The 105087-nt window shown below is 42.7% G+C and overlaps 6 protein-coding genes and 1 non-coding gene across 7 annotated transcripts; 3 read left to right on the top strand and 4 right to left on the bottom strand.

Moving 5' to 3' along the window:
• The first annotated feature begins 15360 nt into the window (after positions 1-15360).
• LOC129867545 (hippocampus abundant transcript 1 protein-like) lies at positions 15361-33213 on the top strand. Its single transcript, XM_055941016.1, has 12 exons — positions 15361-15623; positions 18565-18660; positions 19339-19401; positions 19502-19629; positions 19881-19995; positions 20251-20469; positions 24525-24638; positions 26249-26320; positions 28081-28193; positions 28285-28382; positions 30405-30571; positions 31758-33213. The coding sequence occupies exons 1-12, from the start codon at positions 15543-15545 to the stop codon at positions 31962-31964; spliced, it is 1473 nt and encodes a 490-aa protein (XP_055796991.1). The 5' UTR covers positions 15361-15542; the 3' UTR covers positions 31965-33213.
• Positions 33214-41516: 8303 nt separating this feature from the next.
• sass6 (SAS-6 centriolar assembly protein) lies at positions 41517-57367 on the bottom strand. The gene is made up of 17 exons (XM_055941018.1): positions 57106-57367; positions 56700-56760; positions 56055-56134; positions 55879-55983; positions 55620-55794; positions 55220-55297; positions 54969-55088; positions 53704-53895; positions 53260-53454; positions 53046-53135; positions 52624-52803; positions 52356-52437; positions 52081-52214; positions 51442-51564; positions 51008-51111; positions 50650-50744; positions 41517-42185 (listed from the first exon to the last, which is right to left on the bottom strand). The coding sequence occupies exons 1-17, from the start codon at positions 57168-57170 to the stop codon at positions 42118-42120; spliced, it is 1947 nt and encodes a 648-aa protein (XP_055796993.1). The 5' UTR covers positions 57171-57367; the 3' UTR covers positions 41517-42117.
• A 218-nt stretch (positions 57368-57585) lies between these two features.
• trmt13 (tRNA methyltransferase 13 homolog) lies at positions 57586-65883 on the top strand. The gene is made up of 11 exons (XM_055941020.1): positions 57586-57744; positions 60998-61047; positions 61149-61215; positions 62292-62354; positions 62580-62649; positions 62739-62845; positions 62935-63102; positions 63225-63297; positions 63668-63742; positions 63924-64347; positions 64489-65883. The coding sequence occupies exons 1-11, from the start codon at positions 57610-57612 to the stop codon at positions 64661-64663; spliced, it is 1407 nt and encodes a 468-aa protein (XP_055796995.1). The 5' UTR covers positions 57586-57609; the 3' UTR covers positions 64664-65883.
• lrrc39 (leucine rich repeat containing 39) lies at positions 65560-67956 on the bottom strand. The gene is made up of 7 exons (XM_055941021.1): positions 67766-67956; positions 67515-67620; positions 67211-67367; positions 66854-66990; positions 66285-66430; positions 66025-66177; positions 65560-65772 (listed from the first exon to the last, which is right to left on the bottom strand). Exons 1-7 carry the CDS (start codon positions 67885-67887, stop codon positions 65568-65570), a joined length of 1026 nt encoding a protein of 341 aa, XP_055796996.1. The 5' UTR covers positions 67888-67956; the 3' UTR covers positions 65560-65567.
• A 1434-nt stretch (positions 67957-69390) lies between these two features.
• On the bottom strand, positions 69391-77657 carry dbt (dihydrolipoamide branched chain transacylase E2). Its single transcript, XM_055941019.1, has 11 exons — positions 77548-77657; positions 76282-76423; positions 75849-75924; positions 75488-75669; positions 75116-75243; positions 74310-74562; positions 74013-74179; positions 73203-73280; positions 72764-72955; positions 72470-72541; positions 69391-70585 (listed from the first exon to the last, which is right to left on the bottom strand). Exons 1-11 carry the CDS (start codon positions 77590-77592, stop codon positions 70418-70420), a joined length of 1503 nt encoding a protein of 500 aa, XP_055796994.1. The 5' UTR covers positions 77593-77657; the 3' UTR covers positions 69391-70417.
• LOC129867730 (small nucleolar RNA SNORD94) lies at positions 70686-70824 on the bottom strand. The gene has a single exon (XR_008761674.1). It is a non-coding gene; the product is annotated as a small nucleolar RNA SNORD94 (small nucleolar RNA).
• A 7506-nt stretch (positions 77658-85163) lies between the features above and the next one.
• Positions 85164-101106, top strand: rtca (RNA 3'-terminal phosphate cyclase). Its single transcript, XM_055941022.1, has 12 exons — positions 85164-85321; positions 85400-85909; positions 86024-86124; positions 86657-86800; positions 87641-87764; positions 88142-88200; positions 88293-88434; positions 95665-95786; positions 98969-99027; positions 99708-99802; positions 100030-100134; positions 100253-101106. The coding sequence occupies exons 2-12, from the start codon at positions 85865-85867 to the stop codon at positions 100349-100351; spliced, it is 1095 nt and encodes a 364-aa protein (XP_055796997.1). The 5' UTR covers positions 85164-85321; positions 85400-85864; the 3' UTR covers positions 100352-101106.
• The last annotated feature ends 3981 nt before the right edge of the window (positions 101107-105087 follow it).

Below are 105087 nucleotides of genomic sequence, written 5' to 3' on the forward strand. Positions count from 1 at the left end.
ACAGCAATGGACAAGGCATATTTACATTAAGGAGAGGCATGCTTAATCGAGTGATCAATAAGGGTCCAGTGAGTAGAGGTTGGTTGGGGTCACGACGATCCAGACAGCTGGCCGGGTAGATGGCTATCGGTAGCAAGATAGCATAGGATGGAGGTCTATTTTTAGACACCTCGTGCGTTTCCGTTGGTAGATTAGTGGGGTTCCGTGTCTTGTAGAGGGGATCAATCCAATTGGCAAAATAGATATAGTGACCCAAGAAAAAAAATAAAAAAAATTGTCCGATATACTTATTCAGATAGCAGCCGATAAGACAGCTAACGATTAGCGGGCCCAAGATGAGCGTTCAGGTAACGTCGCGACGGAGGTGCCAGTTGGATAACTCCCTCGGGCAGATAACGTCGGCAGTCAATCGTGAAGGCCCGGTGGGGCTCCGTATCTGCAAAAAAAAAAAAAAACGGGTCAGGATAGGTGACTGTAGCCCAGGAATGGCTGATGGAACTCCTCAGCTGGCTAGCTCCGGAATAATTTTAATTTGCTCCGGGATCGACGTAAGTCAATAGTCACACGGTTTGCAGCTAGCTAGCTGCGAAATCAAGGTGCAAATGTCCAGAGCCTGCGGCTGAAATCCGGGGAAACTGAGAGAAAAAAAAAAGGCCCGGTATGCTCCGGTCCGAGTCGCGTTGCACAAAAGTGCCGGTAGATTATCGAGCTAAAGGAATAGCTGATGACCACAAAACGTGGGCAGCTGAAACACCAACGCTAGCCAGCAAGCCGGCTAACTTCTGGGCAGCTTCAGATTAGCTTTCGGCTAGCTTTCGGCTAGCTTCTGGATAGCTTTCTGGCTAACTTCTGATTAGCCCCTGGTTAGCTTCCACTGTAGATTTTCAGATTTTAGGTAAATAATACTTTTTTTGTTGTAATTGGTGAGGCGGGTTGCAGGAAAGCTTTTGTAGCTGAGTTCTTGGATAATAAAAAATATAAAAGATATGCGAAGAAGGTGTAAATATATATGTAAATATATACACTGCTCAAAAAAATAAAGGGAACACTTAAACAACACAATGTAACTCCAAGTCAATCACACTTCTGTGAAATCAAACTGTCCACTTAGGAAGCAACACTGATTGACAATAAATTTAACATGCTGTTGTGCAAATGGAATAGACAAAAGGTGGAAATTATAGGCAATTGGTAAGACACCCCCAAAAAAGGAATGGTTCTGCAGGTGGTGACCACAGACCACTTCTCAGTTCCTATGCTTCCTGGCTGATGTTTTGGTCACTTTTGAATGCTGGCGGTGCTTTCACTCTAGTAGTAGCATGAGACGGAGTCTACAACCCACACAAGTGGCTCAGGTAGTGCAGTTCATCCAGGATGGCACATCAATGCGAGCTGTGGCAAAAAGGTTTGCTGTGTCTGTCAGCGTAGTGTCCAGAGCATGGAGGCGCTACCAGAAGACAGGCCAGTACATCAGGAGACGTGGAGGAGGCCATAGGAGGGCAACAACCCAGCAGCAGGACCGCTACCTCCGCCTTTGTGCAAGGAGGTGCACTGCCAGAGCCCTGCAAAATGACCTCCAGCAGGCCTGTGGTTGTGGGCGGTTGCCATATAAGTGGGTGATACAGCCCGACAGGATGCTCTCGATTGTGCATCTGTAAAAGTTTGTGGGTTTTAGGTGACAAGTCAAATTTCTTCAACCTCCTGAGGATATGTACGCCGAGGAACTTTCCTTGTTCTCCACTGCCGTCCCGCTGTTGTGATATGGGGGTGCTCCTTCTGCTGTTTCGTGAAGTCCTTTGTTTTGTTGACGTTGAGTGAGATTATTTTCCTGACACCACACTCCGAGAGCCCTCACCTCCACCTTGTAGCACAACGAAATTGCAACGGAAAAACAATGTCAGATTTTTTGGGGGGGGGTTCAGTTGACACCCAAATGTCTATCACTGCGCTTTCAACCATTTTAAAAGAACAGAGAAGTCCAAATAAGAATACAATGTCAGATATTTTGTACATTTATAGTTAAATTTATTTGTTATCACTGTGCTTCATCTAATAGGAAAACCAAATGACCTGGATTGCAGTTGAGATTACATTAAAAGTACATGGTGCAAGTGATCAGTACCGTTTGAGATTCTGCACAGATTATTATAGTAACTGTGAAGACCTCCACTGACCTGCGACCTTTGCATCCTATCTTGAACATGTTTAACCCCATTCTTTAATTTAGATTTTTGGAGTTGGAGTCGGAGAGGTGAATCCAACATATGTTAACTTGTCCACGAGTAGTTAATAGGCTATTTATTGTATTTCAAAAGTGAAATTCACATCTCCATTTCAACCAACACCCAGAATTTACTACATTGGTGTCAAAAGAGAGATGAGGCCATCGGAGTGGTGTGTACAAGAGAGGGACTTGGTATAGAGAAATTACTGAATACTGTAGCGACATTAATCCAACACTTAACCACCTCGTCAAGAGTTTCAGGTATTTTAGTGTAATGATTAAGGTGTTGGCTTGACAGTCACTGGATCCTGGGATGAGTCCTGGTTGGGCTACACCCTGAATTCGATTAATTGTCGTCAAAAGTGAGATGTCGCCCGTAAGGCCATCGGAGGGGTGTGTACATGTGAGGGACTTGATTTAGAGAAGCGTAGGGACATGCTCTCCTGAAGGAAGGGTGTTCATATTGTGACCTTAACCCAAAACCTTGCGTTCTCGTCAAGAGGTTCAGACCTCTTGGTGTAGTGGTTAAGGTGTTGGCTTGACAGTTGATGGAACAAGGTTTGAGTCCCAGTTGGGGCTACCCCCCGAATTTGTTACAATATTGTCACATTTGAAATTAACCCAAGCTTGAAACCCTAGGCGTATTGTATTGTCTAGTTTGAGTTGAATTCTGGGTTGAATTGAAACAATAGCCGTTGATGACTAAATAGCAAGTTTGATGATACAGTATATGATTAATAAAGTATGGTTACATTTCATTTGTTCTGTTAAACCTACCCTTTGGAATGACTTAAATAGCAACAGTGAATCTATTTCGTTTTTAAGTGGAGATCTCTCAATCATTCTCACAATAGAACTTTGGTAATAATCAGTGACAAATATCATAGATAAACAGGGCTAGTTTAAAACCCTGGATGTGACACCAAAGGGTAGCCATAGACAATATGAAGATAGGCAGACACTGCTTCTCCAATAGAAATCACTGATAGGTGATGGGTGAAATTACTGACACTTATAGGCGATGTCATTCATTATTTCAGTATGATATGTTGGATAAAGGAATGAAGACAGACACCAATGTCAAGTTCAATAGCCTTGGTCAAGCATTGTACAAATCCCTACACGCGGAGTCCGAGGAACAGTCCGGCTAGTCGATTACCTATCAACTAGACTCCGTAACATCATCCTTTTCAATAGAAAGTGTAAACATAACGACATAACATTAGGTTCTTAACAGTCAAGTCATAACAATTGAAAAAGCATGACATATTCTTTTTACTTCAGTTGTCATCTTGCTCTTTTTTTAAATTTTTTTTTTATAAACAGGACAAGTTAACACAGTCTCTTGCTTAGAGTAAGCCTGTCCAGTGGCTTGCACAGTTGACCCACCCGTGAGTAAGTATTGGCTCTGACGGGTAGGATTAGGGCCACGATCTGGAGTGGGAGGGGTACCGCGTGGAGTGGGAGGGGTACGGTCCGGAGGAGAGATGCTGGGTGCCGGTGGAGGACGTCCTGGACCCTTCGTTGCTGCGGGATTTCCACCGTCTCCATCCGGATCGCCCTGCCCCTCGTCCTCCGGGTCGTCCCTGAGGTCGGCGCGGCGCTGGAGCCGCGCGTCAAGGAGGGAGGGTACTGTCATGACTTCCGCCGAAGTCGGTCCCTCTCCTTGTTCGGGCGGCGTTCGGCGATCGACGTCACCGGCTTTCTAGCCACTGCCGATCCACTTTTCATTTTCCATTTGTTCTGTCTTTGTCTTACTGTTATGAATAATGACTAAATGATGTATCCATTTAACGTAGAACTATAACTAACTGAATTCTACCCTGTTTTTCTCTTCTTGATAAATAATGTTAGTTCATAAGAAAGACATTATGTACCATGTACATGGGAAGAGAGGAATGCTATGTGTGTGCCTAAAGAAAACAAAGTGGATCATTGAACTATGTTTGAACCGACCCAGCTATAACTCTGGGGAGATAAGATAAGACGGGGAGAGCCCCTCCAGGTTTCCCGTATCTGGGGGGGACTGGAACTGTCAGCTGAGTGGTAATAAACTGTGGGGAGAGTCCAGGAGGAAAAGAGAGAATCCATATGTATGTGCGTAGGTTAAGAGAATAGTATAAAATGAATGTTTTTGTATATGCACAGGAGAGCTCTCGTAAATAAACTTTGCTGACTATTGTAGACTGGCCTCTGTCTGTTTCATTACAATAAGAACCTTCTTAGAAAAATTCTTAGTACAGACAAAGTAGTTTAAGTGAAGTTCAGTTTATGAACATTGAGTACAAAATTCTCTTAACACTTACACACCTGGTTTCACTCAACCAATTACTTGTTTATTATTTAACCCTCTGTTCCCCATGTTGTGTTTGAGTGATTGTTTATTGTATTCGGTCCATCTTTGTGGGCTCGTGATGTTACTTTGTAAATTTGTCTGAGTAAAATACGTTGATTACTCATATCTGCTGTCCTGACTCGCTACACCAGCTACACACAGGACCCTTACATAGCCCAAATGTCCTTTGTATGTTCTTTATATATACACTTGTGTCCCTCATGTACTTTTTGTAATGATTTGTTGTTAATATAAAAATAAAAATACATAAAATATTTAAAAAATATTTTAAAAAACTTACCCTCAACGTCCAATATGGAGTCGTCATGCAACTGTAAGTAAAAATGAATGTAAATAAGTTAGAAATGGTGATACAATGGCCCAAACACGTCTCGTAAAATGATTTTTTGTTTGGTTACCTTTTGGAAATTGTAGAAATAAAACATTTTCCTTCAGAAGTTTCAGCTAGGCAGGCTAACGTTATTTAGCTAATTTATTTGCAAGCTATCATACAGATAGGGTTGGTCTTTTAAGTGTTTGGAATGCAACCACCAACTCCCCTCAAATTGTGGACACTTCTGATGATGTATCATGACATCTGACGAGTATGCACTTGCAGGGCAAAGAGCAAGGGAGGAAGGACTTAAAAAAATATATATATATATTTGATTTTTGCATTTTCAAATTAAGAACATTCAAAACAAAAGTGAAAAAAAACAATATGACAAAGAAAAAAAAAACAATATGACAAAGTGACAGTAAAAGACAAGCGTAACAAAATAAATAAATAATAATTATATATACAAACAGAGACATTGGATCATATGGTCACCTGCCGTAAGCTACATATTATACATTACGTGTGAAACACTATTGTCACGATCATCTAAGGGAGGAGACCAAGGCGCAGCGTGATTAGAATACATTCTTCTATTTATTAAAACGAAGAACACTTAACAAACTCACAAAACGACAAAACGAAAAATGTGAAGCCAATGTAGTGCTCACAGGCAACAACACATGGAAAACTACCCACACAGACAGGTGGGATAAGGCAACCTAAGTATGGTTCTCAATCAAAGACAACGATAGACAGCTGCCTCTGAGAACCACACCCGGCCAAACACACATAAATAGAAAACATAGAACACAAAACATAGAATGCCCACCCCAACTCATGCCCTGACCAAACCAAAATAGAGACATAAAAAGGATCTCAAAGGTCAGGGCGTGACAACTATATAAGGATTATATAGAGATTCAATCAATGTGATGTGAGGGGAGATTCTCCAGATAGTCAATAAAAGTTTGCAAAATTCTGTTTGCCAAAGTGATTTTCTCCAGTGGGATACAACTATTAACTTCCGATAGCCACATTGCAACTGGCAGGGAGGAATACGATTTCCATTTCAAGGCAATGCATTTCTTGGCAATCCCTAGCAATATTTCTGTTAGCTTTATAGTATGGCTTTGCCTAAGATTGGAGTTAGTAAAGTTACCCAGTAGACAGACCTCCGGGTCTAAAGGGAATGCAACCCCGTGATTTGAGGATATGGTATCGCATACCCCCTGCCAGAAACTGTGTGGTTTTGAACACTGCCAATGTAACAGTATAACTTTAAACCGTCCCCTCGCCCCGACACGGGCGCGAACCAGGGACCCTCTGCACACATCGACAACAGTCACCCACGAAGCAGCGTTACCCATCGCTCCACAAAAGCCACGGCCCTTGCAAAGCAAGGGGCAACACTACTTAAGTCTCAGAGCAAGTGACGTAACTGATTGAAATGCTACTAGCGCGCACCCACTAACTAGCTAGCCATTTCACATCCGTTACACTCACCCCCCTTTCAACCTCCTCCTTTTCCGCAGCAACCAGTGATCCGGGTCAACAGCATCAATGTAACAGTATAACTTTAAACCGTCCCCTCGCCCCGACCCGGGCGCGAACCAGGGACCCTCTGCACACATCAATAACAGTCACCCACGAAGCAGCGTTACCCATCGCTCCACAAAAGCCACGGCCCTTGCAAAGCAAGGGGCAACACTACTTAAGTCTCAGAGCAAGTGACGTAACTGATTGAAATGCTACTAGCGCGCACCCGCTAACTAGCTAGCCATTTCACATCCGTTACACCAAGTGGAATGGAGGAATGTTCCTTCATCTGAGTCACATCTAAAACATAGGGAGGAGATATCAGGGTTGAACTTGTGCAGTCTAGATGGGGTGATATAGAGCTGAGGGAGGAAATTAAACTGGATCAGTCTGTATCTGGAGTTCAATGTGGATGTAACACCATCCCTGTATAGGTCACTCCATTAGACCCTCATCAAGATCAATACCCAGATCTTTTCCCCATCTAAGTCGGGGTTTATTGTCGTGTCTTTGCTATCATTAAATTGAAGACTTATAGTTTTTATCAAAGATTCCTGTAATTAGGGATTACGCGATCAACTGAGTTGTAACGTAACTAATTAACTATGAATTTGGGAGCACCAGGGAAAGTAGTCAGATTACAATGTTATAATTTCCCAATATAACCTTTCAGATATTTTCATTCTGATCAATAGTCTTCTGATTTAATGATTTATTTATTTTTACCTCTAGTCTCATTCCAAATGTCGTAAATTGTTGGTTATCTGCACGAACCCAGTCTTCACTATGAGTCATCCATACATCAATTGTGTCACGCCCTGGCCTTAGTATTCTTTGTTTTCTTTATTATTTTAGTTAGGTCAGGGTGTGACATGGGGGAATGTTTTGTGTTTTGTCGGTTTTGGGTGGTTATATGGTAAAGGGGGTGTTGGGTGTAGTGTATGGGTTTGTGTTGAGTGAATGTGTCTAGCTGTGTCTATGTTGGGTGTAGTTGTCTAGGAAAGTCTATGGTTGCCTGAATGGGTTCCCAATTAGAGACAGCTGATTTCTGTTGTCTCTGATTGGGAGCCATATTTAAGGTAACCATAGGCTTTAGTTTGTTGTGGGTAATTGTCTATGTCAGAACGTTTGTAGCCTGTGTATGTGCACAACGTTTATTAGCTTCACGGTCGTTTTTTGTTTTGGTTAGTTTGTAAGTGTTTTTGTTTCGTTTTTTCCTTCTCCTAAATAAAAGGAAGATGGCTTATTTTCCAACTGCTGCGTTTTGGTCCGTCAATCCCCCACACGATCGTGACAAATTGTCTTAAATCATTTATTTATTACTAACTAAGTAATTCACAGAAATGCATAAACAAACAAACAAACTTAACATTGGTTACATGAAATGGGAGAGATATGCCCTAGTGGGCTGAACCGGCATGGCGGCTTGTTAGACAAAGGGGAGAATTGGGGGTCGACTCAGAAGTCACTAGAGTTCATAATTATAACAATTGACATGCTAATCCTTTACACATGAACGCTCACTCATTCGGGAACAATTGCAATCAATATATATATATTTACGCTCGGTGTGTCGTCTTCACCGCTGGAGAAAAGTTAGTTTCTGTTGGAGTTCCTTCGGTCTCTGTCTTGGCTATTGTAGATAGTTTAGAGTGACATTCGTTATAGAATGGATGTTTCGGCGGTTGTCTTTCTTCGCGTTCAATGATACCGAATTCCTAGCTGCAGACTAGTAGTCAATATCAAAGACTTGTTCTTATTCGTCTAAGAGTTTAACCACGTGGTATGGTTAAAGATTCAGCAATGGTACTTAACCTTCGTTCTCCTCCTCTGGAGAAAACATGGTCTAAATGATAATTTCTCAGAGTTGGCTTTTATTCGGCTGGCAGGAAGGGGCTGTCCTTGGATGTCTGACCCAACTGGGCTCAGGGGCGGTCCTTGGATTTAGTTCAAATCAAAAAGGGATTTGTATTTTTCTTCATTAAACAGTCCAAAATCATATTACACAATTATACAAACAGTATCATACTCACTCATTAATTTTATACAACAAACAGATGTAAACCTCATATCTGAGGTTATTATATAAACAGCGGTATGGTAATGTAGTCCCACAGTCTCTCATGAGTTTCCCACATGGGGACAAATGGACATGTTAATAGCTGGACTCTTCACCGATCTTCCATACCTCCTCCGGAACATGAAATCCGTTCGTACCTCAAGTTCTGTGAGGTGGAAGAAACCTCTTTGTCCTGAAAGTTTACCTTCTCTCTAATACTGTTTAGCCATGAGGAGATTCTCAGGAATTTCCGACGTCTCTCTGTGATCAAAGCATGGGTTGAAGGAGGAAAGGGAGAGGCAGGGAGAGGGGGATGGGGTTTGCAATACCCAAGCAGGCAACGTCATGACAGTAGCTTTCACAAAACCGACAAAATAGAGATAAAATTTGTCACTAACCAAGAAACAACTTCCTCAGATGACAGTCTTATAACATGTTATACAATACATTTATGTTTTGTTTGAAAATGTGCATATTTGAGGTATAAATCATAGTTTTACATTGCAGCTACCATCAAAAATAGCACCAAAGCAGCCAGAATAATTAGAGAGCAACGTGAAATACATAAATACTCATCATAAAACATTTATGAAAAATACATGGTGTACAGCAAATGAAAGATAAACATCTTGTGAATCCAGCCAATATTTCTGATTTTTTAAAGTGTTTTACAGCGAAAACACAATATAGAATTATATTAGCTTACCACAATAGCCAAACACACAAACGCATTTATTCACCGCAAAGGTAGCTTTCGCAAAAACCAGCAAAAGATATAAAATTAATCACTAACCTTGAACAAATTCATCAGATGACAGTCTTATAGCATCATGTTATACAATACAATTATGTTTTGTTCGAAAATGTGCATATTTATACAGTGGGGCAAAAAAGTATTTAGTCAGCCACCAATTGTGCAAGTTCTCCCACTTAAAAAGATGAGAGAGGCCTGTAATTTTCATCATAGGTACACTTCAACTATGTCAGACAAAATGAGAAAACAAAATCCAGAAAATCACATTGTAGGATTTTTAATGAATTTATTTGCAAATTATGGTGGAAAATATGTATTTGGTCAATAAGAAACAAGCATCTGCCTCTAACCCTAGGAAGCTTTTTGCCACCTTCTCCTCCCTCCTGAATCCTCCTCCCCCCCTCCTCCTCCCTCTCTGCGGATGACTTCGTCAACCATTTTGAAAAGAAGGTCGACGACATCCGATCCTCGTTTGCTAAGTCAAACGACACCGCTGGTTCTGCTCACACTGCCCTACCCTGTGCTCTGACCTCTTTCTCCCCTCTCTCTCCAGATGAAATCTCGCGTCTTGTGACGGCCGGCCGCCCAACAACCTGCCCGCTTGACCCTATCCCCTCCTCTCTTCTCCAGACCATTTCCGGAGACCTTCTCCCTTACCTCACCTCGCTCATCAACTCATCCTTGACCGCTGGCTACGTCCCTTCCGTCTTCAAGAGAGCGAGAGTTGCACCCCTTCTGAAAAAACCTACACTCGATCCCTCCGATGTCAACAACTACAGACCAGTATCCCTTCTTTCTTTTCTCTCCAAAACTCTTGAACGTGCCGTCCTTGGCCAGCTCTCCTGCTATCTCTCTCAGAATGACCTTCTTGATCCAAATCAGTCAGGTTTCAAGACTAGTCATTCAACTGAGACTGCTCTTCTCTGTGTCACGGAGGCGCTCCACACTGCTAAAGCTAACTCTCTCTCCTCTGCTCTCATCCTTCTAGACCTATCGGCTGCCTTTGATACTGTGAACCATCAGATCCTCCTCTCCACCCTCTCCGAGTTGGGCATCTCCGGCGCGGCCCACGCTTGGATTGCGTCCTACCTGACAGGTCGCTCCTACCAGGTGGCGTGGCGAGAATCTGTCTCCGCACTACGTGCTCTCACCACTGGTGTCCCCCAGGGCTCTGTTCTAGGCCCTCTCCTATTCTTGCTATACACCAAGTCACTTGGCTCTGTCATATCCTCACATGGTCTCTCCTATCATTGCTATGCAGACAACACACAATTAATCTTCTCCTTTCCCCCTTCTGATAACCAGGTGGCGAATCGCATCTCTGCATGTCTGGCAGACATATCAGTGTGGATGACGGATCACCACCTCAAGCTGAACCTCGGCAAGACGGAGCTGCTCTTCCTCCCGGGGAAGGACTGCCCGTTCCATGATCTCGCCATCACGGTTGACAACTCCATTGTGTCCTCCTCCCAGAGCGCTAACAACCTTGGCGTGATCCTGGACAACACCCTGTTGTTCTCAACTAACATCAAGGCGGTGACCCGTTCCTGTAGGTTCATGCTCTACAACATTCGTAGTACGACCCTGCCTCACACAGGAAGCGGCGCAGGTCCTAATCCAGGCACTTGTCATCTCCCGTCTGGATTACTGCAACTCGCTGTTGGCTGGGCTCCCTGCCTGTGCCATTAAACCCCTACAACTCATCCAGAACGCTGCAGCCCGTCTGATGTTCAACCTTCCCAAGTTCTCTCACGTCACCCCGCTCCTCCGCTCTCTCTACTGGCTTCCAGTTGAAGCTCACATCCGCTACAAGACCATGGTGCTTGCCTACGGAGCTGCGAGGGGAACGGCACCTCTGTACCTTCAGGCTCTGATCAGGCCCTACACCCAAACAAGGGCACTGCGTTCATCCACCTCTGGCCTGCTCGCCTCCCTACCTCTGAGGAAGTACAGTTCCCGCGCAGCCCAGTCAAAACTGTTCGCTGCTCTGGCACCCCAATGGTGGAACAAACTCCCTCACGACGCCAGATTCAGCGGAGTCAATCACCACCTTCCGGAGACACCGGAAACCCCACCTCTTTAAGGAATACCTAGGATAGGATAAAGTAATCCTTCTAACCCCCCCCCCCCCTCCTTAAAAGAGTTAGATGCACTATTGTAAAGTGGTTGTTCCACTGGTATCATAAGGTGAATGCACCAATTTGTAAGTCGCTCTGGATAAGAGCGTCTGCTAAATGACTTAAATGTAAATGTAGCTCCACAATGAAATAGGGTGCAGGCCAGGCAGCAGGCTGTTAGCCAGCCTGCCAGCTTGGTGGAGTCTGCCACTAGCATAGTCAGTGTAGTCAGCTCAGCTATCCCCATTGAGACTGTGTCTGTGCCTCGGCCTAGGTTGGGCAAAACTAAACATGGAGGTGTTCGCCTTAGCAATCTCACTAGGATAAAGACCTCCTCCATTCCTACCATTATTGAAAGAGATTGTGATACTTCACATCTCAAAATAGGCTTAAGCCTGATGAATTTACTATGTTAAATGAGGCCTCACCTCCTGGTTACACTAGTGACCATATCCCCCGTGCATCCCGCAAAGGCGGAGGTGTTGCTAACATTTACGATAGCAAATTTCAATTTACAAAAACTAAAATTACGTTTTCGTCTTTTGAGCTTCTCGTCATAATCTATGCAGCCTACTCAATCACTTTTTATAGCTACTGTTTACAGGCCTCCTGGGCCATATACAGCGTTCCTCACTGAGTTCCCTGAATTCCTATCGGACCTTGTAGTCATAGCAGATAATATTCAAATTTTTTGTGATTTTAATATTCACATGGAAAAGTCCACAGACCCACTCCAAAAGGCTTTTGGAGCCATCATTGACTCAGTGGGTTTTGTCCAACATGGCTCTGGACCTACTCACTGCCACAGTCATACTCTGGACCTAGTTTTGTCCCATGGAATAAATGTTGTAGATCTTAATGTTTTTCCTCATAATCCTGGACTATCGGACCACCATTTTATTACGTTTGCAATCACAACAAATAATCTGCTCAGACCCCAACCAAGGAGCATCAAAAGTCGTGCTATAAATTCTCAGACAACACAAAGATTCCTTGATGCCCTTCCAGACTCCTTCTGCCTACTCAAGGACGTCAGAGGACAAAAATCAGTTAACCACCTAACTGAGGAACTCAATTTAACCTTGCGCAATACCCTAGATGCAGTTGCACCCCTAAAAACTAAAAACATTTGTCACAAGAAACTAGCTCCCTGGTATACAGAAAATACCCGAGCTCTGAAGCAAGCTTCTAGAAAATTGGAACGGAAATGGCGCTACACCAAACTGGAAGTCTTCCGACTAGCTTAGAAAGACAGTACCGTGCAGTATCGAAGAGCCCTCACTGATGCTCGATCATCCTACTTTTCCAACTTAATTGAGGAAAATAAGAACAATCCAAAATGTATTTTTGATACTGTCGCAAAGCTAACTAAAAAGCTGCATTCCCCAAGTGAGGATGGCTTTCACTTCAGCAGTAATAAATTCATGAACTTCTTTGAGGAAAAGATCATGATCATTAGAAAGCAAATTACGGACTCCTCTTTAAATCTGCATATTCCTCCAAAGCTCAGCTGACCTGAGTCTGCACAACTCTGCCAGGACCTAGGATCAAGAGAGACACTTAAGTGTTTTAGTACTATATCTCTTGACACAATGATGAAAATAATCATGGCCTCTAAACCTTCAAGCTGCATACTGGATCCTATTCCAACTAAACTACTGAAAAAGCTGCTTCATGTGCTTGGCCCTCCTATGTTGAACATAATAAACGGCTCTCTATCCACCGGATGTGTACCAAACTCACTAAAAGTGGCAGTAATAAAGCCTCTCTTGAAAAAGCCAAATCTTGACCCAGAAAATATAAAAAACTATCGGCCTATATCGAATCTTCCATTCCTCTCAAAAATGTTAGAATGTTAGCTGTTGCGCAGCAACTCACTGCCTTCCTGAAGACAAACAATGTATACGAAATGCTTCAGTCTGGTTTTAGACCCCATCATAGCACTGAGACTGCACTTGTGAAGGTGGTAAATTACCTTTTAATGGCGTCAGACCGAGGCTCTGCATCTGTCCTCGTGCTACTAGACCTTAGTGCTGCCTTTGATACCATCGATCACCACATTATTTTGGAGAGATTGGGTATTTATGAGAGTATTAATGCTGCAGTAGTTTGTGTCGGGGGGCTAGGGTCAGTTTGTTATATCTGGAGTACTTCTCCTGTCTTATCCGGTGTCCTGTGTGAATTTAAGTATGCTCTCTCTAATTCTCTCTCTCTTTCTCTCTTTCTTTTTCTCTCTCAGAGGACCTGAGCCCTAGGGCCATGCCTCAGGACTACCTGGCATGATGACTCCTTGCTGTCCCCAGTCCACCTGGCCGTGCTGCTGCTCCAGTTTCAACTGTTCTGCCTGCAGCTATGGAACCCTGACCTGTTCACCAGACGTGCTACCTGTCCCAGACCTTCTGTTTTCAACTCTCTAGAGACTGCAGGAGCGGTAGAGATACTCTTAATGATCGGCTCTGAAAAGCCAACTGACATTTACTCCTGAGGTGCTGACTTGATGCACCCTCGACAACTACTGTGATTATTATTATTTGACCATGCTGGTCATTTATGAACATTTGAACATCTTGGCCATGTTCTGTTATAATCTCCACCCGGCACAGCCAGAAGAGGACTGGCCACCCCTCATAGCCTGGTTACTCTCTAGGTTTCTTCCTAGGTTTTGGCCTTTCTAGGGAGTTTTTCCTAGCCACCGTGCTTCTACACCTGCATTGCTTGCTGTTTGGGGTTTTGGGCTGGGTTTCTGTACAGCACTTTGAGGTATCAGCTGATGTAAGAAGGGCTATATAAATAAATTTGATTTGATTTGGTTACCAACGTAATTAGAGCAGTAAAAAATAATTGTTTTGTCAAACTCGTGGTATACTGTCTGATACACCACGGCTTTCAGCCAATCAGCATTCAGGGCTCAAACTACCCAGTTTATAATTGTAAATAAATCCCCTTTGCGCATGTCCATTACTACAGATAAATCCGACAGGAAAGTTTGAGGGATGAAAGCTGGACAGAGGATCTCAATCTCTGAGCAAGAAACACTTTGAAGAACATAAAAAAACAGATGCTAGGCTATTTTCTGGCTATTGTGCTGTCATTATGTGCCAGATGTTTTTATTTTTATTTTATTTAACCTATATTTAACTAGGCAAGTCAGTTAAGAACAAATTCTTATTTACAATGACGGCCTCCCCTCACCCGGACGATGTGAGGCCAATTGTGGGCCACCCTATGGGAATGCAGATAACGGCCTCTGTGATACAGCCCGGGTTCGAACCCGCCTCTAGCGTTGCGATGCAGTGCCTTAGACCGCTGTGCCACCCGGGAGTTAAGACTTCAAACCGTTATAAATGGCCCATTTGCAAGATTTACATTTTAATAGGCATAGGCTGCAGATTAAAATCTGGGTTTATGATTGTAATTTGACTTTGCCATGGTTTTCTTAGATAAAGGCAGGAAGCCTATAGCCCCTGATAGGCCTACATCTCATTTCAAGTAGTCTACAGTAACCTAGAAAAAATGTAAGCAAAATGTAACCTGAACGATTAAGCAGTTTGCTTAAGATTAATTTCAAGGTAAGAAGTACTTGTTTCCCAATAGCCTGCTGGAATAGGCTACTGAGGATGGTGTCATAATTTCGATCACTGAATTAAATATGAATAATATGTATATGAACTGAATATGTTTGTCATGATTTTACCTTATATTTTTCCGAGATTCCAGTAGTTATGAACGCGGCAATACGAGGTCAATTCATGAAGTTAGTGATCTTCAGGTCTGAGCTCTAGAAAGAGGCCCGAGTTCAGGAGATGGAATTCCGAGTTGGATGACCGTTCATATGGACTTTTCGCATTCGGCGCTCGTTTTTTTTTTCCAAGTTCCCAGTTGTTTTGAACGCACAAATCGGAAGTCGGAGAATTTCAAATTCCCAGGTCGCAGTTGTTTTGAACGCGGCATAATCTTTGATAGCGGGTACATGCACGTCAGAACGTCGTGTGATGAGACGTCATTACGTTTTAACAATGTTTTTGCAAAGATGGCGGTGGCTGAGTGAATGGACGAAACAGCCCTTTTAGTTCGAACATTTGATTTATTCTGTTTCTTATCCAACATAATCTGATTTCAATAGTTTGTCTTAAATTTCTTAAATATATTCTTATTAAAAAATAACTAGAATGGTAATATGACACAGAGCAAAAAGAAGAAACGGGCGAATCGCAGTCTCCTGCTGGCGAAAAAAATTATTATCAAGGATGGAGGAACGGTGAGTTTACACCAAAATCGCACTATTTGTCATCGTATTTCTTGAGATTAGTTTGCCGCATGTGGTATGTCTGTCTACAATATGTGAAATTTAACGCGCTAGCTCGTTCTGCTTGCCAGCGCCCTGGGGGAAGTTACGATGCCTCTTCCTAGTCCTCTCAAAAACAACAGTGCTAGCTACGTCAGCTAGCTAACGTATCTGCTGGTGCTAACTAACGTTGGCTGTTTGTTTCGTTCTGTGTAACGTTAGCTAGTTATCCTCTAGTAAAGGTATAACTTCTCACTCAGCAGTATGGTAGCTACACTACATGACCAAAAGTATGTGGACACCTGCTCGTCGAACATCTCATTCCAAAATCATGGGCATTAATATGATGTTGGTCTCACCTTTGCTGCTATAACAGCCTCCACTCTTCTGAGAAGGCTTTCCACTAGATGTTCGAACATTTCTGCGGGGACTTGCTTCCATTCAGCCACGAGCATTAGTGAGGTCGGGTAGTGATGTTGGACGATTAGGCCTGGCTCACAGTTGGCATTCCAAAGGTGTTCGATGGGGTTGAGGTCTGGGCTCTGTGCAGGCCAGTAAGGTTATTCTACACTGATCTCGACAGACCATTTCTGTATGGACCTCACTTTGTGCACAGGGGCATTGTCATGCTGAAACAGGAAAGGGCCTTCCCCAGACTGTTGCCACAAAGTTGGAAGAACAGAATCGTCTAGAATGTTATTGTATGCTGTAGAGTTGAGATTTCCCTTCACTGGAACGAAGGGACCCGAACCATGAAACAGCCCCAGACTATTATTCCTACTCCACTAAACGTTACTTTAGGCACTATGCATTCTGGCAGGTACCGTTTTCCTGGCATCCGCCAAATCCAGATTATTCTTTCAGACTGCCAGATGGTGAAGCAGGATTCATCACTCCAGAGAACGCGTTTCCACTGCTCCAGAGTCCAATGGTGGTGAGCTTTACATCACTCCAGCCAACACTTGGCATTGCGCATGGTGATCTTAGGCTTGTGTGCGGCTGCTCAGCCATGGAAACCCATTTCGTGATGTTCCAGACGAACAGTTCTTGATGCTTCCTGCCGGCAGTTTGGAACTCTGTAATGGGTGTTGCAACCGAGGACAGGCAATTATTATTATTATTGTTATTTTTTTTACACGCGCTTCTGCACTCAGGGGTACGGTTCTGTGAGCTTGTGTGGCCTACCACTTCGGGGCTGAGCCGTTGTTGCTCCTAGACGTTTCCACTTCACAATAACAGCACTTACAGTTGACCAGGGCAGAGATTTGACGTGCTAGCTTGTTGGAAAGGTGGCAGCTTATGACGGTGCCACGTAGTGCTGGGCGATATGGCCAAAATACCATATCACGGTATTAAAAAAGAAATGTTGACACTATTATTTGCTTTATAAGTAGTGCATGACCTCAGGGTGGCAACATACATTTCTCCATTATGATTGTTTTATACTGTTCAATTCAATCCAAAATATTTTTTTGCATTTTCATAAATTTCTGCATTTACTGCACTCATTTGAGATCATTTCCACACTGCCATGTAGGGCTGCACTATATGGGCAAACAATCTAAACCTTATTTTGAACCAAATGTTGCAATAGCAATTTGACATAAGATTTAGAGCAAAACACTTGAGTGAACTGTTGGAATCATGGAAATAGAATGATTATTCTAATTCTATAGTTAGAATATGATAGTGGGCACTTTGAATAGTGTTGTTCGACATGAAAACGAAGGAAAATGCCAGGGAGGAGTTATTGTGATAGTGTAGGAACCAAAGTGTTGATAATTGTTTCCTGGGGGACCCTATAATCTTTGGCTACATTGACTGTTTTCTCTTAGCTACTTCATGTAGCTAACATATTAAAGATTCTTGTATTCCTCTTTGATTTAGAAGGTACAGTTGCACAAACAACATGCTGATTTAGAACTACACCATCACTGGTATTATCAGGCAGTATAACTAATTATGTTTACTCTGACTCCGTACATTTATTAGCTAGCTACCTAGTGATTAGCATTAGCGGCGAACAAGATTTAGGCCCAACTTGCTAAGAAAAGACAAACTAGCTGTTTGCAGATGTGAGGAAAAAAAAAAACTAATAGTGTAATTTATAGAATGCTACTGGATTTGTATGAAGAAGCAAATTGAAAACAGCTTTGTTGTCATCAACATTGTTGCATGTGGTGCATTGACCATGCAGACTGAACGCAAGTGCCTTGTGGTCGAGGAACAACAAATGCACTCCTTGAGTGGCAGGGCGGGGCTAGGTCTGTGTGGAAAGCTGCATGGAGAGAGATGACTCAATAGCGAAATAAACTATAAAAATTGACATTAAACCCGGCGTATCACATTTAACAAATCAAACATTCGAATGCCGTTATAGAAGGTAAAGTAAAAACCCAAACCAGTCCATGCATCAATACCGGTATATCGTAAAATACGGCACACTGCCCAGTCCTAGACTGCCACGTTGAAAGTCACTGAGCTCTTAAGTACGGTACATTCTACTGCCAGTGTTTGTCTATGGAGATTGCATGGCCGTGTGCTCAATTTATACACCCGTCAACAAGAGGTGTGGCTGAAACGGCTGAATCCACTAATTGGAAGGGGTTTCCACACACTCTTGGCCTCTGTATATCCATACACAGGGGACCATATTCCTGTTAACAAAAGTCAAATTTGCCAAGACTGCTACTACTGGCTCTTCCAATGTGGGAAATGTAACTTTAGTGGAGTCAATAGTGGCAGATATGAATTCTGTTGTTGATGACTGTAAGCAGGAAGTTGCTACACTGTGTATAATGATGTCCTATTGCTGGGTTTACCTTTTTAATTTATCTTATTTGAAAAAAAGATCATTGAGTATTACTTGTTGCTTGTTGACATACTTACATAGCGGTTTCACTCTGTTCACCAGGCACACGGTTTCGGAGCTCCCAGTGTCTACCATGCTGTAATTGTCATCTTTTTGGAATTTTTTGCCTGGGGCCTTCTTACAGCACCCACTTTGGTGGTAGGTTGTCATCTTTATTACCTATTATTTCATACAATATGATTTGTTGGCTGCTGATGAAACTGTTTAAACAGTAAGGCCCCTGGGCGATTGGTATATGACCAATTTACAACGGCTAAGGGCTGATTTTAATGCTCGATGCAACGTATAGTGCCTTGACACAGCCCTTAGCCGTAGTATATTGGCCATATATCACAAACCCCGAGGTGCCTTATTGCTATTCTAAACTGGTTACCAATGTAATTAGAGCAGTAAAAATACATGTTTTGTCATACCCGTGTTATACAGTCTGTTATAAACTGGGTGGTTCGAGCCCTGAATGCTGGTTGGCTGAATGCAGTGGTATATGAGACCGTATACCACGGGTATGACAAAAGATTTATTCTTACTCTTTTAATTACATTTTAACCAGTTTATAATAGCAATACGGCACCTCAGGGGTTTGTGTTATATGGCCAATATACCACGGGTAAGGGCTGTATCCAGGCACTCCGTGTTGCATCGTGCTTAAGAGCCGTGGTATGTTAGCCGTGGTATATTGGCCATATACCATACCCCCTTGGGCCTTATTGCTTAAATGTACCATGGCTGTCAGTCCGTCAGCATTTGGGCTCGAACCACCCAGTTTATAATCACAATTAAGTCTCCACTATGTGTCCTTATCCCCTTGTTATCCAGGTCCTACATGAGACATTCCCAAAGCATACGTTTCTAATGAATGGCTTGATCCAGGGGGTAAAGGTATGGTGTTTGAACAGGTTTTATTATTTTTGAACAGCACATCTAGTTACACTTCAATTCTATTTCCATTCATTGGGTGTGTCTTCTTATTGTGTTTCAGGGCCTGCTGTCTTTCCTGAGTGCTCCGCTGATTGGTGCCCTGTCTGATGTGTGGGGTCGGAAGTCTTTTCTCCTGCTTACTGTTTTCTTCACCTGCGCTCCCATTCCACTGATGAAGATAAGTCCCTGGTACGATGGCACGCAACCAAAAGGGGGCATAGTTACTAAGATCACCATTCGAAATGAATCATAGTTCTATGGAATCTATTGTGGTTAAACAAATTGGGAAGATCTGAACTTCATGCTGAATTTCATACTGTTCTACTCTACACTACTATATTTTATGCAAGATGCATTTGCTAATATAATGTGATGTGTAGAGATGGAACTGAGAGTCAAGTGTAATAATAACTGAGTGCCATATCCTGCCTCTGTTTCAGGTGGTATTTTGCAGTTATCTCAGTGTCCGGTGTGTTTGCTGTAACCTTCTCCGTGGTCTTTGCCTATGTGGCTGACATCACGCAGGAGCATGAACGCAGCATGGCCTATGGACTGGTATGTATCAGACATTACCTACACAATTTATTCTCATCTTCAACTTTCAAGTTTACCACCTCACCTTTTTTGATTCAGTGATTTGTGGTCCATTTGTGGCTAAAATAGCTATATCCTTTAGAACCTATTTGCAATTTGGTCCCACTTAACAAAGTAGACATTTTGCACAAACTCAAGAAAGTGAAACTCTGATTTTATTTAAAGAGTGGTAGTTGAAGAGTTAGTCAGTAAACCACCTCTACTCTTGTCCGTTAGGTGTCGGCCACCTTTGCTGCTAGCCTGGTGACGAGCCCGGCCATCGGAGCCTACCTGGGCCGTGTGTATGGTGACGGCCTGGTGGTGGTGCTGGCCTCGGCCATCGCTATGCTGGACATCTGCTTCATCCTGGTGGCCGTGCCCGAGTCTCTGCCTGAGAAGATGCGGCCAGCATCCTGGGGGGCTCCCATCTCCTGGGAACAGGCTGACCCCTTTGCTGTGAGTACATGGTCAACTTCTAAAGGCTCAGTCAGTTTCTGTACCCCATTAATTACCCAACTGTATTGTTTCTCTACCCCATGAATTATCCAACTGTTATGTTTATGTACCCCATTAGTGTGCTTTTAGAGTTCAATATGATTTGGATAGGCCAGATGAGATGCCTTCTCTTGACATCGATATGCTTTATTGCAAATTACATGAGGATTCAAGAAGTAAAGGGTTAGCCTAGTCCTACCAATGTACAAATATATTGGCTTGTTTGGGAAACATTCTCAAACCTGTTGAAGATGTGTGCTTCACTTTGGCACTGATCAGGGGTAGTAGCTAGAATTTGTATTAGGCTTTGGTGGGTCTCCGAGACCGAGGAGGAACATGGACATTTCCTTTCTGTCGCGTCACAGTCCTGATGATGGGGAAAGTTTAGAATTCAATGGTATCAATGGAATTGGTGGCAGTGGTGGAGGCGGGTATTGTTCTTGGTAAAAAAAAGGGGGCTCAGCGATAGAATGTGGTGAGAATGGCTGTGCTGCAAGACCTTGTCCTCTTGACTGACAGCCATGGCTTCCCTTATGGAAGCATTATAGCATCTGGTTGTGTGTTGACACTTTCAACTAGCTACTCATGTTACCAGTGGTCCTCTTCAGTCTTACCATTTGCCTCCACAATAACTCCATCACTTAATGTTTTCATTAGATTTCATAAAAGAACAAGACCAACTGAGATATATGCTTTTGGGAAGAGAAACTGACCAATTGTAATGTGGTTAGTTGCAAGAGGTTACACCCTTACAGCTAACCACATTACAATTGGTCAGTTTCTCTTCACAAATGCATACAACATCTCAGTTGGTGTTGTTCATGTATTTGGACTGAATTGTTTGGCACAGGCCATGTTAGTGTACCTCAGCTTTAGTTCTGAACAATGTCTTTCTAATTGGGCATAGAAACCAACAGTGCCCAAAACCGGTTAACCGTGCTGAAATGGCACACAAACATCATTTTAGAAAAACACAATGGGATTTACCCAGCATAAGCAACACGCGTTTAGACCAGGGTGTGTTATACATCATGCAAACCTGAACTCTCCTGAAATGGGTTGTTTGATGGTCTGTGCTATCTGGTATCCTTGGGATGTCCCTTCCCTTAACGTAACTCTTACCTTAACCATTTGAAATGTCAATTTCATTGGGGGGGGGGGGACATCCCAAACTGTTGTTTGAAGGGGGGAGGGAGTGCTACATGGTATACACAGAGGCAAAACAGGGGAACTATTAACATATTATATACACAGAGAGCGGGCTGAAAAGCACATTTCATAATACTCCAAACCGCGTAGTGGCAGCGCCACTAAATGTTTGAGGCTAAATTACACAATGTACAGCAGCTACTCATGGCACAACTTAACAGGTCTTCCTCAGGCAATGTTGAGTGGGAGGAAGGCTATGTTGCTAAAATATATCATCACACAGGCCTCGACATTAACGCTTGTTCGAAACAAGAAAAGAAAATTGTCTGACTAGAAGAATATAGATTTGAGTAGACCGAATGGACAAGTAAAACAAATCTAAGATCATATTAAACAATTACTCCGATCAGAATTGGGGTGGGTTACATTTTGCAGTTTTAAAGCTAATTTCCTGCAATTCTACTCACTGTCATGGGGCTGAGGGAGAGAATTTCCTGAAATTCTACACATTTTACCATGGCTTATGCCGTGTTCGTATGCTGAGTGAATCAAACATAACAATCAATGCCATGACATTTTTGGAATTTTATATTCTTCCTGACTGTCAATGTTTTATTTTGGTGGTTGTTAGTTCTCAAATATCTTGTTTAAAAAAATATATAGCGCCATTATCTTTTTCTACATGAATTATATCTGGTTTTAATAATTTTAAGTTTACCCTGAAAAATGATTTAAAAAATGTTTTATTTGTATAGATTTTTTTGGAGTGGTCCGCAACTGCTAAATGAATATAGGGGAAACACTGAGACCCACGTGGGCACATTTGTTGATATTCCTTGCAAATTTCTGAGTTGTAGCTATTACTGAGTTATAGCACATATTTGGTCAGCAAACAGTCTACATACGGTCAGAAAATTCTTGGGGTCTGCATCAGCTGCGTGTGTGCCAGAGGAGAGAGTTAGACATTTACAGCAGGTAGGCCTAGCCCATAAAAAAATGACAGACTAACGAGATGGCCAATTCAACACATCGTGTAGTTTTTCTATTAGTTAACTATTAAGTGGGGGTGTAATGGTTCACCAAACCCACTGTTCGGTACGTATTGCAGTTTTGAGGTCACGTTTCGGTACAGCGGGAAAATTAAATGCCAACAGTTACTGTAGTTAAATAAAAAATACAAATACAAAGTGCTGATATTCCTGATTCCATATATGATCATGTGTCATATAATGCCTGATGAGATCACCATCAGGAATAACAACTTTTCTTAAATGAAAACATGATTAATCAGTGTGAAGGTATGAAGGTGGCTTGAAATATCAGATTCCAGTCTGTTCCGACTGCAGGAAAAATAACCGATTTGGAATCGAATATGCAAATAAATAGGATTAGGATTTAGGACTTACACAAGATGCTGAAAAACCCTTTTCTAAACCACCGAGAATGGGAGCATATCCATGGCTATAGGCTAAACATGCCTATCGCTATTGTAACTTATTTGGCCTTGTCAGAATTCGCTGCGAATAGCTGTTTGAATGCAGAGGGGAGATTAAGTTTATTTTGATTTATTTTTTGTGTTTCCGTCTTGCTCCCAGTGGTATGAGTACTTGGGTGATGTCGGTGTAAATGTGTCAACATATTTGAGATGCTGGGAGCTGCATATGCTATTCTGGTTGAGCAATGGCTACATAGTACTGTTAACTCTCTGTCCATCGCCATTGTAATCTACTGTGAAGCCAAAATGTTCTCAAACTGGGAATTTAGACGATGATGGAGAATCCTGGTTTATCGACCCCACCACTCGTACTCGTACAGAACTAGTTCCCGAATTTTGATTACAACGTGCATAGCCTATAGCTGTTGTTTGATTATTATAATTTATTTTATTTGGGTTGAACCAAGGTCCCCATACCGAATGTTCAGTACGAATACATTTACCCTTACACCCCTAATTCTCTGGATATGTTAGATGAAATGGCTTACTTTTTTAATCATAGGCTACCATCTATTGTCTTACTTGTCACTGATAAAAAATTATATTCTATTGTCTATTGTTGATAGTCTATAAAGAGAAAGCTACAAAAAGAGACCTAGCATTGGTCTTGGCTAGCCCACTGTAGGCCTTGGCTAGCCCACTGTAGGCCTTGGCTAGCCCACTGTAGGCCTTGGCTAGCCCACTGTAGGCCTTGGCTAGCCCACTGTAGGCCTTGGCTAGCCCACTGTAGGCCTTGGCTAGCCCACTGTAGGCGTACAGTATCAATATTTATTTTGAAAAGCAGTCGGTCTTAAAGGGGCAACATCCTATTTTGAGATGTAATAAATAATTACAGACCTGCTTTAGAAACAAACATTTATGCAATTAATCTAATGCAATTGTATCAAATAGAGTAATGTCTTGCGTTGTAAAATTATATCATACAGCTTTTAATACATAATTAAATAATAACCAAATGTAGCCTATTACTAGCTGAATATAGAGAGAAAGCATACACCCCAATGCATTTAACTGCCATTGAGGGGGAAAAAGTGAACATTGAACCCTGAGTAAATATATCCGAATCAATGCAAGAACAGAAGGGCATGCTAAGATGGCTAGTCATTATTAGTCAGGTCATTTAAAAATTGGTGCGACCAAAAGGTTAGTGGAAAAAGCTAGTCTAGAGCCCTGGATTGACCTACAACAATGAGGCTAAAGGATTTTTTTTTTTTTGTCTGAGCGAAATCTCTCCCCCTCGCTTGCTCTCTGGTTGTGACCCAGTTCTCATAGAAGGCCTCCTTTCTGCCATAAGACTTGTGAAGGAGTGGATGGGTGTTCATTGTACATCATATTGTTATCACCAACCTAACCCCTTGCTCTCTGTCTCCAGTCTCTAAGGAAAGTGGGCCAGGATTCCACTGTGCTGCTCATCTGTATAACAGTGTTCCTGTCCTACCTCCCCGAGGCTGGCCAGTACTCCAGCTTCTTTCTCTACTTACGACAGGTATTCTCTACTTACAATGTGTTCTGTCAAACGTATGGCCCAAATAAACAGTGTGTGTGTGTGTGTCAGACGCATGTCAGATGTGTCCACCCCCTTCCTGTATTAAAATTATGCTCAAATGTTTATTCTATTCTACTACCATTTACTTTGTTCGTAATCTTATCTTGTATTATTTCTTCTTATTGTCGAGAAGGAACCTGCAAGTAAGAATTTCGTTGGACGGTGTATCCTGTACATAAGACAAACTTACCTTTTTGAGTTGTTATTACCATGATCAATGTCACGGAGGTCAAGTCCCCTTCATAGTCAAAATATTTGGCAGACTTGTCGAGCGGGTTTGACTATAGTTAATTTGAAGAACACTACAAAGTAATTTCACAAAAGGTCCGTTACACCGTTCATTGTAGTTCTTTGCTGCTTGCAGCTACACTACATGCTCGTCGAACATCTCATTCCAAAATCATGGGCATTAATATGGAGATGGTCCCCCATTTGCTAACAGCCTTCACTCTTCTGGGAAGGCTTTCCACTAGATGTTGGAATATTGCTGCAGGGTCTTGCTTCCATTTAGCCACAAGAGCATCAGTGAGGTTGGGCACTGATGTTGGACAATTAGGCCTGGCTTGCAATCAGCGTTCCAATTCATCCCAAAGGTGTTTAAAGGAGTTGAGGTCAGGGCTTTGTCCAGGCCAATCAAGTTCTTCCACACTGATCTCGACAAAACATTTCTGTATGGAACTCACTTTGTGCATGGGGGCATCGTCATGCTGAAACATGAAAGGGCCTTCCCCAAAGTTGGATGTACAGAATTGTCTAGAATGTTATTGTATGGTGTAGAGTTAAGATTTCCTTTCTCTCGAACTACAGGGCCTAGCCCGAACCATGAAAAACAGCCCCAGACCATTATTCCTCCTCCAACAAACTTTACAGTTGGCACTATGCATTGGGGCAGGTAGCGTTCTCCTGGTATCTGCCAAACCCAGATTACTCCGTTGGACTGCCAGATGGTAAAGCATGATTCATCACTCCAGAGAATGTGTTTCCACTGCTCCAGAGTCCAATGGCGGCGAACTTTACACCACTCCAGCTGACGCTTGGTATTGCGCATGGTGATTTTAAGCTTGTGTGCGGCTGCTCGGTCATGGAAACCCATTTTTTGGAAGCTTCCGACGAACAGTTTTTGTGCTGACTATATTTACGCGCTTCAGCACTCGGCGGGTCCCGTTCTGTGAGCTTGTGTGGTCTACCACTTCGCGGCGGAGCCGTTGTTGCTCTTAGATGTTTCCACTTGACAATAACAGCACTTAAAATTGACTGGGCAGCTCTAGTAGGGCAGAAATTTCAAACTGACTTGCTGGAAAGGTTGCATCCTATGGCGGTGCCGCTTTGAAAGTCACTGAGCTCTTTAGTACGGGCCATTCTACTGCCAATGTTTGGCTATGGAGATTGAATGGCTGTGTGCTGAAATAGCCAAATCCACTCATTTCAGAGGTGTCTACATGTAGTGTATATTTAGCTAAATCATTGTCTTTGCTTTATGATGGTATAGTTACTTTGGTCTCACTGGCAGTACAATCACATGCATTTTGTTTAATTTATTTTTTCTACAGATTATGGGATTTTCACCTGAAAGTGTTGCAGCTTTCATAGCTGTTCTAGGACTGCTTTCAATCGTTGCACAGGTTAGTTGTCATTCAATTAGCATGTACAGTGCCTTCAGAAAGTACTCATACCCCTTGACTTATTCTACATTTTGTTGTGTTACAGCCTGAATTCTAAATGGATTAAATATATTATTTTCTCACCCATCTACACACAATGCCCCACAACGACAAAGTGAAAACGTGTTTAAAGATGGGTTTTTTGTGCAATTTTATTGAAAATTAAATAAATAAATATTTTATAAGTATTCACACCCCTTTGCTATGACACTCCAAATTTAGCTTGGGTGCATCCAATTTCCTTTGATTATCCTTGGGATTTCACTACAACTTGATTGGAGTACACGTGTTGTCAATTCAATTCTTTGAACATGATTTAGAAAGAAACACAACTGTCTATATAAGGTCCCACAGTTGACAGTGCATGTCAGAGCAGAAACTATACCATGAAGTCCAAGGAACTGTCCGTGGGGCTATGATATAGAATTGTGATGAGGCATATATCCGGGGAAAGGTATAAAACTATTTCTACAGTGTTGAAAGTTTCCAAGAGCACAGTTGTCTCCTTCACTGGGAAAAAATAAATAAATATGGAACTACACAGACTGCCTAGATCTGGCTGAGCAACCAAGGAAAACATTTGTTTAACCCTTATTTTACCAGGTAAGTTGACTGACAACACATTCTCATTTACAACAACGACCTGGGGAATAGTTACAGAGGAGTGGGGAAGAATGAGACAATTGGAAGAAGGACCTTGGTCAGGGAGGTGACCAGGAACCCAATGACCACTGACAGAACTGCATAGTTCCTTGGCTAAGATGGGAGAACCTGCCAGGAGGAAAACAATCTCTACAGCACCTCACCAATCTAGGCTTTATGGAAGAGTGGCCAGACGGAGGCCACTCCTGAGAAGAAGTCACATGACCGCACGCCTAGAGTTTGCAAAAAGGCATGTGAAAGACACTGCGAGCATAAGGCAAAATATTCTGTGGTCTGATGAGACGATGTAACTCTTTGGTCTGATTGCAAAGCGCTATGCAAAGCTAGTCACCCATCTAAAACCATCCCTACCATGAAGCATGGTGGCGGCAGCATCATGCTATGGGGATGCTTTTCAGCAGCAGGGACTGTGAGACCGGATAGAGGAAACAATGAAAACAGGCAAATCTTTGATGAGAGCCTGCTTCAAAGTACAAACAACCTTAGACTGGGGGCAAAGATTTACGTTCCAACAGGACAATGACCCCAAGCATACAGCCAAAGCAATGCTGGGTAGGCTTCATAACAAGAATGTGAAAGTCCTTGAGTGGCCCAGCCACAGCCCAGACTTGAATCTCATTGAAAATCTGTGGAAAGACTTGAAGATTGCTGTTCACCGCCACTCCCCATCTAACTTAACAGAGCTTGAGAAAATACGCAAGAAAGAATGGGGGGAAAAATCCCCAAATCCAGATTAATAAATATTAGCAAAGGTGATGCAGACTTGCCCAAGATAACTGAAACCTGCTTCAACAGAGTATTGACTCGGCAAAATAAAATTGCTAAAATTTCTAAAACGTTTCCACTTAGTCATTATGGGGTATTTCATCAATTTTGAATTCAGGCTGTAAGGCAACAAAACGTGGAATAAGGGGTATGAATACTGTCTGAAGGCGCTGTAATCCCAATCTCTGCCATGTTATGTTAACCTGGTTTGGGCATTAATGAGAACATTCATTATATGCAATATTAACATTCAAATAAATGGTTTCCAATTCTATTATTTTTCTTTCTGTCAGACAGTAGTATTAAGTTTACTAATGCGTTCCATCGGGAACAAGAACACTATCTTGCTCGGCCTCGGGTTCCAGATACTACAGCTCGCCTGGTATGGGTTTGGCTCCGAGCCATGGTAAGCTTTTTTAATGTGACTCATCTGATTCAGGTCAATGAAGAGATACTCTTTCAAGTGACTTAATCTGTTTTCTCTCATCTCTCTACAGGATGATGTGGGCAGCAGGGGCTCTAGCAGCCATGTCAAGCATCACTTTCCCAGCAATCAGTGCTTTGGTTTCCCGCACTGCTGAACCAGACCAACAAGGTTTGTACTTAGTTATAGTTTTATTTTGCATCTATGCATAGTCACTTTACCCTCTATCTACATGAACATATTAGCTAAATTACCTCGACTAACCCATACCGCTGCACAGTGACTCTGTACCGGTACCCTTTGTATATAGCCTCTTTTATACTGTAGTTATTTTATTACTATTTTTCCTTAAGTTTATTTAGCGCATTGTTTCTTACTTTTGAACTCTTCATTGTTGGTTAAGGGCTCATACGTAAGCATTTCACAGTAAGTTGTATTCGGCGCATGTGACAAATCAAGGCAAATCCTTCAAGGAAAGGAAATAATTATATAAATACAGTGGGGCAAAAAAGTATTTAGTCATCCACCAATTGTGCAAGTTCTCCCACTTAAAAAGATGAGAGAGGCCTGTAATTTTCATCATAGGTACACTTCAACTATGACAGACAAAATGAGGGGGAAAAAATCAGAAAATCACATTGTAGGATTTTTAATGAATTTATTTGCAAATTATGGTTAGGTCAATAAATTAGTATTAGGTCAATAACAAAAGTTGATCTCAATACTTTGTTATATACCCTTTGTTGGCAATGACAGAGGTCAAATGTTTTCTGTAAGTCTTCACAAGGTTTTCACACACTGTTGCTGGTATTTTGGCCCATTCCTCTATGCAGATCTCCTCTAGAGCAGTGATGTTTTGGGGCTGTTGCTGGGCAACACGGACTTTCAACTCCCTCCAAAGATTTTCTATGGGGTTGAGATCTGGAGACTGGCTAGGCCACTCCAGGACCTTGAAATGCTTCTTACGAAGCCACTCCTTCGTTGCCCGGGCGGTGTGTTTGGGATCATTGTCATGCTGAAAGACCCAGCCACGTTTCATCATCAATGCCCTTGCTGATGGAAGGAGGTTTTCACACATCATCTCACGATACATGGCCCCATTCATTCTTTCCTTTACACGGATCAGTCGTCCTGGTCCCTTTGCAGAAAAACAGCCCCAAAGCATGATGTTTCCACCTCCATGCTTCACAGTAGGTATGGTGTTCTTTGGATGCAACTCAGCATTCTTTGTCCTCCAAACACGACGAGTTGAGATTTTACCAAAAAGTTATATTTTGGTTTCATCTGACCATATGACATTCTCCCAATCTTCTTCTGGATCATCCAAATGCTCTCTAGCAAACTTCAGACGGGCCTGGACATGTACTGGCTTAAGCAGGGGGACACGTCTGGCACTGCAGGATTTGAGTCCCTGGCGGCGTAGTGTGTTACTGATGGTAGGCTTTGTTACTTTGGTCCCAGCTCTCTGCAGGTCATTCACTAGGTCCCCCCGTGTGGTACTGAGGTTTTTGCTCACCGTTCTTGTGATCATTTTGACCCCACGGGGTGAGATCTTGCGTGGAGCCCCAGATCGAGGGAGATTATCAGTGGTCTTGTATGTCTTCCATTTCCTAATAATTGCTCCCACAGTTGATTTCTTCAAACCAAGCTGCTTACCTATTGCAGATTCAGTCTTCCCAGCCTGGTGCAGGTCTACAATTTTGTTTCTGGTGTCCTTTGACAGCTCTTTGGTCTTGGCCATAGTGGAGTTTGGAGTGTGACTGTTTGAGGTTGTGGACAGGTGTCTTTTATACTGATAACAAGTTCAAACAGGTGCTATTAATACAGGTAACGAGTGGAGGACAGAGGAGCCTCTTAAAGAAGTTGTTACAAGTCTGTGAGAGCCAGAAATCTTGTTTGTAGGTGACCAAATACTTATTTTCCACCATAATTTGCAAATAAATTCATAAAAAATCCTACAATGTGATTTTTCTGGATTTTTTTTCTTCTAATTTTGTCTGTCATAGTTGAAGTGTACCTATGATGAAAATTACAGGCCTCTCATCATGTGGGAAAAATTGCACAATTGGTGGCTGACTAAATACTTTTTTGCCCCACTATGTCATTTTTCTGAACTATCCCTTTAACTTGCCTGGTGAAGTAAAGGTTGAATGCAATCCAATTGATAAATTATTGTTGGCTGTCATCTCACAGGAGTGGGCCAGGGGATGGTGACAGGGATCCGGGGGCTGTGTAATGGCCTGGGCCCTGCGCTCTACGGCTTCATCTTCTACATCTTCCACGTGGAGCTGGATGCCCCCCCAGATGGCAACGGGGACACTCCGGTCCATACTCAAGCCCACCTTCAGCTCCTCCCACAGGTTAGCCCCCAGCTCCCCAACCTTTTCTGCTCCTCTCACAAGTTAGCCCCCAGCTTCCCAACCTTTTCAGCTCTTCCCACAGGTTAGCCCCCAGTGCCACACCCCTAACACCAACCTTTTCAGCTCCTCCCACAGGTTAGCCCCCAGTGCCACACCCCTAACACCAACCTTTTCAGCTCCTCCCACAGGTTAGCCCCCAGTGCCACACCTCTAACACCAACCTTTTCAGCTCCTCCCACAGGTTAGCCCCCAGAGCCACACCCCTAACCCCAACCCTGTTCTGCTCCTCCCCCATCTTAGCCCCCAGAGCCACATCCCCAACCTTTTCTGCTCCTCTCACAAGTTAGCCCCCAGCTCCCCAACCTTTTCAGCTCTTCCCACAGGTTAGCCCCCAGAGCCACACCCCTAACCCCAACCCTTTTCAGCTCCTCCCACAGGTTAACCCCCAGCGCCACACCCCCAACCTTTTCAGCTCCTCCCACAGGTTAGCCCCCAGCGCCACATCCCCAACCTTTTCAGCTCCTCCCACAGGTTAGCCCCCAGCGCCACATCCCCAACCTTTTCAGCTCCTCCCACAGGTTAGCCCCCAGCGCCACACCCCCAACCTTTTCAGCTCCTCCCACAGGTTAGCCCCCAGCGCCACACCCCCAACCTTTTCAGCTCCTCCCACAGGTTAGCCCCCAGCGCCACACCCCCAACCTTTTCAGCTCCTCCCACAGGTTAGCCCCCAGCGCCACACCCCCAACCTTTTCAGCTCCTCCCACAGGTTAGCCCCCAGCGCCACATCCCCAACCTTTTCTGCTCCTCTGCCTTATTGTTTAGATCTTTAGCCCAAACCCGACGGGGCTTGAATTTTCAGGCCCAATCAAACTTCTACTCGTCCTCACAATACACAACCAGAACCAGCCAGATAATACATTTGACTTAGTTAGCGTAGACTTTGAAGGTTTGTTTTGACAGCCAGGATACCTCCTCAAAAATGACCAGACAGTTTAACAAGGTTCTATCCCTGTCTTAAAAGGTACTATGATTATTTAGACACTGTGCACACTTAGAGGGTTTTGGGCAGTATTTAATGTTAATTAGTTATCAAGTATCAATACATTTGTGTAACCCTCATTTGTTAAATGTTCCTAATTTTGTCACTTCAGGTATGGAAAATGTGAACCTTTTATTTCCTCCTCAGAGTTCCATCATTCCTGGCCCGCCCTTCCTCTTCGGAGCATGCTCAGTGCTACTAGCGCTCCTGGTGGCACTCTTCATACCAGAGCAACCTCACCTAGGCCTCCGGCCCGGCAGCTGGAAGAAGCACAGCTCGCCCCATGGACACCCTCACAGCTTGCGGCCGCCCGGGGAGGCCAAAGAGCCCCTACTGCAGGACTCAAACGTGTAACACTGGCTACTTAGGCCAGATGCCCTCCCTCTTCACAAAGAAAGAGAGCTCCTTATATAGGTATAACAGACAGCAATCTAAAAGCTATATTGAGTTACCACTATATATGTATACATAGGAGTATATGTTTTTGAGAGAAAGTTCTATCCAAAGGCACTATTTGCAATGGCTTATTTATTGATTTTTGTTTTTTCCTTGAACTTTTACAACAACAAAAAATATTCCCTTGACTGTTGTTTTGATGATATTGAACAGGGGCGTAGCTCACTCAGGGACGTACACCTGGTAAGACGGGGCTGTTTCTGAACAAAGTGTTCCACATTCAGAAGAGGTTCTCAACAAAAGCAACCTAGAAAGATAAACACATCATAGACTGGTTAGTCCTCTAGAATTGGGCCTTCAGCTTTACTGAACGTGGTGTGAGAAAATGACACTGCGGGGCCGAGTTGGAAATTCAGGTGGCATTTCCCCAGATCTCAGCATAAAAAGCCTTAATCCACATAACCATGGAATGTGAAAACGCAATGGACTTGGAATGGTACAGCTGAATTTTTAAAGCACCTTTTATTTTGAACCTGATATCAAACTGCTGCCTATATGAATTCCTACTACCACTTCGTCAGACTGACTGGTGCCTTCCCTTGGCTTTGAAAATGCTGTTTGGGGGGTTGGGAGTGTGTTACTTTTTGACGGGACCACAGTGAGATCTTGGATCGCCCCCTGATCGCTCTCTCTGACATCACGGAATGTGTGACAGATTGGCTTGGTATTTTTAGTCTTTTATTCTCATTTGTACGTGTATACGGCCATGTCCCTGACATGTATGGATCGTACAGTTACAGGAAATGATCATACAAGAAGGGTTTGCCTTTTTTAAATATCTCGTCATCAACCAACACGTTGCATAGTTACGGAATCCATAGATCCATCTCCAGTGGCCTTCTATAAACCATTTCACTTGTACAATGCGCTCTTGTTTTAACTTGCTAATTGACCAAATACCAAAAGAAAGTACATATTGAATCATGAAAGTTGTGAAATATTAGTTGTGTGCTCTAGTTATTTATGAGTTGGTGTTCTGTAAAACATTGCAGTTTCTTAATACTGTATGCTGTTTTCTTTTCCATGTATTGTAATATTGTTTTGCTGCCTTATTTCAACCTTTTAAACATTAAATTGTTGACTGACCTTGTAAATATACATTAAGTATAGAACCATGCATTTCAATAAAGTGGAATATTTTGATGTATGTTGGATTTATGGCTGGGAAACCTGTGCTGTTTTAGGTGAACAGAATATTGAGCCAAATCCAAACCAGTATGACAAGTCTATACTGTAGGTAATGCATCTGGTAGTCAATGCATTTTAAGGTTCCACCCATATCCTTTAATTGTACACTCTATAAGATAAATTAATCTTTTTGTATGTTTGTTTTCCAAGTTACACTGTGTTAGGAAGCAGACTCCATCTCGCCTGTTGTCAAATACACATTGCAGGCAGTTATTTTACCAAGAAAACATTTAACCTCATGTTCTGTTTCTTATCTTACCTAAAAAAAAATGTAAGGTTATTTTGCAATGCAACGATTTCAGGAAATCCACAAGATGCATATCAACTTCTCAGTTTGATGATGACAAACCAGCTAATGTATACTGAACAAAAATATAAATGCAACAATTTAAAAGATTTTACTGAGTTAAAATTCATAAGGAAATCAGGCAATTTAGTCTGGTTTTAGACCATCATAGCACTGAGACTGCACTTGTGAAGGTGGTAAATTACCTTTTAATGGTGTCAGACTGAGGCTCTGCATCTGTGCTCGTGCTCCTAGACCTTAGTGCTGCTTTCGATGCCATCGATCACCACATTCTTTTGGAGAGATTGGAAACCCAAATTGGTCTACACGGACACGTTCTGGCCTGGTTTAGATCTTATCTGTCGGAAAGATATCAGTTTGTCTCTGTGGATGGTTTGTCCCATGACAAATCAACTGTAAATTTCTGTGTTCCTCAAGGCTCCGTTTTAGGACCACTATTGTTTTCTCTATATTTTACCTCTTGGCGATGTCATTCGGAAACATAGTGTTAACTTTCACTGCTATGCGGATGACACACAGCTGTACATTTCAATGAAACATGGTGACGCCCCAAAATTGCCCTCCCTGGAAGGCTGTGTTTCAGACGTAAAGAAGTGGATGGCGGCAAATTTTATACTTTTAAACTCGGACAAAACAGAGATGCTTCTTCTAGGTCCCATGAAACAAAGAGATCTTCTGTTGAATCTGACAATTAATCTTGATGGTTGTACAGTCGTCTCAAATAAAACTGTGAAGGACCTCGGCATTACTTTGGACCCTGATCTCTCTGTTGACGAACATATCAAGACTGTTTCAAGGACAGCTTTTCTCCATCTATGTAACATTGCAAAAATCAGAAACTTAATGTCTAAAAATCATGCAGAAAAATGTATCCATGCTTTCGTCACTTCTAGGTTAGACTACTGCAATGCTCTACTTTCCGTCTATCCGGATAGAGCATTAAATAAACTTCAGTTAGTGCTAAATATGGCTACTAGAATCTTGACTAGAACCAAAAAATGTGATCATATTACTCCAGTGCTAGCCTCCCTACACTGGCTTCCTGTTAAGGCAAGGGCTGATTTCAAGGTTTTACTGCTTACATGGGCTTGCGCCTACCCATCTTTCCGATTTGGTCCTGCTGTACATACCTACACGTACGCTACGGTCACAAGACGCAGGCCTCCTTACTGTCCCTAGAATTTCTCAGAAAACAGCTGGAGGCAGGGCTTTCTCCTATAGAGCTCCATTTTTATGGAATGGTCTGCCTACCCATGTGAGAGACGCAGACTCGGTCTCAACCTTTAAGTCTTATTGAAGACATCTCTTCAGTAGGTCCTATGATTGAGTGTAGTCTGGCCCAGGAGTGTGAAGGTGAACGGAAAGGCTCTGGAGCAACGAACCGCCCTTGCTGTCTCTGCCTGGCCGGTTCCCCTCTCTCCACTGGGATTCTCTGCCTCTAACCCTATTACAAGGGCTGAGTCACTGGTGCTCTTCCATGCCGTCCCTAGGAGGGGTGTGTCACTTGAGTGGGTTGAGTCACTGACGTGATCTTCCTGTCTGGGTTGGCGCTCCCCCTTTGGTTGTGCCGTGGGGGAGGTCTTTGTGGGCTATACTCGGCCTTGTCTCAGGATGGTAAGTTGGTGGTTGAAGTTATCCTTCTAGTGGTGTGGGGGCTGTGCGTTGGCAAAGTGGGTGGGGTTATATCCTGCCTGTTTAGCCCTGTCCGGGGGTATCGTCGGACGGAGCCACAGTGTCTCCCGACCCCTCCTGTCTCAGCCTCCAGTATTTATGCTGCAGTAGTTTATGTGTTGGGGGGGCTAGTGTCAGTCTGTTATATCTCTATATATCTGTAGACAGTATTTCTCCTGTCTTATCCGGTGTCCTGTGTGAATTTAAGTATGCTCTCTCTAATTCTCTCTTTTTCTCTCTTTCTCTCTTGGAGGACCTGAGCCCTTGGACCATGCCTCAGGACTACTGGCCTGATGACTCCTAGCTGTCCCCAGTCCACCTGGTCGTGCTGCTGCTCCAGTTTCAACTGTTCTGTCTGCGGCTATGGAACCCTGACCTGTTCACCGGACGTGCTACCTGTCCCAGACCTGCTGTTTTCAACTCTTTCGAGACAGCAGGATGGGTAGAGATACTCTGAATGATCGGCTATGAAAAGCCAACTGACATTTACTCCTGAGGTGCTGACCTGTTGCACCCTCGACAACCACTGTGATTATTATTATTTTACACTGCTGGTCATCTATGAATATTTGAACATCTCGGCCATGTTCTGTCATAATCTCCACCCGGCACAGCCAGAGGAGGACTGGCCACCCCTCATAGCCTGGTTCCTCTCTAGGTTTCTTCCTAGGTTCTGGCCTTTCTAGGGAGTTTTTCCTAGCCACTGTGCTTCTACACCTGCATTGCTTGCTGTTTGGGGGTTTAGGCTGGGTTTCTGTACAGGACTTTGTGGCATCAGCTGATGTAAGAAGGGCTTTATAAATACATTTGATTGATTGATTGAATTTAAATAAATACATTTGTCCCTATGAATTTTATCTATGAATCTATGAATTTAAAATGATTGGGAAGAGAGATACAGTGCATTCTGAATGTATTCACATCCCTTCACTTTATCCACATTTTGTTACAATAGAACCTTATTCTGAAATTGAAACAATAAAAATCCTAATCAATCTCCCCAAAATACCCCATAATGACAAAGCGAAAACAGACTCGAAATTGAGCTCAGGTGCATCCTGTTTCCATTGATCATCCTTGAGATGGAATCCACCTGTGGTGAATTCAATTGATAGTACATGATTTGGAAAGGCACACACCTGTCTATATAAGGCCCCACATTTGAATCAGAGCAAAAACCAAGCTATGAGGTCAAAATAATTGTCCGAAGAGCTCTGAGACAGGATTGTGTCGAGGCACAGATCTGGGAAAGGGTAACAAATAAAATCTGCTGCATTGAAGGTCCCCAAGAACACAGTGGCCTCCATCATTCTTCAATGGAAGAGGTCTGAAACCACCAAGACTCTTCCTGGCCAAACTGATCAGTCGGGGGAGAAGGGCCTAGGTCAGGGAGGTGACCCGATGGTCACTCTGACAGCTCCAAAGTTTCTCTGTGGAGATGGGAGAACTTTCCACATGTCAGTAAAAGGCACATGACAGCCCGCTTGGACTCTCAGATTATGAGAAACAAGATTCTCTGGTCTGACGAAACCACTCTGGTGTGAATTCCAAGCGTCACATCTGGAGGAAACCAGGCACCGCACATCACCTGGCCAATACCATCCCTACGGTGACGCATGGTGGCAGCATCATGCTGTGGGGATGTTTTTCAGTGGCAGGGACTGGGAGACTAGTCAGGCTCAAGGAAAAGATGAACCAATCAAAGTGCAGAGAGTTCCTTGATGAAAACCTGCTCTAGAGCGCTCAGGACCTCAGACTGGCGCGAAGGTTCACCTTCCAACAGGACAACGACCCTAAGCACACAAACAAGACAACGCAGGAGTGGCTTTGGGACAAACTTCTGAATGTCCTTGAGTGGTCCAACCAGAGCCAAGACTTGAAACTGATCGAAGATCTCTGGAGAGACATGAAAATAGCTGTGCAGCGACGCTCTTCATCCAACCTGACAGAGCTTGAGAGGATCTGTAGAGAAGAATGGAAGAAACTCCCAAAATACAGGGCTGCCAAGCTTGTAGCATCATACCCAAGAAAACTCGAGGCTGTAATCGCTGCCAAAGGTGCTTCAAAAAGTACTGAGTAAAGGGTCTGAATACTTATGTAAATGTGATATTTCCATTTTTGAGTTGTAGTACATTTGCAAAAAAAAAATATATGTTTTTGCTTTGTCATTATGGGGTACTGTGTGTAGATTGATGAGGGGAGAAAAAAATATTTCATATATTTTTGAAAAAGGCTGTAATGTAACAATGTGTGAAGGGGTCGGAATACTTTCCGAATGCATCTGTTGGTCACAGATACCTTAAAAGGTAGGGATGTGGATCGGAAAACCAGTCAGTATCTGGCGTGACCATTTGCCTCATGTAGCACAACACATCTCCTTCGCATAGGATTGATGTTGTCCCACTCCTCTTCAATGGCTGTGTGAAGTTACTGTATATTGGCGGGAACTGGAACACGCTGTCGATCCAGAGCATCCCAAATGGGTGACATGTCTGGTGAGTATGCAGGCCCAGTGGCGACCCGTCATTCAGGGCAGGAGGGGCAGCCAGCGGAAAATACGGAGCGTAGGGGTTGGTAATGTTCTCTAGTTGTGCCATGCTTGGCTCAGTGTTCTGTCACTCATTGGGACACTACGTCATACAAAATCTATGGGGGGTAGCTAAAATTCAAGCCTCTTGGGTGCTGCCATAGTTACATTAGAAGTACCCATCCAGGATCATTTGCCACACTTAAAATGACGTCAATACACATATGTACCATAGCTTTCATTGGACTGACTATATCAACATACTTTCAAAATCTTGCTAGCAAGCTAGACAAGCAGTCATCGTCATGAATCAAGTCGACAATCTACTGGCAAATCCTTTTCAATCCTTGTCATATGAAGATAAATAATTAAAATAAATACACATAAAACATATCGTTGCTCATTGGCCATAGAAGATGGCGCCGGAGGGGATGGCTGCTGTTTTTTGGGCTCTTAACCAACCGTGCTATTTTGTTTGTTTTTTGCATTGTTTGTAACTTATTTTGTTCATAATGTTGCTGCTACCGTCTCTTATGACCGAAAAGAGCTTCTGGACATCAGAACAGCAATTACTCACCTTGAACTGGACAAATCATTTTTCTTTAATGAGTCGGGCGAGAGGGATTTACTCCAGACACCCGACAAGACCCTCATCCCAGTCATTTGCATGCGAAAAACACAGAAATATCGCGGAAGGAGATCGGGGTTCCTTGTAAGGATCCGGCAATGAGTGGCTAATCTGCCTTTGCCATCGGTACTATTGGCCAATGTACAATCGCTGGATAATAAAGTGAACGAACTACAAGCACGTATATCCTACCAACGGGACATTAAAAATGAATATCTTATGTTTCACCGAGTCGTGGCTGAACGACGACATGAATAACATACAGCTGGCGGGTTATACACTGTAACTGCAGAATAGAACAGCAGCCTCTGGTAAGACAAGGGGTGGCGGTCTATGTATATTTGTAAACAACAGCGGGTGCACGATATCTAAGGAAGTCTCAAGGTTTTGCTCGCCTGAGGTAGAGTATCTCATGATAAGCTGTAGACCACACTATCTACCAAGAGAGTTTTATCTATATTCTTCATAGCCGTCTATTTATCATCACAAACCGATGCTGGCACTAAGACAGCACTCAATGAGGTGAAAACGGCCATAAGCAAACAGGAAACCGCTCATCCAGAGGTGGTGCTCCTAGTGGCCGGGTACTTTAATGCAGGGAAACTTATATCCATTTTAGTCATTTCTACCAGCATGTTAAATGTGCAACTAGAGGAGAAAAAAACTCAAGACCACCTTTACTCTACACACAGAAACGTCTACAAAGCTCTCCGTCGCCCTCCATTTGGCAAATCTGACCATAATTCTATCCTCCTGATTCCTGCTTACAAGCAAAAACTAAACCAGGATGCACCAGTGACTCAGTCAATAAAAAACTGGTCAGATGAAGCAGATGCTACAAATACCTAGGTGTCTGGTTAGACTGTAAACTCTCCTTCCAGACTCACATAAAACATCTCCAATCCAAAGTTAAATCTAGAATTGGCTTCCTATTTCGCAAACAAAGCATCCTTCACTCATGCTGCCAAACACACCCTCGTAAAACTGACCATCTTACCGATCCTCGACTTTGGCGATGTCATTTACAAAATAGCCTCCAACACCCTACTCAACAAATTGGATGCAGTCTATCACAGTGCCATCCATTTTGTCACCAAAGCCCCATATACTACCCACCACTGCGACCTGTACGCTCTCATTGGCTGGCCCTCGCTTCATACTCGTCGACAAACCCACTGGCTCCAGGTTATCTACAAAACCCTGCTAGGTAAAGTCCCCCCTTATCTCAGCTCGCTGGTCACCATAGCAGCACCCACCTGTAGCACGCGCTCCAGCAGGTATATCTCACTTGTCACCCCCAAAGCCAATTCCTCCTTTGGCCGCCTCTCCTTCCAGTTCTCTGCTGCCAATGACTGGAACGAACTACAAAAATCTCTGAAACTGGAAACACTTATCTCCCTCACTAGCTTTAAGCACCAGCTGTCAGAGCAGCTCACAGATCACTGCACCTGTACATAGCCCATCTATAAATAGCCCAAACAACTACCTCTTCCCCTACTGTATTTATTTATTTTTCTCCTTTGCACCCCAGTATTTATACTTTGCACACTCATCTGTCAAATCTACCATTCCAGCGTTTTAATTGCTATATTGTATTTACTTCGCCACCATGGCCTATTTATTGCCTTTACCTCCCTTATCTCACCTCATTTGCTCACATTGTATATAGACTTATTTTACCTGTATTATTGACTGTATATTTGTTTTACTCCATGTGTAACTCTGTGTTATGTGTCGAACTCCTTTGCTTTATCTTGGCCAGGTCGCAGTTGTAAATAAGAACTTGTTCTCAACTTGCCTACCTGGTTAAATAAAGGTGAAATAAAAAAAAATAAAAAAAATGCTAAGCTACAGGACTGTTTTGTTAGCATAGACTGGAATATGTTCAGGGATTCTTCCAATGGCATTGAGGAGTACACCACATCAATCACTGGCTTCATCAATAAGTGCATCGATGACGTCATCCCCACTGTGACTGTATGTACATACCCCAACCAGAAGCCATGGATTACAGGCAACATCCGCACTGAGCTAAAGGGTAGGGACTCTAACCCGGAAGCTTATAAGAAATCCCGCTATGCCCTCCGACGAACCATCAAACAGGCAAAGTGTCAATTCAGGACTAAGATTGAATCGTACTATTTGTATTTGTATTTATTATGGATCCCCATTAGTTTCTGCCAAAGCAGCAGCTACTCTTCCTGGGGTCCAGCAAAATTAAGGCAGTTCATACAATTTTAAAACATTATAATACATTCACAGATTTCACAACACACTGTGTGCCCTCAGGCCCCTACTCCACCACTACCACATATCTACAGTACTAAATCCATGTGTATCTATAGTGCGTATGTTATCATGTGTGTGTGTGTATGCATGTGTTTGTGCCAATGTTTTGTGTTGCTTCACAGTCCCCTCTGTTCCATAAGGTGTTTTTTCTATCTGTTTTTCTATCTAATTTTACTGCTTGCATTAGTTACTTGATGCAGAATATAGTTCCATGTAGTCATGGCTCTATGTGGTACTATGTTTCTCCCATAGTCTGTTCTGGACTTGGGGACTGTGACTTTGCACACAATCATCAGAATAGAAAGGAGTGGGAGGCCCCTGTGCACAACTGAGCAAGAGGACAAGTGCATTATTGTCTAGTTTGAGAAACAGAAGCCTCACAAGTCCTCAACTGACAGCTTCATTAAATTGTACCCGCAAAACACCAGTCTCAACGTCAACAGTGAAGAGGCGACTCTGGGATGCTGGTCTTCTAGGCAGAGTTGCAAAGAAAAGGCCATTATCTCAGACTGGCCAATAAAAATAAAAGATTAAGATGGACAAAAGAACAGACACTGGACAGAGGAACTCTGCCTAGAAGGTCAGCATCCCAGAGTCACCTCTTCACTGTTGAGACTGGTGTTTAATCAGCTTATTGATGTGCCACACCTGTCAGGTGGATGGTATATCAAAGGAAACATGCTATTAACAGGGATGTAAACACATTTAGATTAATAAGCTTTTTGTGTGTATGGAAAATTTCTGGGATCGTTTATTTCAGCTCATGAAACCAACACTTTACACGTTGCGTATATATTTTTGTTCATTGTAGCTAGTTGATCAGAGAGACTTGACAACAGATTCTGAAAACAAAACTTTAATCCACAGATATACACACACATTAATGATCCATTTCATACACCCATATGTACAGTTTTTACACAGCAAACACTTTAGTAGCAATCATTCTGTGGTTGAGGCTCTGTTCATCAATACGCTGGTGATGACTTGCGATTAGCATGTACATGTTAACTTTAAGGTTATCTTTTATCAAATTGTTGCACCATGTGAACAGACGGCAGCTTTTCTTGAGAAACACTCGTTGGTAGAATGTATCATTCGTACCAGGACTTGAGTACTATTGAGTGTTAAAAGTTATGAGAACACCCAGAGCAACATGATGACAGCATTAGTTAAGTCAATGCTAATTACGAGTAAGACAAAGTTATTTTTTAAACAAACCAACAAACGTAATATTTGGCAAACCGATCAAGTGGCTTTATTACTATTGATTGGTTATCTTTTTAATAAATACTTGGAAACACAGCACAGGTTAAAAACATTAACATAGGTGGAGGTACTGTGAGAATCTGTGGTTGGTCTAACAGTTCACTCTCCTTAGTCACTGTTGTATTCAGTGGTGTGGAGTGGACATTACAGTAGTTCTTGGCTCCATTCCTTCTCAGCCAGGGAAGTAAGCGGACGACAGAGAGTGCAGGCCAGGCTTGGCTGGTGGTGGCCTTGGAACATCTAGAGACAACGGGGGAACATTTTTGTTGTATGACACACATAAAATCTGAATCTTAATTCAGCAAGGTTACTGACAATGTGCAAGACAATAGCTGTGTTCGAATACTCATACTAACTGCACTATTTGTGACGTTAATCGAGTATATAATATGCATATTGGTCATACTATGGATATAGTTACTATCCCAAAAGTTCCCGGCTGTCGTACTAAATTCGCAAAAATATTAAGTATACATGCAGAGGACACCATTTCTGTACTTTAGGGCCCATAATGCAATTCAGGAAATGGGCATGGCTTCACATTTTCAGATTTTAAGAAAATGTCGGAAAATATGAACCCGTACAACGAGAGCGGATACAAGTTCATTGCTTTAACTAATTATGACCATGTTAAATGTTGAACAATGTAAAAAGTAATGATTTTTCAAATAAATTACCTTACATGTTATGTTGGCTGACAATTGGTTAGTTACGCTGTCCTTATGAACCACAGAGCTTATCATTACAACCGTATGCACCTGTATGTAAGCTAACATTAGTTGGCTAATAATACAGCAAACTTGACAATATGTTAAGTATAGGCTAACTACCCAATGTTTATTTACTTGATTATTCCCGACATTCTTAGCTAAATGGTATCGTCGTTGTGCGTTCAATGGACATTCTGCTGCTTTCAGAAATTCGCTCTTGCTATCTACTCCGATTTCAGAGCACTCTAGTCTTAGTGTACCAGAGCGCAGAATAATGAATTTACAAGCGCCAATACCCATTGAATGTGGCCGGTGTCAGTAAAAGTCAGCAAAAAAGCGTAATTAAATTGTTGCCAGCAGCACAGTTACAGTCACCAACTTTCTGGATAATAAACTGCCTAACCGACTCTGCTAGGGCGAGGAAAATGGTCAGAGTGGTCTCATTTGTGTCTGGAAGTAGCTAGCAAGCTAGCCAACATTAGCTTGGTTGCTTGACTGCCGCTGTAAGGTCAGAACGCTCAAATCAACCCTATTCCTCGGCGGAGCGTCCAGTGTGCGCTCCATAATTCTATCCTCCAGATTGAATTTAACAACACACCCGAAGTCGTAAAATGTCTAACTAGTCATTTGTAATGCTAACTAGCTAGCAAGAGGTTGCATAGCAACAGCATCAACGTCCGGTAGACCGGCAAAGAGCTAGTACGCTCAACTGAAAGGATACTGTTCGTTTACAGTATACAAAATTAACTAATAGTATGTAGTATACAGTATGTTAGTATGGGTATTTGAACGCAGCTAATGTGTATGATTTAAACTCAAGCTAAAAATGATAATAAATGCAGAACAAACCCACTGGGCTCAAACTGGTTGAATCAACTTTGTTTCAACGTAATTTGTCAACGTATTATGACATGGAATCTGTGTAAAGTACACTGCTCAAAAAAATAAAGGGAACACTAAAATAACACATCCTAGATCTGAATGAATGAAATATTCTTATTAAATACTTTTTTCTTTACATAGTTGAATGTGCTGACAACAAAATCACACAAAAATAATCAATGGAAATCAAATTTATGGAGGTCTGGATTTGGAGTCACTCAAAATTAAAGTGGAAAACCACACTACAGGCTGATCCAACTGATGTAATGTCCTTAAAACAAGTCAAAATGAGGCCCAGTAGTGTGTGTGTGGCCTCCACGTGCCTGTCTGACCTGACCTCCCTAAAAACACCTGGGCATGCTCCTGATGAGGTGGCGGATGGTCTCCTGAGGGATCTCCTCCCAGACCTGGACTAAAGCATCCGCCAACTCCTGGACAGTATGTGGTGCAACGTTGCGTTGGTGGATGGAGTGAGACATGATGTCCCAGATGTGCTCAATTGGATTCAGTGCTCAATTGGATTCAGGTCTGGGAAACGGGCGGGCCAGTCAATAGCATCAATGCCTTCCTCTTGCAGGAACTGCTGACACACTCCAGCCACACGAGGTCTAGCATTGTCTTGCATTAGGAGGAACCCAGGGCCAACTGCACCAGCATATGGTCTCAAAAGGGGTCTGAGAATCTCATCTCGGTACCTAATGGCAGTCAGGCTACCTCTGGCGAGCCCATGGAGGGCTGTGCGGCCCCCCAAAGAAATGCCACCCCACACCATGACTGATCCACCGCAAAACCGGTCATGCTGGAGGATGTTGCAGGCAGCAGAACATTCTCCACGGCGTCTCCAGACTGTCACGTCTGTCACGTGCTCAGTGTGAACCTGCTTTCATCTGTGAAGAGCACAGGGCGCCAGTGGCGAATTTGCCAATCTTGGTGTTCTCTGGCAAATGCCAAACGTCCTGCACGGTGTTGGGCTGTAAGCACAACCCCCACCTGTGGACGTCGGGCCCTCATACCACCCTCGTGGATTCTGTTTCTGACCGTTTGAGCAGACACATGCACATTTGTGGCCTGCTGGAGGTCATTTTGCAGGGCTCTGGCAGTGCTCCTCCTTGCACAAAGGCGGAGGTAGCGGTCCTGCTACTGGGTTGTTGCGCTCCTACGGCCTCCTCCACGTCTCCTGATGTACTGGCTTGTCTCCTGGTAGCGCCTCCATGCTCTGGACACTACGCTGACAGACACAGCAAACCTTCTTGCCACAGCTCGCCTTGATGTGCCATCCTGGATGAGCTGCACTACCTGAGCCACTTGTGTGGGTTGTAGACTCCGTCTCATGCTACCACTAGAGTGAAAGCACCGCCAGCATTCAAAAGTGACCAAAACATCAGCCAGGAAGCATAGGAACTGAGAAGTGGTCTGTGGTCACCACCTGCAGAACCACTCCTTTATTGGGGGTGTCTTGCTAATTGCCTATAATTTCCACCTGTTGTATATTCCATTTGCACAACAGCATGTGAAATGTATTGTCAATCAGTGTTGCTTCCTAAGTGGACAGTTTGATTTCACAGAAGTGTGATTGACTTGGAGTTACATTGTGTTGTTTAAGTGTAGGGTGCCGTCTTTCGGATGGGACGTTAAACGGGTGTCCTGACTCTCTGAGGTCATTAAAGATCCCATGGCACTTATCGTAAGAGTAGGGGTGTTAACCCCGGTGTCCTGGCTAAATTCCCAATCTGGCCCTCAAACCATCATGGTCACCTAATAATCCCCAGTTTACAATTGGCTCATTCATCCCCCTCCTCTCCCCTGTAACTACTCCCCAGGTCGTTGCTGCAAATGAGAACGTGTTCTCAGTCAACTTACCTGGTAAAATAACGGTAAAATAAAATAAAAATAAGTGTTCCCTTTATTTTTTTGAGCAGTGTACATTGAAAAAAATAATAATAATCAATGCAAACTGTTGAGTGAAATTTCAACCACAGGATTAAGTCAAAATTGTAACCAATTTAACAGACAAACCTTGTATAAAATATGTTGAATTTGTACCTTTGAAATGGACCTTCAACATTATACAAAGTGTACAAAACATTAAGAACACCTGCTCTTTCCATGAGACTGACCAGGTGAAAGCTATGGTCACTTGTTAAATCCACTTAAATCAATCAGTGTAGTCGTGGCCAAATGTTTTGAGAATGACACAAATATTAATTTACAAAGTCTGCTGCCTCAGTTTGTATGATGGCAATTTGCATATACTTCAGAATGTTATGAAGAGTGATCAGATGAATTGCAATTAATTGCAAAGTCCCTCTTCGCCATGCAAATGAACTGAATCTCCCAAAAACATTTCCACTGCATTTCAGCCCTGCCACAAAAGGACCAGCTGACATGTCAGTGATTCTGTCGTTAACACAGGTGTGAGTGTTGACGAGGACAAGGCTGGAGATCACTCTGACATGCTGATTGAGTTTGAATAACAGACTGGAAGCTTCAAAAGGAAGGTGGTGCTTGGAATCTTTGTTCTTATTCTGTCAACCATGGTTACCTGCAAGGAACCACGTGCCGTCATCATTGCTTTGCACAAAAAGGGCTTCACAGGCAAGGATATTGCTGCCAGTAAGATTGCACCTAAATTAACCATTTATCAGATCATCAAGAACTTCAAGGAGAGCGGTTCAATTGTTGTGAAGTCTTCAGGGTGCCCAAGAAAGTCCAGCAAGCGCCAGGACCGTCTCCTAAAGTTGATCAGCTGCGGGATCGGGGCACCACCAGTACAGAGCTTGCTCAGGAAGGGCAGCAGGCAGGTGTGAGTGCATCTGCACGCACAGTGAGGCAAAGACTTTTGAAGGATGGCCTGGTTTCAAGAAGGGCAGCAAAGAAGCCACTTCTCTCCAGGAAAAACATCAGGGACAGACTGATATTCTGCAAAAGGTACAGGGATTGGACTGCTGAGGACTGGGGTAAAGTAATTTTCTCTGATGAATCCCCTTTCCGATTGTTTGGGGCATCCAGAAAAAAGCTTGTCCGGAGAAGACAAGGTGAGCGCTACCATCAGTCCTGTGTCATGCCAACAGTAAAGCATCCTGAGACCATTCATGTGTGGGGTTGCTTCTCAGCCAAGGGAGTTTTGCCTAAGAACACAGCCATGAATAAATTTTGCCTAAGAACACAGCCACGAATAAAGAATGGTACCACACATCCTCCGAGAGCAACTTCTCCCAACCATCCAGGAACAGTTTGGTGACGAACAATGCCTTTTCCAGCATGATGGAGCACCTTGGCATAAGGCAAAAGTGATAACTAAGCGCCTCAGGGAACAAAATATTGATATTTTGGGTCCATGGCCAAGAAACTCCCCAGACCTTAATCCCATTGAGAACTTGTGGTCAATCCTCAAGAGGCAGGTGGACAAACAAAACCCCACAAATTCTGAAAAACTCCAAGCATTGATTATGCAAGAATGGGCTGCCATCAGTCAGGATGTGGCCCAGAAGTTAATTGACAGCATGCCAGGGCGTATTGCAGAGGTCTTGAAAAAGAAGGGGCAACACTGCAAATATTGACTCTATGCATCAACTTCATGTAATTGTCAACAAAAGCCTTTGACACTTATGAAATGCTTATAATTATACTTTAGTATTCCATAGTAACATCTGACAAAAATATCTAAAGACACTGAAGCAGCAAACTTTGTGGAAATTAATATTTGTGTCATTCTCAAAACTTTTGGCCACCACTGTAGATGAAGGGGAGGACACAGGTTAAAGAAGGATTTTTAAGCCTTGAGACATGGATTGTGTATGTGTGCCATTCAAAGGGTGAATGAGCAAGACAAATATTTAAGTGCCTTTGAACAGGATATGGTAGTAGGTGCCAGGCACACCGATTTGAGTGTGTCAGGAACTGCAACGCTGCTGGGTTTTTCCACTGTAAACAGTTTCCCATATGTATCAAGAATGGTCCACCACCCAAAGGACATCCAGCCAACTTGACAACTGTGGGAAGCAATGGAGTCAACATGGGCCCGCATCCCTATGGAATGCTTGACATCTTGTAGAGGCTATGCCCCGAAGAATTGAGGCTGTTCTGAAGGAAAAAGGCAACTTAATATTAGGAAGGTGTTCCTAATGTTTTGTACACTAAGTGTAAACTTCACTATCTAAAATGTTTTATTAAATGTACAGGCTGGGCAGCCCCTCCTACTGCACCTCCTACTGATTTGGCCTCACATCCAAGGTAATTTTGTTTACCCCTTTTTCTCCCCAACTTTGTGATATCCAATTCGTAGTTAGTCTTTTTTATTTTATTTTATTTTTTAAATTTTATCCCATTTTCTCCCCAATTTTTCGTGGTATCCAATCGCTAGTAATTACTACCTTGTCTCATCGCTACAACTCCCGTACGGGCTCGGGAGAGACGAAGGTCGAAAGCCATGCGTCCTCCGAAGCACAACCCAACCAGCCGTACTGCTTCTTAACACAGCGCGCCTCCAACCCGGAAGCCAGCCGCACCAATGTGTCGGAGGAAACACCGTGTACCTGGCCCCCCTTGGTTGGCGCGCACTGCGCCCGGCCCGCCACAGGAGTCGCTGGAGCGCGATGAGACAAGGATATCCCTACCGGCCAAACCCTCCCTACCCCGGACGACGCTATGCCAATTGTGCGTCGCCCCACGGACCTCCCGGTCGCGGCCGGCTGCGACAGAGCCTGGGCGCGAACCCAGAGACTCTGGTGGCGCAGTTAGCACTGCGATGCAGTGCCCTAGACCACTGCGCCACCCGGGAGGCCCCGTAGTTACAGTCTTGTCCCATCGCTGCAACTCCCGTACGGACTCGGAAGAGGCAAAGGTCGAGAGCCATGCTGCCTCCGAAACACGACCCTGCCAAGCCGCACTGCTTCTTGACACACTGCTCACTTTACCCGGAAGCCAGCCGCACCAATGTGTCGGAGGAAACACTGTACAATTGGCGACCGTGTCAGCGTGCATGCGCCCGGCCCGCCACAGGAATCGCTTGAGCACAATGGGACAAGGACATCCCGGCCAGCCAAACCCTCCCCTAATCCGGACGACGCTGGGCCAATTGTGTGAACCCGGATCTGTAGTGACGATGCAGTGCCTTAGACCGCTGAGTCATGGAATCAGGCAGAACTCCTATCAGCAATACAAGGTTTATTCGAGCAATTGCAAGGATGATCTCCCTCAGGATGAACCCGGATAGGATCTTGACTATTTACAAGCCCCTCAGTCTTTATATACACCCCCAACACAAAAAGCTTCTTGTCCCTCAAAGAGGGAGGCCATCTTACAAAGGAGATACATAAGGGTAATTGGTTATACTCCCTTAAAGCATTCAAACAAACAAAAACAGGTTCTAACCAGTTCTTACAGCCTATGTGTCTTAAGATAGGGGAGTGATTATCTTTAGAGCCTAAACAAACAGACAGGAGAAGAATTCAACCTGGATGGCTTTCAGTGTCACAGAGATAAGGAACAAATCACTCCTTTGTTGGGTGTATGATGAGGTTACTGGACAGCTGTGGGAAATGACCAGTGACTAACAAAAACATTTTGCAGTCACAACAGCATTAGGCTAATAAAATAATTTTGCTCCAACACTGTCACAGACCAATGTGCCATCATGAGAATGATTATTGAGAGATCTCTTAATAACTAAATATATTTATTGTTCCTATCAAAGTCATTTCAAAGGGTAGGTTTAACAGAGCAAATTAAATGCAGCCATACTTTAGAAGTCATATATAACCAATGATAGTATTTAGGTCTATAAAGCATTTGCAAAGTCATCCTCCGCTAGTTTCAATTCAACCAAGGGTTAAACAAACAAAAAAATAGACAATGCATATAGGCCTAGGGTTTCAAACTTTGGTTGATTTTAAACAAAAATCTAAGTTAAAGAATTGTAATAAATCAAATCAAACGTTATTTAAGTCTGATCAGATTAAGTCCTATTCTTTAACTTGAATTTTTGGTTGAGATGGAGACGTGAATCCAAACATATCAATTATTTATTTGTAGACAAACTGGATATTAAGTTGTGCTTGGTTGTCAATGCAACCAAATATAAACATTTGAAGGTCCACCTGGACCACTGACTTAGTCTGGCTTTAAATTCCAGTTTGTCTACAAATAAATAATATGTTGGCTTCATGTCTCCATCTCAACCAAAAATCTAAGTTAAAGAATATGACTCAATCAAATCAAATTTAAAAGAAGTTGGATTTTATTTAGCGCTATTCTTTAACTTTGATTTTTGGTTGAGATGGAGACGTGAAGCCAACATATCAATGATACATTTTTTGATAAACTGGAATTAAAATCAGACTAAGTCAGTGTCAAAAGATACATCTCCTTCAAATGTTGATGTTTGGTTGCGTTGACAACCAAACAGTTCAATATCACTTTTGCAATACAGTAAATAGCCTATTAACTTAACAAATGATGTGTTGGATGCCCGTCTCCAACTAAATTAAAAATTAAATGAATAGGATTAAACCAGTGGCTCAGTTTAAACTATCCAAGCATTAAAATGTTTATATTTGGTTGCGTTATCAACCAAACACAATTCAATATTACTTTTGTAATATAGTAAATAGCCGAAAGTTAAGGCTGACTTACAGACTAAGGTCTAGCAGTATTTATTCAACCTTAAAATGAGTAACACATCCATGGCCACATTGAGGTTAGCCTGCTGTAGTAGCCTAACTAGAAATGTCTTGTTATCTAATCAAAGAAAGCGTGCATGTTCTAGAGAGCATGCAAAGGTTGCAGGTCTGTGGATTGCTATAATAATCTGTGCAGAATCTCAAACAGCTTGGATCTCTTGCACCATGTACTTTATTCACCTATTGTAAGTTTCACTGTGCTTCATCTAATAGCAGAACCACATGACCTGGATTGCAGTTGAGATTACATTTAAAAAGGTTGAAATCTCATTGATCAATGTCTCAACCAAACATTACCCACATTTCCATGTTGAAATGATGTGGTGTGCCCAGTAGGAAGGGACTGTAGAGTGAACTTCCCCTCAAACTGTCATGAATCACTCAAACAAATAACCCCCAGTGTCTACAAAGCAGGTATGGATGTGGTCTTACCTCTATTGAGGTGCATGCCAGACAACAGACCACGGAGGGGAATGCTGTCGTCTCGCTTCTCAAAGTACTTGGACTCCAACCCAGCAGGCTCGCCACTACAAGTTCAAAAACGAGAAAGAAGAATAAGACAGTTGTGAAGGTGGAAAAAAGGCAGCCTGAATGGAAGGCCCAGAGAATAAAGTAGATGGTCTTGGGCTCTTGCTGATGGTGATGCACCATCTAATAAACAGGGAGCTATTTTCGTGTAACAGTGAGCAGAGAAAACGTTTCTGAACACTTCCAAGTTAATTCTGAAGCTGAAAGCACACACGTAAACTAGAAACACACATGGAATCCCCAAACAGAAAGCTGGACTCACTTCTCTTTGTTGGAGGGCTGAGGGGGTGGCTGTGCTGTGGGGCTCCCGTCCCTCACATCCACAGGAGACATGCCGGGCTTGGTACTCATGGGGTTAAACTGGACCTGCAATTCAGTCCAGGTCAACAAAAAAGTCAGAATTCAAGCAAACCCCCGAATACAGTTGAAACGACTTAGAAACCACAACATACAATTGAGTTCAAGCTGCCTTATCCCACACCTCATAGGTATTGGTTCTTCCACGATGAAATTATAGTCGACGTAAGGAATTGTTAATTATTGGTGTTTAGGTAAATCATCCAGGTTGCTATTCATGATGTGGCCCAAATTCAAGGCTGTGTCATTGCAAAACCACACCCATTTCAACACACTTCTAAATATAGCATGAAAGTTTAATTAGAATTTAGAGTAACAAAGGAGAAAAGATTAGCCTGCCTTGGCTCCAGGGCCCTGGTTGTGTGAGAAGACGGAGCGGCTGGACAGAGGGAGTTTGGAGTTCAGCGTAGACGTGATGGGGTAGCCCTGTCCGGCCGAGGAGGGAAACGCTCGGCTGTCCAGCTGAAAACAAAGTCAAGCACACATGACTTGAGCTGATCTGATTGTGTGCACTTTGCTGGTCGAATCGTAACTTTAAAAAAGGGAGACTATGACAATATGATGTCATCATTCACAACATTGTCGAACCTTGCAGATAGAAATACCATGAATAGAGCTGACATGATTCCTTGTTATACATGTCGGAAGCAAGTTTATTCATATATCTGAATATTCCAAAACTGTGTGTCCTGCCGCCTGCGTAACGCGTCCCTACTAATAGCTGCAGATAATAGCAGCAGATAGTCTTAGCAGATTAGAGTTTTATTGAAGTCTATAAGCAGGAAGTTTCCCTGCCTGTGTATGATGTCATATTGCAGTCTGCTTTAAAGACACCTGCATACAACTCAAATTAACTTTAAAACTCGACACACGTATCTAAAGCTGCAATTAAAAAATTAAAAAAAACACGATACCCACTGCAACTAAAACATATCAAACCAATATCTTAACGTGTACTATGACATGTTTAGTGCTTACCATGTTGTGAGATGCACTGCCCATCCTCTCTCCAGCTGAGGCTGAGAGAGCTGAAGGAGTCTCAAACGTTCCAAGGGTCTCTGGCTTCCTGGATAACTGGTTCTCATTCAGCTGTTTGTTCAGCCACATTATAACTGAAGGATAAAACAAATCCATTGTTGCGGGGGAAGACTAAAGGAATACAAACAGTAGGTAATTTGATAACAGCCAAGGTTAAGTGCAAAATCAGGTAGTTGTATTTTTTGTGAACCATTTCTTTAAAAAACCTTCCATACCATTCTCGTTTGTTTTCAGCACCTCCCTGCTTTCGTCTAATTTCTGAACCGTCTCCTCCAACTGCTCCTTCAACTTCGACACCTACAGTGGAAGTCACAACCAAAAAGATCCATCAAAACTTGACACCCAAGAATTATGTCAGCGCTCAATACTCCTCAAAACTTGGCTTGCACACACACAGTCTTTTGGCAGCCATTTCTGACCATTTTTGTTATCCTCAGATTCGCATTTAAGGTAGTGGACACTCTGTAATGGAAACACACACACCTCCTCGTCTCTATGCTTGAGCTGCTGCTGAGTGTCCTGCAGGTCTCTCTGGGCTTTGTGCAGCTTCTCCTGGGTCTCCTGAAGCACCTTCTCCTGTGACACCATCACAGTGTTCTTCACCTTGATCTTCCCCACCAGGCCCCTCAGCTCTCCCTGCAGCTTCTTGATGATGCCGTTGGCCTAGGAAGTCAACACGAAGTAGTGTCAAGACGGTACTTCACCCCCACGCTCAATGTGTTCTTTCTCAAAGGGGATGCGATCAGACCCAAAACAAAATTGGTATAAATATTTTGACTCAAATAAGTGCATGAGTGGACAAAGACTTGTGGATTTGAACTTGACTGGATTGAGTCTGCGACCATGTATTTTCAGACCATTACATGCAAAACAAAAAGCCATGACTGGAAATGTAAGTAACCCACCTTTATGAGTTCCTCAGACAGGGTTTTCACTGTGGCTTCCAGTTTTCCTATTTGGAGTTGTTTGCTTTCGGCATTTCCTTCAACTGAGTTCTACACACAGAATGTCACAGTTTTGACATAATTCATTAATATTCATTTTAACAAAGATCCTGGCTTTTCTGACAGTATTGAGGGGGTAAATGCTCTCCATTTGCCCAGGGGACTGACTACATACCTTCTGTTGCTGAGTGGCTTCCAACACTTCCTTGGTGCGGAGCACGAGCTGCTCCTTATCTTTCATCTCCTGCTCCAGGACTGCCACGCGTGTCTGCAGCTGGTTCACCTGACGCTCCCTCTCGTGACACTCCGTGTCCAGGGTTCCGTTCTCCCTCCGAAGAGACAGGGCCTGCTGCTTCGCTCGCTGAGACTCCTGTTCTCACACACACACACACACACTTGTCAGAAGGTTATTTAGACATTGGCGGTCAACATGGCGGCAAGATTTCAATTTCTCTATCAAATCAGGAATTCAATATGGATGTAAAAAAAAACATGCATGATATAAACCGACAGATACTTATTCTAGGAGTGTTTCAGACTTAAAAATGTTAACTGTTCAAAAGTGGCAGTTATGAAATTTCCCCCACTAAATGAAGGCACCTTGCTTCCCCCCCCTCACCTCTTCCAGTCCCACTAGTTTGGCTTTGAAGTCGCGGATGGTGGACTCGCTCTTGTATCTCTTCTCAGTCAGGTCCCTGTTGGAGGTCTCAAGCTCGGCCAGCCTGCTCTGCAGCTGCTGGGTGCTCTTAGTGTGGGCTCCCTCCAGCTCCCGGCGCAGCTGCTCGTTTTGCTGCTGCAGCCTGGTTTGTGTCTGCACAGGGCAAGATGAGAAACACCACAAGAGAAAAACACTTATTTTTGAGAGAAATCATAAAATCTAGCATGAGAACTACTTTAAAAGAAGAAGTGAGCTTCTAATTTTTTCTAGCTTTCAAATTAGGCACATTCTTCTCTCCCCTAGGTCCTTACCGTACAAGAGAAAGTAGTGTACCATGTTTTCTGTCAATATACATAGTAAAATAATGGTTTATTAATAAACATCTCCAAGTGGGCCCCTTTTTCTCTCCCAAATTCTGTTTTATGTTTCCCAAATTCTGTTTCTCAGTTTATTTTTCTGGGTTTTAGATTTATTTAGTTTTTCACTCTCAAAATTACAATAGTTCATAAAGAAACAACAGATGTTCTGGGTTGATGTCAATGCTTAAATCACAGAACACCCTTTCTTTCACGTCTGGAAGATTTTTTGTGTGTGTAATTCCCCTTTAATTGTGCATCTAGCGAGTAAGGAATGTGCCATCAAATGTTCTGGTCTGGTGATGGTTCTGTGCTGCTGCTGCTCATTTCACAGCAAAGTTTGAAAATAAATAATAGATACAAATGATATACTTACTCATTATATAATTCTCCCAGGTAAACCTACTTTGCAGTTAACATTTAATTGAGAAGGTTTTTGGGAAAGTGTTTCTGTCAACCCACAAGACAATTATCACATCAACTGGCCACACATGGAGTGATAGACAAACACGTGCACCATACAGACAGGGGCAATATTTCTGGAAATTAATTGGCAGATAACCTGGCTAACCAAGGGCGGGATAATTTCAATGTTGTGTTGAATAGATAGTAGCTGGGAGCCTGCGGTGTCTACTTGTGAGATTTGTTCATGACAGTTTTCAGTGGAAGACGTGAAAATTGCATGTAATTTCAGAATTGTTTGGCGAGCTTCTCATAGGTGGGCTAAACCTGTTGGAGACCCCAGTCATCTCAAATAGATTAAAAAAACATTCAAGGTTTTATGGCTTCTGATAACTGGAATAGCACTTACCGACTATTTCAGGCAGTTAACTAAACATCAGACTTATAACATGAGAAGTTACTTGATACCTCCAAAGCGTTCTCCCGCTCTGCAGTGAGGTCCTGAGAGTGGCGGCTCGACAGAGCGCTTGTTTGGCTGGTCCACTCAGACCGAAGCTTGTCTAGCTCTCTGCTCTTCTCCGACAGAGTCTGTAAGACATGTTTATATGAAAGGTGACCGTTTTAAAAATCGGGACCCACTTAAGATGTTACTTAAGACGTTACTTCTCCCGCCTACATTTTTAGATGAATCAATCAATTCAGATCAACTACTGCTTTACCTGTTGTGTGTAGCTGAGCTGCCTCGAGAGATCATCTTCAGTCTTCTTCAGCCTCTGTTCCAACTGCTGCTTCTCCTCCTGACAGATCAAAATGGGGGGATAACTTAAAATACAACAAAGAAGTTTCTCAGACTTTAGTATACTGCATGCAGTCTGTGTTGCTTCACGGAATCTCACAAGGTCCTTCATAGGTCTGCTATCAACCATTCCCAAGACGGAGGTCACAAAGACAACTAGGGGTGGTTTCCCAGACACATGAATCTTACTCCAGGACTAAAACCAACCTCAATGGAAAAGCTCCATCAAACAAGTTAAAAAAAAAATATTATTATCAAGGACTAGGCTAAATCTGTGTCCCTGAAACTAGTGTTTCTGAGGGAGTTACGGGAGATTCACTTACCTTCACACAGGAGAGACGAACTGCCAGGTACTTCTTGATCTCCACGTCAGTGCCATGTAGCAGCTTCAGAGACAGGTGAGTGAGGTGCTTGAATGCGTTGGTCTCCACAACATTGAGGTTGGCAGGGCTGTGGTCTAATACTGGGGATGATGGAGATGACAACTGGAGCAGAAATCTAGGGAAAGGAGAGCAAAGAGACATCACATGTCCATGATCTCAGTTAGTGGAGACATTCAACGAGCTGAGAGAGTCTTCTCACCTTGGATTCTCTTTGTCTTGCTCCGAGATACACTGGTTTAGCAGGTCTATAAACTTCTGAGGAAAAGACGCAAAGTCTACCAACAGGCCCTGTTGAACTTTCAAACTGATGACAGAGAAGACGTAGGATTAGTGTATGCTCATTATAGTGGGCACAATGACTGAATTGTAAGATACCTTTGAAAATCCTCCTCTGATATGGAAAGGTTGTACAGAAAATAAGGGTCGGTGTCATCTGTCAGTCTCACCAGCAGATCCTAGAATGCAAAGTTGTGTTAGTTACAGTGGCTTTGCCACTAACTACTACCTTGAGGGAAGGACTGACATTTGGGAAAAGCAGAAGTGATAGGGAATCCCTTGAACAGGGGAAGTGCATTGTCAACTAACGTCAATCATTAAGCAAAACCCAGTCGCTAATGTTTGTAGGGCTGCCCTTGAAAACCATTAAGGTCCATGAATAGCCTAACCAATGCATGCCTCCCTGGGGGGGGCCACCCTTTTGCAACTTTCACTTCCATTAAAACACCCACTAACAGTTATGTGGCTGTAACGCTGCATTGCTAATTAGGACTGGTGCTTCTCCATGGTGTTGATGATGTCTGTTCAGAGGAAGTTACCCCGCTGTGGTATGATGTTGTATTGATGAGTCTATCTTTAAATTGGGTATTTATGCATGCCCACAGTAGTAAGCAATGCATTTCGAGATCAATGCACTGGTTTCTGAAACACTGCTCATTCAGACTATATAAAAGGAGGGAGGGTGATGATGGGAAAATAATCCAGTCTTGCAAAACACCAACCAAGGTTGTGAGCACCACTTACCCTTTTGTGGACTGGATTAGTTGTTAATTGAAGCTCAATGCAGACTCTGATATTTCCTCTCCTGTAATGTAAAGTTAGCAAGAAAGATTCAATCAATGTATGTTTAGTCGTAGCATACAACTCCATTGATATATTTGTAATCATCAAGCGCCATCTGGCGAGTGGCGAAGATGACATTTAACGTTACTGAACATGCTAACTTAGCTAGCTAGCAATGTAACGCGTAGCACAGCTTACTGGATAGTCTGTAGTTAGCTGATGCCCAAACACGACTATATCAAATTGATGAGCTATCTAGTTAGGCCGCACGTGTCGATATTGCTTGATATCACGCTAGTTACGGTAGCTAGCTAACGTTAATGATGCTAGCTAGTTAACGGTAACGTTAGCAATCAATCGAACTTACCTTTCTTCACAATCTTTGCATTTGACGTGCACTTGCAATCGCTTGTTGAAAAGTGTTTCTGTCATGATTGTTTCATACTCCCAAAAATGTAGTGTCTAAATTGCAAATCCCAAGGTTAGATTTGTATGGCCTTTCTAATAATAAAAATAGGCTCTTCAATTTCGAGTTTGGCGCTTCTCTCCCGCGAATAACCGTTGGCGAAACATCCACTTGAAAAAGAGGCGACGGAAGTAACGACGAAAAATAATGTGCACGTTCCAGATCGTCTATATTGCAGACGAGTGGTGGAGTAGCACAAGGTGCTGCTTCACTTGTTGGTCGTTCTTACTGTCAAACGACTACAACACCAAATTAACTACACGCCATAGTTACTACTGGATATAAATGTGTAAAACATACTCAGTCATTGAGTTGCAGCTTCGTGAAATGTAGACCACCTGGAACGCGTCCCCATTCTATGGTACTGTAGTTTGATGACGCGGTAACTATACGGAAGTTGTAAACATGGAGCTCCCCACCGCGGACGGCGTGTCTACACCTCTGCCTGGAAGATGTGCTTTTTACGTGGAAAAGAAAAAACGATTCTGCAAAATGATAGTTGGAAGTGGAAAAGCATATTGTGGGGAACATGCTAATTCGGTAAGTAGAGCAGGACACCACCACACTGTTTGACACAACTGTCAAAGTATTCCCAGCCAGGGCTAGCCCCATAAACTACCCCCTGACCGTGGGGGATTGGTGTAGGCTACTGTTATGGCAACTGAAGATAGCTGACTAAACTCCACTCCATGGTGAATGAAGTTTCAGATTAACTCCAGCAACGGAGTGATGCAGAGACCAGGCTAAATGGAATTAATCTCCGACTACATCGATTCAGCCATAGACTGTAACAAAATATGGAGGAAGCAAATGCTGCGTTCATGTGCCAGTCGGGACTAGGGACCTCGCAAATGTTAGACGCAGCACGTGTATAACTACAACCAATTAGCAAGTCGGAATTTCCGAGTTTCCTAGTTCCGACTAGAACGTGAACCAGACTAAAAAAATATGGATGAAGCCATCACCCAATTGTTTCTTTTGAGAATTCTCAGTGGCACATTTGATTATCAGGATGTCACCATCTTACTACATGGCAGTGGCGGTTCTAGACCATTTCAACTGGGGGGCAAGCTGGGGCCAGTTGTACTGTTAGAGGGGCCAGTTACATGAGACGTTATTGTTGTCATATCGTTTTGCATGTGGTACGATACTGTTGTGTTCCGCCTAAAGCCGTCCCTCTAGAAAATGTGTGGGTTAAATTACTGTTCCGCGTTGCCACTGTCTAATAACGGATGTAAAAAAAAAAAAGGAAAAAAAAAGAACGACAGCAAAAAATAGTTATGTAAAAATGATTTCATACTCAACATTTAGGGGGGCCACAAGGGGGTCCAAAATTGTTGTCACATGGGCACTGGCCTCGCCTTTGCATGATCTTTTCAATTATGGCATAATTCTACTATTTGTATTCATTTGCATCACTGTCAATGACAGTGATGTCAATGACTTTGCTAACTGCAAAGTCCACTAGTGTGGCTAATTCCCATTGTGGCTAGCTCCACATAGATTGTTTCGACCACCATTAATCAAATAAGAACTGTCTTATAAATTAGGGTTATTTTAGATGATGACACCTAGCTATATAGTTACAGTTCAAGTCGGAAGTTTACATACACTTAGGAGTCATTAAAACTTGTTTTTCAAACACTCCACAAATATCTTGTTAACAAACTATAGTTTTTGCAAGTCGGTTAGGACATCTACTTTGTGCATGACACAAGTAATTTTTCCAACAATTGTTTACAGACAGATTATTTCACTTATATTTCACTGTATCACGATTCCAGTGGGTCAGAAGTTTACATACACTAAGTTGACTGTGCCTTTAAACAGCTTGGAAAATTCCAGAAAATTGTGTCATGGCTTCAGAAGCTTTTGATATGCTAATTGACATAATTTGAGTCAATTGCAGGGGTACCTGTGGATGTATTTCAAGGCCTACCTTCAAACTCTGTGCCTCTTTGCTTGACATCATGGGAAAAATCCAAATAAATCAGCCAAGACCTCAGAAAAAGTTTTGTAGACCTCCACAAGTCTGGTTCATCCTTGGGAGCAATTTCTAAACGCCTGAAGGTACCACGTTCATCTGTACAAACAATAGCTCACAAGTATAAACACCAAGGGACCAAGATGCTGGAGGAAACAGGTACAAAAGTATCTATATCCACAGTAAAACAAGTCCTATATCAACATAACTTGAAAGGCCGCTCAGCAAGGAAGAAGCCACTGCTCCAAAACCGCCATAAAAAAGCCAGACTATGGTTTTCAACTACACATGGGGACAAAGATTGTACTTTTTTGAGAAATGTCCTCTGGTCTGATGAAACAAAATTAGAACTGTTTGGCCATAATGACCATCATTATGTTTGGAGGAAAAAGGGGGAACACCATCCCAACCGTGAAGCACGCGGGTGGCAGCATCATGTTGTGGGGGTGCTTTGCTGCAGGAGGGACTGATGCACTTCACAAAATAGATGGCATCATGAGGTAGGAAAATTATGTGGATATATTGAAGCAACATCTCAAGACATCAGTCAGGAAGTTGAAGCTTGGTCGCAAATGGGTCTTCCAAATGGACAATGACCCAAAGCAGACTTCCGAAGTTGTGGCAAAATGGCTTAAGGACTACAACGTCAAGGTATTGGAGTGTCCATCACAAAGCCCTGACCTCAATCCTATAGAAAATTTGTGGGCAGAACTGAAAAGCGTGTGCGAGCAAGGAGGCCTACAAACCTGACTCGGTTACTCCAGCTCTGTCAGGAGGAATGGGCCAAAATTCACCCAACTCATTGTGGGAAGCTTGTGGAAGGCTACCTGAAACGTTTGACCCAAGTTAAACAATTTAAGGGCAATGCTACCAAATACTAATTGAGTGTATGTAACATCACTCATTCATATATCTTTATATACATATTCTTTATCCCTTTACACTTGTGTGTATAAGGTAGTAGTTGTGGAATTGTTAGGTTAGATTACTCGTTGGTTATTACTGCATTGTCGGAACTAGTAGCACAATTTTTTTTTTTTATGGCCGGCCTGATGGAAATGGGAAAGATTTTGACCTTTACAAATGTCGACAAAACAAAATACGCTAAGCAAGGTATCTTTGTGTCTGTAAAATTAATTATGCAGGAAATGTTGGTGGAAATGCTTTTATTTGCAAATATTGATATAATAATATCAAAGTAAACTTGGAGTCACGTGATGACGTGTGGTCCTCCTACGACTCGTCAGGAAAGCATGCTGTTTATTAGGATACAGATGAAATAAGTTATGGTGACCTTCACAGGGTGGTGAAAGTGCAAGGTGATGAGCTTGATGCACCTTTCTATTAAATATCCAGTGTTTTATTCAGGTGACATGATCATCAATGCTTGCCATTTGACAAATAAAAATAATCTGGTTCTTTAGTCCATAATAATCTCATGATATAGGCTATAGATGTGCTCTAGCCAACAGCGTGCAATACTGTATCTGCATTCTTTTGGCTAGAGACAATCTTTATAACAAACATTTTGGTGAGAAAACCATCAGTAGAGTTGAAAATGCGATGGAAACCCATTTAACTTGTATTTTTTATTCGGTACATGGGAATTTAACTGCAAATGTATTTTTATGTGCATTACGTCATCACGCAGAGCCTTTTCTCTGCACATTTGATGGAAACCTATCTCATATGTTTTTATGCCGATTTTAGAATATGCACATGAAAATCTGTCGCCAATTGGATGAAAACCTAGCTAGTGGTAGTGATATAAGTTTCATATTGCAACTTCTTCTCTTGTGCTGTGTTTAGGAAAAGGACTGTGAGAAAAAAAGAATAGCATGTCCTCTGGATCCAAAACAGTGAGTTGGCACTTGGGAGAGACAAAATCCAGAATTTTAAAAAGGTAAATTGTACAATTTCAGGAGAACCTCTAAATCTATGATTTCTTCTGTCTTTGTAGCACTGTATTCGAAGACCTTTTAGCAAAACATCTGAAGAAGTGCAACTCCAGAGAGAAACCCAAACCTGTAAGTTGAATATTCACTGAACAAAAATATAAACGCAACATGTAAAGTGTTGGTCCCATGTTTCATGAGCTGAAATAAAAGATCCCAGAAATGTTTCCAACGCACAAGGTCCACCTTGTGGTGGGGACAAAAGACCACTCTAAAACATGCAGTTTTGTCACACAACACAATGCCACAGATGTCTCAAGTTTTGAGGTAGGGTGTAATTGGCATGCTGACTGCAGGAATGTCCACCAGAGCTGTTGCCAGAGAATTTCATGTTTATTTCCCTACCATAAGCCGCCTCCAACGTTGTTTTAGAGAATTTGTCAGTACGTCCAACCGGCCTCACAACCGTAACCATACCAGCCCAGGACCTCCACATCCGGCTTCTTCACTTGCAGGATTTTCTGAGATGAATTTCTGCACAATTTGTCAGAAACCGTCTCAGGGAATCTCATCTGCGTGCTCGTTGTCCTCACCAGAGTTTTGACCTGACTCGAGTTTGAGGTCGTAAACGATTTTAGTGGGCAAATACTCACCTTTGATGGCCACTCGTACACTCGAGAAGTGTGCTGTTCACTGATGTATCCCAGTTTCAACTGTACCGGGCAGATGGCGTCGTGTGAGCGAGCGGTTTGCTGATGTCAGTGTTGTGAACAGAGTGCCCCATGTTGGCGGTGAGGTTATGTTATGGGCAGGGATAAGCTACGGAAATGTTTGGGATGCTCTGGATCAACGTGTACGACAGCGTGTTCCAGTTCCCGCCAATATCCAGCAACTTCACGCCGCCATTGAAGAGGAGTGGAACAACATTCCACAGGCCACAATCAACAGCCTGATCAACTCTATGCAAAGAAGATATGTCATGCTGCATGAGGTAAATGGTGGTCACACTAGATACTGACTGGTTTTCTGATCCATAACCCTACTTTTCTTTTTAAGGTATCTGTGACCAACAGATGCATATCTGTATTCCCCATTTGTTCAGTGTAATTATGAGAATGCATACCCAGATATCTCAAATACATAGGCCTAAATGTCCCTTCTATAACAGCCTAAATTGATTAATCTTTCTTTCTCCTATGCAAATGTAGCTGTTCTATGTGCAAGATATTAATGCTGGACCAGTCATTGTTGAAAACACCCCCAAAGATGAGGTAATGTCAAAGACGCATGCATACACATTGACATGAAAGGTAATTCTCAACATTTTGCTAGTGTTGGAAGCTTAGCTGATTTCAGCATTGAGTAACTAAAGTGACATTATTTACTAGAAACTGGGTGTATGTCTTATGAGCAGAACCTTAGAAAGATGCTGACATTACCTACAATAGAGACACACCATGATTAAGGCCATATTTACATGATTCACTTTTATTTAGGTACCTTTATCAGATCGCAGCAAAGCAGAGTTGAACCTGCTCATAAAAAAACTGAAGACTGCCGTCAAAGGTAAGCAATACCTAACAGCATTCACTGACATGCTTAACATGATTAATCCAATGTGGTGTTTAATGTATGAGCCCCCAATGTTTCTGCAGGGCTCAAATGCAAACATGAAGAAAATATACAATCTCACCCTGCTCTCCATGACGCTTTGAATGATCCAAAGAATGGGGACTCTGCATTCAAACACCTGAAGCAACAGGTACTTTAATTTAATCTCACATGATTTGCATTTATTTATATACATTATCTTTCAATAAAAATTAATGTATGATTTGCCTGTTTTAAAAGGCGTCCCTTTTAGGAAACATGGAGGATTTGCACCTGCTTGGACCTAACAGGTGTTTTGTTGAGTTTGGTGCAGGGAAAGGCAAGCTTTCCCACTGGATCCATGTCGCTCTGAAAGCCTATGACGACATCCATTTCCTGCTTGTGGAAAGATCAAGCGCTCGTTTTAAAGTATAACACCACCTGTTAAGCTATGTTTTATCTTTCAAAACGTTTATACATAAAGGGATTTATTTGGCTGTGCACACATCTTCACTGTTAGGTAATTGTCCCCCCAATTCATTCTCATTCAGGTAGATGGCAAACACCAAAATTCTGATACCAAATTTGAAAGACTACAAGTGGATATTCAGCACCTTGATTTGCGTAAGTAACTAAATTAAAAGCCACATTTAATTTGAATAATATTTATTCACATAAAACAGTCAATCAGTTATCATGTAAGACGTCATCACATACAGGCACCCTACCCTGTTAGTGTTTTCTGGAGGTGAAGTGGATTATACTTTTCAACACAGTGAAAGAGATGCCACACCCTCTAAAAATGTACGTGATGAGATCACCCTTCAAACACAAATGGGCACTGACAAATTGCCTGGGAAGCACACTTATATATTATGAAGATTAGAAGGATTTGTACAGCCAAGTACAGAGTTCATTTAAGAATTGAACAAAGCACTAGCAGGCTCAATGAGTTGAGCTTTTCTGAAACCTTTTCCTGTTATTTGCCTTTTAGGTAAAGTTCCTCTCCTCCAAGAAAAGGGACTTCCAGTGGTTGGAGTGGGCAAACACTTGTGTGGCGCAGCAACAGGTAAAACCAGGCACTACATCTCTGAGTACCAGGTCTCACCAGGGGGGAAATATATTGTACTGGTATTTTGAATGGTGTTGAATTTTGAAAGGCATCATGGAAGTGGTTCCTAAAAGAATAGTTATTGATTAATGCGTCTTTGATTCACTCCTTGCTCACTAACCTCCACCGCACTGAATAGACCTTGCTCTTCAATGCCTACTGGGCAGCTCGGAGACTGGGCCCCATGGGATCGAAGATCAGCCACCCAGCAAGCGCTCAAAGCTCCAGCAGCAGCCTGGAGAGTCTACAGGACCGGCGCTACAGCCCATTCCCAGGGCGGCAGGGGAGACTGCTGCCGGCCAGGAGCTGAGGGTAGGTGGGGTGGCCATCGCCTTGTGCTGCCACCACCGCTGTGACTGGAGGCATTATGTAGGCAAGGAGTTCTTCAAGGAGAAAGGACTAGGTGCCTCTGAGTTCGCTGCCTTCCTGCGCATGTCAAGTTGGGCGACCTGTGGCTCGAGACAAGCAAGACAGACCTCTCCACCACAAGATCAAACTGACCAAACGTTTGAGGAAGAGGAGCACGAAGCGACAGAAGAGGCTGAACTAGACAGCTTGGAAGGGTGAGTATTGCCATTGAGCTGTAGACATAAATTGCACCCATGTCGTCGCATAGTCATTGTAACAGACTGAAGACCTGTCGTCACATTGCGTCCAACATAAACCTCAATTGCTTCATCTTTTTTTTTTTTCTGTACTATTAGGGTGTTGAATGCTGAGGACCGTGAACACATAGGACGCCTGTGCAAGCTGCTGATTGACCAGGGCAGGGTTCACTTCCTGCAGCAGAAGGGATTTGACTCCCGCCTACTCTACTACACCAGCTCAGACATTTCTCTAGAAAACGTGCTGCTAACTGCACTTCCCACCTCACGGTGAAAATAAATTCCATTGACAGTCCAACCTGCGCGGTGCACGGACAGCACAACTCTCTATTTTGAGCAGTGCTATTTATCTTGATACTTTTCCTTTTTTTTAAGCCAAGAAAGCAAGAAACCTGTTTGCAGTTACAGAAAACATTACACTGGCAACAGAAGAAAACAGACTGTTAACAAGGCAAAAAGCTCAGGACATAGCAGACAAGACTATGGTTGGAGTCAATTCCATTTAAAGTCTAGTCAATTAATTTTTGTAAATTATTTTTAAAATGTTCAGGAAATTAAGTGGATTTGACCCCAATGTTGGACAAGTTAGATTTCCCAAAAAGAGAAAGAAATGCTCAGAAGGACATGCTTGACAAGACCAGGCGGTCACCATACGGAGGACGAGACGATGTCCACAACAGACAAGGCAGGAACCGACAGAGGCCAACATGAATGACTGCTACAGTAGGTCACAGTGACGGTGCAGATTCTGCCACAGCTTCAAGGGTCACATTTAGTTCTGAGGTGTAGTTTGACTCAGGTGCTGAAACAGACATTTCAAATGGACAGTGTCATTAAAGAGCAATTCCGGGGGGGTCTACAAAAATGCAAATACCTTTTGGCATGATTTGTACCAGGAACAATTAGTAATATCCCTCATAAATATTCATAGTAGTCAGCAAATGACAACGTGTCTTGGAAGATAGCTAGTGAGTCAAACTGCACTAGATGGCACCGTTCGCTTTGATACAGAACATAACGTTAGCTGGATGAGTTGAGGAATTTTCTCAACTCTTGGACTGTGAGTGGTAACGTTAGCTTGTGTGCCTACTTTGTTTTTCTGCGTGCATTTAACTGGAATAAACTTTTCAATAAGATGTCAGCTTACCCTACTATTAGTCAACAGATCACCATACAGTTCAAGTACATATTTGTTGGTACATACGATTTACACGATGCATATTTAGCATGGCGTTAACTCTTTTCCGTGCCTCCTGGCAGTAGACGCGCATGAAATCTCGGCCAAACATCTCTCTGTCATCCTCTTCCTCATCCTCAGATTTCTTCAGGGCAGCAGGTAGCTCCACTTCATATGTTAGAGGGTTGTCTCTGAAATTCACAAACCTGCAAGTATAGCGAACATGATAAATGAAGATTCATTTGTTTTGATATAAAATACATTGGTGGAAATCTTTTGCTAGTTTTAATATGAATATAAAGCTTTTGTAAATACAATTAATGACTCCTGGCTTACGTATTTGTTTACCCACTTTTATTAGGTTAATTGTTGCCGATCTGGGCCAATACATTTGTTTGTCTACAGTCCACTCATCCCCAAAACAACCAATAGCTCCCACCCCTAGACATGGCACTCACCTGAGGTTGTTCATGTCCTCCATCATTGAGGGAATGTCATGTAGCTTATTGTTGCTAAGCACCAGTGTGTCCAGGCTTCGCATGTAACAGATGTTGTCAGGCAGGAACTCCAGTTCGTTCCTCTGCAGCCACATAGTATGCAGCTTCTCCATTCTGGACAGAGCAAGCACATATGTATGTAGTTTATTTTTCTTTGTCATGTATTTCTATCAATATGTTGTGCTTGGATATATGGTTATGGTAGATGTGTGTAAGCCTACCTGTGGATGTCATGTGGTAAGCTCTGCAGCCGATTTCCACCCATATCCAACCATTCCAGGGCAGGCAGACTCACCACACACTCTGGGATCTCTGTGAACTGGTTCATGGAGAGATCCAAGTGGCAAAGCTTCTTCAGGTTGCTAATCTGAGAACAACAGAACGGGAAATTAGCACAGTGAGGGACACGCACATAAATCATCATGTACCTAGAAGGTTCCTTTAAAGGAATATTTAAAATCATCTCCAGCACCACCCCGACATCAACATATGTGAAAATGGCACGTTTCTATGTATTGTAGTAAAAAATATTGAGAAAGATGAGCGTTTCCAATGACATCAACAAATTAGTAGGCAATGCCTACTCACAATTGGTCAAAATCACATGATGCACACCGATGATGTCATTGGAAACACTTAAATTCCTACATCCTTTTTATTACAAAACATAAAAAAGCACAATTTTCACAAATGTTGATGGTGGGGTGGTGCTGGAGAGGATGAATATGAAGTTGAAAAATTGTTTATTTTCCCTTTAACATTAAACCAACAATCATGCCATGTTGGGTACCTCTGAAGGCAGCTCGTCAAGGTCCCTGTTCATTGCCAGCTCCAGTTTCTCCAGGTTCTCACAACAGCCCAGTTCTTCTGGAATACTTTGCACTCTATTGTAGCTCACCAGCAGCTCCCTTAGCCTGGTCAGTTTACCTAGAGAGGGAAAACTACACAGTAGGCCATGTGTTCTGACATGAAGCACAAGTCATCACCCACTGGGCACAGACGTCAATTCAATGTCTATTCAATGTTGGTTCAACATACTTTCAAAGAAATTACGTGGACACTACGTTGATTCAACCAGTGTGTGCCCAGTGGGCAGCGCCTGTGATACATTCATTGAGGGGATGTTACATGTAACTGGTTTACTGACCAATCTCTTTTGGGATCTCTGTGATGGCATTTCGGGACAGGTCAAGAACAAGCAGATTCTCAAAGCTGGAAATGAAGCGGGGGATTGTCTGTAGTCCAACCCTGTGAAGCTGCCACTCCATGAGTTGAGGAAAGTGAACCAAGGCCCGAGGCAAAGTCTGTCAAAGAAGAGTAGTCAACATTAAAAAAAGGGTTATCTTGTGCTATGCTTGTCAATTTCCCCAAAAGTAGAGTTTGTCATCAAAATAGAACAGCAAGTATTTTTACACAATCATACAGCATAGAGTTAAGATGACGGAAGGTACCTTCCATTCTTCTTTCTCTATCCTTAAAATGACACGTCCTTCCTCTGTCACCACCTTCTCTTTCAGCTTGGCCAATATAATCCGATCTTCCCAGTTATGTCTCACCCTTTGGTATAGATGTAGAGCAATAAGTCATAGACAGGTCCAAGTTATCTCAGTGGGTTTGGGCTCATTCACTTTCAATTAAGTCGATTGGCTTACCCATGGCTATTACATATTCAATAAAATGATGAAGGATAAATATCACTCACCTACCTACACCGGCCCTTTGTTCTTGTTGCTTCTGCAGATCTTGTTTCGTTTTCTTAATTCTAGTCTCCCAAAGGGACTTGATAGAGCTGACGGAGCCACTGCACACTGCAACCCCAGTCATGGTGACCCTACACCAACTGTTCAAACAGCTCCCAAAAAAGTCTAAACTCAAAACAGGACTGGAGTCTGGTTGATCACTGCTTCCCTTAATTAGATGGACAGAGCTAGACAAGGACAGATGCAGAAAATTCTCTGCTCAGATTTCTTCAATGCAGAAGGAAACTCACTCATAATGATGATTGATAACATAAGATTATGTAGCCTGTTTTTTATTTGGATCTTCATTCATTTTCCATATCAAGAGTAGATAACTCTTTCACATAATTGACAGAAAATATTAAATCCATCTGTCACCCCAAATCGACTAAAGTTCAAGGAAGCACTAACACAATGTGCGAGTTCAAAACCGATTGGAGCACAGCAGTAGTAGTCCTGTAAGAAATGGTAAAATGGTACTTTCTAGATTGGACAAATTTGCATCAAGAAAACCCTTGTAATAAATTCCTCACAAATCTCTTCAGTGTATTCCATTGTGTTGATGGAATAGCTTCTTTTCTTTGAAAATCTTGTAAGAGTAGCAATAGACCTCGTCCCATGTCTGTCAGTGGTGTTCCTTGATGAAACGTGACCCTAGAGGAGGTCTAATTTTAGTCAGGGGTAGAACACTGAAAATAGTATTGGTGGTCACATGCTAAACTTGACACATGGACTTCTGTCTCCCCTGACAACACATACCTTCAGAAGACGGTAGGAAGAATAGAGTGAAATAGTTTGTGGTGGAAAACCTTCAATGTCCATGCAACATGTTTGTCCTTTGTTTAACAGGGAGTGAAATAAGAACAATTTAGGATCAGCTCAATTTGTTTCAAAATCCAAAAGATAGACTAAAAGATTGAGCAATGGTCAATGGAAAGATGGTTACATTTTAAATAGACTGTAGGCCTATGTGATCTACAGACCTTTTAATAGCCATAAAGAAATACTGGGAATTTTCAACCTGTACTTCTCTCCCTTGCTTTACTTTAAGGTTTGGTGACAACTTTTCAGTTCCTATAGATCAGGGCAGTCAAACTCATTCCATGGAGGGCCTAGTGCAAGGTTTGGGCCTTGCACTTATTTCTGTCTGTAATAAAGCTCTTTTGTTAGAATAAACTCATTTTTATTGGCTGGGCCTGGCTCCCCTATGCCCTCCCAGGCCCGCACCTTTGCCCTCCCAGGCCCTCACCTTTGCCCTCCCAGGCCCGCACCTTTGCCCAGTCATGTGAAATTCATAGATCAGGGCCTAATGCATTTATTGAAATTGACAGATTTCCTTATGTACTGTAACTCAGTAAAATCTTTGAAATTGTTGCATTTATATTTTTGTTCAGTATAGTTGATCCCTGCCCTAGTGTCTGCTGATGTTTTCCTTTCAATGAAGACTTAGGGCTCTGTTCAATCTGTATTGATGAAACGTTACAGGAACTAAGGTCATTTCCAAATTGAGCTGACATATATAGCTGTAGATCGATTAGGAGAAAACCCGCAGACCCTCTGCCCTTCGTGGAATGAGATTGACACGTGATATAGATAAATGGAAGGCTTTATTTTACTAAAATAGTGAGCTGCACGAGTCTTGGGGAACATATAATGCACAACACAAGAACAAAGCAAATCTTTACGCATATTTAAACTTGTTTTCAGGATCCACACTATCAGAAAGAACAGTGGTTGTCGAGTCAGTCTGGCATTTCTCCTGTCCCTTCAAATAATACAATCTCCCTTAAGTACAGAGAGATCAGGGTACACATTTCCCAAAATCCATTCCCCAAAATCCTACACCATGTGTTCACGTTCAACCATAAATTTAAACTTTCTTTTTTAAAGCAATACATTATCAGACAGCAATAAAAGCAGATACAACATTCTAGAAAAGCAGCAACTGTAACATATGAATTGATCAAACTAACAATTGTGGAACTATTGTAGGAGCCTTATGTCCATTTTCATAGCAGGTGTACACTCACAAGTGCGTGTTGTGCAATGATACTTTTCAAGGGGAATCACTAAATCACACTCTTGAAAAGAGCTTTCTAGTGTTGATGGAATGTGTGGGGCCATAAAAAAAATAAAAAATACCTTGCACCTTTAAAGTTATTCCCTGGTTTCAGCACCAATACCCTTAAAGGTGCAGGGCCTTTTTTTTACAGAGCCATACAGTATTTCAGAAATACAGCATGTTTACTGAAGGTCTGTTATCCAACATTCAGCAAAAAGCGCTGCTGTTTATAACCATCCTATATCAGTAAGGCAACCGGGAAAGAAATAAAAGTTAAGGCCACACACAAAGATAAAACAGCCTGCAACTATATATTAGTTTCACAATGTTTGTAGGTAACTTGTAGTGTCTGTGGCATGTGCAGCCATTCATATTCTGAAGAAGAAAGGTTTTGGAAGGCCAAGGAGGCGGGAGCAGTATGGGGACCAGTAACACCCAGTCAATGTGACTACCCAGAGAGTCAGAGTACAGTAGACCATTTTCACATAATCATGGTGACTGGTTTTGCGTTGCAGGGCTGCATCCAGAGGAGGCCGTCCAGGGTGCCGCAGGCTCATTTTAGGTCCAGGACCATTGATGCTGGGTTCTCCAGGTAGTCCCTCCACAGGTTCGAGAACCGCGCCATTGTGGCCCCGTCGATGATCCGGTGGTCTGCCGACCAGCTGACATTCATGATGTGAGCATTCACCACCTCGTCCCTTGAGTTAAACCTCGGCAGGACCTGAAAGGGGCATGAACATGTCAGGAGATTATTATTCATAAAGCAATCAAGACATCCATAACCACCAAATAAATATAATGTAACAAGTACAGAGAGTCATGAGGCTCAGTCAGGCATCTGTATCGTGTTTGCACCTCCCAGTCAGCCAGACACATGCCCACTGAGCTAAGAACCAACACCAACACTCAGCTCCCATTATCAGCCGAGTTCCGTACCCCTGTGCTTCTCACCGTAGCCATCATGGACAACATACAGTTGAAATCGGAAGTTTACATACACTTAGGTTGGAGTCATTAAAACTCGTTTCTCAACCACTCCACAAATTTCTTGTTAACAAACTATAGTTTTGGCAAGTTGGTTAGGACATCTACTTTGTGCATGAAAAGTAATTTTTCCAACAATTGTTCACAGACAGATTATTTCACTTAAAATTCAATGTATCACAATTCCAGTGGGTCAGAAGTTTACATACACTAAGTTGACTGTGCTTTTAAACAGCTTGGACAATACCAGAAAATTATGTCATGGCTTTAGAAGCTTCTGATCGGCTAATTGACATAATTTGAGTCATTTGAAGGTGTACCTGTGGATGTATTTCAAGGCCTACCTTCAAACTCCGTGCCTCTTTGCGTGACATCCTGGGAAAATCAAAAGAAATCAGCCATCTCCACAAGTCTGGTTCATCTTTGGGAGCAATTTCCAAACACCTTAAGGTACCACGTTCATCTGTACAAACAATAGTACGCAAGTATAAACACCATGGGACCACGCAGCCGTTATACTGCTCAGGAAGGAGACGCGTTCTGTCTCCTAGAGATGAACGTACTTTGGTGCGAAAAGTGCAAATCTATCCCAGAACAACAGCAAAGGACCTTGTGAAGATGCTGCAGGAAACCAGTACAAAAGTATCTATAGCCACGATAAAACGAGTCCTATATCGACAACCTGAAAGGCCACTCAGCAAGGAAGAAGCCACAGAGCCAAAACCACCATAAAAAAGCCAGACTACGGTTTGCAACTGCACATGGGGACAAAGTTCGTACTTTTTGGAGAAATGTCCTCTGGTCTGATGAAACAAAAATAGAACTGTTGGGCTATAATGACCATCGGTATGTTTGGAGGAAAAAGGGGGAGACTTGCAAGCAGAAGAACACCATCCCAACCGTGAAGCACAGGGGTGGCAGCATCATGTTGTGGGGGTGCTTTGCTGCAGGAGGGTCTGGCGCACTTCACAAAATAGATGGCATCATGAGGTAGGAAAATTATGTGAATATATTGAAGCAACATCTCACGACATCCGTCAGGAAGTTAAAGCTTGGTCGCAAATGGGTCTTCCAAATGGACAATGACCCCAAGCATACTTCCCAAGTTGTGGCAAAATGGCTTAATGACAAAGTCAAGGTATTGGAGTGGCCATCACAAAGCCTCAATCCCATAGAAGATTTGTGGGCAGAACTGAAAAAGCGTGTGTGAGCATGGAGGCCTACAAACCTGACTGTTACACCAGCTCTGTCAGGAGGAATGGGTCAAACTTCACCCAACTTATTGTGGGAAGCTTGTGGAAGGGCTACCCAAAACGTTTGACCCAAGTTAAACAATTTAAAGGCAATGCTACCAAATACTAATTGAGTGTATGTAAACTTCTGAGCCACTGGGAATGTGATGAAAAAAATAAAAGCTGAAATAGATCATTCTCGCTACTAGTATTCTGACATTTCATATTCTTAAAATAAAGTGGTGATCCTAACTGACCTAAGACAGGGAATATTTACTGGGATTAAATGTCAGGAATTGTGAAAAACTTAGTTTAAATGTATTTGGCTCAGGTGTATGTAAACTTCAGACTTCAACTGTAGCTGACAAAGTCATTTAGGATTCACAAACCTGGATCTTTCCCAGAGCGCCAATCGCCACCTCAGGAGGCAAAATCACTGGCTTTGCATACGTGCCTCCAATCTGATTCAAGGGAATACACAAATACATGACATGTATATACTGAACAAGCGACCCAAGCAAGCATAGGAAACAAATAATGCAGCAGCTAGCAGTCAATTACTATTCAAGTAAGCATTACTAGATGGCTACCACAAAGGCCAACCAGTTTGATTTATCAGTATTACTTATCAAGCATTAGTTTCTCCCAAGGCCCACAAACCCCACCCCCTCTCCCCAGCTCACCGATCCGATGTTGGAGAGGGTGAAGGTGCCTCCTGTGAGGTCGGCCGTGCCCAGCTGGCCCGTGGTGCCCAGGGTCTGCATACGGTTGACCTCCACGGCGATCTCAAACACACTGAGCATCTGCACATTCTTCACATTGGGTACCAGCAGACCCTGGCTCGTGTCCATGGCCAGGCCAATATTGTGGGACGCCTGGTGGAGGAGACGAAAAAGAAGCTCAGACAAAGTTTGGGTTCTCAATCTTTCGACGGGAGGGGGGGTCTGAGAAGTTTAAACTCTCTTCATGTTCATGTTAATGATTCATTCTATTTCCACCGTCCAGAATTGCGCTCGCCGTGAGCAAGCACAAATACACCATTTATATTGACTATTTTGATGCATCATTGTCTACAATAACACTGCAATATCTAGATCTGGGGGAACCTTCCAGCAGCCTTACCTTGTAGGTGATGTTCTGAACAGCCTCGTCCACCGAGGCATTGAGGATGGGGAAACGGAGTAGGCCCAGAGAAGCAGCCTGCTCAAACAGACAAGATATTTATCACCGTGATGGTGATGGTGAAATAGCAAACAGACTATTTCTCCAAATCATCCAGCATAGTCCTTTTGGTATGGTATGGGGCGGCAGGTAGCCTAGTGGTTAGAACGTTGGACTAGTAACCGGAAGGTTGCAAGATCGATCCCTGAGCTGACAAGGTAAAAACCTGCCCCTGAACAAGGCAGTTAACCCACTGTTCCTAGGCCGCCATTGAAAATAAGAATTTGTCCTTAACTGACTTGCCTAGTTACATTTAAAAAATGGCACGATGCATCCCACTGCATCATGAGACTTACATTTACATTTAAGTCATTTAGCAGACGCTCTTATCCAGAGCGACTTACAGTAGAGTGCATACATTTTATTACATTTTACATACTGAGACAAAGATATCCCTACCGGCCAAACCCTCCCTAACCCGGACGACGCTATGCCAATTGTGCATCGCCCCCCGACTTATGACACCCGTTGCAGTAAGGTTGCTCTCCAAGATGTTAAATCACTTCAGTCATAACAGAAGCCATTTAATTTGTCATAACAATAATATGTCATTTGGCATGGGTGGTCATAAATTGACATGAGCTTATAACACTCAATGTCATAACAATCATGTCAAATAAAGTGTTATAGTGCATTTTGACAATAGTGCCACCCTGACACCCAAATGTCACCTCACAACGTCATTATATTATGTCAGGAGTCAAAGGTCACCTTGATGAAGAAGGGCATGTAGCTGAGCTTGACACCACGAGCCTCTGACAGGCCCTTCAGCTCCTTTCGCAGCTGTACCAGCCGAGTCAGGTTCACCTCATCACAGTACCCAAAGTGGGGGATTTTCAAGGCAGCAGTCATGGTCTTTACCATCGCTTTGTGGAAACCTGGTCGTTCCAAGGAACACAATGGGAAAAAGGGATCACCCATAGTGATTATTATCTGAATCAGAGATGTATCCCAGAAAGCAAATACATTTATTGGAAGCATTAACCATCTCTGTAAAACTGCCTCTACCTTTCAGGGCCTCAGTGCTGTCCGTGCCCGAAAAGACGGGCCTGGAGATTGCAGGGAGAGGGACACCTGGTGGGGGTTTTGCCTTGTGCTTGACAGCCGAAGAGGGGGCGGATGCTGTGGGAAGTGGGAGCTGAATCTCATGGAATGGGGTCAGGGGTAAGATGGCCCCTGTCTGTTTGGCCAGGAAGTTGAGGATGTCCTCTTTGAGGATCCGTCCGTCTCTCCCCGTTCCGACCACTTCACTCAGCTTGATCTGAAAAGGAGTAATGAGACAGACAGACAGGTGGACAGGAGGTAAAGGAATAATGGGGAGTGGCAATGAGGTAAAAGGACAGACAGGTGGACATTAGTGATGGTGGTGGTGAGGTCGATACACTTACATATCGCAATGTAATTTATTTGTTTTATATATATTTTTACTTGTAGATAGCTGTAGAGAGCGCTAGTCGGCTGTACCGGTATTTTCCTACCTAAAACTTGTGGTCGATCTTTTTAAACAGTGAGACACCATGTTTTCAGCACTTATTTTCCTGACTGATCAAAACTCATTTTTTTCATGCTCTCTTGTCTCTCTGTAGTAGACATATAGTTAGCAATATGTTTGGAACATCATATTCCAATACATATCAGCACCTAGGTATCGTGATAACATCATATGGTCCCTGGCAATTCCCAGCCCTAGTGGACATCCACAAAATCCTGCACACCCATTAGCTCTCTAGGATGAAAATTGGTACCACTGGTTTAAAGGGGCAGTGTGCTGCTATACTTTGTGTTGACAGTATGTGTGTGTTTTAATAACTCACATTGTTCTCCATAGCTAAACGACGGACTGCAGGGGTGGCCTGGGTCTTGTGTCCCTTAATTTCCTGGTGTGTGTGCTCATCGTGTGACATCGCCGGTGTCTCCACAACATCCTCCTCATGGGCCACCTCTGAAAGATCAACCACAAAGTCACCATCACCACCAACCAATGGGAGTCAATGTTGTTTTCGGACTTCCAGATATTCTGTTGTGTTCCTAAATGTTTATTTTTATGATGAACGGTAATATAAAAAGGTAAAGGAAATGGCTTCAAGGTTTCCAGTTCCAACTGTTCTGAAAATGTTCACTGTCAGCGACTTCATACATAAGAAGTTGGGAGATTCCCATTACTCTAGTGTTGGTGCCCTACCTACCTGGACCGGACTCTGTCTCGATATCCACCAGCGCTGTGCCCACTAAGGCTGTAGCATCCACCTCATAGTAGAGCTTTTTAATGACACCGTCATAGCGACTTGTGATGGTGACAGATGCCTTGTCACTCTGTACCTCACAGATGCTGTCAAACTGAGACACCTTGTCTCCCTCCTTTACATACCTATGGGAAGAGAAAGAGACAATGAACCTAAACAAAATATGTATCTTGGAGCAGCAAATCTTGGAGCAGCAAAGCCCTGTAATAATTTAACTTGTGTGCTTTCTAGTGGCAACTCTTATAAAAACCTAATTCATAAAAAAGTGATGCTCACATCGGTGTACCATATTTTGAAAACATACCATTCCTTCACCGTCACCTCCATGATGCCCTCGCCAATATCTGAAAGTTTGAATGGCAGAATTGGTCCTGGTGTGACTGTAAAGAGAACAAGCGATCATTAAAACGACATTCATTATTTAGCCTATAACTTCCACATAGCCTTATGTCTATGACATCTGTTGTAATAGAACTCAAATATTTAAAATAAAATATTTTTAACATAATTTGAACCTGTAAGATTGATTGTTTACAGCCTGTGTGTACACTGTCAACAGCGTTCTTCCTCATTGGGCTAGTTTGTTTTGAATGGTACAATGCCCGGGTGGTTGGAGATGTAACTGAAAGACCAAGGGCATGGTCTAAAAAAAAAAGCAAACCCACCCCCAGGCACCGGGACCTGCAAAAAGAACACGCCTAAGTTGGAATATACTGTTAGTGCAGAAGCCTACTCACCATAACTTGTGCGAAAAAACCTAGCGCTGCACAGCTGAGGGATGAAGACAGAGTTGGGATGGAGGGTGTAGTCTGGTCGGCCAGTTTGGACCCTGGAGCAGCAACGCTTGTGCAGATGTTCCAAAATCTGGGATGATAAACGCTGACAATAAAGAGATCCATGTCATTATCACTAATTTGATGGGGTTGGGCCCTGCGGGAGCTCGCTACTTCTATACACAGCATCTTCAGTTATTATATAGCATGACTGTTGGGTAGCTATCCAAAGTTAACTAGATGCAAAGCAAGCAATCCAACAAAGTTAAATTGTCAATCCCAAAGTGTTGTAGCCATCCATGGCTAAATTGCTTGTCAAAGTTACTTTAGCTAACGTTAACTGGAAACTTGTTGAAAAGACATTGTAACCGAGGGTTGACATTAAATTCATGTTCAATTCTGTCATACACATCGTCAAGAGTTGAGTCAATTTGTCGGCTAGCTACATATTCTGGCTAGTAGTAGCGAGCAGATAGCAATTTTTGTTAATACAAAGCAATGACGAAACATTTCATTTCAATCCCACTGTAGTGTAGACTAGTTAACTAACGTTAACCATTCAGCTAGGTAGCTTGTTTGCTAGCAGCTGCATGGGTAAAGTCTCTTGCGAGGATATGTGTTTTATGCACTATAGCCCGCCATCACATCATTTGTGATTGAATATTGTATGCTGTATCTGCTTTGTGCACGTGTGCCCGTGTGTGTGCTGGAAGTAACATTTTGCCCCAGATAGTGTGCTGAGAAGCTGTGGTTAACCTTGAGCGAGAACAGTATGCTTTCTATGCAGGTGCAAATAGATCAGTGTTACAGAACTGTCTGACCTCAGTCTCTAGGGTGTGGGAGCGTAATTTACGCAGCAACAGCGCCGGACATCTGGAGCGCCACCGACAGGGTAGTGAGTCTAAACCACGCTAAGCCTCCAACAAAGGTTGATTGTATCATTTCGAGACAGTTCTCTGCTTTACCCTGTGTGGTGATACAGTGAACCCGTATATGCGAAAATTGCATTTACCATTTATCACTTGTGTTTAATAAAAATACTTAAAGTATATTCGGTGACTCTGAATCACATGATGATCCTGATACCAGATTTGATTGACGCAACCACTGACACTCTAGATTGAGGTATAGTGACAGGTTTTCTAAATGTATGATACTTGTGCACCATCACCTATTTATGCAAAGCTTTCAGATGGGGATTAACATTTGGAAAAACTCAAACAAACATACCAAGCGTCTCATAAATGTGAATGATCTTCTAGTAAATGCCGCCATCTTTGTTCTGTCCGGATCTGACGAACAATGCACACCCCTTTCAATGGCCAATCAGAGATCAGTCACAAATAGGGCAGCGTGAAGGGATAGTCCACTACTAAATAGAAAACAAGTTCGTTTTGACTGGACTAGCGGTCCACTAGTATATTCTGGACTGCTAGTCCAGTCAAAATAACTAATTTGATGTTCCACTTACCTTGGCTGTTGATTCACTAAGAAAGTTCCTTAACACTTTATTTGAGGGGATGCATTAATTAAAAATTAATACATTAATTATCCATACGCAGTACAACCAAATATATTTTTAACTAACCCAAAATAGTTAATCTGTGTCGTTTACAGTGGGATCATATGAATCATAGTGGGCAGAACAAGCATGGAGGTCGGCAAAGCCAAGTACGAGCTAGCGAGATCCTATTGGCGCGTTGTAGTATATGTTTGCATATTTCCGCAGGGGAACGCCTCCCCCGTGAATTGCTCGTCAAGTCTACAAAACTAAGTGCACTGTGATTTTAACATTTCTAGTTTAAGGAACATAAATGTATTTACTGAGCTAAGTAACCCGTGACTGGACTGCCTCTCACTACCATATTTGGGGGTGAGAAAACGTTCTAAACGGATGCTTCAGCCAAAGAGTTTTACAACTAAACCAAGATAGACCAGAGCCTATTGTTTTCAATGGGAATAAATGAGTCATAGTGGGCAGAAAAAGCAATGAGGTGGGCAGAGCCAAGCACGAGCTAGCGAGATCCTATTGGCGCGTTCCCAGCATATATCTGCATATTATCATTAGGGGACGCATTTTATGTGAAGTGGGCCTGTGCAGAAACTACATTCGCCTTTGCACTCCTAAACAACGCGTTTTTTTTTTACTTTTGCAAACGGTAAAGTCTACAAAAACTTAGTCCACTCTGTTCATAACAGATTTTAGCTTTGGGGTAAGAAAACGGTTTTGAAATAAAATGTTTAATCGACGAGAAAATGTGTAGAATGTCAGCCAAAATCCATCTCCTTCCATCTCACACTCTATCTTGTATTAGTTATAAAAAAATATTTGCCTTGTGTCTGTGTTACAACTTTACTTGAGGTGATGTTTATGGGGTTAATAGTGATGGGCCAGTAATTGAAGGTTGCTGGTTTGAGTCCCTGAGCCGACTATGTGATTAGGTAAACAGACTAGGTGAAAATTCTGTTGATGTGCCTTTGAGTAAGGCACTTACCCCTAATTGCTCAAGGAAGAAGCGCTGCGTATGAGTGCTAAATTACTAAAATGTCAAATGTATTAGCAAATTCATAACACATACGCAGTACAACTTTATTTGAGGGGATGTTAATGTCACAGATATCATTGTACTTCGTAACTCTCGTGTTGTGTTTTTAAAGAAAGGACTGTCCAGCCAGCGATTGAGGTTTATTGGTGTTTATTCTGACAAACACAAGGAAGCACATTAGATGTGCAGGACAACAGTATGTTGATGGTTGTAGATTTGTGCTTCATTGCTTGTCAGTCAGTATCAGACAAGGTTTTTTGTAATCAAACATCAAAACAATGACAAAAATAGTACAAAATACAATCAATGTCAGTACTTGACAATAGATAGAGGAAACACATTAGATTTGCAGGACAGTATGTTGATGGCTGTAGATTTGTGATGTGTCTTTTGGCATGGAAATAATTGTGCCTTCAGAAAGTATTCACACCCCTTGACTTTTTCCACATTTTGTTGTGTTACACCCTGAATTTAAAATGGATTCAATTGAGATGTTGTGTCACTGATATATACACAATACCGCATACTGTCAATTTGAAATTTTGTTTTTAGAATTTTGTACAAATTAATAAAAAATGAGAAGCTGAAATGTCTTGAATTAAGAATTCAACCTCTTTGTTATAGCAAGCCTAAAAAAAAAATGTGCTTAACAAGTCACATAAGTTGCATGGAATCACTCTGTGTGCAATGATAGTTGTTAACATGATTTTTTAATGACTACCCCACCTCTGTACCACACACATACATTTACCTGTAAGGTCCCTCAGTCAAGAAGTGAATTTCAACCACAGATTCAACCACAAAGACCAGGGAGGTTTTACAATGCATCGCAAAGAAGGGCACCTATTGTGAGATGGGTGAAAATGAAAAAAAAGCAGACACTGAATATCACTTTGAGCATAGTGAAGTTATCAATTACGCTTTGGATGGTGTATCAATACACCCAGTCACTACAAAGATGCAGGCGTCCTTCCTAACTCAATTGCCAGAGAGGAAGGAAACCACTCAAGGATTTAACCATGAAGCCAATGGGGATTTTAAAACAGTTACAGATTAATGGCTATGATATGAGAAAACTGAGGATGGATCAACAACATTGTAGTTACTCCACAAAACTAAATGACAGTAAAAATGAAGCCTGCACAGTATAAAAATATTCCAAAACATGCATTTTGTTTGCAATAAGGCACTGAAATAATAATGCAAAAAATATGGCAAATAAATTAAATATACGTTTGGGGCTAATCCAACACAACACATCACTGAGTACCAGTCTTCATGTTTTCAAGCATGGCGGTGGCTGAATCATATTATTGTTAAGGCTCTCGTTTGTTGAATGAAGAGTGGACCAAGGCGCAGCGTGGTAGGAGTTCATCATGCTTTTTATTGATGACACCAAAACAAAAACGACAAAAAACGAATGCGAACAGTTCTGTCAGGCACAGACACTAAACAGAAAACAAGATTCCACAAAACCCAAAAGGAAAATGACAAATTATATGATCCCCAATCAGAGACAACGAAAGACAGCTGCCTCTGATTGGGAACCACACACGGCCAAAAACAAAGAAATAGAAAACATAGACTTTCCCACCCGAGTCACACCCTGACCTAACCAAACATAGAGAATAATAAGGATCTTTAAGGTCAGGGTTTGACAGTTATGGGTATGCTTGTCATCGGCAAGGACAAGGGAGTTATTTAGGATAAAGCAAACATAATAGTAATCCCAGGAAAAATCCTTGAAGAAAAACTGGTTCAGTCTGCTTTCCAACAGAAACTGGGAGACAATTTCACCATTCAGCAGAACAATAACCTTAAACCTAAAAGGCCAAATATACACTGGGGTTGCTTACCAAAATGACATTTAATGTTCCTGAGTGGCCTAGTTACAGTTTGACTCAAATCTGCTTGAAATTGATGGCATGAAAATGGCTGTCTAGCAATGATCAACAACCAACTTGACAGCTCTGGAAGAACTTAAAAAAAAATAATGGCCAAATATTGTACAATCCAGGTATGCAAAGCTCTTACCCAAGAAAGACTTACCCAAAAACACTCACAGTTGTAATTTTCTGCCAAAGGTGATTCTAACATGTATTGACTCAAGGGGTTGAATACTTATCTAATCAAGTATAATAGTATATACCGGTAGTATAATTTTTCTTCCACTTAAGACATTACAGAGCATTGTGTGTGGATCGTTGACCCTTCGTGGTTGAGAGAATGCCAAGAGGGTGCAAAGCTGTCATCAAGGCAAGAATATAAAATATAAAATGTATTTTGATTTGTTTAATACTTTTTTGGTTACTACTTGATTCCATATGTGTTATTTCATAGTTTTGATGTCTTCACTATTATTCTAGAATGTAGAAAATAGTCTAAATAAATAGTAGTTGTGTCCAAACTTTTAACTGGTACTGTGAATATATATATATATATATATATATATATATATATATATATATATATATATATATATATATGCACACATAGTATACAAAATATTAAGAACACCTCTTTCCATGACATTGACTGACCAGGTGAATCCAGGTGAAAGCTATGATCCCTTGTTGATGTCACTTGTGAAATCCACTTCAATCAACATAGATGAAGGGGAGGAGACAGGTTAAAGAAGGATTTCTAAGCCTTGAGACAAATGAGACAGATCCTTGCGAAAGGGGCAGTGCATTATCATGCTGAACCATGAGGTTCTTGCTGCAGATGAATGGCGCAACATTGGGCCTCAGTATATCGTTCTATTTGCCATCAATAAAATGCAATTGTGTTCGTTGTCCGTACCTTACACCTGCCCATACCATAACCCCACCGCCACCATGGGACACTCTGTTCACATCAGCAAACCACTCGCCCACACAACACCATGTATGTGGTCTGCGGTTGTGAGGCTGCTTGGATGTACTGCCAAATTCTATAAAACGACATTGGAGGCGGCTTATGGTAGAGAAATTAACATAACATTTTCAGGCAACAGCTCTGGTGGACATTCCTGCAGTCAGCATGTCAATTGCACGCTGGCTCAAAACTTGAGACATCTGTAGCATTGTGTTGTGTGAGAAAACTGCACATATTATAGTGGTCTTTTATTGTCACCGGCACCTGTGTAACGATCATGCTGTTTAATCAGCTTCTTGATATGCCACACCTGTCAGGTGGATGGATTATCTTGTCAAAGAAGAAGAAATGCTCACTAACAGGGATGTAAACAAATTTTTGCACAGAATTTGAGAGAAATTAGCATTTTGTATATAGACTTAATTTTTTAAATTAATTAATTTAATAAATAAAAAAATTATACTGTATTATTGACTGTATGTTTGTTTATTCCATGTGTAACTCTGTGTTGTTGTATGTGTCGAGCTGCTTTGCTTTATCTTGGCCAGGTCACAGTTGTAAATGAGAACTTGTTCTCAACTAGCCTACCTGGTTAAATAAAGGTGAAATAAAAATAAATACAATTTTGTGCATATGGAACATTTCTGGGCTCTTTTATTTCAGCTTATGAAACATGGGACTAACACTACATCTTGCGTTTATATTTTTGTTCAGTGTATATACATCAGGACATTTACATAGTGAACTCATACACATTGTAAATATGAAAATAAAATATAGAATTTCAGAACGTGACCTACCTCTTACATGTCAATATCAGACTAAGAAGAATTTACGTTCGCAATCTTCCCCTATCTACAAACGTAACCAATGGCATAAAACCTTATTGATATTGGCGCCCCCCCCCCCTTGGTTGTGCTGTGGTGGAGACCTTTGTGGGCTATACTCGGCCTTGTCTCAGGATTGTAAGTTGGTGGTTGAGGATATCCCTCTAGTGGTGTGGGGGCTGTGCTTTGGCAGAGTGGGTGGGGTTATATCCTTCCTGTTTGGCCCTGTCCGGGGGTTTCTTCGGATGGGGCCACAGTGTCTCCTGACCGCTCCTGTCTCAGCCTCCAGTATTTATGCTGCAGTAGTTTATGTGTCGGGGGGCTAGGGTCAGTTGGTTATACCTGGAGTACTTCTCCTGTCTTATCCAGTGTCCTGTGTGAATTTAAGTATGCTCTCTCTAATTCTCTCGTTCTCTCTTTCTCTCTGAGAACCTGAGCCCTAGGACCATACGTCAGGACTACCGGGCATGCTGACACCTTGCTGTCCCCAGTCCGCCCGGCCTTGCTGCTATTCCAGTTTCAACTGTTCTGCCTGCGGTTACGAAACCCCTACCTGTCCCAGACCTGCTGTTTTCAACTCTTAATGATCGGCTATGAAAAGCCAACTGAGATTTATTCCTGATTATTATTTGACCATGCTTGTCATTTATGAACATTTTGAAAATCTTGGCTCTCTCTAATTTTCTCCTTCTCTCTTTCTCTCGGAGGACCTGAGCCCTAGGACCATATGTCGGGACTACCGGCCGTGGTGACTCCTTGCTGCCCCCAGTCCGCCTGGCCTTGCTGCTATTCCAGTTTCAACTCTTCTGCCTGCGGTTATGGAACCCCTACCTGTCCCAGACCTGCTGTTTTCAACTCTTAATGATCGGCTATGAAAAGCCAACTGAGATTTATTCCTGATTATTATTTGACCATGCTTGTCATTTATGAACATTTTGAAAATCTTGGCTCTCTCTAATTTTCTCCTTCTCTCTTTCTTTCTCTCGGAGGACCTGGGCCCTAGGACCATGCGTCGGGACTGCCGCCCGTGGTGACTCCTTGCTGTCCCCAGTCCGCCTGGCCTTGCTGCTATTCCAGTTTCAGCTGTTCTGCCTGCGGTTATGGAACCGCCACCTGTCCCAGACCTGTTGTTTTTCAACTCTTAATGATCAGCTATGAAAAGCCAACTGAAAATTATTCATGATTATTATTTGACCATGCTTGTCACTTATGAACATTTTTGAACATCTTGGCATAGTTCTGTTATAATCTCCACCCGGCACAGCCAGAAGAGGACTGGCCACCCCTCATAGCCTGGTTCCTCTCTAGGTTTCTTCCTAGGTTTTGGCCTTTCTAGGGAGTTTTTCCTAGCCACCGTGCTTCTACACCTGCATTACTAGCTGTTTGGGGTTTTAGGCTGGGTTTCTGTACAGCACTTCGAGATATTAGCTGATGTACGAAGGGCTATATAAAATAAAATTGATTGATTGATTGATTGATTGATATTTGAATTCAATCAATGAATAATAAATATATTTCTGCTGTGTCAAGTGGAAACATAACCAACCCTGTTACATGAATAACACATTCATTATCAATAACAACCACAAGTTGATATTTCCGGTATATCACACAGTAAATGTAGTTTGTTTGTTATACTGCAAAATGATCAAGTGCTGCTAATCAATGTGTTTTGCATGGGTTATGAATTGGGTTATGAATGGGTTATGTATGGGTTATGAATGGGTTATGAATGGGTTATGAATGGGTTATGTATGTTATGAATGCGTCATGTATAGGTTATTAATGTGTTATGTATGGGTTACGAATGCATTATGTATGGGTTTTGAATGGGTGAAATATGAGTTATGAATGTGTTATGTATGGGTTATGTATGGGTTATGAATGTGATATGTATGGGTTATGAATGGGTTATGTATAGGTTATGAATGGGTTATGCATGGGTTATGAATGTGTTATACATTTTAAAACTGGGAAACAATCATGCAATGGGATGCCTATCCGAAGACAAGGACTGCAACTACTGTTGAACTTTGTGTTTTGATGCATCTCAACAACAAAGGGATGTGGGTGTGTGTTGCTTACTCCAATAAGAGTATCCAACCTGATCAGAGGAGGAGACATAGCCTTGACTGCATAGGAATATCTTCCTAATAGAATATCTGTGCTAACGTATGGATATGTTTCATGGGTGCAAGTGCATCCAGTATTATTTTTGGTGTGCTGAATGGGGCAAAACCTGGCTCGTCTGACCCCAAGACAAATATTCTACTTGCTACTAGCCAAAATGTCAATAATAATAGGAACATACTGTACCTATGTGGCAGTGTTTATTAAGGTAGACTCAGCAATATGACGTAGATGCAGAAAGTAAACAGCATATTAGGTCAATTTCCTTCAACAACCCCGAGGCTCAACTTCTCCGCTGTTTCAGTCCCGTGGCTTGTAAGCTGTAACACTGTGAAGCGAACACATGCGCTTGCGCAGATACTGTGTGTGACGGTGTGAGAGTGAAGTCTTGCATCTCGCTCATCTCAATATCTGCGGTGTTACTCGTTGCAATGCCATGACTTAAATGCTCTCTCGCTCTCTTTAACACACACACACACACACACACACACACACACACACACACACACACACACACACACACACACACACACACACACACACACACACTGTAATGCGTATTTAAGGGCGGTTGAATTACACAATTAATTTTTAGATACTTTAGGATGATTTGGTCATGAAGCACGAAAATGCTAAATATTTAAGGTAAGGAAACCAATGTAATTTTGGTGAACCATGCCTATGCATTAATTCATTGTTATGATTTTTTGTATTTTTTTCTAGGCCTTTCCCACTACTTTTCCAACTTTGAACAGGGAGGGGGTGAGTCAATAGATTGCTTGCTGATCACAATTGCGCATGTGCTAACAGTCAGCACGATCAAGAGTAGCAGCCTTAATGCTGAGCAACATTTAATGGAAAAATGTGAATAACACGTGAACATCGCAGTTCAAATATAACCCGTTTTTTCGTATCGTTGTGGGATTTTCCTTTTTTTCTCCCAAGTAATAAGAAATTGCTTTCATTGATAACTACCGCACTGCGCAGTGACGGTTGGGGGAAGTTCACAATTGGAGTAGCTACCCCAGACGCCGGCGGAGTGTCTTTTACATCAAGCGCTGTAAAAAGCTACTTCAGAGCAGACCATCCACATTTGCGTGTTTTCACATCTTTAGGGACAGACATCATACATTCCTTATAGTGGGGAAGTCATTGAAAAACATAAATATTTTTCTTCTTGTTTCAAAAATGGCCGCAGCAATGGTGGAAATGGACGGAAGTATAATGGAGGGTGTGAGTATTTCACACGATTAAAATACACTTTCTGCTACATATTTTATCAACATGATTTGACATTGAACTTAGAATATGTCTTTACTATGTATATTATGTTTTGTCCTCTTTTAGGGCGGGCAAATTTTGAGAGTATCTGCCGCACTGAGTTGCATCAACGGCGCTTCCATCAGAATAAACAAAATTCGCGCAGGTAGAGGTACACCAGGATTAAGGTATTCATTTCCTAAATCCATGTCATGATATTGTAGAGTATGTAGCTGGCTAGACGACAACAAAAGCCACATGTCATCCTACTAATATAAGAAAGCTTCATTCGCGTTGCAGTCTATAGCCCTGGGGCAATCGCCGGCGTCTCCAGACAGAAGTTTAGTTCATCAGAAAACAAAGCAAAGTTGGTTTAAAGGACTTTTATTTTCTAAGCAGATAGAGCGTCAACTTTAATCTCTGACAATTAACTGTTTTACAGCCCATGGTCTATAACTTGTCTTTTTGTTTCATATTTAATGGCAGATGCCCACCCTCATAGCTACATTTTTCATGTGATCCTTTGTTGGGAATGTGCAAGCACATGGCAGTTGACTTATTTCTATCAACAACTGAACTAGAAAACTTTTCCCTCGTTGCCTTGTGTTATTCAGCGCAGATAATATCATAGCCTACATATTGTCATTATTCAATTGAAATAGCTAAGTCCTTTTCCTTTCATTGTTAACCCCTTGCCCCCCTTCCCCTTTTCACTACTAGACCACAGCATCTGTCAGGGTTGGAGTTGGTGAGGGACATTTGTTGTGGAAATCTTGAGGGAGGCTCAGTGGGATCTACAGAAGTCACACTCACCCCTGGGAAAATAAAAGCTGGGAATCACACCGCAGACCCACAAACGGCAGGGTAAATCATGTTAGGCTGCACCACCGTTATTCCTGACGGCACACATTCAATGGGAGTATGGGACAGACATTTCTTGGTTCCTAATCTCAGACAATAATTTTATTTTTATTTATTTAACTAGGCAAGTCAGTTAAGAACAAATTCTTATTTACAATGCAGGGCTAGGAAAGTGGGTTAACAGCCTTGTTCAGGGGCGGAACGACAGATTTTTACCTTGTCAGCTCGGGGATTCGATCTAGCAACCTTTCGGTTACTGGCCCAATGCTCTAAACACTAGGCTACCTGCCGCCACAAAGAAAGACAGAGCTGTGGATGGCTATCCAAATGCACTTGTTAAAAACCTTGTTACAATCAAGCTGACATGATACTTGATAATGGGTATCAAGTATCATGTCAGCTTGCCCAAAACTATGTAGAGTTTGACAATTTCACAAAATAGCAGGAAAAAATACATTTTGCCCGAGACGATACAATACTGTGTCAATTTTTAAATCGAAATTCATTTTGTGTATAACGATGGGGGATATTTACATTTGGGAGTATGGAACCCCCTGTTAATCTCCTGGCAGATAGCCTAGCGTTTAAGGGCATTGGGCCAGTAACCAAAAGATCACTGGTTTGAATCCCCTGAGCCGGCAAGGTGGAGAAATCTGCCGTTCTGCCCTTGAGCAAGGCAGCTCCCTGGGTACCTATGATGTCGATTTTTAAGGCAGCCCCCTGCAGCTCTCTGATTCAGAGGGTTTGGGTTTATTTTGGTTGAATGCATTTAGTTGTACAACTGACTAGGTATCCCCTTTACCTTCCCTATCTATTTCATACTTCTATCTTGCTCTGTTCCAGGAGTGTGGGGCTGCTGCTGCAGGTCTCTCTACCCTGTGCCCTGTACGCTGATGGCCCCTCTGAGCTCTGTCTGAAGGGGGGCACCAACGCGGACATGGCCCCGCAGATTGACTACACCATCAAGGTATGGCTTACCTTAACCTGTGTTGGGAGAGGTACCAGTGGTTGTATTTCAGTGTAACCCACTGTTCCTTCAGGGGAAGAACGACAGATTTTTACCTTATCAGCTCGGGGATTCGATCTTGCAACCTTTCGGGTACTAGTCCAACGCTCTAACCACTAGGCTACCCTGCCGTACTGTGGGTTGTGTTCCTGGGAAATCATGAATTTTAGTTCTCTCAAATTCTTAAATACCTTGTCTATAGATAGGCCCGAAGATGGATTGCTTGGTTTATGACTGTCACTAAACATCCTCTTATTTGCCATCTATTTATTTTTAAGTTAGTTTCTTTGTGTTACCGTTATATGTACTCTTAAAGTCAGTTTTACGTTTTCCTCCAGGTATTCAAGCCCATTGTGGAGAAGTTTGGTGTACATTTCAACTGTGACTTGAGAATGAGGTTAGTATCGTCCCCCCTGTTAGATTAGTGTTGGTGTAAAAAATACTGCCTGGTCCCCAAAATATGACCATTCATGTTCTTGTCTTGAATAGGGGCTACTACCCCAAAGGCGGAGGTGAGGTGGTGGCTAAGGTTAGCCCAGTGAGCGAGCTGAGCCCTGTCAACATGACCGAACGAGGAACCATCTCCAAGATCTATGGAAGGTCCTTTGTTGCTGGGGTTTTACCCTATAAGGTACCATACCAAGCAATGGCTTTGGGTTAGAGTTGCCGATGCATTTTACTTTAAGTTACTGTTATACAGTGCCTATAGAAAGTATACACCAGCTTGAACTTTTTTCACATCTTGTTGCGTTACAAAGTGTGATTTAAGAATATTTAATTGTACTTTTTTTGTAATTGATCTACACAAAATACTCCATAATGTCAAAGTGAAAAGAGAATTCTACTCATTTTACTATTTTTTTTATTTTTTTTGGGCAAACTGGCTTAACAAATCACAAGTTATATGGACTCACCATGAGGCCATTAGGGATTTTAAAACTGCTACCGTTCAATGGCTATGATGGGAGAAAACAACCGAGGAAGAAAAAAACACTGCAAAGGAATGCTATTTTTGGCCTAAATGCAAAGCCTTATGTTTGGGGGCAAATCCAATACATCACTGAGTAACTGCCTCTTTATTTTCAAGCATGGTGGTGGCTGCATCATGGTATGGGTATGCTTGACATCGGCAAAGACTGGTCAGTTTTTCAGGATGAAAAAAAACAGGACTCAGCTAAGCCAGTGTTTCCCGCACTCGGTCCTCAGGACCCAAAGGGGTACACGTTTTGTTTTTTGCCCCAACACTGCACAGCTGATTTAAGTGATCAAAGCTTGATGATTAGTTGATTGTTTGAATCATCTGTGTAGTGCTTGGGCAAAAACCAAAACGTGCACCCTTTGGGGTACAGATGACCGAGTTTGGGAAATCCTGAGCTAAGCACAGGCAAAATCCAAGAGAACCTGCTTCAGTCTGCTTTACACCAGACACTGGGAAAGGATTTCATCTTTCAGCGGGACAATAACCTACAACATAAAGCCAAATCTACACTGGAGTTGCTTACCAAAAAGACTGAATGTTCCTGAGTGGCTAAGTTACAGTTTTGACTTAAATCTGCTTGGAAGTCTATGGCAAGACTTTTGTGAAGTGCTGGTTCAGGAAAGTTGTTTTATTGTATTATTAAAAACAAGGTATTTGGTATTTATTAGGATCCACATTAGCTCTTGCAAAAGCAGCAGCTACTCTTCCTGGGGTCCACACAAAACATGAAACAATACAGAACATCATTGGACAAGAACAGCTCAAGGACAGAAATACATACATTTTAAAAAAGGCACACGTAAAAAGGAGAAGGGTTATTTAAGATACTCCTTGAAGACATAGGGTTTCAGCTGCTTTTGGAAGATGTGCAGGGACTCTGCTGTCCTAGCTTCAGGGGAAGCTGCTTCTACCATTGGGGTGCAAGGAGAGGAGCTTGGACTAGACTTAGCGGAAGCTGCCCTCGTGTAGGGGTGGTTGGGCCAAGAGACCAGAGGTGGCAGTACAGAGTTGGGGTGTAGGGTTTGAGCGTAGCCTGAAGGTAGGGAAGGGCAGGTCCTCTTGCTGCTCTGTATGCAAGCACCATGGTCTTGTAGTGGATGCGAGCTTCGACTGGATGCCAGTGGAGATTGCAGCGAAGCGGGATGACATACAAGACCTTGAAAAACAGGTGGGCTGCAGCATTCTAGATAAGTTGCAGCGGTTTGATGACACGAGGGGAGCCCAGGCAACAGCGAGTTGCAGTAATCCAGATGGGAGATGACAAGCGCCTGGATTAGGACCTGCGCTGCTTCCTGTGTGAGGTAGGTTCATACTCTACAGATTTGAGCGGGCAGGTCTTTCCCGGGAGTAAGAGCGGGGTGTGATGGGGAAGGAGGAAAGTATTTGAGTGTCATCCGCATAGCACTGATAGGAGATACCATGTGAAGATATGACGGCGCCGAGTGACTTGGTGTATAGAGAGAAGTGGCCTAGAACCGAGCCCTGGGGACACCAGTGAGAGTATGTGGTGCAGACACAGAGCCTCTCCACGTCACCTGGTAGGAGCGGCCTGCCAGGTAGGATGCAATCCAAGAGACACCCAGTCCTGAGAGGTGAAGAGGATGTTTTAAAAAAGGATCTGATGGTTCGCGGTGTCGAAGGCAGCGGCTAGATCTCGGAGGATGAGAACAGAGGAGAGCGAGAGAGTAAGCTTTGGCAGTGTGGAGAGCCTCCGTGACACAGAAGAGCAGTCTTGGTTGAGTGACCAGTCTTGAAGTCTGACTGGTTATCAGAGTTGATCAGAGAAAATGTTCTGTAAAGATATAAAAAAATAAGGGATCTACAGGTCTGTAGTTTTTGACGTCAGATGAGTCAAGTGTTGTTTTTTTGAGGGGAGTGACTCCTGACGTTTTGAAGTCAAGAGTGGACCCCTCCATTGTTGAGGATAGGGAGAAGGTCTCCAGAGATGTTCTGGAGGAGGGGAGGGGATCAAGCGGGCAGGTTGTTGGGCGGTCAGACCTCACTAGTCGCAGGATTTCATCTGGAGAGTGAGGTCACGGCGTAGGGTAGTTCTGTGTGAGTGGGACCAGTTGACTCAATAGGCTGAGTGAATGACTAGCGGATGTTGTCAACCTTCTTTTCAAAGTGGCTGACAAAGTTGTCCGGGTAGGGGGTGGAGGATTGAGGGAGGAGAAGGTGGAAAAGAGTTCCCTAGGGTTAGAGGCAGAAGCTTGAAATTTATAGTGATAGAAAGTGGCTTTAGCGGCAAATACAGAGGAAGAGAAGGTACAAATCTGTCATTCTGCCCCTGAGCAATACAGTTAACCCACTCTTCCTAGGGCGCCGAAGACGTGAATGTCGATTTAAGGCAGCCCCCCGCACCTCTCTTATTCCGAGGGTTAAATGCGTGAGACACATTTCAGTTGAAGGCATTCAATTGTACAACTGACGAGGTATCACCCTTTCCCTTAGAGGAGGGAGTGAAAGTATGATAGGTCCTCCAGAAGTTTAGTTTCTCTCCATTTTCACTCAGCTGCCCGCAACCCTGTTCTGTAAGCTCGCAATGAGTCACTCAGCCACGTAGTGGGAGGGCCGAGCCGGCCGGGAGGATAGGGGACAGTGCGAGTCATAGGATGCAGAAAGGGAGGGGAGAGTAGGGTCGACGAGGCAGAATCAGGAGACAGGAGGAAGAAGGATTACATTTTTTTACTCCTTTTTTCTCCCCAATTTCGTGGTATCCAATTGGTAGTAGTTAGTCTTGTCTCATTGCTGCAACTCCCTTACGGACTCGGGAGAGGCGACGGTCGAGAGCCATGTGTCCTCCGAAACACATCCCAACCTAGCCGCACTGCTTCTTGACACAATGCACATCCAACCCGGAAGCCAGCCGCACCAGTGTGTCGGAGGAAACACCGTACACCTGGCAACCTGGTCAGCGTGTACTGCGCCCGGCCCGCCACAGGAGTCGCTAGTGCGCGATGAGACAAGGATATCCCTGCCCGTCCAAACCCCCCTAACCCGGACGATGCTGGGCCAATTGTGCGTCTCCCCATGGACCTCCAGAATCACCAGAATCTCTGGTGGCACAGAGATACAGTGCCTTAGACCACTGCGCCACCCGGGAGGCCCAAAGCAGGATTTAATAGAAGGGAGAGATGATAGGAGAGAGTAGTGGGAGAGCGACAATTGCGACGGTGCATGGCCATCTGGGTAGGGGCTGAGTAGCTAGGGTTTGAGGAAATGGAGACAGAAAAGGAAGAAAAGTAGTGATCAGAGACCCGGAGGGGGGTTGTAGTGAGATTAGTAGGCAAACAGCCTCTAGTAAAGATGAGTTCAAGCATATTGCCTGCCTTGTGAATCGTAGGGGATTGGGAAATGGTGCGGTCAAGGGGCAAGAGAGAGTTGGAAAGAAATTAATTGAAGACAGAAGTCGGGAGGTTGAAGTCGCCAAGTACGAAGAGCGGTGAGCCATCGTCAGGAAATTAGCTTGTCAAGCTCATTCCACAATACAGGTGTGCAAAGCTCTTATGAGACTTACCCAAGAAGACTCCCATCTGTAGTCGCTGCCAAAGGTTTTTTCAACATGTATTGACTCAAGGGGGTGAATACATATCTAATCAAAGTATATTAGTTTTATTTTTCATTAATCGTTAAATGTTTTACTAAATCTTCCACTTTGACATTACAGATTACAATGTGTGGATCGCTAACACATTTTTAAAAATGAAAATCCATTTTAATCCCACTTTGTAATGCAACAAAATGTGTAAAAAATTCCACGGGCAGTGGACATCAAATAAAATTGTAGTAGTCACATGCGCTGAATACAACCTTACAGTGAAATGCTTACTTATGAGCCCCTAGCCAACAATGCAGTTTAAGAAAATTTAAGTAACAAGTAATTAAAGAGCAGCAGTAAAATAACGAGACTATACAGGGGGTACCGGTACAGAGTCAATGTGCGGGGGCACCGGTTAGTCGAGGTAATTGAGGTAAGATGTACATGTAGGTTGAGTTATCATCTATGCATAGCCACTTCAATAACAGAGTAGCACTGGTGTAAAGGGGGGCAATGCAAAAAGTCTGGGTTAGGCATGTGATTAGCTGTTCAGGAGTCTTATGGCTTGGGGATAGAAGCTGTTTAGAAGCCTCTTGGATCTAGACTTGGCGCTCCGGTACCGCTTGCCGTGCGGTAGCAGAGAGAAAGTCTATGACTAGGGTGGCTGGAGTCTTTGACATTTTTTTAGGGCCTTCCTCTGACACCGCCTGGTAAAAAGGTCCTGGATGGCAGGAAGCTTGGCCCCAGTGATGTACTGGGCTGTACGCACTACCCTCTGTAGTACCTTGCGGTTGGAGACTGAGCAGTGGCCATACCAGGCAGGCAGTGATGCAACCAGTCAGGATGCTCTTGATGGTGCAGCTGTACAACCTTTTGAGGATCTGAGGACCCATGCCAAATTTTTTTAGTCTCCTGAGGGGGAATAGGTTTTGTCGTGCCCTCTTCACAACTGTCTTGTTGTGCTTGGACTTTGTTAGTTTGTTGGTGATGTGGACACCAAGGAACTTGAAGCTCTCAACCTTCTCCACTACAGCCCCTTCGATGAAAATGGGGTCATGCCCGGTACTTTTTTTCCTGTAATCCACAATCCTCTCCTTTTGTCTTGATCATGGTGAGGGAGAGGATGTTGTTCAGACACCACATGGCCAGATCTCTGACATCGGCGAACTTAACGATTGGAGTCGTGCCTGGCCATACAGTCATGAGTGAACAGGGAGTACAGGAGGGGACTGAGCACGCACCCCTGAGGGGCCCCTGTGTTGAGGATCAGCGTGGAGGATGTGTTGTTACCTACCCTTACTACCTGGGGGCGGACCATCAGGAAGTTCCTGATCCAGTTGCAGAGGGAGGTATTTAGTCCTAGGGTTCTTAGCTTAGTGATGATCATTGAGGGAGGGCACTATGGTGTTGAACGCTGAGCTGTAGTCAATGAATAGCATTCTTACATTGGTGTTCCTTTTGTCCAGGTGGGAAAGGGCAGTGTGGAGTGCAATAGAGATTGCATCATCTGTGGATCTGTCAGCGCTGTATGCAAATGATGTGAGTGCTTTGTGTCGGTCATCATTTAGGCAGGTTACCTTAGTGTTCTTGGGCACAGAGACTATGGTGGTCTGCTTAAAACATGTTGGTATTACAGACTCAGACAGGGAGAAGTTGAAAATGTCAGTGAAGACACTTGCCAGTTGGTCTGCGCATGCTCGCAGTACACGTCCTGGTTATCCGTCTGGACCTGCGGCCATGTGAATGTTGACCTGTTTTAAAGGTCCTACTTACATTGGCTGCGGATAGCGTGATCACACAGTCTTCCGGAACAGCTGGTGCGCTCATGCATGTTTCAGTGTTATTTGTTATTTGCTTCGACGCGAGCATAGAAGTAGTTTAGCTCGTGTCACTGGGCAGCTCTCGGCTGTGCTTCCCTTTATCGTCTGTAATGGTTTGCAAGCCCTGCCACATCCGACGAGCATCAGAGTACGATTCAATCTTAGTCCTGTATTGGCGCTTTGCCTGTTTGATGGTTTGTCGGAGGCCATAGCGGGATTTCTTATAAGCTTCCGGGTTAGAGTCCCGCTCCTTGAAAGCGGCAGCTCTAGCCTTTAGCTCAGTGCGGATGTTGCCTGTAATCCATGGCTTCTGGTTGGGGTGTGTACGTACGGTCACTGTGGAGATGACGTGATTGATGCACTTATTGATGAAGCCGATGACTGATGTGGTAATCTAGTCACTGGTGCTTCCTGCTTTAATTTTTGTTTGTATGTAGGAATCAGGAGGATAGAATTATGGTCAGATTTGCCAAATTGAGGGTGATTTTAAGTTTCCCTGTATTCAATTCCCCGGCCAAGAATGGCGCCGCCTCTGGGGGAGCGTTTTACTGTTTGCTTATGGTGGAATACAGCTCATTGAGTGCGGTCCTAGTGCCAGCATCAGTCTGTGGGTGGTATGTAGACAGCTACGAAAAATTCAGATAAACTCTTGGTAGATCGTGTAGTCTACAGCTTATCAAGAGATACTCTAACTCTGGCGAGCAAAACCTTGAGACTTCCGTAGATATCGTGCACCAGCTCTTGTTTACAAAAAAACATAGTCCGCCTCCCCTTGTCTTAACAGACGCCGCTGTTCTATCCTGCCAGTACAGCGTATAACCAGCCAGCTGTATGTTGATAATGTTGATAACGTTGATGATAACGTTTGCTAGCAGAATGGAAGGCAGTGAGTTATACCCAAAGAGGCTGAAGCTCTTTGGGTATAAGTCAAATTCCTAGGGGGCTGGCCCACATGGGATGGAAATGTAGGGAAAATGGCACAGCTTCAAGAAAGCGTTTCTTTCAAACTAGTGATTTCGTGGCTAATTGAGGTAAGACATTATGCTTACAATTGACTCATTCACCCCTCTCCCCTTTAACTATTTCTGAGGTTGTTGCTGTAAATGAGAATGTGTTCTCTGTCAACGTACTTGGGAAAATGAGGGTAAAATAAAAAATCTTAATGTATGAGCTACACATTGACACATCCAGCCCAAAGAGGGAGGTAGTCACCAAAATACCGGAGCATGTCTTTAATGTATACAGTAGTGATTACTTTACATATTACCTCAACTACCATGTACCCCAGCACATTGACTCGGTACCGGTACTCCTTGTATAATCTTTTCACGGTGAATTCTACACTTGTTGTAAATGGCGCATGTGACAAATAAAGTAACATTTACATTTTGCGGTTTGTTCCTTATTCCCCTTGTGTACAGTTTCCTGTCCATCTGCTACCCCTTTGGACTTAAATGCACATGATAACATGAAGTAGTTTCTGAGATCAGATTTGGGTGAGCTCAAATACTCCTTTTCCTCCAGCTTGCCAAGGACATGGCAACGACGGCAACAAGAGTTATCAGGCGAGAGATAAAGGACCTTTACATCAACATCCAAACACTGCAGGAGAAGGACATGGCCTGTGGAAGCGGCAACGGCATCATGTGAGCGTATTTACATGACATTAACCATTTCATTATCACTCAAATGTATTTATAAAGCCCTTTTTACATCGGCAGATGTCACAAAGTGCTTATACAGAAACCCGGCCTAAACTTCAAACCGCAAGCAATGCAGATGTAGAAGCATTGTAGCTAGGAAAAACTTCTTAGAAAGGCCAGAACCTAGGAAGAAACCTAGAGGAACCAGGCTCTGAGGGGGTCCTCTTCTGGCTGTGCTGGGTGGAGATTATAAGAGTTCATGGTCATTAAGGCCAGATCGTTCAAGAAGTTCAAACTTTCATAGATGACCAGCAGGGTCAAATAATAATCAGTGGTTGTAGAGGGTGCAACAGGTCAGTACCTCAGGAGTAAATGTCTGTTGGCTTTGAGGTCGAGACAGCAGATGGGGTAGAAAGAGGGAGGGTCGAAACAGCAGGTCTGGGACAAAGTAGCACCTCTGGTGAACAGGTCAGGTTTTCCATCGCCACAGAAACTGGATCAGAGGCACAACCAGGTGGTTTAGGGACAGCCAGGAGTCATCAGTCCAGATGGTCCTCCGGGAGGGGAGAGTGATGGGAGAATTAGAGGGACACCAGATAAAACTGTTAAAAGATGTCTATACCTGTATGACCTGAGTAAACCTGGATCAGTCACAATGTTTTCTGTGAAGATCTTTGTCAAAACAGTTGCACTAGTGGAGGATATTGGGTGTCATCTGAACATGCTTCATAGGTAGTGACGTGACTATCGTGATGGTTATTTTATCAAATCGGTTATCTGTTTAATAATTACGTGATTAAATTTAATAATGTAAGAATTAACTAATTAGCAATCTTGGGGCACCACAATGTTTGTTTCATGAGTTACCGTTTCCTGAATTAACTAAATAATATCAGAATATATTGTAGAATTAGTCATCCATTAATAATAATTATTACCTCATCAGTCTTTCTGAACGTCGTTGACTTAAAATCTGCATGAACCCTAGTCTAAATGTTTCAGTGATACACAAATTGGCTTAATTATTTACTAACTAAATAATCAAACAGAATTAAATAAACACACACGATAGATTATATGTTGATTACTAACATAATGTAATGGAAAGTCCCTAGTGGACTAACCTGATATGACAGCTTGGTACACAATGAAAAGGGAGGGGGCATGTAAGGAAGGAGAGACAGTCAATTTATTGTACATACATGTGGAAGCTATGCTCGTGGGAATATGAAGACTTTGCACATGAACGACCGCTCATTTGAAAATAATTGCAATGTGTATATATATTTACGCTTGTATGTCTCTGTTGAAATCGCCCGGTCCATCTATTGGGAGTCATTCGACAGAAGTCTCTGGTTTGTCCACCAGAGGTCACAATGTCCTTTGTATTTGTTGTTGTCTTTCTTTGCTTTGGAAGTGTTCGTTAGAATGGATACATCAAAGGTACACACTGGTCGTTTGCTGAGATCTCCCTCGTGTCTTTGCTCAAAGTTCTAGACTGCATTACCCAGCTGTAGACTGAGAATGTTTGGTATAGTCTTCGCCTTCACTTGTCGAGAGTTTGAGAGGGTCTTGGAGTTTTAGACCATTTGTCACGTTTTCAGCTCGCGCTGCACGTATACTGGGCTAGTAGTTTTAAATGCCCGTAGCAACCCGGCAATGTACTGGTGTATATTTAAATTGCAACCATTTCAATGTGTAGCCACCGCTCCACGTTTTCTGGTGTACTGTAAATTTCATTAGGAGTCCTTTTATGCACTCGCCTTGAAAGGCGTGGTTACTGACTTGGCAAAAAGTTTTTATATAAAAACAAATTTTAGAAGGCTACAATCACGTTTCATCTTCTCACAAATAGTTTCATATTTAATCATCTAAGTTGTACAACATTTAGATGTAAACCTGACCCTGTGAATGCGTACACTTTCAGAGATAGTTATTTAGTTATACCGTCCTTAACTTCTTACGGAACATCCGGTGAAATTGCAGAGCGCGAAATTCAAAATACAAATTTCGTAATATTAAACATTCATGAAAATACAAGTTTCTTAAATCGTTTAAAAGCTTAACTTCTTGTTAATCCAGCCGCTTTGTCAGATTTCAGAAAGGCTTTACAGCGAAAGCATACCATGCGATTATGAGGACAGCGCCCCATGTACAAAAGCATTAAACATTTTCCAAACAAGCAGAGGTGTCACGAAAGTCAGAAATAGCGATAAAATAAATCACTTACCTTTGAAGATCTTCCTCTGTTTGCAATCCCAAGGGTCCCAGCTACATAACCACTGGACGTTCTGTTCGATAAAGTCCTTCTTTATATCCCAAAAAAGTCTTTAGTTGGCGCGCTTGATTCAGTAATCCACCGGTTTCCCTCGTTCAAAATGCATACAAATGAATCCCAAAAGTTACCAATAAACGTTGTCCAAACAAGTCAAACAATGTTTCTAATCAATCCTCAGGTACCCTAATATGTAAATAAATTATCAAATTTAAGACGGAGAATAGTATGTTCATTACCGGAGCTAAATAACGAAGTGCGCGCCCTCATCCACGCACGCCACAATACTACAGCCAAAATGGGAGCCACCTAGAACAACTACAAATTCTAGATAATTTTTCAAAAAACAAGCCTGAAACTCTTTCTAAAGACTGTTGACATCTAGGAACTGCAATTTGGGAGGTATTCCTTTGATTTTCCCATAGACAGGCATTTTAAATGGTGTCACCGCAACAACAAAAAAATCATATCAGTTCTGTAATACTCACAGACATTATTTTAACAGTTTTAGAAACTTTAGAGTGTTTTCTATCCAATACTACCAATTGTATGCATATCCTAGCTTCTGGGTGTGAGTAACAGGCAGTTTACTTTTGGCACCTCAGTCATCCAAACTTCCGAGTACTGCCCCCTATCTCTAAGAAGTTATTAACCGGCTGTTAAAGTCCTAGAACCCTCCCCCTTCCTCTCTGGTGGGAGAGGGAGAGGGTGGGAGGGTTTATCTTTGATCCTCACCCAGGAGGGAAAGTCATGACAGTAGACCGATGGCTTGCATAATGTTTTGTGTCCCTAGTTTGGTGGATAGACAATAGAGAAGGTTACTTTCAACAGAACTGCCATGGGTTGTCTGTCATCTTAAATGCTATCCACCTCTACCACATTTTTGATATGGTGTTTCTATTCTCCCCAGAATCATCGCAGAGTCTTCCACAGGCTGTATTTTTGCAGGGTCAGCTCTTGGCAAGAAAGGTGAGAAATCCATTGTTCTTGTGCTAGTTTGTTCTATGAAGTGAAGTGTACGGACCAATATGTACCACTAGTGGGCAACGTTCTACAAAGAAAGACATGCTAGGCAATGTTATGATGTGAAACTGTATATAAGCTTGGATGGTGAGTAAAGTTGTGCTTCAACATAAGCATTGCTAAAGCCATACAAGGTAAGCGGTCAACAGCAGAGAATAGGGAAATATTGAGAAAAAGGAAAATATTGTTGGCTAATGTTTTCAAATTGCTATCATAAGCATCTGTAGGTTGTTTTTTATGTTGTGATCGTTACATGAAGAACACAGTTTGTTCTATTGGGGGCAGAGTTAGGAAAGTGTATGTATCTGAATGATTTAAATATCCAACCCAGCTCTATCCAATGACCTGGTTTGCACCTCCCCTGTGACTCTCTGGCACCATCTCGCACACCGATAACCTCTGGGCCAGTATTCTCAAATCTTCTAAGAGTAAGATATCTGTTGATTTGTAGTCAGTTTTGCTTTTTAGATCATAATATGATTGGATTATTCTTGGGAAGCCTGATCCTAGATCAGCACTTATGCTCTTAGACACTACAGATACGAGCCCAGATAAAATAATTGGGGGGAAATTATAACAAATGCTGACCGGATTGGCTGTCTAACGCTGGTCCCCCAATGTCTCAGGTGTGTACCCAGACAAAGTGGGCTTCGAGGCTGCAGAAATGCTGCTCAGGAATATAAGGCACAACGGCTGTGTGGACGAGTTTCTGCAGGACCAGGTTAGCAATGAACCACGCACACACACAGGGGTATTTCGCAAAGCAAGCTTAGGTGTCCTCCTGTAAGTAATCTAGAATCATTGTAATTAACGTGTACTTCAAATTCAAGTTAAGAATAGGTGCTTGACACCACACCTCCTTGCCTCACTGTCCATCTCACAGCAGCCACTTGAAATTACTCTATTTGGAGTCAGCTGCTGAACTCTTCTTCTTTCACTCTCTGGCAGCTCATCCTTTTCATGGCATTGGCGAATGGCATCTCCAGAATCCGCACTGGCCCAGTCACCCTACACACAAAGACTGCGATCCATGTGGCAGAACAGCTCACCCAGGTGGGTCCAAAACACATTTTAATTGATTTCCAAAGACTCAATTGATGGGAAAATGAGTACTCAGTGCATGGTTTTATAAAGTGAACTTTTTTGTATCAAATTCTTTCCTTATTCCCAGGCCAAGTTTACAGTGACCAAGGCAGATGACGAGAATGCCAGCAATGACACCTACATCATCGAGTGCCAAGGAGTGGGTGTCACCAACCCTCATTTCTAGCCACCCCCATGTGTCTAACCGCCCCTTTTATGTTGTCTCCACCTGCAGCCGTGGATAGAAGAGGCACTGGAGACACTACTGTGATGTCACCTAACGGTCGGATGCTGCTTCTATTTATATTAGGATTTATTATGGCCCTCGTGGCACGATATTCAAGCAAATGAATTATTGGTTTACAAACGCACAGCCACATGATAGTTGGTCATCGTTGTCCGTTCCCCCTATTGCAGTTACTGTCATTACCCTCGTAGCTTGTATAACTCAGGGTATTAATGCCTTACACTGTTATAATAAAAACATTAGATTTCTGTGTAGAAGGGGTGTACGTTTCAGCAGTCTGTTGAAGCGCCTCAGTGCATACAGGCTTTTATGGCAAAAAATACATTGTTCATCGTCTCTGTCCCTAGTTGATCATTGTAGTTCCATTTTGCTTCATACAGGGAGGATTTCTGTATTTTGAAAGATATGTATTGATGACAAGCAAAACATTTTGGGGCTATGACAACAATGGACTAATGAAACAAATACCAATGTGTTGTTTTTGGGTGGAGTTTTCCTTTAAATCAATTGTTTCACTTATTAGATTTTTTTTTTTGGTGCATTGTTTGTCACTCAGGTAATGCAGATTAGACTGCAGAGTTGTGTTGACTGCTGTATTAGTCAGATAATGTTTAAAAGACAATTTGGAGATTTGTTTTTCACTTTGTTTTGAGAAAATATGAATAAAATACCTTATTTTTGCCTTCTCTGAACAAGAGATGATCTTGAGTAAAGGATTTCTGACAGATCATGGATTAATTCAGATATCTTCTCACCCCCAGAAATGTATAGCTGGGTGTCTGTCATCACTCATAGCCCCTTCATAGCATTAAAAAAGTAAATCCATGTCTTTACATATCATGGTAGTGATTCAAATTTTTAGTACAGAAGACTATTTAATTCCAGTGAATGACTTGTTCCAGGAATCTTAGATGTGATGAAGAGTACATAGCCATAGCATGGAGTTGCTTGCCTGATAGTTATTAGCTATCTAGCTGACCCAGCTTGATAGCATGGTCATGTTATACTTGCCAACAAATGATTCACCAGCCAGAACCTTTGCTTTTTGCCATTACAACTGTTGAGGTGCTTAGTGATCTTATTCCAGATCATTAGCAGAAATAGCTACAGGGTTGTCTGACTGGAAAGCATGCAGTCAGACACCTTGAGCATTTCACTGTACTTGTGCATGTGACAACTTGAAGTCTTCAGGAGTGAAGTGTAGACCTGTGAAAAACCTGTGAAAAACCAGCAAAGCTGACTTTTTTTCATCCCGTCTGCAACTACTTGACAACTTTTTCGACAAGCTCTCCAAGTAATGAGAAGGTAAACTATGGTATGTTTTAGCTTTGTCCTGTTGAGTGGTTATGAAAGTGGTGAATGTGTAAGGGCTTGAGGGTTGACTGCAAGGCTTGTTGCTTAGCTATTTTTGTGGCCTATTCCAATTATCTTCACTCACCACCAAATGTGTAGACATCTCAGTGGTGAGGTTGTGAACATGGAGCTTTTTTCAATCTCCAGTTATTCACAACTGTAATCTTCGCGTGTTGCTGATAGTCACAAACTTCCTAATTTTACGCTATTGTTTTAGATTGAAACTAATATTGTTTTTATTGGTAGCTCAGTCACTGAATTGTATACAGATTTTACAGTACATACATAAAACTACAAATTCTCATTAATAAAAACATAGTCCTAAAGTACTACACCCATAATAGCACCACTGTATAAACTTTAGGCTGCTTTGTCTATTTCAGGGACACCCCAGGTCCTGGCTATGTACTCACGGCAGGGGATATTGTGTAATCTTATCAGTTATCATCTCATCCTGTTTCCTTCCATCTTTTCATCGTCCTTCCTTTTTCTCCACCCATCCTGTTTGTCTGTTCTCAGATGCAATAAAAGGTTCCAAACCTTAAAGACCATTTCGGGAGCTGATGTAGGACTTGAAAGTATGATAATGAGAAAGATTTGTTTGCTACAGTACAGCAGGCCTACAATCAGTCATCTCTGTGCGTTCACAAACCGTGGCGGTGCTGATAGATACAGTATGTCAACACCACATGACTTTAGGGCCGTTGAAGCATTTTTACTGCAGATAAAGCAAGAAAAACAAACTATAGTAATCTTATCAGGTTCATAGTGTAGGAACAGGCCTGAAAATGTACAATGTAAACAATATACTGTAACCTGTATTTATCAAATATACACACTTGTATGTTGTTTCTTGTCAACCATTGCTTAACCTTTCTGAACTGCCCTTACAATGGTTGCATAAGGGATTATTGTCAACACACTTCTGAAGTGAAAAGATTTACTCTGAGAGTTGGCAGAGCCATAAAAGCCTATGTTTCAAAACCAGTGCTATTTCAACTACCCAACACTGAGGTTGGGGAAATTACATCACGTCACTGTTTTAAATTCGCAAAACACGAACATACAAAACACCCTGTCAAGACAACTCACTTGATCTAATACTCCTATTGTCTGGTGGTTCTTTAGAATAAACTGATGAGAGGAAACTATGCACATCCAAACATTCTCTTGTCTGAAATTGCTTTCCTTGTTGCACAGTGCAGCTAAGCCATCTCTTCACAGCACAGAGGTTGGTGGCACCTTAATTGGGGAGGACGGGCTTGTGGTAATGGCTGGAGCGGAATCAGTGGAATGGTATCAAACACATGGTATTTGTGTTTGATACCATTCCATTTGCTCCGTTCTAGCCATTCTTATGAGCCGTCCACTGCTTTACAGGTACAGGTTTGCTTGTCCTTATTTTCCATGATGTCAGATGTGGAGAGTATTAAGTCGTCTCAACATGTGCCCGATTGACACAACACCAAATACAAACAACTCGTCAATGCATGCATGGTATGTGTGAAATACTGTAATACACAGCACCGCAATTAGATGACAAGTGAGCAGCATTTATAGGGCAGATGGATTTCTATCTACATAGAGGAAATGGCACATTAGTGGTTGATCAATCGGAGAGGGAACTCAAGGAAGCTTGAAATTCACACCTTGGCTGCTGTGTAACAGGAACAGGAGCGCCATGTGAGGGCCGATCACATTGCAGTAACCTGAGGCGGTTACCTGATCCCATCTTGCTAGCTTTGTGTTCCTCTGGCATGCTCAGGGGTACAGCACTCACAAAGCCCCTCTTTCTATCGTTTGGTAAACATCGACTTGTTTATATTCTGGGGTTGGAGCGGCACAGTGATCCACAGAGTTGTCGCTGAGGTCCCGGGTGGCCCCCAAACCTCCCGTTTTGCTGCACCCCAATGAAGGCATGTCAGACGTTGCGTCCTGGAGGACCCAGGAACACGGTGACTGGAGCCAGCCTGCAGCCGCAGCATCAGCCCCCCAGCGGGTCTGGATCTCTCTCATAGCAGGTGAGCTAGATCCATGGAAAACCACATTCTCTCCCTAACTGCTGCCAGAGGCATCAACCTTTACTAGGATCATGAATATTATATCTGGGATTGGGGTTTGTTTTATGTGGTATCTCTTCTAAGCTCCACTTTTTGATTGGCAATAACCGCATTATGGTACTTTGAGGCGAAAACAGGCACGGTCTTTATTGCAATCCTGTGATTTAATGAAAATGAAACAAACAGCTACTATTATAAAGGCATGCTATCACAGATAGTGAAACTGCCACGTTCGTTTGTGATATTACAACAAAGAAGTTACTCTATACAATGAAAAAAAAAATTCTCCCATGGACATCATTCCCAACTCTACAGAACTGCAGCAACAAAAAAAATGTGGGCAATGTGCGACGCTCCTCAGCTCTGCTTCGTCCACAAAACAAAAACAACAGCCGAGGGGTGGCCAGTGACGCCGTTTCCATACTGCGGATTCCGTCTTTAGAGGACGGATCAATAAAATACAAATGTATATAATTTTGTGCTTACCAAATAAACCTGAGAATGCACATAGGGTTGATACAAGCCTAGGTAATAAGTGAACCATCCCTTTGAGAAAGCCTACCTTGAAAGGCCAGAGTTTGTCCTGGTCAAATTCTGGATTATATTTCTGTCAATTTAGGGGATTTTTTTGACTCAAGAGCAGCTCCGGAGGCATAAATTCTGTGTAGTCCCAAACTGTGCATGATGGCAACAAAAACAAGGAGTTGCTTTCAGTTCACTCACTCCCTCTCATTGGGGGTGACCCACATAAATACTGGCACAGAGGATGATACCCATAGAGATCCTATTAAATTCCTATCAAGTGACATACAGTTCCTTTTGGTATGTATTCAGACCAATTGACTTTTTCTACATTTTGTTAGGTTACAGCTTTGTTCTAAAATGTATTAAATATTTTTCCCCCTCATCTATCTACTCACAATACCCCATAATGACAAAGCAAAAACAGATTTTTAGAAATAGTTGCAAATTGATTAAATTTTTTATTTAAAAAATACCCCATTTACATAAGTATTCAGACCCTTTACTCAGTACTTTGTTGAAGTAAAACCGGAAACATGACCGAATACAAACAGTGTAGCTATTCCCTCCGCAAGGCAATCAAACAAGCTAAGCGTCAGTACAGAGACAGAGGAGAGTCGCAATTCAACGGCTCAGACACAAGAGGCATGTGGCAGGGTCTACAGTCAATCACGGATTACAAAAAGAAAACCAGCCCAGTCGCGACCAGGATGTCTTGCTCCTAGACAGACTAAACAACTT

The sequence above is a fragment of the Salvelinus fontinalis genome, chromosome 12, assembly GCF_029448725.1.
Source record: "Salvelinus fontinalis isolate EN_2023a chromosome 12, ASM2944872v1, whole genome shotgun sequence".
NCBI classification, from domain to species: Eukaryota; Metazoa; Chordata; class Actinopteri; order Salmoniformes; family Salmonidae; genus Salvelinus; species Salvelinus fontinalis.

Bases quoted from the DNA above. Each gene is read 5' to 3' on its own strand.
- LOC129867545 (XM_055941016.1), top strand. From the start codon at position 15,543: ATGACACAGAGCAAAAAGAAGAAACGGGCGAATCGCAGTCTCCTGCTG. The intron at 20,470-24,524 runs GTGAGTACATGG...CTCTGTCTCCAG, and splicing joins AACAGGCTGACCCCTTTGCT to TCTCTAAGGAAAGTGGGCCA. The intron at 28,383-30,404 runs GTTTGTACTTAG...GTCATCTCACAG, and splicing joins TGCTGAACCAGACCAACAAG to GAGTGGGCCAGGGGATGGTG.
- lrrc39 (XM_055941021.1), bottom strand. From the start codon at position 67,887: ATGACTGGGGTTGCAGTGTGCAGTGGCTCCGTCAGCTCTATCAAGTCC. The intron at 67,368-67,514 runs GTACCTTCCGTC...CTTCTTTGACAG, and splicing joins TAGAGAAAGAAGAATGGAAG to ACTTTGCCTCGGGCCTTGGT. The intron at 66,178-66,284 runs GTAGGCTTACAC...TGCTCTGTCCAG, and splicing joins TTACCACATGACATCCACAG to AATGGAGAAGCTGCATACTA.
- rtca (XM_055941022.1), top strand. From the start codon at position 85,865: ATGGCCGCAGCAATGGTGGAAATGGACGGAAGTATAATGGAGGGT. The intron at 87,765-88,141 runs GTATGGCTTACC...GTTTTCCTCCAG, and splicing joins AGATTGACTACACCATCAAG to GTATTCAAGCCCATTGTGGA. The intron at 100,135-100,252 runs GTGGGTCCAAAA...CCTTATTCCCAG, and splicing joins TGGCAGAACAGCTCACCCAG to GCCAAGTTTACAGTGACCAA.
- dbt (XM_055941019.1), bottom strand. From the start codon at position 77,592: ATGGCGGCATTTACTAGAAGATCATTCACATTTATGAGACGCTTG. The intron at 72,956-73,202 runs GTAAGGCTGCTG...CTCCTCCACCAG, and splicing joins TTCAGAACATCACCTACAAG to GCGTCCCACAATATTGGCCT. The intron at 70,586-72,469 runs GTTTGTGAATCC...TGCCCCTTTCAG, and splicing joins GCGCTCTGGGAAAGATCCAG to GTCCTGCCGAGGTTTAACTC.
- sass6 (XM_055941018.1), bottom strand. From the start codon at position 57,170: ATGACAGAAACACTTTTCAACAAGCGATTGCAAGTGCACGTCAAATGC. The intron at 55,089-55,219 runs GTAAAGCAGTAG...CATGTCTTACAG, and splicing joins AGCTCAGCTACACACAACAG to ACTCTGTCGGAGAAGAGCAG. The intron at 53,455-53,703 runs GTGAGGGGGGGG...GTGTGAGAACAG, and splicing joins AACTAGTGGGACTGGAAGAG to GAGTCTCAGCGAGCGAAGCA.
- trmt13 (XM_055941020.1), top strand. From the start codon at position 57,610: ATGGAGCTCCCCACCGCGGACGGCGTGTCTACACCTCTGCCTGGAAGA. The intron at 61,216-62,291 runs GTAAGTTGAATA...ATGCAAATGTAG, and splicing joins CCAGAGAGAAACCCAAACCT to CTGTTCTATGTGCAAGATAT. The intron at 62,355-62,579 runs GTAATGTCAAAG...ACTTTTATTTAG, and splicing joins AAAACACCCCCAAAGATGAG to GTACCTTTATCAGATCGCAG.